This window comes from Atractosteus spatula, chromosome 6, assembly GCF_055471065.1.
Source record: "Atractosteus spatula isolate fAtrSpa1 chromosome 6, fAtrSpa1.hap1, whole genome shotgun sequence".
Taxonomy (NCBI): domain Eukaryota; kingdom Metazoa; phylum Chordata; class Actinopteri; order Semionotiformes; family Lepisosteidae; genus Atractosteus; species Atractosteus spatula.
The window spans coordinates 21,246,398-21,390,576 of record NC_142711.1 but is presented as its reverse complement, the minus strand read 5'-3'; the positions used below and the strand labels follow the sequence as shown (position 1 = coordinate 21,390,576).

Sequence of the window (144,179 nt, the reverse complement as noted above, 5' to 3'; positions counted from 1 at the left end):
ACAGGGGCTTGAGCAGGGCTCAGTTAGGGGCTCCCATCACCTTTTATTAAATCAATACACGCAGAAATGCTTTGCTATCCAGTACATCGACACTGTATGGCTGGGAATAAAGAGGTCAAACCGGCTGCACAAAAAGTGTTACAAAAGAAGCAAAGAGGTGGCAGAGGGTGAAGCTGCCGAGGTCAATGTTTTCTCTCCTCGAGATGATAAAAATACTCCAGCACTCCACCTCCTGCTCACCCAAGCCCCAGAGCTTCCAAGGAGCTCCAATCACACTCTAGTTTGACATCCATCATTCGAAGAACAAAACTTTCTTGCTGGTTTTCCTGCAAAATAAACCGAGCAGCAAGAAATATCGCAGCATAAAAATGAAAGAACATGTACACTTTGTAAATGAGAGGAGCAGGTCACGTGACCCATCTAGTTCCTTAAGTATTTTTTTTTCCTGAAGATACTATCCCGCCATTTCATGAAAGAAGCAATAACAGTTGACATTATAGCTGGGGAACTTGTTCCAGACCACCCCGCAATATCCAACATTTTATACAGGGGCAACTCAAGAGCTGGAGAAAAAGCTTTTTTCTTAAAAAAAATAAAATATGGTAATCTAAATAACATAAGAGATGTACCGAGTGCTGGCAAAAGACTTTACACAGCAGGGAGAGCAAAAATCCATTGCAAATTCACCTCTGAAGAATAGACTTTGTGAGGATTACAGCAAGCATACACAACCATTTCCACTGTGATCCAAGTTGATGCTAGACCTGTGCAAAGTATCAGGACCCAAACAATGTAATCCCTGAATTCTATTGTCCCACCAAGTGCATATACCCGATTATACTGTAATAATCTCCAGCAGCAATGATTTGTGCCGAAAACAAACAGATGTACAATACTATGCAAAAACCAGACAATCCATAGCACCTGAAGATGGTGGTACTTCAAAAGCTCCATCAGTTAAGATCAGTTTCCCATAGAAAAGCAATTAAAACCTTTGGGGGGGAAAAAAAACACATAAGAAGCAGCCTTAATTCAGCATCAGCCAAACCACAGGGAACATCCAATATCCCAGCAATGCAACAGGCAGGACTCCTCCATAGAAAAGGTCCTTAAATTAAGAGCTGGGGCCAAGGAAATGTCAGTTAGCACACAAAAGTCCTTCTTCTATGCAAGGCTAGAATCATCTGGGATTTCCCCAGAGCCAAGGCAAGTACGCCTACTATGCGAGTCATGGAGCATCAGGGGACAACAAAATAAGGTCAGATTTTCACTCCAAAAAATAAAATGAACAAGATTTATATTAAGCATATTAACTTGACACAAAATTATTGAATAGAAATGGACTGGAAAATTCCTAGTGAAAAATAGACATCAGATGTCCTGACCATTCATAAACTACTGTAGCATTAACAAAACCAAGAGCTTAAACTTAAGCAAACTTTCTCATTCCTTAGACATGCCATGTATATATTAAATGGCGCTTTTGCAGGAATATCTTTGGTTCTCCTCCCATGAAAATAACTTGAATACAATGTTACTTTTCTGACAAGTCTATATAGTCTTTTTTATGTTGTCACATTTCTTATACGAGTGCCATTAAAGACAGAGTAATTTTCCTTTACACATTTAATCAAACCACTGTAAATGTGAATGAATTCATATGCTTGTTGTCACTTGGCCTAAAGACAGAACATTAATGTTTTCATTTAATATCATCACATACTGCATGGGTTGTTTTGCCCCCATAGAAAGGTCAGAAACGCAAAACTGACTGAAAATTTAGATTAAGGGAAAGACAGCTCAAGGCTAATGAGGTTATACTGCTGAAAAAGAAGGCATATGACCCCATAGACAAGAGACTGTAAATCTTTACACTGGATGGGCAAGGTAAACAGTGCTTTTTCAAAAACCTGCCAATGTTATTAATGGGCATCTGATTGTAGCTGTGCAGATCATTTATCAAGACTGAGTAGAAGAGATGTGCCCGCAACTTCTCAAAATGGAAACCCTCTAAGAGAATCAGAACAGATTGATTTTTTTTAGATCAGGGTACAGCATTTAGTATATACAGCAGGCAGTTCTCATTTTCTACTTTTATGTTTTCACTTATGTTTCTTCCCATGTTCATGTGGGTTTCCTCTGGGTGCTCCAGTTTCCTCCCACACTTCAAAAGACATACTGGCAGGTTAATTGGCTCCCAGTAAAACCAGCCATGGTGTGTGTGTGTGTGTGTGTGTGTCCTGCCATGGGCTAGAGGCCCGTCCAGGGCGTTACCCACCTTGTGCCCACTGCGATAGGTCCTGGTTCCTCTATGACCCTGAACTGGATGAAGTAGTTAGAAAAAAAAAAATAATGAGTCTTTTGAGTGAAAACAATCTGGTTTTCTAACTCTCTTACTTTGTATAAAGTTTTCTCCTCATTAGCAGTGCCTTTTCTGCAAACACAGTAAAGGGCCTTAAAACTGCTAGCACTGTTCCTGGAACCAATGTATTTTGGAGAGGATGAAATTAAAGCTGTCAGCCCATTTTCAAAATGAAATGCAAGATTATGACAATTCATTAGCTCAGGCACAGCCAACACAGCTGGGTTTCTGGGAATTCATCTGAATAAAAATGGGAAACCTTCCACAAACGTACATCACAGTCTGAAGGGTGGACAATTATAGTCTCCAGTTACTGAATAAAGATGCAATGGTTAGTCATTCTTTAAAAATGAATCCATTACACAAAGGAGAGTGTAAGACCATATTAACATCTGCCTAGAAAGTCACTCTTTTCATTGTGGAAAGGTATTCAACACATTATGAACTCATTTGTAGTCACCCTGTAATTAGGACGTCAAAGGGTGAAATTACTGCAAATACACACTTCTATATATAGCTGTTTATGGTACTGGTTTTTATTGTATTATTTATGTGGAGTGCCTTGAGAATGCTCAGTAAAAGAAAGTACTATACAAGAATAAAATTGAAATCTTATTCAAGTACAGTATTCCAAGATGGCTGCCAGCAACGAGCTGTCCTCATTCGTCACTACCACATAAGGGATTAATATGCAAGTTAACGGTTCTTTCAATACCTTTATGTTACAACTCTGTACAATCATATTAAATACAGTATCTGCATTCTGGGAATTGGAAGAAATTAAGATAATTAACCTGTGATTGCAGCTTGTTTTACATAACGGCAAAATTAATACCAGGCTAGAAAACAGTACTGTGTCAGAAAAACAGATCTACAATTAAATGCGTTTTAAATTTAATTATGAACCCAGGTTATGCTGAAGCCATGCCCCTACGATAAATTCTGTGGGTAGCAATATTTTAGTACTACTGTATTCTGAATATCACGATACAATACTGCTAGCTAGGTGGACAAAAGTCACTGATCCTTTTTAAAATCATGGTTAAAGTAAGCAATTGTCAAAACTCAAAAACTATCGTCAAAGCCCAGCACAATAAAATCTATTTCACTGCTTTAAGATAGGCTTTGGTTACTGCATAATTCAGAAGAACACAGGCAGACATATGCTGAAGACTTTGTCCTTTATTTTTTAAGAACAAGAGCATCCGCTACCAGTGCTCTTGAAAAGGGTTGCAGTTGAGTTAATAAAAGGTAAATTACCCTGCACTTTTTAAATATACCATAAAATAGGTCTGATGCTAAAGTCACATGGAAATATTTAGTACAGAATGCTTCGTTACCAGAAGCAATTAAATTGGAAAACTAACAAAATTAGGCAGCATTAATATGCCACACAATCATTACAGCCGATTCCAATTTAGCATCCTCTCGTGGTACTGTCCATTGCAATGTGATCGAGGAATAACTTTCCTTTATAGCAGTGGTTGGGACCCTGATCCTGGGGGACACTTGGACTGGAAGCCAGCTGACAACAGAACTGGTAATCAATGATGTCTTGTATTGATTGACCTACAAGTGTAGACTTTAGTTTACTTGGTTCTGTGTTTAATACTTAGTTTCAACTTCAAGCCTATTGTTCCAACAACTTTAGACTAAAATAAGAAAACATTTCTGTACAAAATCTTAACAGACAAATGGATCAAAAACTCCCAAAATAACCTTTTGTCTTTCTGAAGGGTCTAGTTGGTTACAGCCCTGAATCGGAGAAAATCCAAGTATAATCCCACTTAACGTTTTATGGGCTGAAAAATTTCAAATCACACCTCATATACAAAACTCAAGATAACAGTTCTGAACTCGGCTGTAACAAAAACCAGAAGCAGCGGGGCTTCATACCATAAGGCTAAGAGCTCACGTCTCTTGTTTGTCCCCTTTGCAAAAAAAAGCAAAGCTGTACAGTATCTAGGCTGGGAAATCCTTTCATACAGCAATATTCAGAGCATTTTCAAACCTCTCGTTAAAATGCACTACCAGATATTGCACATTGATGTGCTCTTCTTTGTATTTTACCATTATTCAATGGACGTTTACAGAGCTTTGAGATTAAGAAACTTTACACTATCTTCAAGGACATTTAAGATGTGTGTGTAGGCTTACATTCTCAATATGAATCAAAGGTTTGTGACCATGTAAGCACTGACACTTGCAACAGATACCAGCAAGAACCAAGGCTCAGCTAGAAGAGCAAAAGTTACATGTTTTTTTTATACAATTAGTTTACTCCACATTCCTAAGGTGTTTATTCAGGTGTTACCAACAGCTGTAAATGGATGCCTCTAACCAAACTCTATGGTGTTACCCAAGGGAAAGGGACTGCCTGCATATATTTTGTAACCCCTTTATCTAATGCATGGTTGTGGGGGAGCTAGAGCCTATTCTGGCCAGAAACAGGTGCAAGGCAGGATACAATCTGGATGGGATGCCAGTCCATCACACAGCACAGGCACACACTCACACCATGGCCAATTTTCCCAGAAGCCAATGAACCTACCAGTATGTCTTTGGACTGCGGGAGGAAAACGGAAGCATCCGGAGGAAACCCACACAAACATAGGGAGAACATACAAACTCGTATCCCAGCAATGGAACCCTGAGCCCCAGTGCTGCGAGGCAGCAACGCCAACCACAGCGACACCGGCCTGCGCAAATTAATATAACACCAGGTCCACAGCACTCCCAATCTGTTCCGTTTCAGTCAACTAATTTATACAGATTTTTCCAGACGCTGCATAGCATTTCATACACTGTAATTGAGACTGCCTTCAGACCCAATTAAGATTCGTTTCATAAAACTACAAATGACAAACATATATCCCCCTGATGAACCGCTTTGTGAAATAAAATTAACAAGACTCGCTCAAAAATCTTGCACGTGAATCTGACTGGCAAAGAAGCTCAAGTCTTCGTGTTCTCTATGGTCTAGAGAACAGATGCCAAAGGAAACTGGACACCATATGAAGCTAATGAATGTTTATAAATTGAAGTCAATGACTGTTCTAACCTTCTAACACTGCTGTCCTCCTGGAGACAAGTACCAAAATACAGCAGCTGGGACCTCAAATTATTCAATAATTAATAACCCACTAGAGCTTAAGTGCTCATTTCAGATTTTGGCTTATTTTTTACCTTTCACCTCCTGTGTTAAGTAAAACAATGTAGAATATGAATAATACAATGCATGGCCTCTCCTCAGTGGCACTCTATACTGTTCTCCTGCAGATTATCATTCTGAGGTCTATAAACAAAAGGCTGCGCTCAGCCAGGCCTCCGACACGACTCCCTGGAGCCTTTCCCTGGCTGCAGTACAACCATACTCATACTGCGCTGGTGACAAGCCCCTGGAGCCTGCCGCACACGTCAGTAGCGTGGCTCCACTTCGGAGCTCAGCCCCACACCCTCATGCATGAGGGCAGCTTCCCTGAGGTCCTACCAAGAGGCCACCCTGGAATACCAGGCAGCTGTACAGCAGAAAAGGCCATCTTCACCCACAGCACACAGAGTTTCTATCTTTAGAAAACAAGCAAAGCAGGCTAACCCATTTCTAAGCTTTAGAAACCAATCAGAAAAAACAAAACCCAGGGAAAATGTGATCCATTTAAACAGTGCTATTTTTTCTCCCACCAGGATTACAGGATTATAAAAAAAAGCATTTACCTTAGGAGCAGAGGTGTTGGTGTCACCAAAACACAGAATTATATTCTGGGATTAAATAGACCTTTTTCAAGTTGAACACTAATGCTTTAGTAAAGTTACCAAAAATGCCTAAAAGTCTGGCACTGAAGGACCAGAGGATGACACACTATATCCACCATCATGACCTGACAGGAAAGAAGAAGTACCTTATGATTAATTCACTTTGAGAGAATTAAAAGTTTTTTTGTGAGAGGCAGCAGAGAGGCTGTTCTATAGGCAATTAACACTGGACCTAGAAAGTCACAGCCTTTTGTCATCCATCTCCTTAAATGCACTTATTTGATCTAGTGGTCAATGACTTACAGTAAATATACCCATAAAACCTGCTCAACAGCGACACAGTGGGAACAGAGATGACCATAGCCATAGCCATAGACTCAAATATTGGAATTTGGGAAATGATAGTTGCTTCTTAAAATATAGAAGGCAATGCTGATCTTTAATTTAAGAAACTGAAGTTCTTCTATAAAGTTCTTTATAGTGCAAATTTTTATACTTCCCCTTGATCAGATCTACTGTAACTACTTCACTGAAAGGTAAGCAATTTATTTTTAGCATTTGCTAGTGAGGGGATTACAGTATACAGTATATTGTGACAAATGTGAAAAAAAAACGAGAAAGTTTGAACAATCATTGGACAATAGATCATATTTTGCTGGCGGTGCTTTTAAAATCTGCCCCAAACTGGTGCCCACACTTATCTCTGGAGACCATGGAATGCGATACAAAAGAACAAACCTATTTTTACATAAAAGTATTTGAAATGTCTGAAAGAAACTTTGGATGCTGATTTTATTAAAACAAAGCTGAAGCTCCCCAGCTCTAGGGACATTCCTATAAAGCGCTGCCGTTTCTAAAGTGGAATGCAGAGTTTAGTATCTTATTAAAATATTTAAATAAAAGCAATATCACCTTTTAAAACTGTATTGAATGAGGAAGGCACTTTAGGATTAAAACCCCATTGCTGGAGAGACTTGTTCCATAATCCACCTACATAACGAGTACCCAAGTGTAAAAAAGCAGTTTTTGAAGTGGGTGTTGTACACTTCATAACAAATGTGAGGTTCGTGCCTTTTGTTATCATTGCCCCCATCCTCCGATGGTTGCTGAAGGATTCAATTACAAGCAAGGGTAACTTTATATTATAGCCACACTGGGACCTCATTTAGGGGGAATAAATGCTTCTATACTGAAGCCAAAATGTATCCTATTTTACAACCTCCTGAAAAGGCAATAACACGACAAAGCAAAGAGATTATACACTTTACACTAATACAATATAGTTTAGGCTGACAAATGAATTCTAAAATGCGGGTTTTGCATAATACGCAACTTCAGCTTTCAATTTTGTTGATTCCAGGCCTGTATTTATAAAACCAAATAATTATATTTTCTATATCAACATATGCAGATGGACCCTATTATCGTCTGTCCATAGCAAATCAACACACACTGTGGTAGCCGGTTAGACAAAAGAAAGTATCCAACGCAAACATTACAACTTGCTTGAGCTAGCGTAGATGGCAGCAAGCGACTTCTTTGAAAAAAAAAACTAACTTAAAAGTTCAGTGGAAAGAGCAGTTGTTTCCATTTAAGTAAGCGGTTTGATCTTTCGGATTTGCTTTTTAAACAAACCGTGAAAAACAAATTAAAACCGTTATATTTTTATTCCCCATAAAAACCTTTGCGCGTCATTTCAATAGCCGGCGAAAATAGTCAAGTGTGACGAACTAGTTACAGTACCTGCTGCCTCTGCGTCTTAAAACAGTTTCAGGTTTAGAATCTAAAATATTTCGATTTAACGAATCATTCGCCCGAAAGACTCAAAGAGCTGAAATGTTTTTTAGCGGAAAAAAGACAATAGTACAAACGGAAAATGCACGTAAAGATTAAACTTAACTTACCTCTTCCATTAATTAGGACAGTTAGGCTGAAGCAGTTTGAACTCTTCGAAAATTAGTTTGAGAAATTTTGGGTGGTTCTTTGCAATCGTTTCCACACAGCGTACAGCATTTTGCAAGAGCAAGCATGCAAAGCCAGACAATGTTTATTTGCCAGTATACAATTTATAAAAATTGTGATTCCTGCTTAAACGCTACCACGAAAGAAACTCACGAGTAGATCATATACTGTAAATTCTTATTGGCTTGGGGCTGATTTTCTAGCGCTGGTACTAATTGCAGACCACGGGTTGCCAGTTCAAACGCTCTCTTCTTGAGACGCGCAGTTGTGGCAGTTTCATTTATTTAAAGTGAAAGCTGTCCGTTTTCTCTGAATACACAAACGCCTGTCATTCACACCAGCCTTCTCTCTCAAACTTCCCTGCGGCTCCCCTAGTGCTGCAGCTTCCGGACTACGTGAGCCAACTCTTAAAGGGGCAGCTCCTCAGCGCCACAGGGAAGAGAGCAGGCGGCGTCAGCCCGGAGCGCAGAGCGGACTCCCGCTAACTCATAAAGCAGTTCACCTGACGCCCATTATTTTCATTTTCGATGTCATCATGACTTAGGCTCATCTTCGGGACTCATTATAGCCTATAGTAGTGAGTGGTAAAAGCAGAAGTAATGCGATCTTTCCTTTTTATCCAGTAAATACAGTTGCAATTTTTTTTCGACTTCATTTGAAGCGACATTCGCAACAGATGCCCTGAAAGCTTCCCTGAGCCGCTGTTTAATACGTGATTTCTGTTGAGCAAATCATGCAGCCGCCTGTCAATTTCAGTGTAATATCTGCTGGGGCTGTGATTTGGACTTAATACCATCTTGTGAGTGAAATGGAAAATGAACTGACCACATTTGAATTGAATGAAATAGATTTGATGGGCTTAATCTTCAGAGATGCTTAGGGAGAGAGACGAGAAGGTCTCTCAGGTTTCAACGTTTTGGCAGGAATGAAATATTCTGACTTATTGGAAGTATTCTTCTACCCAAGTCAGTTAAGATGTTATCTCAGGCCTGAGAGAAACACAAGAAGACAGTTTTACAGTACGTCTGCTCTGTGTTTTGTTCTGTTGTTAGGACTTATAGGATTTTGGAGGAGTTACTGGTGGACAAACTGGGACAAGTTTGTCTTTACCACTGCATCAGATACAGTATCCTACATACAGTACATTACTGTTGAAATTGTTTTTTTTTCTGTTTTTAGGAATGTCGTCTAAAAGCTGCTGATGTGGTGTCCTAGCTCTTTTCATCTCAAAACAAAAATGCCCAAATTACTGCTTCCACCCTTTTTCTGTTGTGAATGTCAGATTTGAGATAAATGCATAAATGCATCTTGTTATGAGGATGCCTCTCCTAAGCAGGGACTAGAGAACCTGTTAAGACGGAAGGGAAGATTGGACTGGGCAAAGTACAAGAGAAGTTTAGAGAAGCACCTGTTTTACACCTGCTGAGGAATTTAACCTTGGGAGAAAATTCACCTTTCAGCAGGACAGTGGTGCAAAGCACAAGGTCATAGGTACACTGGTGTAGCATAAGAATTATAAAGTGAATTTCCTTGAATGGTCGCATCGCTCCACTTACAGTATTCATTCTGCCCAAGTTCTGGTGTGCACAATCCCATTGTTTTATTTTTCAATAACCTTTTTGGAGGAATGATATATTAAATCACATTTTCAAAATTAACTTCTAACCACATAATCATGTTGGTTCTCATCATATTTGAGGATACATATGCAGTGCCTTGCAAAAGTGTTCAGAGCCTTGCACAGTTTTCACATTTGGTTCCTTCAAAGCTTGCAGTCACAACACTGAAGCTGCAGTTAGTGTTTGTTATATACACAGCATACTCCTCAATTCATAGCAAGAAAGCTAAAAGAAATTATTAAATAGATAATTACTAGGATAGAAAAATGAAAAAGTCAAGTGATTGCATAAGTGCTCAAACCCATTGCAGTGCTGAACCGACGTTAATTTAGAAGCACAAAACTAAATTACCTTAATGAACCACACAATTAGTTGATTTTCCTCTGTCTGTGCGCAATCATTGCGGTTCTCCTGATTCCAGAATAAAACAACCTGCCTTTAGGAAGCTTCTTTGTCAGGCAGTGAATGTTAAGCAAAAATTCCACCTTAAAACTAAGGGACAAAGTCATTGAGAAGCACAGATCAGGAGAAAGGTGCAAGAAATGAATGCTCTGAATACCCCTGCGAGCATGGTCTACCCAGTCATCGAGACAGGGAAGGTGCCACCCAGACACTGCCTAGATCAGGCTGTCTCTCCTAACTGAGCAGGGAGTAAAGAATAAAGCAGTGAGAAACTATGCATCCATCAGCAATATCCCTGTCACTCCACAAAACTGACCTGACGGCAGAGTTGTAAACCGATTACATATCCTGCATGGAGACACCTGCATCAAAGCACCTGAGTGATCCTGCAAAAATGTGGCAGAGGGTGTTGTGGTCAGATGAGACTAAACTGGAACTTTTGTTTTTGTTTTAAACACCAAACATCGCTTTTGGCACAGAAGAGGCACAACACTTGTCCCAGTCAGCACTGTCCCTACAGTCAAGCACGGTAGATGGCTGCATCTTGTTATGGGGATGCCCCTCGTAAGCAGGGACTGGAAAACTTGTTAAGACGGAAGGGAAGACTGGACCGGGCAAAGTACAAGGGAATTTAATTGAAGCACCTGTTTTACACCTGCTGAGGAATTTAAACTGGCGAGAAAATTCACCTTTCAGCAGGACAGTGGTGCAAAGCACAAGGTCATAGGTATACTGGTATAGCATAAGAATTCTAAAGTGAATTTCCTTGAATGGTCCAGTCAAAGTCCTGACCTGGATCCTATTGAGAATCTGTGGAAAAACCCAAAAGCTGCAGTCCATGAGCAATTTCTAAAGCAACCTGATGAAACCTGAGCAAATCAAAAATAGCATCAAGTTGTTTGGTGCAATTTTTGAGTTGGTAGAGATTTACCCATAAAGACTTACGGCTGTAATTGCTGCCACAGGAGCCTGAAAACATCTACAGTCAACATTTTTCAGATTTTTGTCTGTAGTTATTGCTGACATTTACTTTGACTTATCTTATTCTTAGAGGTTTTCCTTTTGAGCATTCAAGTTTTGAATCAAAAATAAGTTGAATGACTATAACACTTTTTCAAGATACTGTCTTGAAATGGAAAAGCATCTAGACTGAGTATTTTAGCATATTTTAATAAATTAAGTTACCTTGAAACCATGAAAGTATGTCAGATACTCAAAAGATCAGTTGGGTCCTCAATATACTGTAGATTTGAGAGGCAGACTAAAAACTATCCAGATATCCTGTCCCTTAATAGTTCAGAAATTAATAGAAGTTTTATATAGTTTGTAACTTCCTTTTAGAAGTTACACAGCTGATAAAAATATATATTATTTTTACAGGGAACATTCATTGTTTGGTACTTAACAGGCATATGGCTTTCACTAAACTTTAACGTGCCTTTTCGGAACTATTAGGCCGTGCTGCTTTCGTAACACTTAACTGTCACAAGATAAGTTACTGTCCATTCATCCAGTGTTTATAATTGGCTGCAATGCAAGGCTTGGAACAGGAGCTCCTCTGGTAGATATCCTAGGCAAGTAGAAGCTGGTTACTAGGGGCAACATGCTCGTGGCAAACAAATAATCTCCACTGTCTGCCTGTCATCATAAAAATGAATTTGTTTGAATTTCTTACTGGAGAAAAAAAGACACACAACAAGGAGCTGAGTGAATCTGGGCACACAGCACATTTGCTTTCCCTGTTTGTTGTTCATGTTGGAACTCTCACTGCATAGTGATTCAAAAATAAAAAAAAATAGATTATTTTCAATTTTAGGTGAAACCTTATCAGAGAAAACATTTTTCTGTTTCTGCATACATAGTGAATGTTTTTTTTCCACAACTTTCTGACAGTTTATTTTTGGATGCCCCAGACAATACCTCCTTGAAACGTTTTAAAAGGAGTGCAGTAGAATTCTGAAGGTCCACTTGACAGTGCACACAGCAGACATACAGGATAATATCTCACAACTCACACAACAATTGCGATGTGTGTATAACAAGAAAAGAGAGAACTCCACTTTCTTAAGTTAAGCACTGACAAGTCAAGAATGGTGTTAGATACTCAGCATTGGATTTCAAAATCGTCCAGGCTAAGGTCATCACTTAATAACACCAAATTCAAATCTGAAACAGAAATCTGGATGGTCATTGTGATTAACTTCTGTTATTCAAATTTTGGTTTAACTTTTGAATCTCCTGTTCAAAACACCACGTGGAAGATCTCCACTACAGGATGGGTGGCAGATAGGTCCCTCCCTTAACACTACTGTAATAAAAAAAAATTCTCTGTTGGCTCTTGGAACCCTGGAAACCTCTTCTCATATGAGCTTTAACTGCAGTGTGACAGTACCCACTCCAACCTGAGACAGCATGTATCAAACAGAAAATTCCAACTGTTAACAAACTTCACAAAGGATTTCCCAACTCTAATGTATCAGCACCCAAGTGAGATTCAGGTGCGCCTCATATACAGCTAGGTATCCCAGTTGACAAAACATCCCCAATAATATGTCCCTATGTACACATACACATATTTCATTCTACTGATTAACAGGTGACTGTTGACTTTAATTTTTCAATGTAGACAGCAGTGTTACTACCCTGTCAGATAGCAGAAGCTAAGCAAGGCTGGGACATCCTACTGCAATGGAAGACCTCCAAGGATAGCCAGGTTCCCACTCTACGTGATGCTGGTAACCAGGTATATGGCTTTATTTCCTCTATAGTACAATATCAATGGCCAATGCCCCCACTATAGTAACTGGGGACACTGTATTTTAGGAAGTACAGTACATTCCCAACAATAAGGTGCTAACTTTGTAATGCCAAAATTATCCTTTTTTAAATCAAAGTTATAAATTCCGTTTTGATAGGGTTTGTCTCTGATCAGCTCTATTTTCCAGGTGTCTCAATATACTGTATTTGTACTTTTTCTTCAGTAATAATTAAAAATAATATTAAATATCCCAAATATTTATATGTGGGCATTTTAAGTCTCAAACAAGATTGGAGTGATGAAGTGACAGAAGGAAATTCTGAAGAAAATTAAATAACCCTTTTCAGCTTAAAAGTATATACGAGAACTGGTATAAAAATAATATCTAAAATGTATAATTCAAAGACTTTCTTTCAACTAGGTCATACCCACAAAGCTTTTGGCCCATTTCCTATCAAAGTTTATGGATCTTACAGCTGTACATTACACAGTTTATTACATACTAGTTCAAGTAGGGAGCTGCGTCAGCATGCGTAGGCTGCGAAGGAACAAGTAAAGGTTTATTCCAGGCTGAAAAGAGAAGAAAAGAAACAACATTTCAGCTGTGGAGCCTTCTTCGGGTGTTCCTGAAGACGGCTCCACAGCCGAAACGTTGTGTTATTACATACTAGTTACACATAAAAAATCTAAAATAAACTACATCATGAAAGCTCTGGACCAGGAAATTAAAACTCTTCAGCTAATATAACAATAACATACTGTAACTTATCAGAACTGTTTGGTAGGAAATGTTGCAAGAATAACTGAACAATCCTCAAATGTCAACCCTCCACAAAAAGACATAACGAAAGAAACAGCATTACCCCAACATACTGTAAGACAATATGTTCATCTCTAAAATACAGTATATAAATACAGCAGGGTCTTGACACCTGTGAATGTAACATTCGCAAATTTGCTTTTTCTGTCTGGCCCATGGTATCTTGTATGGAAGAACAGCAGAACAGGATGAAACCAAGCCGAAAAGGAGCCTCGCAACAAACTGGGGAGCATGAAATGAATCCAATTCGTGAATGAGCCTCTCCCTGCCCTCTGCTCAAGTACCCACTGCATCTGCATTTCTGGTCTTTCTTTTTGTATTGTAAAGAACACTCCCGGTCCCGGTGTGGGCAGTGTGGGGAATGACAGGCTGGAGATTGCCAGTGTCATTGTCCCTTTCATAGACCCTGACGAAGTACAGGCTCAGTGACCACAACCTGGCCATAGAAACTGGGCGACACAGGCAGACCTGGCTGCCCAGAGAGGACAGGCTGTGCTCCCACTGCCAGCGGGGAGAAATAGAGACAGAGGTGCACTTCCTACTGCACTGTGACAGATACTCTGGGATTAGAGAAACATTCTTCCCGAAATTCAGAAATCTAATCCCAGAGTTCCCACACCTGCCAGAATCACAACGGGTCCCAATCCTACTGGGAGAGGGAGGAGGGAACTCAGTTGAACTGGCAGCCCAGTATGTGATCTCCTGTCACAGCCTGAGGAACAGTGAGTCTGTCTCCCAATAATGCTCCAGCCGCCTACAGAATATGTCAATATTTTATAATATGTCTTTGTTGGAAATGTCTGTAATATGTCTGTAGATTTTATTTTACTTCTATTTTTGATTTGTTTCATGTAAATATCATTACTTTCATTTGCTTTGGCAACACTGATTGTACCCATTGGTCATGCTAATGAAGCACCTTGAATTGAATTTTATTGAATTGAGAGAAAGTGCAGGCATCCGCTGAATGCAGATGAGGGATTCATGTTGTTTATTTTAGTTAATTACTATTAGTTTGTGATTTCTGTTGTTTTTCTTTTCATTGATCAATGTTATTTTAATTAACTTTAAGCCAATGCATTAGTACTAAGTATCATACAAGTGAGGATTGCTTATGTTTTATGCATACTATATACTATAGTACATTATGCAACGATATTGGAGTGGAGTTGGTTGTATGTGAATTTGTCGATTTGTAACAGTTTGCTGCTCCGAACCCTTGCAAATGTCAAGGCCCTAATGAATTAAGACTAAATAGATTCTATAATACAATGTACTAGTTTTAGTGCAGGCCACCCTTTCTTTTGTAGACTTTAAAAGCATTCTTCTGCTCCCTGTATCGCATTTATATACAGAATCACATATCTTCTATTGCATGGTAGTTTGTACTCTTTTACAATACATTTCACTTGTTTATGAGTCCCGTTTCACTGTACAAAACTAGGGAATATATAAAAGCTCTGTTCCATTTTTTTAAAATTCTATTGAAACTGAGTTTATTCATCCCAGCTGGAAAGAAGCAGTCTGTACTGTACTTACAACAGTTTATTAAAGTGATATTGAGCAGAGTACCTTGGCCTGCATTATTTCCCATGATTGAGACTTTCCCATTATTTCAAACAAAGCCCTTTTTAAGGAGGCTGGAGAACATCCACCTTCTTCTCTCCTAATAAGGCTCTCTGCTCTGCCACTCATGTTGAGCATTTAGAGAGAAGAAATGTAAAAAGTGTCTGATCGATGAAAGAGCATCTTCTAAGTTTACACTATCATCTCTTTCGGAATAATCAGGAATAACAGTTTATTAGTGAAAATTATGTACTTCTTTAGTGCAAATAGTTTATTCACTTTTTGCTAATGTGAAAATTAAAAACATAGACGTTTTCAGAAACAGACACATTTATTGTTTAACCTGCTTCTTGAATATAGGTTTCCTTTTCTTTTACACAGTGAGGACAAGTCTAACTATCTCTATTTTATTTCCTGCATTTAGATGCTATTCCTTTTAGACTTTACAAATATACTGCACTGAAATAAGGTCTCCTTGTTTATTGTGGTTCTGTGAAATTTCCTTAAATTCAATTGTTTTCGACTTTTTTGTATTAACTACAGCAAATTCTTCAAAATAGCAGCTGAAAGCCAATTAAAAAGACAAATGTGACTGGGGAATGAACACAATAAAAGTAATGAGAGACTGTTAGGTCATTCACAGTCCCCATAGTTTTATTATATTACTTGGCTTCTCAATGGAGAATCCACCCTAATTTTGTAATACTTCTGTGTTAACTTCATGGGCTCTGGGCTGAGGAACAATAGAAAAGTTTTAATTAGCTCAGTGCTTTGTAATGTGCTTTCTTGATGTTTATTGTTGTTTTTAAAAGATTCTGGCACAACATTAATAATGTCCCCCACTAAATCAAACAACTCTTACTTAATTCAGTGCACATATTGACGAGGAGTGACATCATTATTTTCAGTCTCTCTTAATAATACTTTTTTCTTTTTTACATTTGCTAAAGTAGTTCACTTGAACTATTGTGCAGATGCCCCTAAGCATTTTAAACCTTGTTGTTTTCATTTCATGCTTTTCTTTCTTTAGATAGGTAAACAATTCAAAAGGAAATATCAACCACTGACATTAACAGTTAGATCTGAGCGATTAGTATTGTGTTGTTCAGAAATAAACTTCATGTACAGTAGGTCTGTGCCAGAACAAACATTGAAGAATAAAAATAACATAGATTAATAAAAGTGATGGATTGGCTACCAGCACTTCATGTCAGTTCCTTGTGTTTACAGGTTTCCCTTGCAAACAGAGAAGGGGGTCATGCTCCTAAAAACCCCCTCGGTTCGTAAACACTTGAGGACATGGGAAATACGCTCTGAGCGTCCGTGTTACTGTACGTTAATCAGCGTATATCTTATCTTGTAATTTTTTTAAATAACAAAATAACAAATTCAACAACAGGAATTATAATTCTACAATCCCATCTATGCATTTCCTAACTGCTTATTCTAATTCAGGATGGCAGGAGAGTCATTGCCTATCCCAGCAAGCAACGATTACAAAGCAGGGTGCATCCTGGACAGGACACCAGTCTATAACAGGGCACACACAGTCACCCACCAGGGTCAGAAGCCCAGTTAACCTAGTGGGAGGAAACCAGGGCACCCAGAGGAAACCCACACAAGCACAGGGAGAACATGCAGACTCTACCCTGGGAACTAAAGGCAGGGTCTCCAGCGCAGCAAGGCAGCAATGTTAACCACTACACCACTGTGCTGTCCACTGCTACAGATAAAGATCTAATAGGCAATGGCATTTATCTTGAATCCTGAGACTTAAAAATTGCAAAAGAATTAAACATACTTAAGAGATTGCTGAAATCACGTGTGTACACTAATGTGAAGAAAAACTCCACCTGTCCGCCTTGGCTGGTTATAGAACATGATGAGGGAGGCATGAAAACAACACATTGCCATGAGCTGGTGAACCATATATGAGCAAGCATTTCCTGCACCTGGGAAGACTGGTACTCAATGTGGAAACCATGAATGAACAGCTTCTGCGAAATTGGAAACTTGTAGCTTAGATTGAGAATTCTTGAAAATTCTGATCAAAGTTAGAGAAAGTTAAATGATGACTTCGTTTTCATTAAAAAAGTAGAAAACACTGGTGAAGCCCAGTGAGTTGCTGCTCATAACATTTAACATTTGTTAAAAGATCTGAAGATGTCTGAAACTTGTGCACAAAATGTTTACACACTTCTTTTGAACCCAACTAGCCTTAAACTGAACAAAAAACCTGCAAATACTCCTATTGAAGAATACAAATCCGTAGAGAGATTCAACATTTCTGTTGCTGTACTTGAGAAACAAGGTTTCAGGTCAAAAATTTCACTGATTTCCCTGAATTTCTATAATTGTATTGTTTCGGTAGATTTATTTGTCAATATATTTTAATCCGAGTTATATCTGGTTATGCACTACTTTATTTAATTCTAATTAACTTTACAAGCTTTCTCCCAGACTATATATTTTCCCACCAGTAAAGCAGATCCAGTGACTTCTTATGTCCACATCCTGCATTGTTCCAATGTAATCACTGTGGGACTGATAACCAAGCTTCCACACAAACACACTGAGAGTCAAAGATAATAAAGCCATTTGAAACAGGGTTAAAAAGCAAAAATAATAAAGAGGCTGGAGAAAACAGTTCTAGGAGTGATTAAGAATGTTGAAAGACCTACATAATCAAATGTTTTTGTAATGCACATAGACAAATGAAAAACAATGCAATCATCTTTGGGTGGCACAGTGGCGCAGTGCTTAGCATTGCTGTCTCACAGTGCTGGGGCCCTGGGTTCGATTCCTAGGGTGCTGTCTGCATGGAGTTTGAATGTTCTCTCTGTGTTCACGTGAGTTTACTCCAGATTTACTCCAATTTCCCCCCACAGTTAAACAGTTAAAAGACATACTGGTAGGTAAATTGTCTTCTGGCACAATTGGCCCTGGCATGCATGTCAGGCTGCTGGTGATATGGCCGCCCGCAGCCATATCACCCAGCAACTTACAACTGGCAGCCCACTGAAGCTAAACAGGTGTGACCCGGTCGATACCTGGATGGGAGACCTCCTGGGAAAAACTAAGGTTGCTGCTGGAAGAGGTGTTAGTGGAGCCAGCAGGGGGCACTCACCCTGCGGTCCATGTGGGTCCTAATGCCCTAGTATAGTGACGGGGACACTATACTGTAAACAGGCGCCGTCCTTTGGATGAGATGTAAAACCGAAGTCCTGACTTTCTGTGGTCATTAAAAATCCCAGGGTGTTTCTTGTAAAGAGTAGGGGTGTAACCCCGGTGTCCTGGCCAAATTTCCCATTGGCCCTTACCAATCATGGCCTCCTAATAATCCCCATCTATGAATTGGCTTCATTACTCTGCTCTCCTCCCCACTGAAAGCTGATGTGTGGTGAGCGTTCTGGCGCACTATGGCTGCCATCGCATCATCCAGGTGGGGCTGCACATTGGTGGTGGTGGAGAGGAGTCCCCATTACCTGTAAAGCGCTTTGAGTGGAGTGTCCAGAAAAGCGCTATATAAGTGTAAGCAATTATTATTATTATTATGTCTGTGTGTGCCCTGCCGTGTGCCTGTTTCTAGGATAAGCTCCAGCTCCCCTGCAACCCAGTCCTGGATAAAGAGGTTAGAAAATGGATTAATGGACATTTGTAGATTGGACATACCTTAATCTTGTGTGCTGCTTTCAAAGCTTAAGGCCTTACATAGAGAAGACTTCATTGTAGATTCTGTCTGCAGGTTCCCTCAGGGACGTATATTGAAACGGAGAGAAGAACTGGCCAGCCATTCAGTCTTAAAGGTCAGATTTAAACTATTAGGCCTAAAGCTTATTAAGCTTGCTTCTTCCTAGTCTGAAAGTAATATACTGTAGTAATACATAGTAAATGTAGAAAGGGTAATTAAGCTGAAAGCTGTTATATACAGTATTTGGATAGAAATGTTGCTCGTTATCATTTTTAGCATTTTTATTTTTCTGCACAAAATGTCATGTTCTTAAACAAATGAGTCAATCTCCAAATTCAGTACACACAAAATATACAGTATTTGGTCAAAATGTGAGTGAAGTTTTTGTGCTTCATGAAAAAATAAATGTTTTCATTTACTCTGTCCTGAAGATACAACAGATCAAAACAATTAGGAAGATACAGTCGACTAGAATTGTATAAACTAAATTTTGAAATGGTTGTCTTAGTCTAAATTTACTATAAAGACTGCCTTGACAGCTGGCATAGAGAACTATTCTGTTTTTTTAATCTCTTTGAACTCCATTGCTTGTTATTAAAAGCCCCTAGGTGGAATTGTAAAAGTCAGTATGGTCTCCTGAAAAGGATTTACTGTATCTCCAAATATTTAAATAGCTGGTTATATTATTGTGCTGCTCTAGGCCCACAACTAGCATGAAAATTAGGGCTGTTTTTAATTGTTTATGCATAGACATAAACATTTAATTGTCATTTTCTGTAAAAACAATATATAAATTATAATCAAAAGTAAAAATATTCCTTAAGCAACTGAAGAAGGCTGCAATGCAACACGTACTGACTAAAATGATAAGAACCCTTATGAAAAGTGCTTCAAGTTATGTGCAAAGTCAAAAGACTTTCTTTAATGAAAAAAAGGGCAAGGAATATTGGTGCAAAATAAAAACTGCAAAATTAAGTGCAAAGTAATAAGATAAAAGCCACTGAGATGTTTTCATCCATACAGAATTACAGTATTTGCATATCATAAATAGGATTCTCCACAGTATTGATAATTGTACCTTCAGGAAGTGAATATTATTCATATGCGGAGTTGTGAGATATACAGTATATGTTATTATGAAGCACTAGTCTTACTGTACGTACTGTATGTTGTTGAAATCATTTTGAAATACACAGACAGGGTTATTCAACTGAAGCAAATTTTAAAATCCTTCATTAAAACTTCATTAAAACTACGGAGAGAGTACAGAGAAAGGGAAACTCCTCAAAGTCCCAGTTTCTTAGATGGGGTATTAAATCTCAGTAACAAAATAAATTAATTGGTGTTATAGAAAAATGTTACAAATTTCAAATTAAGCACAAATTCATGAACTTGTGAAACTACTGTAAGTTTCCATGTTGTCGCAAACTCACAATCGAGTTCCCCCAAATTACAACATGATGCAGCCCTTCCTGCTCGCTAGTCACTGTAATGACTAATGTAATGTGAAGTATGAGTGAATAAGTACAGGTTGTGCAGCAGATATTTTACTAAGTAGTATTTGTCGCCAAAACTGTCTCACAATCTAAAGCAATATTTCTTTAGGATTAAAAGAGATGTATTCACAAGCCTGTTTGTTTACAATGTGATAAGGCCGCTTCACGTCACTGGAAGTTTTTTTGGTCTTGTTCTGAATTGCAGAACATGGTGCTGCTGATACCTGGAAATTTTGTCTATTTTGTGGTGAAAATTGGAGGTTTTACAAGTTACTGTGTACATTTGACTTTTATTGTAGTTTGTAACGCATGCATCATTACTGATTCTTTGTAACCCCAAAATCTAAAAATACCATTGCAGTTCCCTTTTAATCTTGGGCTCAATATTGAAAAAGATTACAGAAGATGAGGAGGGGACCTCAAATCCTCACACGCATTGACAAAATAACAGGCATCTTCTGATTACAGTGAAGCACTGGAAGTGCATTAATAACTTTTTTTGAAGTTGATAACTTGGATTCTTTCAAGAAACAGCTGGATGAGATCCTCGAATCAGTTAGCTACTAGCCAGCCAGGGTCAAATTGCCTCTTTGTGTCTGTATTCTTTCTTACAATGCCACAGCCTTTTGGGCTTTCAAAGACCCATCTATAGCATACAGTACATACGCATAAGAGGACATAGTAATCATTGATTATTTTAAAGATAGCACTGCTTAAAAGAAAATCAAGAGGGACAGTAGTCCATACACCAAGTTACAAAGAGGCAGTGGGCTGCCAGTCACTGTCTAAACAAAAAGCTTATATAGTACAGCAAGGATGAAACTAAATTCCCTGTTGTGCCAAAAACGCTATTCTGATTTAAATGCACACTTCCAGACATTCTTATATGTGAAAGACTAATGCCAATGCTTGTCATGTAATAAAAGCAACACATCATGAGAGCAAGACACATTTCTACTAATTTGTTTTACTTTTTATTACTTCTTCTTCCTCTTCCTTCACTTCATTTTCTCGTTTTTATTAAGGCCCAGTGACTTTTGAAAACCCACGTGAACATCAGATTTTCCATTTAATTAAAAAATGTTTCCTAATCCTTGTTGGAAACTCTTACGTTTTTACAATAACGTCATCACATCATTTTCAATAACCGCTTCTCCAATTCAAGGTCACTGTGGCCCAGAGCTAAGGCTAGTTACACCCAGGACAGGACGCCAGTCCATCACAGAGCAACACTTAGAAATACAGAAATTGAGCATTTTAGAGATTAAATTCATACATGAAGTGGATGTCCTAGTAAACTGCCTTTGTTAATCTCTCGGAAGACTTTTTACCACTGAACAAGAAACCAAGCCAATTGTTTTTGCTTAGACAGGAAGGCAGTTTTGTGGACCATATTTATCCCAATTGTTTCTTCTATCTTGGCTTCTGTGTTTCATCCTGCCAGTATATACAGTATAACTGGGGGTCAGTTAAATTTGAAAATGTGTTCATGTTAACAATGTGCTTATCATGGATATATCCAAGTGACAATACGAGGCATATCATTCTTCAGGTTTGGGGAAGTTTATGTGCAGGCTGGGGAATCTGCTATACAAAACAAATCTCAGGTGAAGTTCAGGTTCAGGGTACGAATGCAAAGGAGAAGAAAACAAATGAAATGTCTTTTCATGAAATGAAATGGAATTTCAAGTGTGGGTAGCATAGGCCATGCAACAGCAAAGTTCTCAAACGTGTTTCACTTTGAAGATGGTGAGCGTGTTTTCCAGCTGTGTTTGGGTCAGCCTTGGATTAATGCTTAAGTAAATATTTCTAGCTAACCTGGCCTCCTGTGGGGACAGTAATCATGCTTGTCTTGTATAGTTCGTCATTACCATTTGCGACAGCTGCACTTTCCCATACTGCAGTTCAGGCTTTTCAGGAGATAAGTGGCACTGTTACAACTAGCAGGGAGTACAGTTAGACCCCAGTAACATCGGACCAAAATGTCTGATTTACAATGGATATCAATGTCTCTCCATTTGCCACTATCTCGAATTCTACATACAGTACAATACCCAATTGTAAAATGTGGCTTGGAGCGCATAAAAATAGAATTTGGTTTCAACTAAATCTACTAAAACAAAAAGAGAACAGCCTGGCCAAAACAATGAAGTATTTTACAGTCTATCATTTCTCACGCTATTCTCAGGCTCTTAGATCCTTATTTAAAATTTCTTTTTCCTTTGCTTCTTAGTTTATTTCATTCTTTTGACAAAAATGTTGGTCCTCAGGCTACCATTGTTCAAGAGAAATGCAAAAACTATTTTCAACATTAAGAAGCTATCAATGTAGATAAAATCAGACAAATTTAATTGCTGACAGGCTGTGTCATCAGTACTCCATAACCCTGTAAAGGATGTGAGAACTGTCACTTGAGAACAGGACATTTGGTCCATATTGTTTGCCTGTTTGCTGGAGGCCTGTTGATCCTTCTGTGAGTGTGACATCTGGAAATCAGCATGCAAACTAATCAGAGAGCATGCTTTGTCAAACTTATCAGACGCCTAATGAAAAGGCTTTGATTTGGGAAAGCCTGAAGCAGCACTGAAAAATACCGTCATTAAAGTCACTACTATAAACTGTGAAAAAGGATTGTCTAAACTAATCTCAGTGTGGAGCAGCTCTTTTATTCAGCTGCTTAACTCGATGTGCTGCTGATTGCTTTTGTCACTGGGGTGTAGCCAGCTTCCATTCTGCACTACAATAAGCTGCACATGGAGTCATATTAACCTGAAAGGACAGACTCACCTGAATGAAGTCATTCATTCAATTGGCTGTTTCTTGCAGGTGAGGATCTTTCAGGAGCACTTACAGGAGGTGATTGATAAGGCCTATACAGGATCTGCACACTCTCTGGCAGGTAGAGCAGGTGTTGATTTGGGAGCTGTCAGGTCTTTTACTATGAAGTGCAGTCATGGTGAGCTCACTTCAACACTCTTGATAATTTACTTCCCATTTTGATGTCTTTGAGTCTCAGAAGACTGGGCTTCTTCACAGATATTCTTCCTCCATCAAGGTCCATTTCCTCTATTCTAGCCAGTAGTTCTTGTTACAACAAGCATACAGTAACAAATGAAGGGTGGTTTACCACAATAATCAAGCGAAATTATACACTCACAGCCTTTTAATATTGTATTAGTCACAAATATCAGTAGAACAATAAGATGAATAGTACATCTCAGTTTAGAAAGACAAAATTCTAAGAGTCACAGATGATCACTTAACCCTATTGATAATGTACACAATAATAAATGAATAATTGCTGTCTTTCGATGATGCTCACTTAGATTCAATTTAATATCACCCATGCTAAAGTATTATATAAAATTAAATACAAATAGTGAATGTATAAATCCTGATATATAAAAAGTAGTTAAATACAAAGTAGATCACATTTTGAAGAAATGTTCTATTTACAGTACCTTTTTTTTACTGTAGTGCAACTGTAAACTTTAAAAACTATAAAAATGGGAAAATAGCTTTGCATCCATCAACACCACAGCACCCCCTCCACCCATCTCCTTTCCCTCTAAAAGCAGGGTACCTCAAGGTTTCAGTCTAAGAGCCTCTAGAGCATGATTAAAGTCTACAGCCATCAACCACAAATCTATATCACCCTTTACAAGGCTTCCTGTTCTTGCCCAACACAGAGCTCTAATGTAGATTAAACTAATATCACAGAAATACCCCAACAAGAAAAACATCACTCCAAAACAAAGGTCAAAACTCTGACTCCAGATATCCATTTAAAATGACTGGTCCTTTTTGCAATATTCACCCTAGAGATATTCGTTTCTGTGCTCTAAATGCATTCCTAGACAAAGCCAAAGATAAAACTCGATAAAGCCAACCTCCACGGAAAGCCCAAGACCATTAATGTGATCATTTCTCCCTCGCATTGTCTCGCCTTCGATCATTTGTTTTTCAGAAACACAAGAAAATGTAACAGAAAGCAAAGCAATTAATTCTGCCAATTCACTAAGATTTATGCATTTCTGAACATTTACAGTATAATCTTAAATATTTTGTCCAAAAATGTGAGAATCATGCATTCCATATACACTTGAGGAAAAAAAAATGGGGTCTCATACTGTAGGTTCAATTGCACGTGCACCTCTAAAAAAATTAAATAGTAACATTTAAATAGTTAAACATAAACAGTAACATTAAATAGTAACTCTTGTCAACAATATATTTTATAAAATTTTCAAAGAGCAATAAGCAGGACTTCTAATCAAAAAGTGAAATTTAGCAAGGCTAACAATATCTTCATTGTGTTATTCTGCAGTAACTCAAATAAGCAGGAAATACTCCCTCAGAATACATTTCTTTAAATGATTTGAAGGCCATAAATCTCATATTTTATAGTGTTTTTTCCCTCAAAGGCAATAAATTGTTATATAAATTAAATCAATGAATTCCATTTTGTATATAAGTAAGATAGACTGGGGCAAAGTTTCAAATGTTTCAGTGTTTCAAAGTCATTTAAAAATGTCTAAAGTTTGTCTTCAATAAATGGAACAAATTGACATCATCAGATTCAAATTTATAGCTGCTGCATTGGCAATTAATTGTTTTAGTTTTATAAGAATTTTGAAACAATCATTTCTTTTCTAAATGTCACATCTCTGAGAATATTATTTAAATTATTTGGGCTGAGTAACTACACTCACTGTGTACCAATCCATGCAATAATTTGAAAATAAATCACCTGTTTATTCCTGTATATTTTAATGCACTTCCTCAAGGATTAACAGGGAAATGCATAGGGAGGTGGTGAACACATTTTCTGGTGGCACATGAATAGGTAGGTGCATCTATCATGCATCATCCATCTCACCACTTCTAACCATTTTCTAACGACATCTTCCAATTCAGAGTCACAAGGGAGCCAAAGCCTATCCCAGCAAGCAGAGTAACTGTACATTGCGGATGGGATTGCAGTCTGTTATAGGGCAGACACACAGACACAAATACACACACTCAAATCAGGGCCAATTTTCCTTAATTGGGTAATTGATAACCCAATGAATGTCTTTGAACTGTGGGAGGAAACCGGAGCACCCAGAGGAAACCCTTGCGAATACAGAACATACAAACTCCACACAGATAGCTCCCCAGAAATTGAAGCCAGGGCCCCAGCTCTGGCAATGCTGACCACTGTGCCACCATGCTGCACCTATCATACATTATACTGTACACTATCGTATATTTCAATGTAAGCCACTAACTGCCTTCTCTTGCTACAGTGAATGAGTAAAAAAGCTGTAGTTGAAGTCTTACAGTACATTTTCTGTAATAAAAAATAGACTGGATGGTAGCCTTTTCAGCTACAGTCTTTAGCTCAGATAGATGAGGGAGTGGAAAAGTGGAGCATTTGCATGTATTCGGAGTTTGGATACAGATCATTTTGTTTTGAACGTTTTCTTAAAAACCGCGTTTTAATTTTCAATTTCAAAAATGCACTCAGAATATTCAAAGACATTGGAAAAGTGAACCCAGTGGCCTTCTTCAGGAAGAGTGAAACACAAGTGGGACCTACGTGGAATTGGATTTAGAACCTAGACCAGGAGAATTTTTTTCACCCAAAGGGTTGTGGGAGTCATTGTTAAAATTGATGCCTTGACTTCCTTCAAGAAACAGCTGGATGATATTGCTGAATGGCCTCTTTTTATTTGTAACCTTTCATATGTTCTCAAGTTGCATTTCAGACTAAACAAAACTTTGTGTTGCCAATGACAGGGCTGATATTGGTCCAGTATTTTGTTTTACCACTGACTATAGATTGTGGATCTAAACTGTATGGCCAACTTTTATTGTGAATTGACCTAATGAAGAGTTCCTGCCATGATGGCAGTTTCAGTTTAGAGAAGTGGTTCAGAATTCACTTGAATTTACATTATATTTTTTTCCCCTCCATGTAATGCTTAGTTCTGCTTACAAATGTCTTGCAATTAATCTTTTGGAAGTGCTGCCTATTACCAAGAGATTAAATCGAGTTTAAAAAACATTCAAGTCTGGCAGCCGGCATCTTGTGCTAAATCTATGATGACAGATATTAAACCGTCTTTTAACTGAAGTCCCACAGAAAACACCCAAAACGTTATTTTGTCCTTTCTTTTGATCATAACCAGATGCTGCTTTCTAACCAGCTGATAAAACTTGCATTTGTTTATTGTTTCTTATTGCTGTACAGTCCACAGATTTATTGGAAAAACAGTTTTTATTGGTTAGCTTTACTCCTAAGCAAGAAAAACGATTCCCTAGGCCAGTCCTTGAGTACTACACTGAGGCTGATGTCATTAATAACTATCAAATGTCCTGCTCCTTTCTGCTCTTGACCCGGTCTTTGATGCCATGGAACAGGCCCTCCCTTTCGCTGGAGAGGAGGATGTTGAAAAGTCAAGAACAACAACAGCTGTTTTTGCGGTTGCCTCACCACAGAATGGAAAAAGAGTGTGCTGTATTCTTCACACTCAGAGACACATAGACACTGGGTGACCTGGAAAAGTATGTGATGCCATTGAAACATAAGATCTTGGTATCTGAAGCACACGTCTTGGAAATTTGGTTTCGCCCTAGGTCTTTGAATGTGATAACTGAAATGTGCGACTCCTAGTTTGAAAGATGCATTTATTTGAATTTCCTCATCCAAGGCACCTAATGTGAGCTTTGTATATATAAGCTTAAGTTTCCTAAGTGCTAAGTCTTAAGTGCTAACCGAATGAACAAACCCCTTACATTGCTTCCCCTTCACAGTGAACTCAATTATATTTCCACAACAGTCATGTGTGGACACTTTAATTTTTATGATGTGTTTTGCCATGGAACAGCGTATTCTTTCATACTAGTTTGCCCTTAGTATTTGTGAGCAGTTTGTCTTCACAGCGGAAGTGTTTCAACTGTATTTTCCATGTTTTAACAACAGGAAAAAAAGGACGTTTTATATGTTTCCTTCCAAACTAACCAGAAAATGAAACAGAAATATTTCTGCAATCAAAGGGTTCAGCCAATAATCCAATGGACATAGCCTAATCAGGTTGGACATGCCTGTGACTGGAGTGTGTTATTAATGAAGTATCAACATTTGTACTAACATTAGAATTTGACTAGGCTTTGTGTCTGTCAAATAATTCTCTTGACAGCCCATTTATCTTTATTGCCTGTTAGATGAGGATTTAACACTTAAGTGTTTACTGCTGCTGCAAGTTAATTGACCTCTATTTCTCTTTTAAACATAGGGCAAATCAAGCACTTACTATCCCAGGAGAAGTTAAAGTCAACAATCTACAGGGCTGAAATCATGGCAACTGTGTCAGTGACAGTTATAATTTAGCAGAATGACTGGAGCCCATTTGCAATTTCAGTTTTTCATGGATGAGAGTTCAACTAGGTAAACTATAGTGTTAGGGTGCAAGGAAATGTTGCTACTGGTCACATTCTGCTTAAAATGGTGGCAAATAACTTTAATGTAAGACAATAAGGATCGTTAGAGATCAATGAAGCAATCCAAACCTATACAACTGAAAATAGGTCACTTAGTAAACAGTAACACTGACTTCAGAGCAGGTGCTTGGCACAACAATTCATTTACAGTTCCAAAATGTAGAAAAACATGCATCTGAAAGCGTCCTGCCAGATTGATCTTAGCATCCTAAAATCACTTCTTCAGTCTGCAACATCTGGAGTGGCAGAACTACAAAGAAAAAATAAGATTTCCTCAGGGCTTCTTAATGCACTAGAACTGTATCAGACCATTTCACGTGCTGAGCCATTCACAAGACATCAATACTGAAATATTGTAGTCTGCATACTGTATGTAAGGGTACTGGCTGCTATGATTTTCTTTTCATTTTTGTTTTGCGCTATATATATATAGTTTTAATTATACAGAAAAAATTTCAGATTTATTCATTTTATTTAGATGTATATGAATTACGTATCTACATATTCAGTAAAGTAATACTCTCTCAGCAGGTGTTTCCAATCTGGCCTGCCTTGGTCACTGATGCCTACACTGCAAAAGATGATTGTCATGGTAACTCAGAGTCTGTTTTTAAATGTTACCATGTTTCTTGTGTTTTCTGACAACAAGCTCAAATAAACTAGTTTTCTTTCCAGGACATTTTCTCCGTTCTATATGCAGGAAGATATTACAGTGAATTTGAGAAGAAGTCTAATTTAGTCTAGATTAACTGCCTCAATCTGGATTGACTGAGGTTGATAACCTTTATTAATTAGCATAAAGTTTTGTTATTTAGCTATTGAATACGAATAGCTTTAGAGCAGGAATCCAACACCCTACTTTGTTTATCCTATGGTTTTAGGTTTTATAATTATTGATAAGTACTGTATAAGTACTGTATGAGAGTTGGGGTTAAAAAGCAGTACAGAACAGTATATTTATCAATTTCTCTGATATGCAAACACATTGTAAAATGAATCAAACTTTATGATATCACTGATCTGAGGAATAGATTTCTAAAAACTGTTATCAGAATATGGTGCATGTGCCAAGATTGCATGTGATTATCATACGGTGCATGTGCCAAGATTGTTATTAAGAATTATAAGTAAAGGCAAAGCTGTAATTTTTCCATACAATCTGAAGTTAAACATTAGGGTATGGATGATGGTTAGAATTAGCTTAAGGTTTTGGTCATCATGATATTCAAAGGCAGACATCAGTCTACTATTTGGACTGCGTTAAACCCAAGGATTAATCATAGCTTAAACTGATGGGTAACTGTAGTTTTAAATATGAGATAGGTTTACAGCCAGGATTACAAAAACACTGTTACGTACATCATTCCTAGACTCCAGTTTACTTAATGAAAAAAGAATACAAACCTTCTTTAAACAGTAGTTCAAGTGTTCAGCATGTGGAAAGAAAACACAAATCTGTATATAGTATGTAGTATATAGCTCTGTTCAGCTGGAGGTTGCTATGAAAATATGATCCCATGAACAATTGTGATAAACATATTTCTTCAGATACAACCTTTTCACACACATAAAACCTCTGTGAAAAAAAAGTGCAATTAAAATTGCTTCTGCTTCTAAAAGCGATTTAGATTTGACTCCGCCTGCAATTTATATAAATGACCTTTTCCCCGCACTGTCTCAAATAGAACTGACTGTTTCAAGCTGCAGAGGAAGCACTTAACCTGAGAACTGTGGGGCTGCATGTGGCTCTCACTCATAAATCATTCTGAATTTGAATTTAGAGGGGTTGGCATCATTTTGTTTCAGTGCTTTTCCAAGGCCCACAGAACATTTACACGTATTGTATGTTGGATCCTTTACATTCAGAGCTGCAGTCACTTAGGTAAGGTATCTAGCGCTCTGGCCTGGTGTTGGTCATATTGCTATGGTACAGATGCTATGTAGGACACATGGGTATGCTTGCCTCTGTCAGGAATCTTCTTTTTGGTTATGTAAAGTACTGTGGTCAAACCCCAGGTGACAGAGTCTCATGTTTTCTTGGATAAATATTCTGGCGTGTCTTGAGGGTTTTAGTCCAGCAGGGCTCGTAGTGACCTGAGTCAGCTCATTATTGTCTTAATTGGACCAATTAACAGCTTCTCAGAGCTCTTCGGGTTAGGTAGTTTTAAGATTTACAAAACCTGCAGACATGCTGTAACCCCTTTTCAGTGTCACCAGTGAAAAGCCCAAAGAAGAAACCAAGGCACTCTTGATATTCATTTTCATGTGGAGCCCTCAGTGTCACTGAGCTGTCATTGAAATCATTGTCATAGCTGCCTATTTTAATACGAGCTGTTTGAATCCACTGTGTTCATAAATAACAACATGACCAAAACAAATCACACCTAAACATTATTATAACAGAGATCCTATTCAGTTTGCTTTGAGGCTAAAATCCTGAAGTCCTCAAAATAAGATACAGTATGTACGTGCCGTGTCCCTGTAAAAGTTGACAGCTGACTCTCTTCCAGAGACGTTTAATAAATCCTCTTGCTGGCTGGGTTTCAGACCCATGTTGACACTGTCAGAATAGAACAAAGACCTCTTTTGTATTTCTCTCTGAAACATCTGTAAGTGCAGGAGAAAGAAATACAAAACCAAACTCTCGGTTTTTCACTGATGAACGAGCATGTTAGCATTTTATTTTGTGAGATCATATTTCCTTGCTGAACAAAGAAATTAGATGCTTCTCTGTCACATCAAATATAAGTAACATCTATCTTTCTGCATTGATTTCTGTATCTGTCCTTTGTTTGTCCTTGTTTAGAGGGCATTCACAAGAGATCCTGTAATGGATCACAAGAGATCCATTACATGTGGTTTTTTAATGTGTTGTCCATGTCTAAAGGGATAAGACATTTTCCTCTTTAATGTATAAAATCAATCTATCACTGAAGACAAAATAACTTTTTTTTCTCTTTCTAAAATGCAAAAGAAATTTCGGGCGTCATTTATTCTGAACATCTAAATGTATTCACATTTTATAGATTATTTTTATTATTTTGTTCTATTCGACAAGAAGAGAATTGAAACTTTTAATCAGCCACGTGTGTCATTTTTGTGAAGTCTTTCTGAATAAGTGTCATTATTCATAAAATCGCTCATTAGTGATGTATCCGTCTTCATTTCGAATACGGTACCTTCAACAAAGCTTCTTGCTTACTCTAAAAATGGTTAAAAGCACATTTACAATTTTTATTCTTACATCAAACAGTATTGGAAAAACATACTGACATAATAAGTTGCAATTTGTGTGCTACTGTGGTTCATGCTTTACAGCTAATCTGAGCAGATACATTTCTTTTGCTTTCATCCTTTTACACACCCTTCTAATTTTATGTGTCCTTAAGCAGTGATAAATACAACTCCCTGCAATAAGAAATTAATCATGGGAAGGTGGAACATCGCAAGGCAGTTTTATTTATCCTGTGATCTGAGTCCACTTTACAGCTCTGAACAGCTGCAGTAGTTTGTATCCTGGTAATGAAGGAATTTGATGTGGCTTGTCACTAATTATACAACATAGACAATAAATTGCAGCAGTTTCGAACATCACTTCATCTCATTAGCATTTATAGATTGGTGTTAGCGGTTTTCTTGAGTTAATCATTGTGAAGGATATCAGAGTGAAACTATAATTGTTCATTTAAATGCATAAATGTTTGCTTATTTACAAGCGAAATGGTACTACAAGTATGTCAACCTTGAAAAATGGTAATTTTAAAATGTTGATAAAATTATTAATGTGTGTATAGACTATGCACCTTAATCTCATAATGGTAAACGGGAAGAACAGATTCATGGAGGAACAAAACTACTGGAAAAAAGCTCAGCAAATTAATAGTTTTAAGGTTAGGGTGACATTGGTAATATCAGTGCTCAGATTAACAGTTTAATGCCTATCTGGTGTTGTATTGTTATCTGCTTTTTATCTAGTGTGCTATATTCCTAGAATCTGGACTCACTAACTGAACACATGCTTACTGTTTTGCACTAAAGTTTAGTTTTAAATACAGGTCTAAACCTGGTAAGATTTTGACATGCTACACACACTGTGCAAATAAGTATTTATTTTTCATAGCTCCAGACCACTGTACACATTTGTTCACTGCATTTTGTCAGTGTAGAATTCTCTTTTGCTGATCTTCTAGGCTGTACCCTGCCTTGTGCCTGTTGCTTGTAGAGCCTGAATTGGAGGAGGTGGTTAAAAACTAGATGGGTAGTCTTCTGGGTTTGTAAAGTTAACAAATGGTGGAGTTATTTTACAATATTCTATAAGGGATAGTAATTCCAAAAATATAGCCTATTTATCACTTACAGTATCTCAGTTTTGCCCCCTAATGTACTATTTGCCTTTTTATTTCCGCCAATTCACCTTAAGATGACAAGTTTGATCATTTAGAAATAGTGAATGGGTGGCTTATAATTACAAACAAATAATAGCGCTTGTAATTAATCAGTTTAAATGAGCTGACCCTAAGTACTGTTCTTTTTCATATTCGTGGATTGAAGCATTCAGGACACATCCAAGTAGGTAACAAATTGTGGTGAAAGGTATTCTGGGAAATGTTCTGCTTTCATTCTGAATCTAACTGCAAGAATCTTTTGCACTTCAAAGAAAAGAGCAAACCTAGGGGCTCAAGCTACAGACTTCAAGCCTTTCCTTCACACAAGAATATTAATAAGACCTCTAATTAAATATTCAGAGAAAGAGGCATGCTTTTTCAGGAGAATAAATATCTTTGTACTGTAAAATGCTTTTAATTCTGTCCTAGAGTGCTCTTTGTTAGCATTAGGTATTTTGTAGAGACATTATATTAAAACAAAGAAGGACAAGATAATATCAAAACAAAGATTATTGATTGCAAAATCCTATAAATGGAACATGTATGAGGTGTAAATGTAGTGCAATATTTCCCTTTGCACATGACTGAAAAATACTATTACATAAGGCGTACGAGTATTTACCTCCTTACCTGAATGTTGAGTCAATGCTAGAACCAGCTCAGCAAACCTGCAGCCTAAGTCCTGCAGCAGACAGAGGTCTGAAAGTTAAGGTGAAAACACGTGAGAAGAAACTGCTGGATCTTACAGGGTTTTCTTTTCTGATAGACATTTCTTAAGAATGCAACAAAAGATTATTTAAAGTGTTCATGATGCAATGTTTAGGAATGGTAAAAGGTGGGAACTTCTTTCCAATTGTATAGAACTGAATGTGGCGAGTAGGCCACTTCACTGTTTGTGATTTTATTACCAACATCAATCTCAAATGTTGTAGGAGAGGCTGTGGCTTAGCTCTGTGTGTATGTAAGGTGGAATTGCTGTGGTTTTTCCAGAGCAGAAGCCTGCCTCCTTGGGATTCAGACTCTCCGAGCAGGCAAGCTTGTGTAACTTAATCGTGCTTCTCCTTCAGAGAACGACCCCAGAGTCCTCCCCACCTCCTCCAGCACAGTATCATTCATATTCATACCAAGAGTAACTAGTTATGCATTCAGAGACACACTGGACCAAATGAAGCCTACTACTATTTTTAATAACTGTGCTTTTAAGTTCGGACTATTTCTCTTTTCACAATGTTAAAAAGTCCATTTTAAGAACACTAGTATTTATTTGGTGCAACAGAAAAACGTTTCTTCAGAAATAAGAGAGAAACTGGTATATCCAAGACAAACAGGTTAGGTTTTCAAGTCTCTATTGTTCTCTACTGAACCCTTTTGTGTTTAAATATGCAACACTGGCAGAAAATACACATGTGAGAAAAGCAAACTCCACACACTGGGTTCAAATTCTCACCCTGACGGCTGACATTTATACCCATTCAGATGAACCGTGAGGAAGTGGCCCATTATTTTATGCTGGTGCTAAACGTAATACTGTATAGTGGGACTGTCATGCCCTTTGCAGCCAGAGGGCACTCCTACTCTGTCCTGTCCCTAGTTTCCTGCGCTTTGCTGTCCTTCCATTGTGTCTCTCTCTCTGGGGCTATATATTTCCGGGTCACTGATTCACCTATGCTCAGCATTGACGTTCGGATGTCCTGAGACCCGCCTAGCATCCAGGTCGTCCCACGTCCGCTGCCTGAGGGCTTTGGTTTCTATACGGCACTCCTGAACTGCTGAGCCCGGGCTAACCCCCCATTCCGCCGCTACGCATGTGGGTCTTTTTCCGCTCTACTGCCTCTCCACAGTTCGTCCCTTCTGACATCCGTGACAGGGACTCTGCTATTTTACACATGAAATGTTCATACAGTATTAAACCAGATCACATGCTGTCATTTCATGCATATTCACTTTAATGCAAAATAAAAAAATGAAAACAAACACAACATCCATGCAAATACTTTATTTATGAATAATCTGCATTATTATACAACAGCAGCACAATCAAATGCCAATATATTATGTACATGTTTTAAATACAAAGGTATTGATGTGCCTCAAAGAAAAATAAATGAGTTCCCTTTTAATATACTCTGAAAATAGCCTGGTAGCTTGTCAATTTAAATACTTGGCATCATTTTTGTAAATAAAAATATGCTGTATGAAAGATAATGGTTTGCTTATTGGGTAGACAAAAGTCCCAAATGGCAAATTCTGTCATATTTCATCCATGCAAGAAACAACAGTCGCCGTGTATACAAAAAGCACTTCAATTTTGTATGAAAATAGAAAATATTACAACAAGATGTGCAAAATTATCCGTGCTGCGCAGTGGTGGCAATATAAAATATTAATGACACCAAAATACAACAGTCTGCTAGACAAGCCAAGGTCAAAAAATAGATTGCTCTAGAAGGTCAAGCACCCTCCTTTCACGATGTCTGAACAGGCTGTCCTGTTCACCGAAACCCATGAATAAAAGGTTGAAAGTGTCACCAGTGTCTTCCAGACCTCTGCCTTCCAAGTCACTGATTTCAGGAATTTAACGAGAAGCGAAAATTCAAGATCCCCCTCAACATCCAGCAATGGGAGTAGCCAGACGTGAAGACAACTACAATGTACGACTACTGTAAGCATCCTTTCACTTGTTATGCTAGTTAATCAATTCAGTAAAAAGTGTCGAACACTAAATTACGTTTCTTGCCCTGCTCTCTTTTCAACAGATTACACTGACAAGGTTTTCAAAATTCTATGTAAAGGCATAAAGATGGATGTTAGTGGCACTATGTGTACAAAGCATGGACGGATATTCACTATTACTGTATTACCATTAGTAGTAGCAATAAGATTAGTAGCAGTGTTCCCAGTGATTTCTGGAACCAGTTACCAGCAATCTGAAAGTATACAGTTCCGCAAGTAATACCATATAAAATATTCCAGTTTATTATTGCAAAGAGTTACTATCAGTTTGAATAAAATACTGCTTCAAGTATTGTGCTGAGTAATGAGTAAAAATAGTGAAAATCCAATAAAAAGCAACTTTAATAGTTTTTAATTATACCATCCTTATTTCTGCATACCATATTAATATCACAAAAGCCTATACTGTAAAACTATAGAAGTAACTTACGCATCTAAAACAGAAATCAGAACATCTTTTATTTCTAAGAAATGTTAATTTACTGACATTGTAACCATATTAATACTATTGAAAGAACGAATATGAATTTAACAAAGGAGCGCTGCTAAAGTAAGCCACGCACGACACAACAAATGTAATAACGAGGGTTTGGCTAGCTGCATAATTATAACGCCTTTAATGTGAGTTTGGATCTATTTTAGATCCATTTATTTCTTTCTGTTTCTGCTAAGAATGAAAAGTAATGAAACTTCTCAGAAACCTATTGTTATTTAAAATCTACTGTCTGCCTCACACTGGACTGTGCTGTGCTGACAATGCCAGCATATGAAGTTTAAACATGAAAAATGATTCATAGATTTTTCCCAGTGAAGACCATGCTTAAACTGTACTATTTCATAAAGAGAGATATCACCATATAAAATCCATGAAGAGAGTGAACTTTTGAAAGCCTCCTATTTCTTGTAATATAGTGAGCAAATGAAATAGCTACTCACAAAGTTATTAGAGGAAAGGTTCAGAAAAAAAACTTATTTTAAGAATCAATCATCTTTACATAGAAGACCAAATCACAATTAACAGCACTCATCTGTTCATATGCGCTTTAATTATATAAAAAAAGATATAGTCGTATCATATTAGTAATCCTAAAACGATATAATCTAGATATAATATAATTCAAGGCTTAATTGAATCAGGCAAATACAATGGGTTAAATACAAAATTTCTCTTAAAATATTGTTAAAATAGACTTTATTTTGTACATAACGCAGACTGATTAACAATTTGATGAAATAACAGAAAAATAAACATTGGGTGAAAATGCTGAACACATTGTTCATTATCCCGAAATGAACACACACAAATTCAATTTATTTTTTCCATCAAAAACTTATTGGAGGTCAGTCCTGCTGCTGGCTATTAGTTGCAGAAACAACAAAATTAGCTCTGTACAACAAATATTGCGTTATCTAAGGAGACGATGTAGTGAACCACAGTGTTTTTAAATTGAATCTGTTTGCTATTATACGTACATTCTCCATCTATAAACAAGAATTCCCAAAATCCAGGGTTATAATAATAGTGTTTGCTGTGGGGTTTTGATATACTGCACAGTATAACACTTTTAGTCAAGCTGAATGGGTAATAGTATTTATAGTTTTATAAAAATAAACAGTTTTCTAGCCCGTATGTCTGGAGTCCTAATTAATGGACTCTGTTAAGTGGCCAGGCACCTCTTTCTAACAGCATGTACATTGCTGATTGTAACAAAGCAATTCCCATTATCATCCTCTTCTGTGACCATTTAATTTAGAAAATACAAGCACTTACAATACATTCATATTTTAGCAATTCATACAATTGCATCCACATCTAGAAACAATCACATTTTATAGTGTTTTGCTTTTGTTAGGGAATAGGCTGAAACTGTTATGTTTTCATTACAGCATTGCATAAGTTGGTCCATGAAAAGCAAAGTTTGGAAAATGGGAAAAGGAAACATTTCTCACGGCCTGGAGCCTCCCTGGCCGAGAGAGCTGTTCCCCACTGGCAGTGAAACACCACTTTCATCACAAAACCAGATGAAAGTAACAATTCCTGGGTCGAAGAAGGCAATTTTCATTAGAGGAAGATGAAATGAAGGCATTACAGTGGGCAGCCAGGTCACAGTGCTTGAACAGAATCTCTGATGTAAATGACAGTCAGATGCGCAGTCCTTGTTGTTCTAAACTCTCTCAACTCTGCTGGGATCATAGGAATCTGCAAACAGAAGAAAAAAGTTGTATTCATCCGTTTATTTTCTAACTGCTTTATTCAATTCAGGATCATGGGGGAGCTGGAACCTAACCCAGGAAGCATTAGAGGGTGCAGAGCAGGATACACCCTGGACAGGACACCAGTCCATCACAGGGCAGACACACACACTCACACCAGGGCCGGCTTTCCCAGAAGCCAGTTTACCTATTTCTATGTCTTTGGACTGTGGAGGACACCAGAGCACACAGAGGAAACCTATATGAACACGAGGAGAACATACAAACTCCACACAGACAGCACCCCAGAAACCCAGCCCAGAGTCTCAGATCTGTGAGGCAGCAATGCTAACCACATGGTGTAAATCATGTTGTATTAATATTTTTTTATAAACACATTGAAATAAGCTTGCAACAAAGTTTGAAGGCAGCCTTTATTAACACTAGACATTAAAGTGTCTTGTGTCTATTCCAGGTTCAGTGAACTGCCTCCACTCTGAACTGGGAGCAAGGGACTTAAGACTGGGTCTCCATGACTCTTATCTCTCAACAAGATTTCTACAACCTTACCACATGCGTCTTGAGTGCTACAAAACAATGATTTAGAATATTGTTTCCATAAAATCATCTAACCAAAATTTGCATTCCTAAGTACTTGATATTTTCTGTCCCAACAAACACTGTTCTGACTTGGTTTAATTTTTATCATGGTTCATGGTCTTTGTCAGTCCCCCTTTCCTTACAAGCATTTTAACTCCAATATCCTAGAAATCTCTGAACTGAGAAGTGCATATTCTTCCTATTACATTATAGGAGAAGGCCTTAGGATGTGTAGCTTTTGATTAGTAAAGCAAACAAAACATACTTAAGTATCATTATTCAATTTCATAATTTCCTAGCATCTAAAAACGCATCTACTATGTATTGTTTCACCAAAATTCAAACAGAATAGCCAAGAGCTCCCTCTTGTGGCAAAGACATGGTAAGGTTCTAGCTTGGTTCAACCTTTCCTGATTCACCACAGCAGTACTGTACTTTTGAGGCCAATCCACATCTTCATTTTCTGTTTTTGTAGAACAGGTTCACTTGGAGACTGTCACATAACTTGTGCAGAAAAGCAAAATCCTTTTTCCACCTGCAATGACATCTCAGTGCCTCTAATACTAGTAACAATATACGTACTGTACACATAAAACAATGCTATGAACCTTGGAATTATCATTACTTGTTTGCAAAGCACAGCATATGTTCCTTTTTTCATATATGATTATATGCCTCTTTACATACTGCACAAACATGCAAAACTTGTTTTTTTAAATGAACAACAAAAAACACATCAGCACTTCAAATACTCTCAAGGCTCAGTCCAAAATACATATAACAAATCTGACTTGTCTAATAGTTCAAAGCTCTACCAATTTTGCTCTGCCTTTTGTATATTTATGAGGCTATCTTATTCATTACCCCCACAATGTCTATGTTTCATTTTTAGAAAAAGTTTTCAAAAGTTAGAAAAAATCTTCAAAAAGATTCATAATTTGCTCCAAAACAGTATGAAGAAAATGCTTAACACCTTAATTTTAATTGATCAATGATTAAATGTTGTCTTTAACAAAAATGTTTTAGTTTGGGAATACTGTCTTATTCACATTTCTGTTTTCTAAGATCTACTAATACTTGTAAATCTATACTGGTGCCTCACTAGGGGGGCAATGGTTCTTGGGTGCATATTCGCTTAGCAAGGAAAAAGGCCTACAACTCCCACATTTCAGGGGAACTTTTATTGTATTTTCTTAACAGAGATAAAAGCATGAAGCCTTTACATAAGCATCCTTCCTTATGGGATCCTGTAAATATCTTTACCAATTTATCAACCTCTTAATCTAAAAAAAAAAGTAAAACAAAACTCAGATTAATCCATCAACTATCACCTTGATTTAGCTAGATTAATTCTTCCAATTAACTAATTCAGTCTTATTACTGATGTGTAGAATGAGTCCTAAAATGTAATAAATCTAACATTCAATTTTGAGGGGATTTTACTACAGTATCTGGCTAGCCTTACTATTGCTCTTGGTATGTGCCTTTGTCATTTGCAAATTATGGGCCAATGCTTTCTCAGTTTTGTCACCAGTTACAATATATTGATTACAATAAATCATATACAATAAATCATTTAATACTCCGTCTTAAATATTTGGTCTGATTTAATGTACAGTATGAGTCCTTTTAGTGTTTTGAGGAATAGCATTGCCGATGAACGATTTCCTAAAGATCTAATGAAAAAGTGCACTCAAGAATAAGTCGGAATTAGTTTTATAATAATGTTCACTTACAGTACAAATGCGGTCAAATAATAAACAAATCTAGGAGCACAGAATGATGAGGAAAATCATAGAGCAATAGCACAGTCATCAGAATAGGCCTATATCGTATTACATCTTGTTTTACCCAAAAAGATTCCATTCTCCTAAAACTCTCTTTTCTTCGGATCCCCACACATTACACAGTCTTGCACTCTTACACATCTACCAAAGATGGTAATACCCCTCTATCTGAAAAATCGTATTTGATCCGTCTGTAATTGGTCTGGGTGTTGAAGACTTCACCAACCGGTTCACTCTAGTTCACTCTGATAAGACAGGTAATCCGATTATAAAATGGTACAAAATCAGTCTTCGGATCACGAATATTTAATGTTACAGTTGGTTTGCTGTATAATACACCTTTGATCAAAACATATCAACAATTTAGTCTCTTAATAGTTTTCTGGCATGTAAAACGAGTTGTTTTGTAATAATTGCAACCCCTTGCTCTTAACTTAATTATTTATTGTAATTTGAAAAACAAACATGACCAACTCCCTTTTGCAGCTGTAGGATAGGCTGTAATGGGTCTGCGAACAAGGACATATTATCAAGCGATTTGAAAATGATCTCTGGTTTAATTTTTGGCAGCACTCAGAGAGGCCTGAGCATATGTTTGGCAGACAAAACACTCAACTCAAACTGCCTGGCTTATTGATTTTTTTGGCCCTGTCTGGACACTGATCCTTTCATGTAGGTTATCTCCATTATCCTCCTGGTCAAGGCGCAAGTCACTGCCTTGTGCACTGCCTTTTTTTCCTTTTTCTCTTTTGTCTTGGCTTTTCAGCTATCTGTGGACACTGATAAGGCTGCACTGTAAAAAGCTGCTTGTTTTCTAAATGTTTTTATTCATTTAAATGGTTAATGGAAGGATTTAGGGCAGGTAAGACAGGAGACTGTTCTGGCGATGTGATTTAATCTGCCAAGGTCGTCCTGTGACTCTTAATTGTATGACTGTTTAAAACCGAAAATCAGAAGAGACACTCAGAAGTAGAGATAACTCTGAAACACATATTCACAAGTTTTACTTGATTTCGATTTGTCTTCCATTTTATATCAACCCAATTTGAAATGCAAAGTCGTCAATCCATGTGGACTTTTTTACTCTACATGCGTGGAATCCCTTCCAACGAGCGCCATGCTTGCTCGCTACAAGTTCCACAGCGCCACACAGCAGTGTCAGTACCACTGCTGTGAAGACGCACGTCTCCCACAGACATCAGTGTAAACTCACCAGGGGGTGCTGTTGTCGTGAAAAATTGAGGAAACCAACTGCCTCAAGCCTAACACTCACCTGTGAGATTTCCTGCCTGAGGAATCATGGTCATGACCCAGGCTTACATCAGCAACACCTGGACCACAGAGCCCCGTTACTGTCTAAGCCAGTTGGAAGGTTTCATACAGCACACTCACACCATACTTCATACATAGGTTTTCATTCACCAGCAAAACTAGATATAGACATTTGCCTACTGTATGTTATATTAGATATTATAAAATTATATAATATATCAGAAGATATACATGCAATGGATAATTAATGAAGATAAAACAGAAAGCTATCAATCTTAGTTACATTTATCTGTTTTTACTTCATAATATTAATAGAGAGGACGGTGACAGTAAAAAGGGCATCTGATTACAGCAATATTGAATGAAGTTACTACTGACTAGCTTTCACTGTATCCTTAATCTCTGAATGTGTATTATTATTTTTTTTGGTTTAACATACTGAATGTTTTGAACATGTGTATGTTTTGGAGTTCATTGTAAACCAAGAGGAAACCACATCCTGTTCAAACAACATGAATTAGCAGCGATTACAAGCATTGTCTCTGAAGCTGCCAAGACCTCCTTCTACTTTTTTTAGTACTGTAATAGTCACCATTAAATAGTCAAAGACTTAGCAGTGATTAATTACAGCTTTAAAAGCAGGCAAACTGGCAAGAAATAACCATGAAAAAGAATAGCCCTAAGTTGTTTTTCAACAGATAAAATGCACATTCAGTAAGAAATTCAGCTTGAGTCAGAAGGTCAACACTTCTGCTTTATAGTTCTTCCAGAGAAAGTATTAACACAATTTAATTTACTTTAACTGTGACTTTGGATCAGCTCTAAGGGAACCTCTAAGGCTTTTTGGTCCCATGCAACATTTGCTTCGTGTTTTATCTCCCAATAAATCCAGCACAATGTATATAAGTGACAAAATGTTTGTATTCCTGTTTTCCACACCTATTGACTCTAGTTACATTTGCCTCTTTAATTTGTGCACAGGTCGCTAAAATGGAAGCAAAATGTCACAATTTGGGGGATTTGTTGCACTTAAGAGCACGTCAAAGATGTCCCAGCTGGGTACCCACATGTTCAGCTGCTTGCCTAAGCGCTTACCTGAAGGGGGAGAGACCTCATCGTCCTGCAGTTCGCTGCCCTTCAAAGAAACATGGCGTTCTTGGGACAGAGTTATCTCTCTCTTGGCGACAGCACCATTCCGTGCTTCCTGCCGAGTGGTAAAGGTGAAGAGCTCCTCCGCCTCCTCCGGTTGCTTGGCCGACTTTTCGCTCTCGGCTTCGTCCCCCGAGTCCGAGCTCTTGATGCTGAGGCGCCTCATGCGTGAGACCGAATCCACCTCCTTCATGCGGATGATACGCTCCATGACTGTGCGGCTGGGGGAGGAAGCCAGCTTGTCCTGCAGGGCTTCGATCATTCTTGAGGCAACTCTGCTTTTCTTATCACAACTGGAGGCTTGGACCATATTTTCCTCGGCGTTAGTGACCAGTGGCTTTTCCGATGACATGTCATGGCTCCTGAGAACAATCTTTAGGTTGTTTTCTACAGTGTTTTTTTCCAGCGTACAACAGGAGCTATTTTCTTTCCTTGAGTTTGCTAAACCGTTTTCTTGCTGTTGCCGCTTCAGCACCCTGGAATGTGGGCTCAGCTCCTCGTGCTTTCCTTTCAGGCACGATACCTTTCCACCTGCACTACGCTCCAGTCCTTCTTCAGACAACACGGCCTTCATCAAAGATCGGTTTACTGTGGTAACCTGATCTTCTGTTCCCTGTTTGGCTCCTTTCTGTTCTGCCACACAAAGACACTCAGTCGGTACATCTATTCCTAAGATCCTAGCTGCTCTTTGCTCTATAGATTCGTTCTCGGGAATCCCCTCAGCCTTTTTGACTTCAAAGAGATTGCTCAGGTCTTCACTCTGCTCACTCTCTGCTTTCTTCTTGGTTGGAAGCTGCGTTTCGGCTAATGAAAACTGCTTCATCCAGCTGACGCTTTCCACAACATCATCAATAACAAATGATCCTCCATTCATATCTCTGCCCCCCAGTGACTTACGGGTGACGTTACAATGTAGGCCCTCATCGCCTTGAAACCTATCACTCTGACTGCTGATGCTGGAACTTTTGTCCTCACTGCGTTTGGGAACCAGGTGTTCTTTTTTTATCCTTCTGTCAGGCTCCGTTTTGAGAGGAACGCCCTCCTGTTTTTTGAGGCCAGTGATTTTAACTGAAGTCTGAGACACGGCATTAAAGCTCGCAAACTTAGATTCCACTGGTTTAAAGTCTTCTTGTTTAGGTGCCCTGTTTGTCCCCATGGCTTCCCGTGATAACTGTAGAGAGTAACATATGTCTTCATAGCTGGGAGGGTTTGTGTGAGTTGACGCATCTTGCTTCATTTGTCTGGCGACACGCGGTGCTTCAGCTGAGGAGATACACGAAGGAATACTGACATCTCTGTGCAAGGACTCTTTTGAAAGCAGGTTAGCCTGGTTAACTACTCTGCAGTCACTTGGGGAGTTTTGGGGCAGCATAGACACCTCCTCTTTTGATGGCTTGCTAAAACTTACCGTCTTTTTTGAAAGTCGTGAAAAAGCACTAACATCTCCGAAGTCAGTTTCTGTTGCTGCACTCCTGCTTTCTAACCTGTTTTTCCAGCTGCTTGGTTTGCAGCGTGGTGCTTCCAAAATACTTGTACCATTTTTATGGTCAGAAACTTGTGATTTAGTATATTCAGTGTTAGCGCTAACAGTGTTTAAATCCAGAATATCTCTGTAAGCCATGTCAAGTTCATCAATGGCCTTATCCACGCTGGCTCGTTTCCCGATCTGTTCCTGAAGCTCCTTGTTGAAAGTTTCCAGTTCTTCAATTGCATCCCATGGGCGACGGCTAACAGGCTTCAAGAGAAACTGCCCAAAAGCTTCTTTACCATTGCTGGCCACAGGTTTACTTTCACTCTTCTTTGCTGCAATGTAGGTTTTCTCCTCTAGATTTCCTGAGGGTGGAACTTGAAGAGCTGTGCTCTTTACCTGGTTGGAAAAAGACGTTGTCCTTGAAAAAGCACTGTTGCTGGAGGGGTTCAAGTGCATCTGTCCTTTCATAGGATACCCATATCCGTGACTTAAATTCACTTCTATTGTGGATTCAGAGGCAGGAGAGCTATGGATTTGTGCTTGGTTATTTGGAGAACCCTGAGGGGCACCTTTGGAAGCCTCAGGAAAGCTAGTTTGTGTCTCCTGATCTCGGTACTGATCTCCAGGCCAAGACCCAGAATATTTAAGTTCTTTGTGTCTATTTGGTTGTTGGGACTTCGTGTCATCTGTGTCTTTCCTTTGCTGTGTTTTTTTGAGGCTTTTGTCATTCATCATGCCAACAGTAAGTGCTTGTAACTCTAAATCAGTAGACGATGTGCTTAGGAGACTTTGGTTTTGCAGATTTCCAATACTTTTATCAATGGAACTTTCTACATGGCTCAGATCTTTCTCATTATTATTCTGATCTGACCTATCACCATTCGGCTGCAAGTGAACTGGAACAGAGACTAAGCAGAATATGGTCTCATTGAGTCTTTTCTTTGTATTTCTTTTGTTTTCTGCTTCAATACTAGGTTCAAACTTTTTTACCTTGGTAACACTTTCAGAGAAACCTTGGTCCATGTTTGGCATCTGCCTGGCTGTTCTGTTTTGATAAATTGCATTTGATCGCTCTTGTTCATACTTAACACAGCTTTGGTCCATTGAATTGCCACTCTCTTTGTGTAAACCACTATTACTGCCACTGTCATGTTCATTAAATGATCTTTTGCTTGTGTCCATATCAAAAAATAGTCCCTCAGGGGGAAAAAAGGCACTATCATGGGAAGATTGTTCTAACACTTTAGGAATCCGTTTGCTGATATTTTTGATTTTGTCTGAGTCAGTTAGAGAGTTTCCACATAGATCTCCTTGAATGTGTTTCACACGCGGATCATCAAAGGGTATGTACTGAACACATCCCAGATGGTCATCTATGTATCCAGGATACATCTGTTTCCTGCCAGGTACATTTCTGTCCTTCTGGTATTCAATCCAAGAGTTTCCTGTCTGTCTGGAAAAGCACTTCCCTGCATCCTTTCTTTCTGGCACCTGCTGCACTTCTCTCTTGAACTTGTAATCAGACACTTCGTTGATATTCTTTTGGCTTCCTTTCTGTTGCTGGGGCTTTTTGTAAGACGGAGGAGGTATATAAACTGGAGGCTCCATGTTTGACCCTGGAGGTTCATATGGAAGAAAGTCCTGCCTTGATTCGGCACTCTTGCAGAAATACGAAACCTTGTCTTTTGATCTGGATTCCTGATCTCCAGCTATCATTTCAGAACTCCCCCTCGTTTGCTGGTGAGCCTCATACGATGGAGGCTTGAGTGGCCTGCTAAACCTGGGCTTTGGTAAAAGGGCAGGGTGACCACTTGCCCGACACTTTTCAGTCCACGGTTCTCTGCCAGCCACTTCTTCGTGATACTTACTGTAAGGTCCATCTGAACATTTCCCATTCATCCTCTGGCTACTAAACACGTCCTGACTGGATAAAGGCATGTCAACATACTGCAGACTCTCTGGTGACAGCACTCTTGGAAGAGACTGTGACTTTCCCTTGGCTTTCGGGTGACCGGCACCTAGTTCCGCCTTCATGCCACGCTGATCTTGTGCCCACTTGTCATTATCGCCATCTGACAGCTGCCGTCCTATGCCCACAGCGGGCCTCCACTCCTCTGTGCCCAGACTTTGCCATTTCCTATCGCCTGCCATCCTCCATTTCTCCTGCACTTTGTTCCTCTCTTTCAAACCTGCACTCTCTTCCCACCACTCCCTGTCGTTTCTTCTTTCTTTTGCAGGCAGCTCGTGCGCCTTTCTCGTCCCTTCTGGTTTTGCGAAGCTACTTCCTCTCTTCTCTCCCCTGTCTGTGTAATCCAGTAGGACGCTGAAGTCCTGCCCTCGTCTCCTCCAGTAGGCCACATCTCTCTGTGTCCTCGGCTGAGCAGAATACATTCCCCTCGGTCCATCACAGGGCCTTTAAAGAAAGCAAACGACCACATCAGAACAGTGGCAGAACAAATCATGGAACAAATATTAAACAGATCTAGGGAATCAGCAGTTATGGCTGGAGAAGGGGATGGACTAATTCAAGGTCAGCACTCTGTAGGTATTAAAGATTCACTATATCACATATGTAATAACATTGTTATTGTGTTGTATGCAATAACAAAGAAAGATTTAAAAATGCTGATTATATTGCTCTCTCCACGGGTAGGGTTAAAATTAGTTAGACAAAGCTCTTGGGGCTCCTATCTACTCTTCTCAAACACCTTCTGTTGCTTCCTGCATACTAGCAGGTTTATGGTGACATTAGTGCGGGATGTGCCACTCCTCCAATAGGTGCTGAACCCCTATGAGTGTAGCCTGTAGTACTGTATATCAGCTGATAAATGCCTCAGTGGATAGCCAAGATGGGGGAGCTGTCTATTCTTACTCAAGCTCTCAATGTGGGTACTGGGATTTGTAATGTCAACTAAGACATAATGAGACAATTAACAATTCTGATTTGGGTGGGCATAAAGTAAAAAAAAAACATCCATATTTATTTTTAAAAACAAATTAATATGATAATCATTTTTCCCTTACAAAAATAGTATTCTTCATGCAGTTATTTCAACATGAAAACAGACCTACAGTATGCAGGTATGAAAGAGCTTCAAAGAGTATTTTACATTAAATTTTTCTTTGATTTCTCAAAAGTCTGATCTATAAATTCTGTCTAGGAAAGCATCAGACAGATTTACATCAGAAGCTTAAAGAAGCAAACCAGCAATGCACAACAAACATCACTAACTGTCCTGACATGACCTGGAACTCCTATCACAGCAGAAGAGTCATTCATTATTTTGAGAATATATTTCTGTTCTTTTTAAACACCAGAATCAAATTCACAACAGAGTTACTGGGAGATAAACTCACTCTATGCTTTTATGTGAGGAAAAAGTCATGGTAGTCCACTATTATATCTCACATTCGAGAAACACTGAGGAAAATACTCTGTGAAGCAATATCCTGTTTACAGTTTACATGAATGACACTTGAGTGCTGACAAAACACAGATTAAATCATACGGCAAACAATGTACAAAATACACATTCCAGTTTTCAGTTTCTATTTTCTTGTACCGTTCCATTTCTTTATGGAATAAACAAAAACACATCAAACATTCAAAAAACGAACGCATTCTTGCCTGAGTTGCTCGCTACACACATGAATTTGTCTCTATTCCTACAATATGTAATCCTTTCTAAAGACAAGCCAAAGTACGAGCTGGTGTTTAGGTAACTGCAACTATTAACGAACACACAAAATATCTATTTACAAAGAGATTAACACAACCTGCCACCTCGCTGTACAAATTAATAGATTATCAGGAAGCCCTGAGCCTAAACATTGCTCATACCTATGTGAAAAACCTGAGGAAAAAAGATACACATTGGTTATGCTTATAGAGTAATGTAAGTTTGCAAATGTTACATAACACGCCTTTCAGTTTGTACACACGCAATGAAGGATACAATTCCAAACCCTTTTTGCAATTCACATTCAATACAGTTTCCATGAGAGTTTACAGAGTCTGCTCCCTGAGTCCCTGAGGGGGAACAAGCACAAGTCTGATGGAATTGCTTGAGTCAGCTCTCTGACTGCCTTGAAGATGTGATACTGGAAGTCTGCTGCAGTACAATCTGCATATAAAACAACCCTGACCTTAATTCACAGGAAGCATGTGTAATGCACTGAAGTATCAACTCTTAATTCCCAGTTACTAAACTCATTTCGCCTTAAATGAACTAGATTGCCGTGCAGGTTTGGTTTGGTTTTAAATTGCTCTTCATTTCAGTGGGTCCTGGTGCAGTAGCTGCCCTGCCTGCATGTTCAAGTGAAGCTCTATGACATGAGAGAGAGAGACAGCCCAGCTGAAGACCCTTGAACACAGGGCAGACCTGCCTTAGCCTTGCTGCATACCATTAAACCTGTCAGAAACTTAAGGTTGGCCTGCTAGGAAATGTGTCAGCATTTAGTGAAGAAGGCAAATGTCAAACTGATTATATTGAGGCCTTTGAACATGAAACACTATAGAAAGGTACAGGCTCCCAGTGTCATAACCTCCTTCCCTGCACTGATTATACTGTATACAGTATATACAGTACTGAGCAACTTAATGTTTCACTTATCACTATAGGTGTACATGCTGTACATAGATTTTAGATATTGAGGAAATGTGCTTGGTATCAGTTTGATTAATTGATCATTCATGGCCGACTGATATCCTTGAGTGACTATGTTGATTAAGCACTAAATCTCCTCACTAGTGAGCGAGTTGATTGGGCACAAGTGATGAGGCGATTTAACATCAACCTTTATCAATCAGACGTGATCCAACGGCTGACTTCCAATAAGGCAAAAAATAAGGAGCTGTGGCTCAGGAACAAAATACTACTTTTAATGGCACAAATGGAACATGAATGAATGTAGGGGTGTTCACTGTTTCAACTTGGGGTCAACTTCACATAGCTAATTCTAATGCTGGGCTAATTATCGCGATATAATTTTCCTCGATATAATTTTAACAAAAGTTCGATAAGTGTTCGATATATATGTTTATGCTTTGCGCATGATATGCGCATGGGCACAAAATACTGTGCGAGTGCGCGTGCGTGCATGTTGCAGACCGGGCAGCTAACGTGGTGCTGTTTACCCACACGGTGGTGGCTGACAGGATTGTAGTTAGAGTGGAGAAATGAGTGACACTTAAGCAAATGTAGTGCTGCCAACGACCAGCTCGAAGGACGATGACATCGTCGACAGAAAAGGTCATTCGACTGATATGAAAATTTTTACCGTGATAATGTTTTTGGTCATATCGCCCAGCCCTAGCTAATTCCCAACTGGATACAATTTGATCTTGCCTTGTGAAACTGAAAATCCAGACTTATGTTAACATATTTACTGAAATGATCAGGCTGAGCAATCTCACTTTGTTAAATAGTGCCCTGGTGCATTGCATCTTTATAACCTCAGCATAATCAAAACAAAACAACCGCCGGGTGCACCGTGATCTCTCATGGAGGTGTGAAATACAGGAGTGTTAATAAATTCTGTTTTAAAAGATTTCAGATTTCCTCTTACCCTTTGCCCTAAAACCTCAGGGCTGCGACAGAACAGTTCCAGTACATCTCGAGCTAAAAGCAGCAGAAAGCTGCTTTCTATAGCACATTGTTTGTGCAATTAAAGGCGGTCCAACTCCATTGTTATTATGAGATGGTATGGTCTCTTTAAACGGAACATATTTCATTCACAGCATGTACTGTAGTTTTAAAACACTGGCCACATGAATCAAATACGTAAACAAAGACTACAACTCCCGACGTGCCACACAACCGAATCACATGAAGTCATATCCACAGATATGCCAAAACACTTGCGTTCAAATGAACTGCAGCATGATCAGTATACTGTATAAATATACTGTATATACGGTAAAAGCAGTATGATACCATATTGTTTTAAACCCACTACAGTACAGTATGTGTGAAATATATTTTTCATAATCAAAATCTAAAGTAAATTTTTTTCTGAATTACTTGTTGCTGAAATTAGTATTAAAATATAGATTATTATACAGATTTAAACCAGAAAAATGCACATCACGGCATGACCCATTAAACTATTTTTATATGCAGCTGACTAATTTTGCTTTGTACAAATTTTCAATAATCAAACCACTCAAGTAGTAGGCAAGCACTTAATCACCTACAATATGTAGGATCTATTTATATTCATAAATTAATATCAATTATGACATTCAAAGATGTTACAGTCCTGCTACTTTTAATGTCAACTACCAAAATCTACCTTCAGTTACAAAATTCCATATTAAGTGGATTTAAAGGCGCAGGGTATGGAAACAGATTAAATTAAGCAATTGTTTCACTAAAATCTAATGCACCACAAGTGCCACCTACAGTATTGATCGTCTTTGGCCAGTGAACCACACACCATGCCACACTGTGGTACCGCTAACACAGTCATGAGGATTAACTCGCATTCTCAGTGGCTGCATCTGCACTAGCCATAGAAGGCCCACTTAGGGCCAAGACAATGTTAAGTCAACAGCACACCAGCAGCTGGGGAAACCTGGTCACATTCAGCTCATAACACAGCTCAAGCTCAAAACAGGGACGCTTAGGCTATTGTTGAAGCGTGACACTTTAATGAGCCACACAAAAAGCCCCCAGTTTTTAAAAACCAAAACCTGCATGGCCACACTGAAAAAGCATCATTAGTGAAGAAGTACCATCATTCTTTAAATGCAATAAAATACGTCTGCTTCTGTATGTCTTTGTGAATGTTCATTATGTTTGCTGTCCTCTCACGTTACTGCATAATTTGAGATACAAATAAAAAGTGCTCCATGTTTTCAGTGTTTTCCAACTGGACACCTCTCTTCAAATGATAACAGGCTGTCACTGAGTTAACTAGTTTCTGAATGCGAGAACAGCTACTTCTAACTTCAGCAAGGATTGCGCCATCATTTCTTACTGTGCATCTAAATCCGTTTCTCGATCTCCCATTTCTTTAGCCATAACTTGATTCCTTTTGTGACCTTCTGCCAACCAATGCTCTTCCACTCCTGTTTGATCTGTCCCTGTACGCTCAGGACACACACGAGAAACTGTCTCAGGGGTCTGGGAACCAGCCTGTGCACCTCGTGCTCCTGGGTGTTGGCGCCAGAACTATTCCTGTATTTCCTCATGCCCAGCACCTTCTCCATCACTTCAGGGAATTCTTATAACTGAGAAAACTACCTGCTTCACTTCAAGTTTCAAGCACAGAAAATTGCTCTGTCACACTCCCATACAGAGGATATGTTTGTATCATTGCTAAAAACAACTTGTAGTTAATAAATAACTGTAATTGTGATTATTGTACACAACAAACATCTCCTTTCTATCAAACAGAATATTTGTCACGGAGTCTCATTCAGCTTCTGACCAACAAATACACACAATCATATGTACATTACATATGATTCGTTTCAGGATCTCTGGGGCGTTTCCATGGGATCCTGTTGTCCCTTTCTTGAATGTTTTGAAAAAGACTGAGCTTTTCAAAATCATACTCCTGATTGTTATACATAGTCAGTCCGTGATTTTATTCTTATCTCAACAAGAAAAGTGCAAAAAGGTTCAAAAAGATCAAGCTTTTTGGCCATTGCTTTGCTGTTGGGTTTTTAAAGTTCTTTTGTGTTTTGTGTTGCTTATCGTGCGTCTTAGTTTTTCTTGATCTTGTTAAACTTTTCAACATTTCTTAATTAAAATACTTTAAAAAGTACTAGTCAGAGTATGCATTTAGAGTGGACAAAGACGTGATCAACTTCAAACCCAAACCTTATGACAACAGACGTGGAACACCACATAACCGTAAACAAACATTGCTTTAAACAATGGTTACCATTGTCAAAGGTCCCTTTCTGCTAAGTCTGGGTGTGTTTTTTCAGAGATAATTGTTTAGTCTGGTTTCCTTTTTGAAACTTTTTCTTCTGTGACATTTCCTTCTAACCTTTTCAAACAAGCTGTTCTTCAGATTCAGTTTTTTTTGTTTCTCTTGTGTTTTTCTTCATTCTGAATGGCAATAAAACAGAGACCTTCTTTGGAATTTACCGCTACTTTAGTGTGGAAGGATCTGAAACTTGTCTTAAAAGTGTCTTTCAGGTACTGTAAGAGAATTTATAATTATAGTAGAAACTCATTTCCTGATAACAGACATCTAAGTGATATAAAAAAGTATCTCTGCGAATCTCAACCCGGTATCATATATGAACTTTGGTCCTTCCCAGCACCAAAGCAAAAAGCAAACTTTTTTCAAACAATATTATTTGTGTGTAAAAACGTTTTCTCCAAGAACTGCATAAAACAATGAAATGTATGCAAGTGTCCTAAGTTTTATATTATTTAGCATCAAACGAAACTCATCACTTCAGTTCAAAAAGTTATTATCAAGAAAATTACAGAATCTGTTTTGCACCAGGCGCTCTGACATTTTATCGAAGACAAGACAACGCAGGTAAATTCGTTATATTGATTCCCGTTTTATCATCAACTGTGGTGATCAACAGAGGGGCTTCTGTGATGTGAAAGTCACAGGGTCACAGACTAAGGATGACCCACAGCACTGACATCAAGTGAGGACCCAGGACTTCATCAGCATAGGGCTGTGCAGTCAGGTTGTTAAACATACTGAAACACACAAAGGCATCGTTCTCTTGATCAGATGGCTGGTCTGATTCCTTTCTGTGTTCGTTTCTTAATTTTCAGCAGATTAACTTAACTCATCTCCAGTGCCCTTTGGGCTGTCAGTCAATGATCAATTATTGAAAATGACTCCAAAATCCCAGATTCGATAAGCAAAACACTGATTGTTTTTTCTCTAAACAAACGTGCATAAACTGAGAGCTAAAGCTTATTTTATTTCTCATTATACTAGAAAATACCCAGTCAGTGCATGTCAAACACACATCACAACTGCAGATGTGAAATGCAGGTGTAATTGTCAGGATATGGTATGTGATCTCAACATCTGCAAATTCTACATCACCTTCTACTGCATGTTTTCTCGTGCTAATCGCCAGAATGCTTACATTGTCCCTATCCTGACAGTTCACACAAACAGTTCCATCTGTTTTCAGAATTGTCTACTACATCTCTCCAGTTCGTCCCTATTTAAACCTTTGCAAGGACAGATTTTCCATTTTGATCAATTTCTATTAGGATAGATTTTCTATGTTGAACAAATCCGAATTTTTCTGACTTTTCACAGGTTTCTTGACCTCTTTTATAAGGTAAGAAATCACTGCTGCATAGCTCAAACATGCTATTCATGCATACAAATATTTTAGATAGACTGTCATGAAATGGGTAAGACATTATATCATCTGAATTTTCTCCTCCACTGATGATAGCATACACTGTATTAAATATGTGTTGACTGCATGCTTCCTTCTACATTCCTAAATGTAAAATATACTGTCATTAAGGCTTCTGAAGCTGATTTACTGTACATATTTTTTGCTGAAATATTTAGTATGGAACACAATAATATAAACTGAAATTACAAAGGCAAAATACACAGAAGGCTGTAAAACAAATCAAGAAACCACAGAAAAAGAAAACAAGACTTAAAATAGGAAATTATAATGGAATAATAGAGCAGCTTCCTCTTCAGTCTTCAGAAGTTAGATTTATACTCTCAAGCCCATAGCTATCAAAGGATCTGGCCCGGTGATGATCTGTGTTGCAGAGTAAGTCTTATATTCAAATACAGTCCAAAGATTGTCCACAACCTACTGCTGCAAGGAGTATTTTATGGTTTGAAGCAGCTGAACTGATCTGTTGATCCTGGAATCGGTGATGTCTGGTGTCAGATTAAGAGAACATTCTGTGGTCTTTTAGAATGTGTATCGGTGTTGGTAAATTCAGTGTTTGAGAATTCCATGTGAATTCTCAGATTTTTAAACTTACCGATTATCCCCTTGATTTGGAAAATATAGTGCTGATTAGGTGAACTAGAAAACCCAACACTAATATATGTTGGAGTTCAAATACACTCAAGGTTCTCTACGCATAAGAAACAAAAAACAACCATTTTTAACAATATGGCCATCTGTTCTAAAACCTAACCTGTTGTAAATATGAAGACAATGTGGTAAGGCCCTATGCATGTTAGGCTGTTTTCTACATGGTTGACTGATAAACTCATTGTGACTATAGAACTGCACAACATCACTGCATAGCTACAGAAATGACCTTCCAGATGCCTCTGTGCTGCAGACCCTATTTGCAAAGCCTGCAATGCAACACTATTGTTCAGTTTTCAGCCTACAATATGCACTTTTAATAATTCTAAAAATGACAGTGCTCTAATATGTATCGGTAAAAGCTTAAACAGCCATCCAAAAGCTATCAGAGAAAACAGTAATTTTGTGTGCGGGACATAATTGTATCACATTTTACATAAAGCAATATTGCTATTAATATGCCATAATGCATACAGCCTACTGCAATAAACTAAATGATGATCAACTGATCATCACTATATCACCATTATTGAATGGATGGATTCAATAATTTAATTGAATCCATCCATCCATTTTCTAACTGCTTCATCCGATAGAGGGCCGCAAGGGAGCCAGAGCCTATCCCAGCAAGCAACAGGCACAAAAAGCAGGATAGACCCTGGATGGGACAACTGTCCATCACAGGGCACGCACAGACACAAGCACAGACACGCACACACACACACCAGAGCCCATTTTCCCAGAAGACAATTAATCCACCAGCATCTCTTTGGCCTACGGGAGGAAACCAGAGCACCCCATAGCAGCCTACGCAAAAATAAGGAGAATATACAACCAGATAGCACCCCAGGAATTGAACCCAGTGCCTCAGTGCTGGGAGGCAGTAATACCTAATTTAATTTAATGTTTTGAAAAAATATGTACAATCACTCCAATTAGAAAACAGCATTCCAAAAAGGCTTGGTAAATGCTTAAAAAATAAATGTTTTGCTGAGGTTGAAAGTTGGTAGAAAACAGGAAAGAAAATTGAGTGTGGTAATACTTATTGCCACCGAGTAAAAATTAATGCCAAGGGTCTGTGTTTCCGGTCTAACATATTATTTTAAATTACATAATTCTATAGGGATACAGCTTTATATTTATACTTCAGAGACAATATATTTTTAAACTTTCTTATTTTGCAAATCAATATCTATTTGAATTTTTCAAGCGGTTTCAATTTGTACTTAAGGCCATTATTTTAAATCCATATTAAAAATATATATATATATTGCTCCTGATGTAGGACTTCTGCTGTAAATGTATTTACAGACATACAGTACTTGTCTGAACAGTATGCATCAGACATCCATTTATGATCTATGTATAAAATATTCAATCCCGTGCTCCCAATTAATGTTTTGAATGCATTATTTTGGTGCAAAGTCTCCTGGTCTCACCGCAAAAATGAAAGAGAGCGTTAAAGATTTAAGTATTAATTCATTTCGTGATGCAAACTGTTCGACAGCTTACGAGTCTGGGGCTGATTCTATCTTACCATGATGCTTCCGAAACACAGCAGCACAGGCAGCATTCAGTGAAACAGCAATGCCACACAAACACAGAGGGGGGTCAGGATTTCAGACGCTGCTGAGGGCCAGTAAAGGCAGAGTAAGGGAACTTACCCAGTGTTTGAAGTAAGAAAATCACCCAAGGGCTGTGTGTCACCTTGGTTACCGCTGCCAGCTTTTCTCCTTTGGTTGCTTTCCCTGCATTCATTGTCACTGAAGTAGCCCTTTGCCGGTGCCTGCCTGCTGTAAAAGTAGGCCCCTGTGTCTGTTTCATATCCGTTCGCTGTTCCATGACCAGACCTGTTCTCTACGATTTCATGGTGGCAATCGGCGTAGCGATTCTCGTTGGATGAAGAAGCGGTTTTGGGCAATTTGTATCCATGAGAAATCAGGAGATCCTCCACGCTGTACATGTTGTTCTGTTGCTCTTGTTGTGGTGAGTGTGATTTTCTATGCACAGCACTTCGGGCTGGAGCAAAAGTGTGCAGCAGAAGCCATCACTGGGAAAACAGGAGGAAACAGAAGAAGGTAGCATTAAAGTGATGATCGCCAATATCCTTCCCTGTGAGGACTGACAGGCAGGACTGCAAGAAGAGAACAAAATCCCACATTTTACCCCTGCAACGGTCACACAGCCAGACTGCTCTCCCCTGCGCCATTCAGCCCCATGCAGATACGGTTTCGATCTGACTGATGTATTTAAGATCCTAAACTCCTCATGAAGGCTTGTCAAAATCCTATCGATATTTTTTGTACTTTTCCCACAGATATTAACTCCCGGCTTTTCCAGCCCAGAGGCAGCTGCAGAGAGCTGCTGACTCAGAGGGTTTGGCATCAGTAGTTGGGATTGGGATGGCAGCTTTTAGATGTTACGCAGACAAGTCTTCACGCGGGCTCGCGGGCTTTTTGTAAAGGTTGTCCCTCTGAATCTAATCTAATCTAATCTGATCAAAAACGAATCATGTTGAACTGTGAACTCCACGATATTCACGATGAAGTGAATGGAACCCCTTCTGTGAGTGACAATGTCTGCATTCTGTAATGATTACCTAAGAAAGCTTAAAACTGAGTGAGTCAAATATCCGGCACACTGCAAACTTTTCCCAGGAAAAACTCAAGTGTGAAGTGGAAAGAAACTACAGTACTTCAAAATAAAAAAAATAATAACCTTGTTTATATTTAGATACAATGGATTCGTGCAGTGTTTACAGTCAACCACTCAGACAGTACCCCAAATAATCTGTGTATTACAACTTGCCATCGGCTTTAGTATTTTAGAACTTCAACATGCAGAGCTGATTTTTTAGTAGTTATTACTTTATAAGTCTATGAATACCTAAGAAAAGTCTGTTTTTTAGCATATTTTAAAAAATCATCAAGGTTATCATTCATATTGCAATATAATGAGCAGAATATGTATCCTTCCACATTTACATCTATATTTAAGTTCCTATTACATAAATACACATAACAGTTTTCTCAAAAGCAGTGAATGGAAACTTTTAGACTGCAAGCACCGAACACCGACGAGCACCTCAACCTGCCAGAGAATTTAATACGTTAAGGCTTTTAAATTAAAACTTTAAACCTATTAGCACTGGAGACTTTGGAGATTTGACCTTTTACCTTCAGTTAGAGACTCCAGTGCTTTTCATGGAGCATTTTACTTTAGTTTTTCAGTCCTGTGGATATATTTAAAAGTTAATCAAACTTTTGTTTTTTGTCCGCTCTGTATACTTTGTACAGTATGCCAACTTTATTGGAGGTTTGATAAAAGCAGTGCATGTTTAACCTCCTACATTTCAGAAAAGCTACATGAAGTTAAGTACTTTAACAGATAACAGGAAAACAACAGAAATCACAGAGGATGGTATGGCTAATCCTATGATGTCACAAAAGTTGACTTCTATCCTTCTCTATCTATACCATATCATTATTCCTGTCTGACAAAGGTTCCTAGTTTAAAACCTTGGTTGCAGGTGTTTGTGACACAATTCCAAAGACAGAGTTAAAAGAACTTTGAAGTTCAAAGCTTTAAGGCAAATGAAGATCAGTTTTTAGCTGTTCTGTCACTGTTAATAATGTCAACTACTGTTCTCTAGATACAGTACAGTGGGTGCTCCACAATTCACTGCTGTTTCTGACCCTGTTGATCCTACATCAGCAGCTCAAACAAAGCCCACTTAAAACACTCCCAAATCCCTTATGCAATGGAATTACATGTTCATAAAAAACCTATGGCAGAAAAACCCTGCCTTCAGCAAAGGAACATTACACTTGTTATATTATGAAAAATGACTGTAAGTAAGCTCCAGCATACAGTAGTTTAGAACACATAACATTGTAGTAAGTTTCTAGAATACTTAACATTGAGTTAAGAATACTTAACATTAGGCGTAAGAGAATGTTGATTCAGAGCTCATGAAACTATTTTTTTAATACTTATATTGATTTACATTTCAGTTTTCTGGGACTAATGTTTTCAGACAGTCCAATGGAATTATCCAATGGAATTTAAGGTCCAACATCTGACTTGAAATAAAGGTAATAAATTAAGCAACACTTTTTGGAATATGAAACCAGTCTCGTGCAGAATTTCGGCTTTCAAAGCTTATCTGTATAGTGTTAATGAACCGTGTTAATGCTGCTTTGAGCACATACTGTACTGTACCGACAGCCCCAGCAATTCAAGGAGGCTGTTTTTGAGTCCTGCCGGGGACTTGAGACTGCAGCTCCATGTCACGAAAGCGTTCTTTCCGGACCCTATGCAGACGACACAATCTGGGGATGAGTGAGGAAACACTGGGAAAATGTCATGCAGGATATGGGAATAAAAACAGGGGGGTGTGTCCAAGGAGTGCTGGTGGTCAGGGAAGGTGAAGCGAGGCAAACAATCCGGGGACGAGTCCAAATGTCACGCCCTCTGCAGCCAGAGGGCGCTCCTTCTCTGTCCTGTCCCTAGTTTCCTGCCTGCTGTCCTTCCGGTCCCTCTCTTTCCCTTGGGTTATATATCTCCGGGTCTTGCACTCTGCCCTCGCTCAGCATTGACGTTCGGATGTCCTGAGACCCGCCTAGCACCAGGGCGCCCCACGTCCGCTCCCTGAGGGCATAGGTTTCTATACGGCATTCCTGAACTCTTTGCACTAACGAGCCCGGGCCTTTTTCCCGTCTCGCCGCTACGCATATGGGTCTTTTTCCACTCTCCTGCTCTCCACGGTTAGTCCCTTTGGACGTCCGTGACAGAATGCTGAGCCACTTTTTGACCCCGTGAGCGGCGCTTTTTGTCTTGCCGCAGTTTTTTTTTTCTCTTGCTCTGGGCTATTTTTTTTTGTTTATTATTAGTCGGTTCCTCTATTCTAATCGCTGGATATCACCCCGATCTTCCGTGCCTGTGAGCGGGTCCTGCACCTGGCTTTCCTCGGGTAGATCACTCCGATATCAGTGATTGAATGTTGAGCTGGCTCTCCCATTCTGATTGCTGGATATCACTCCGGGCATCCGTGTCTGTGAGCAGACTGCGGTCTGGCTTTCCTCGGGTTGTCCACTCCGATATCAGCGTCAGCTTGGTGAGTTCTGCCGTTCCTCCATTCTTTTCGCTGGATATCACTCCGGGCATCTGTGTCTGTGAGCGGACTACGGTCTGGCTTTCCTCAGGTTGTCCACTCCGATATCAGCGTTAGAATGTGAACGTGCCCATTGCCCAGTCTGCGGTATTTTTCTCCGGGGTTTTTGCTGTTTTTTCTTGTTTTTTGCCTTTTGTTTTGATTTTTTCTTCCTGGTCCCCCCTGCTCCCTTTGTTTCGGAACTTTGGTTCCTACCTATTTTTGGTTCCTATCTGTTTTTTGTGTGGTTTGTCTCCTTGGTCTTTCCCAGGTTTTTGTCTGTTGTGTCTGTGCTTGTGTACTTTTTTGTTTTAAGTCTCCGGAGTTCTACTCGACCCCCCCTTCCTCCACCCAATAAAGGTTTTTACCCCGGAGGAAGGGGTAGCTCAGCCGTGGACTCCCGGAGGTTTCCTTTCAGTTAAATGAGGTTTTTCCTCCCCCCAGTGCTGTGCAGCTTATTTATTTGTATGGGCGTCAGGAGCCGCCCATGAAGGGGGGGGTACTGTCACGCCCTCTGCAGCCAGAGGGCGCTCCTTCTCTGTCCTGTCCCTAGTTTCCTGCCTGCTGTCCTTCCGGTCCCTCTCTTTCCCTTGGGCTATATATCTCTGGGTCTTGCACTCTGCCCTCACTCAGCATTGACGTTCGGATGTCCTGAGACCCGCCTAGCACCAGGTCGCCCCACATCCGTTACCTGAGGGCATAGGTTTCTATACGGCAGTCCTGAACTCATTGCACTAACGAGCCCGGGCCTTTTTCCCGTCTCGCCGCTACGCATATGGGTCTTTTTCCGCTCTCCAGCTCTCCACGGTTAGTCCCTTTGGACGTCCGTGACACCAAAGAGAAGTCCAAAAAAAGGCAAAAGTCCAAGGCCAGGAGATCCATCCAAGACAGGAGATTCAAAACCAGAACCGGGTCGGGACCGGCAGGGGAAACGGGAACAGGAACAGAAACTTGAAAGCATGACGGAGCCAGACGTTTCCAGGACCCGGGCTCGCATGATCCGGGAACCAATGCAGAGCCCAGATTAGCGTCTGCATCTGGCTTTTAAGGGGGAACTGAAAAAGGGCTGGAACAAGGAACAGGTGCGGGGAATGAGGCAAACAGGGAAGGGCTGGAACGCCCTTAAGAGGAGGGGTTTGCGATCGTGATACTCCATTACAAAGTGTTAGATACACCCCGAGAACGAGCAGTGCTCAGAGATGGGTCCTGGTGGCTTGAAGGGTGTGACTGCGGGGAGGGGGAGTGTTACAGTACCGGCATCCCGCCACCAGAGGGCACCTACACGGTTGCGGCCTTCTTCCTCCATTCTGGGGAGGCATAGGTGAACCAGGCCTCATTAACCCATCGCCACGCCTCCCCTTCAGACTACTTAAAAACCCTGCTGTCTGTTTCTACCCCGCTCAGTTGGGGGTTGAATCTTGTGAGTGTCAAATCAGAGCCTTCTCGTAACTTGACTGCTTCCTTGTTTATGGACTTTTGGATAGGCTACTTGACCTCGATTCCTGGAACCTGTTTTGGATGTTGACGATTTGTTGCTGGTTCTGGCTTTTGGACCTTCTCGCTTTCCCTTTTGACCACGATTTCTGATCGCCCTGTTAACGGCTTCCTTGTTATCGCATCACCCGCATAGGGTCCATCTATTTTATTTTACTTGCTGGTCCCCAGCGTAACAGGGAGTACAAAAAGCTTTACAGGCCACTTGGGCTTTTGGGCTTTTTTTTATCCCTAATCACGCTAAGTTCGATTTTCTGTACAACTGCTGAAAGTGAAGTTTGATGCTTCAGTTTTTTTCATCATGGAGAACAAATCCTAAATGAACTCCTAGACACACCCTTTTATCTAAAAATGCTTAAATCCCTGAGTTCCCACCATCTAGCTCTTGGAGAGGAGAGAAATAGATGGCACGCATGGCGACTGATGCCAGATGCCAGACCACGTCCTTTCACATCGGCAAGGTGCCACCCTGGCTTACAACACTGCAAGCTCAGCTCACAGGTGCCCAGCAAGACCAGGGTTCACATAAAACCTGGGCTGTGTCTAATAAGCACAGCAGTAAGCAGTGGTTCTAGGAGGTAAAGGCAGCTCTTACTAAGCGGTTTGTTAAGGAAGGACAGAGACTGCTTTCAGACAGCTCTGGACAACAAGACAGCAAGAATTGTCCAGAAGGGCAGAAAGGGGTGAAACTGATGGTATCAGTGCTAATGTATAATATAAAATATATCTATGGACCAAAGTAATTAAAAAAAAATTCTAGGATGTTTAAAGCCCAAGAGTCCTATTGTTTATGTTTTTCTTAACAGCTGAGACACCTAAGCTGACTTGTCACGTCTCCCTTTTCACAGGAGAGACAGGCCCAGTGATGCAAATTCACAGGCTGCAGGTTCATGTTGCAAAGTGATCTAGGCCAACAGAAAACATCCCCGAAAAACTTGTTGAACCCTGGTGAACATTATACCCTCCCAGTCCAGGTGGTGGTCAGTCAGTTTTGCCCCACCTAGGGCAGGGAGAGGCGGCTCCAGTCCTCCACTGCCGAGTCCTACCGGGTTTTACAGGTATCTCCCAGTTAGCGCCCGTTAAAAAGGTGGAGAATGCAGCTCATTTCATTATCCTATCCTCTTAATTAGTTCAGTTAAGTCACCAAGGTAAGGCGAGATAGGAAGAAAAGCAGAAACAGTGAGAACCATCAGGACTGGGGTTGTCTGCCTGTGATTGAGGCATCCCTGGTCAAAGTCAGGAAATAAAAAGGCTCACATCCAGCTACTGAATATCTGGGTGGCTTCCTGTTCTTGTCCTTGCTGACAGTAAAGTTTTAAAGGAATCAAGAAAAAAAGAAAACCAACAAAGAAGCAATTAAACCATTTTCTATATATACAGTAAATATTCAGGAGCCTACCAGTGGGAAATATGGTTAACAATGACAACATCTTATATAAAAGCTTACATAAAAGGAAATTAAAAGCTCTTGTGAAATTACAGAAATACTTGCTCTACAATGGGCAGAAGGAAATTTATTGGACCTCAAAGTTTTTCTTCTGGCAGATTTCTGAATTTTACGCAAAACAGTAAGTTTATATATTTACTCTTTAATCAAAAACGGGTCATGTCAAATGTGAGAAATGCCTTTGAACGATTTCTACAAGCAAAACCAACATTTTTCTGTGTCCGAACTGAAACACTTTATTTTGAAATTGACATGCTAGTTTTGGGAGAGACAAAAGTAAAGACAGCTTATTGTACACAATCAGATGAAGAGATTTTGTAAATAAATGTAAAAAAAAATTTCCTCTTGCAGATCCCCATCTGTTTCTGAGTTTGTGGCTTCCTGCAATTTTGCAAATTTGCTACTAAGCTGCCAAAGAAGATAAGAGCCAAAAGCTTATAGGAGTTTATGGTTTCACAAATATGCACCGAATGAGACAACGCCTTGCATATAAATAAATAACCTCAGTTTCACATAACAATAGACACACACTGACACTGAAATTGCTAAAAGGATGAAAGAATGTTGTCCGCAAATCGTGACAGTTCCCAGGCTGATATTTTTGTGCCAGACACTGATTTATAGACAACGGTGAGATCTTTCTGAGATAACATTAGAACAGAAAGACAGCAGGCCTAAATGTGGGCCCTGATTTGGAAACCCAACGTCTCTGTGAAATGATATTGGTCCGCAATTTTAAAAGCATAATTAAAGAAAAAAATGTTTTTGCATTTTAGGGAATCTGTATGTGGCACCTTTATTCCAAATGGTAGAAATCACTTTCATTTTTGGAGGACATTTTTTTTTTAATTTTCCAGTTTGTGATTTTTTTAAACATCCAAATTTTACGTTTCTAACGGACAAAACAGATTTAAATATAATTCTTAATGCAAGGCTAAAATTCAAAACAAGAAAATCTCGTGCAATTATAAAAACGTTTGACTTGAGGAATGTTTCCCTCCATTTATTAATGCTGTTGTAAAGCACGTTATTTTTGTCACTCATGAGTGGACTGATGGAAGATTATGGACATAAGCATTCATTTAGCTTGGGTAGCAGCTCTATGGTTCCTAATCTTAATGGATTCTGTGTGGCTTATTGATTTATTGATATACACAAGGGTTCTACACATTCTCCACTAGAGGGCAGCAATTTAATCCAGGAATAACTAACTGCCCTGGTACAGTTTCCCAGGATCTACTTCACAGGAAAAAATACTTCACTACAAAAAGATTCTTGTTATACAGCCTTAATGTTCCAAAACACATCCTTCAGCAGAGAACAATAAAAGTCAACAATATATAAGAACATTATGAGCTGGGCTATTAAAAGAATTCCCCCATCAACTACTCACAAATAAAGTAACAGCACTGCTTAACGAATCTGACATTTAATCTGAATTTGACATATTCCTATGTCTCAGTGTTCTTTTTTTTGCAATTACTAAATGAGCAGGCTGATGACATGAAAACTATCCTCAATTGAAAATATTTACACATTGTAAGAATTATTCTTACATCTGAGTATTACAAAACACAACACATACATTGCTCTAAAGGTTTTTATACATTAAAATCCAGATTTAGATTTTAACATTGTTAAAAACATTTACATTACACACTATATGGTACCTCATGGTACTTTACAACACACTCAGCATCTGACACCTCTCTACAGCATACATGACACTGTACGATACAGTATAGGACACATGTGCTGTGTGGTCTAGTTTCCACGGTCATGAAGAAAAAACTGCTTTCTTTCTACGTAAGGGCAGAAAGTAGAGGACTACAGTTACTCAGCACTAATCCATGTTTCATCCGCAGTGTAAGTACATTTGAGTAATACTGTAAGAAATACTACTGTATACACTCAAGTACATTAATAAAACTATTTCTATCAAATACTTTTGGCCCTCTATAAACCACAGCATCTCAAATACTACAGCTAATATAATACAGACTGAATGAATTAAGAGTGTATTATATTGTATAATCTTATTTACAGACTTATGCTTAATGTTTACAGTTATATTTAAATTAGGAACAAGTAAACATTTATTCCAGGCTGAAAAGAGAAGAAAGGAAACGTAACGTTTCGGCTGCGGAGCCTTCTTCGGGTGTGACACATTTTTATTGATCATGTTCTTTAATCTCATTTTGTTACATATTATTATATATATTTGAATATTCATATGTCACGATCGTAAACCCCTCCTCTTAAGGACGCTCCAGCCCTTCCTTGATTTACACTCATCTCCTGCACCTGCCTCGGGTTCCAGCCCCCCATGCTATATAAGCCAGACATTCCTGCCTATCGGGGCTCAGCTTTGGAAGATGGACGCCCGGAAGCCCGCCTACCCGCGAGTCCAGGAGCGACTCGACGGCACAGGCTTCATCACGGCGTCCTGACTTACTGAGTCTGGGATTAGGGAGTGTCTGGTCCCGTTACCCCCTTTTTATTCCCCTGACCCTCCGCCGGATCCCGCTCTGTCTTTTAACTCTGTTTGTCTGTCAGGATGGATCACCCGGTCTTGGACATTTGCTACACTGATGGATTTGCCTCGGACTCCCTTGGACTGTTTGCCTCGGCCATACCTCCCCCGAACACCTGGGCACCATGGACACGCCCCCTGTTTTCCTTCCAGCCCCTTGCATGCCTTTTTCCCTATGTTTTCCTCACTCCCCCGGATTGTGTTGTCTGCATAGGGTCCTGAAGGAACGCGTGATATCATATATAAACATAATACAATCTGACAATGTGTCTGATGGGCAAAAGTCTCTTCACTTGTGAGTCCCATTCCGTGTGTCGCTGGCGCTTGATGACAGAGAGGACAGACTGGGGGTGAAGGACTACCTAGGTTTTCCTCTAACACAAACCTCCATGGAACTTACTGGTTGATTTCCGTCTGCCTTTTACAGTCAGCACACACAGCAGTCTGTTATAATATTAACTACAAAATACAGCAGAGAGGTCAGTTAAGTCTCGGAAAATTCCTCAGTTATTGCACTAAAAAATGGATCAGATTATTGGGAGCTGTCATATTTAAATGTTCCTTGTTTAGGCTTTCTGTGGGTTATCTCAGAAGCTTACACTATTAACTATTTGCATTGCATGAAATTGTCAATTAAATATTTATAACTGGTACTTGTAAAACAGTCTAAGGATAAAACAGAAAAAAAACTAAATGTAAATTGAAACCACTACTGATGAAAAGCTTAGAAACAAAATCCATACAGGGTTAAGTTAAGCAAATGTGCTGGTAAAATAGGTAGGTTTTGGCTCTGACATCACTTCGTCATTTATAAACACTGTCAAGAAAATCTAATGGTCACGTATAGTATGGCTTGTCCTGAGCATTCAATTCTGATACCAGTACAAAAGTCATCAATATCGAATGTATCCACTATCTGAACAAACACAACGCACATGTTGTAGTACAGACTCACAGAGACATTATACAAAGATTGCACAGATGCTCCATCATTCAATCTACACAGCAGCTGCCAGTTTGTATACGTTTTTAGGCTATGGTTGCAGATCCAACTACCCAACTTTCCACCTGGTGCCTGACTGGATTAAGGTCTGCTAATACAGCGGGCCAATCCATGAAGTTTAATTCCAAAGCAAAGGACCCAGAAAGTCTTGAGGAACCCTTACTCGCCGGGGGCGAATATAATAGTGTTGAACGATTCAAGCACGGCATTCACTTCACTTGGGTGCAACAACAGGTGAAATGCAGGTCTCACGTTGTGGACAACAGAGGAAATCAACATGCAATGACATCAACCTCAATACTAACATACCAACTCCAAAGGCCAGCACTAATGGACCCCACACAATCATGTTATTGCCACCAAAATGTTGCCATTCCCTCTGAGAGAACCTCAGTGAACCTTTTCAAGCTTCTCCTGTACATGACCAATAGGAAACCACTGTATAAGCATGTAGCTCCATTGACAACTTCTCCATCACAGTGCTCCCACCAGCTGAGTTCTCTTCAAGGAATGCTTAAGAAGCAATGTGAGTAAAATACCTGCTCAAGGGAACAGTGCTTCACCTTAGACCCATGCAGAGCTTGAACCACTATTCCACACTACTGCCATAAGACAGCTAGACCATCACTAGCCATGAGGCAGGATGCATCAATAAACACTACTTATATCCAAAGGGTTGTTATCCATTTTAATGAAAGCTGATCAGCACAGTGGTGCTGAGTCATAGTAAGTTACTGTTGTCAAGGCACCTGATGAATAGATTAAAGGTCTAATCTGGTCATCGGGACTAAAGGTCTTCCAAGATGACAGCTGCTCCTGTTCAGAAACGATCCTTTACTGGTACAGTATGGGTCTGGGACAATTACAAATGTCCCATGTCAGTCAGTAGGGTATCTGAGTCTAGTGACTGCCGACTCTAGAGATTACACTCCCTACACTTAGACTGAAAACAGCAAGCCTGTGTGCCTTTTCCACCTGCATATGGAAACCCATAGGAGAAGACTGCTTACTTAATGAGCGGTGCCATGTGATTCTGTCATGTCGTACTCAGGTGGAAATAGGAAGGGAAAACAGAGAAACAGGGCTCAAAGATGCTCTGCAGGTGTATCTAGGCCTCACCATCAACTGGACTAATACAGATTGTATTCCTTAAGTGTCCAAGTCTACCTTGTATTCTTCCAGGTATCAACGTTTTACAGTATATCCAAGTATTTAGCCTTGTAAAATGAAAAGGTTACAGAATAACAGAACTCATCCTAAACCCGTCTTGAAACAATTGTAAAGGGTCTTCCACCGTGACTTTGAAATGTTAACACCAGAGATCTTCAATCTCACTCACACACTAGAACACATACACAGTCACGTAGACTTCTTAAGGTTTGAGGAAAACACATCATCTTTTACCAAGAAATATATTATATTGTCTTCATTAATCAATCCAAATCGATTCTTTACATCTATATTACTTCGATACTGTAACAGAGACAGGTTGGAAGAAAAGACTTTGTGTTTATCTCAAGCAACATTTGGTTTTGTCAATGACATCACCCAGTCAACTCTGCTTCCTCAGGATGTGTGTTGCCCAAGGGACTTAATTGCAAGTGTTTCAGATCTATGTGCAATTAAATGTTCATTCTCTCAGAAACAGTGAGCCAAAGTTCATTATGATGAAGCCGAAAAAGGAAGGAAAACAGACAAATAACTGCATTATGCCATTAAAACAAAAAACATTTTTTCACCTACTATAACCCCAGAAACTGAATGCTGAAAGAGAATCATTAAGAAATTAAGAGTTCTGAGTCCTACAAAGTTGTAGAAATTCAGTCTCAAGCCATGCATAAATCCTTATGTCCTAGGTTAAGGCATTATTTTCAGATTGTTTTACAAATATGGTAGTTCTTGAAACTTTTTCTAACAGGAAAAAAAACCTATGAGCACACAGGAGTCACTGTATACAGAATTCCATGTTTGCAATCAAGTGCAAAAATCTGTTTTTCATTTACCTAAGCAAACACCTAAAAATCATTTCATGTCTATATCAGTTCCTTTTCTGAATGATGTAGTCTCCATGCTTCCACATTCATTCTGCCAATCTTCCCCTAACCATAAATGGTCTTACACACTCCTACCTGACACCATATTAATATATTAGAGGGCGCTGTACAGCACTATTTTTCAAATGACAATGTAATATCTTAGCATTGCTCTTTTCTGAACCAATTTGATTCAGTAATCTTATACCATCATTACTATCGCCGTGTACTAATTATAGCAATGCATCTGTTGCTGAATACCTCTTCTGAAGAAGAACATAAGTCATAAATTCCTGTGTCACATTTTCAGAACAATAACTGCTGCCATATCGCACATTCACAAAGTCAAATAAATGCCACATATTTAATATACTGTATATTGCTTGCTTCAACATGCTGTACTTGTTTTCTACTTCCATAAGGGTAATGAAATGTTATAAGAAAGCTATTAATCCCAGAGAGTTTTCACTTTATTTCTAGAAGCAAAAACTCCATTAAATACATGATTTAAATAAACCAAACAGCTTTGTAATAATTTTAAAGGAACTGTGGGCACCTATAGTATTTGGTGACTCCATTTCATTTTAATCAATGTTTTTTTTTCTGTGTGTGCTAAACAGTTGTACAGTACATCATACAATGTACACTCTGGCCAGTTTTAATAAAACACCACAGCAGAGCTGATTAAACAATCAGCAGAAGTTATTTTACCTGGCACCACTCAAGAGTAGCATCCTCCTTTTAAGAGGAACATTCGGCAATGTACATACAATTGACTCCAGTTAATTTCTTCTATAGGATTGTTAAATGGATACTATATGGGATGGGTGGTGCAGTGGTTAGCATTGCTGCCTTGCAGTGCTGGGGCCCTGGGTTCAACTCCTGGGCTGCTACCTCTTTGTGTTGGTGTGGGTTTCCTCCAGGTGCTCCAGTTTACTCCCACAGTCTGAAAATGTAGGTATGTTAACTGGCTTCTTGGAAAACTGGCCCTGGTGTGACTGTGACTCTGTCCTGTAATGGACTAGTACTCTGTCCAGGGTATATCCTGCCTTGCACTCGTTACTTGCCAAGATAGTCTCTAGTTCCCCCCACGACTGTGAATTGGACAAAGCGTTTAGATATAGATATGGTATTACATTCCCATGTAATAAGACATTTAAATACCTTAAGCACTCTAGTTTCCAAGTTGCTGAGATTTATTCAAAGCTAGGCACATGTTCTTACAATGTTCTTTTTTAATGAGAATCTGTGTTATAACAATTTACAAACCATGAAAGACCTGTGAAACTATATTTTAACATGAGCTAGTTGAACTTCTAGCAACCTACACTGCCTCGTGATTAAAATAAAATAAAAAAGGCATCGCGATGAAGGTTTCTGTTCAGAAGGTGCACCTGCCCCATTGTTATAACTATGCTCAATTAGTAGCACACTTCTTGTGTGGATTCCTGAACTGCAAAGAAGAAAATTAATACATGTTATAGAAAACTGTGCATAACAGCTTTTAATCTGCTATTCTTTATCTCTGCATTTTTTTACTTCATCCATCTAGGACCTTTGCAACCTAATAAACCTAAAGACATTTGTTGGATGGCTTAATTCTGATTATGTGGGAATCTAAACATTGTGTTTAATGTTCAATGATGTCCAGGACACTCCTTTAATTTTACTTCCAATATTTTAGTTCCTGTTGTCATATCGTCTTGTCTTTGTGGTCCTTAAAATATAACACATTATACACAGAAAAAAAACAACTTGATTTTCCACCTAAAAAATTATTGCTTCTTTGCTTTTCCATTAACAACAAGTGCTAGAAAGCGAGCAACCCCCCATGATGCTATTTTTCAATGTTTGATTCACCTATGAAAGAAAAAAAGTGAAAGACATTTGCCTAAGAGAACAAGGTCTAAATAAAAAGGCATTTGATCATATTTACAGCAAAAACAGAACAACACATTTAAAAGATTAATATTATAAAAAGAGTAAATGACTTAATAGTTTATTTAATGAAATACCTGCCAAAAGGCATAGGGCTTAGTGTTACTATATTATTCCTAATGATCCCAGTTGTTGTACTTGCAGGGCTGTATTTAAACCCAGGCTGGCCTGTCTTATATTAATTAGGGTTCATCACCAGCTTTCACTGCTTTGAGATGACAGTGACATGGCTTATAAAGCAGACACATTGTGATCAAAGGAATCACATGCATTAGCATTCTGCTAATCAGGTATAGACTTGGCTAGCCTTGCAGTCTTCAATTCAGGAAATGAAGACATGTACACAAACACCTTTGCAGGCAGCAGAGGACAGAAATGAGGTTCAGCAACAGCAAATTTAAAGACCAAAGTCTTTTGGAGAAAAAGGGAGCTTTTGCAAGATCCAAAGGTTGACTGATCCCACAAGGAACAACTCACCAACAGGTGGATTGAAGACAACCAGAATCTTGCAGAACAAGCACTGGACTCTAGGTAGTCCATTAATATTTCAGATAGGAATTAACAGACTATGAGTAAGACCTTATTTAGTGACCATCTACCAAACGAATTCTGATTATTATTATTATAAGCCAGCTCTCCTCCACACTACAAGAGGGTACTGTGGAGGTGTGCCAGAAGCTGTCAGGTTTCTGCATTGACCATATTTATATCTGATGATCAGTGTGGTTTGGGTCTATAGTGTAGGCAAGTGAGTTTTTTACTGCAATCCTAGAAACCCAACCATCAAGCAAATACTTAAGACTGATGGACATGGATCTGCCAGTAACAGGTATGAGCATTTGTTAAACCTCTAATTTATTTGTATGCATCGGTCTGTAGAGAAAGGTTGCATGCAGGCTGTATGAGGGTCTCCTTCACAGTCAACATAAACACCTAAGTCTTTCTCATACAGTAGTTTCTTCAAGCTCAGTATTTTCCATTTTACAGTATATCTATAGTGTATGTTTTTACTTCCTATATGCAATACTCTGTCCATACCTACATTATATATCATCTGCCACCTGGTTACTCAGTCTATAATTATATCTAAATCTTTCTTTTGCAACTTTTGCATTGCTTGTTAATCCCCTTATTTTGGTATCACCTACAGACCCTACTAGCTTATTGAATATACCAGAATCTAAGTCATTGGGAACTACATTAGGAAAAATAATACATTATTAAGTGCAGTAGTCCTAATACAGATCCTTATGGTACTTCACTAGTCAAAATATGAACATTTAACCCTGTGCTGTACAATGGCTGACCCTGTACTCTAACCCCAAGCTTCTCTCCCTGTCTGTGTGTCTATGTCTCATGGAGAGCAAGCAGGGGTATGCGAAAAGACAATTCCTAATGCAAGAAATTGTATATGGCTAATAAAGTGATCTTATCTTATCTATATTCTGTTTAAAGTGCATTATCCAGTTCCTAATCCAAATATAAGCATTACTTTCAATGCCTACTGCTTGCAATTCATTAATCATTTATGATTATCCTAAAATCCTTGTGAAAAACTAACCATATCAGCTCTGTGAGTCCTTTGCCGCTGTTGCTTACTGCAAGAATTCTAGTAATATAAGACCTATTTCTTATAATACCACACTGACTATCCCTTAGGATTACTGTTTCCAATTAGATGTGCCTCTAGTTTAGTTCTAATTATTCTCTCCACCACCATATACGTTATAAAAGATTTATTTCTCTATGATTACTTGAGTTTTGTGGCCCTTTTTATGGCTGGGAATTAGCATGTAGCACTTCTGCAGACAAAGGGTGTTAGCCCTGTCTTGAGCAACTGTTGGAAGAGTTCTGATAATGTCCTACGACGACGTCCATGCTTCTCTTACACGCAAGTGGTAGAATACCAGTAGACCCTGGATATTTGTATATCTTAAATGCTTTAGAGAAAAGCTGTATGAATGAAGCGGTAATTTGCAAACTCCAACCTGAAAGGCACTAAAGGCCAGAACTAAACCCAGAACCTTTAGCTATGAAGCAGCAATCCTAACCACTGTGTCACCTTAAGCGAGTACTGAGAATACAGGATGTAGTCAAGCAGTACTGATAAGACAAAAGGCAGACATTCCAGTGATGTTCCCAACAGCAGCGATAAAATCGGCAAGCACAGAGACAGACATTGCAATATAAGGTTCATTATGCAAGTGATTTTGGACATCATCAGCACAAATATGGACATCCCGACGAGTAAGAATTTGTATAATTGAGAGCTTCCATAAACGCCAAACAAAATACAGGTCTTAATATAAAGCCCTGAGGAACACCAGTGAGGTCCAGTCTAGTAAGAGGCCTAAACTCACACAGAAACACACATTTTCTCTCACAAACTTAGGACCCCGAAACTGCAAAGAAATGAAAGCCATATGAAAAAAGGGTACGAAGCAATTCAAAACCTGTACACTCCTATCCAAGACAATTATCCCTTAAACACTTTTTTCCACTTAAAGTAGTTTTATTGTGTACTAATCATTCTACTTCATACGTAATAAGTTACTTAATTAATAATAATTTTGTGTTATTTATGGTTACACTACACTACACAGGTCCTCCTTGTCTCCTGCATATGGATACTTTATACAAATCCCTTAATTGATAGACATGATGGCTGCTGTGGATTTGAAATGCTTTATAATACGTCACTTCTGTCTTCTCATTCCAATTCTCAGTCAAATACAGTTGCAGATGTTTCATTTTTCCACTTCCCTCCTCTTTGTCGCCCAGCAAGAAGGCATCAGATAACACATCTCGCTGCTGCTTGCTCTTCCGTTATTGGTTTTTCAGATTGATTCTGTTACACCACTTACTCCACTCGGACAAGAATGGATCAATCTGGACTTCTGACGTGTGCTGATATACTCTTGCGTCCAGCATGGATCCGAGCTATTTTAAAACATCGCGTTTCTGTAACAATGCAGTGAATCAATGCATACTGCCGCCACCATCTGAACATGAGCAAATTCTTTAACAACTATATATCGTCACTGAGCTCATAACCACCATTTAAACAAATCCACTCAGTGTGGACTGTGTAATACTTTACGTAGCTGCTGGTATTTATGTATTGCATAGATCGTTTTGGGGGACATTTCAACAGCATGTAGGCAACCTCATAATTGATCCTATATAGATGGTGAGATGGTGGAAGTCTAGATATGACATTTTGGCTGCAAATATTTTCACACTATTATGAAAAGTAATAATAATTATGATCGGAGCGTAATATTGAACGAAACTCTCGCTCGTTGTAGTTAACCTACAATTGAAGGAAGCGGCCCATAATGGAGGCAGCACGACATTCTGAATTTGATTTCCTAACTGCAGCTTGGCCATGTCATCACAGAGCTCGATGCACTGACACAAAGGTAATGAACTCGCACATAACAAGTGGGTTTATAAGGCCATGTGCATTCCCTGCCTTACTATAGAGCCGAAATATTTCATAGAACTTTTTTGATTCATCCATCCATCCATTTTCTAACCGCTTGATCCAATGCAGGATCACGAGAGAGCTCAAGCATACCTTGGCCAGCAACAGGTGCAAAGTGGGACACAAATCCACTGCAGGGCACAAACAGACCCATACCAGGGCAATGTTTCCAAGAAGCCAAATAACTTACTAGTATGTTTGTTGACTGTAGGGGGAAACTGGAGTGCCAAGAGGAAACCCACCAGAACATGGGGAGAACATGCAAACTCCACACACACACAGCAGCCAAGGTCTGGAACTGAATCCAGGGCCCCAGCCCTGCTAACCGCTATGCCACCATACCTCATTTTAAGAGTTAATACATTTAATTGCTTTTAAATACTTCTAAAGACTGTTCATTAAATTTAGCACCACTACAGTATGAACACTGCAATCACAATGAAATGCAGTCACCAGTGGTTTCTCACATATTGTTCTGTTCATGCAGGTTTCAGAGGGGCACAGAATTTTAACGTACTGTATGCCAACCTTTCCCCTTTTCTTATACTGGCAAGATTCTCCTTCAACAAACTTTAGTTAACAAAATGAAAATGTAAAACAGTTATGCAGCGGAGACTACAGGGAAAGGAATGAGGAAAGGAGTATTCATCTGGAGCCGTGACCCTCTCAATAAATGTAATCACCAGCTTCTTGGATGATGGCTGAAAGCTAACTTGTGACTAATTCACATCATTCCAGCTGTTTTGGAACACTGACCAGCCCTTTTTCCTCTGCTGCTGGAACTAATGAGCCACCTTCCTTCAGGCCTCTATTTATCTATTTATGAGCAGCTCTCCGCACAACAGAGTGTGCTGGCAGCAGGTTTCAGACTCGTTACAAAAACCTACCCACCTGAGAGGTGTCCGACCTCACCCCCTTCGAAACGCAACGGGTGGGAGAAAAGTGCGCTGTGTGTTTGGGGTCGGCAGCAGCTGGTCGAGAAACAGTCTAAAGATAGAACCCCCAAAGGCAGGGGGCTTAACACTGTCTATGCAATACAACACAGGAAAACAATTGTTTCCTCTCGACTTAACTTCCTCTGTAGCCCTGAACAGGCCTAAAATTCAGAAACGGCTCAGGACACAGACTAAAGTTTCAGGATTAACACTGCTTACACCCTGAGCTAATGATCAGAATGATGATAAAAAAATAAATGCTGATGAGTTCTGAAAAAGGGACTGCGGATGAAGACGTGCAGCATCAATGACTGGTCATCCTGTACACTTGCTTTAAAAGAGCATGATGATTAGGCTTAAAACTACCGTATAACTAAATGGGAGAAGGAATTATAATGTCTCACCTAAAATCCATAGTCTTATATCAGAAGTGTCAAATAAGGTGATTTTTTGAAGGATTACAGTATCTCTCAGCTGTTTAATTAAAAGAGGCTTCTTTCTTTAAAGTATCAAATGAGTGTAAACATACAACCTCAGGAATGATAACAGGTATGGTAGTGATCCAAAGCTCTTAAGACACTGCAGAGCAGTGTATAACATTCTTTAGACATGATCCAACCTTTCCTTATTCTCTACATCATCATGGATGGATAAGTGTTTTCTGGCAAGACCTTACTTTCAAAGCTCACTGATGTAGAGCTCTTAAGATCAACAGTTATTGTAAACTAAGCAGCACCGAAGACATGCTGCAGCTTTTAACAATGTGAAATTGGCGTGACTAGCCAGAATAAAACATAACTGTATATTTTTCCAACCGGCTTTGTCTTCTCCCGTTGCAGTTGAGAGCCCTCACCCAAGGTCCTGTTCTGGAACCACCTGCTTTTATTAAGAATTGTCAGCAACCCTGTTGCTGGATAATTTACGACCATAACCGTAAGAGTTTAGAAATACAAACCTTCCAAGTGACATGGAACAAAAAAAGGAGAAATAGTAGGAGTTTTTTCATACAGTTTAAGCGGAATTTGGAATTTATAGCTAGGGTTTATCTGGAGAAAGATCCAAGAAAATATTTACATAGTTTTAGAAGTAGTCCACTTATTGGTCAAAGAATTTAATATGGGTGCATTAGTACCCTCATGTAAATGAGAATTCACTTTCAAAGGATACTCTGCTGGTTAAGTAATAATTCTTAAAGTTATCAACCATAACAAATGAGTCAATGAATTGGGTTTAACAATAAGTTCTAGGCAAACCAAAATTAGATAATATCAAATCTATTTTCTACATATTTTAAAAGTTTAAGGGTGGTACTAAAATCTTAAATAATAACATATTTCAGAGTGTCCATTAATTAATATATTTGGCTATTAAATTGCGCATTTGGTAATCGTGAGCCTGAAATTAACAGAGCCTTAGTCTGATGCTTGATGCATATAAAGATCTGAAACTTGAAAGACTTTTTCCATTTTCACAAAACCACACATAGTCTAGTTTTGGCTCTTTTCCTCCTGGAGTACTATAGACAAATGACGCCCTATGCAATTACTTCCAGAGAAATAAATTACGTCATTCCCTGCAGGAGACAGACATTTGATATGACGCTGTATATCCAAAACCCAGAGGATGAAAACATTCAGGAAACAACTCTGATTTTAATTATTTTGTCTCGTCAAACTGAACTCATCTGAAGTGGTCATTAGGGTCTGTAAGGCGGTTGCGAGGTCACGGAATACACAACATTTCGGTGATGTGATAGCTTTCGTTACAACGGATGTAAAACTTCCTTGCAAGGAAATTCAGGCAACAACACTTGATATTCTGGGTGGCCTGCGTGACCCTTTCTTTCTGATAAATTTGTAGAAGTGAAAAGAAAAAAAATAAAACGAGAGAACGGTTCGGGTCGAGCGATAAACTTTACACGCGCGCAAAACGATGAACACATCTCCTGTGTTATGTAGTCGAGAAGGCAGGCGAGCAGAACAATAACGGAACAAGTTCCGAAGAAGTGAAGGTAGGACCAAGCCCATAGAAAACCATGTGTTGCCTCTCTTCGCAGGGTCACTGAGAGGGAATAGGAATTTAGGAATATGCTTCCTACGTGCAACACACACATAGCATATTGATAAGACCAAAGACCTCGCCGTTCTCAACCCCTCTCCTGTCCTGGTCTTTGATTATTTACGTTGGGACGCTGCGGCGAGAGACCCCCGCTGTTTGAGCTTCAAACTTTAATAGCACTTGGCTGGCGGGACCCCATCAACACCTGGCTGTTACAGTTCATTTTCCCCAGCCAGACAGTCGCTACAGTCAAAACAGCCAATTTTTCATGTAAATGCTACACGTCAACAGTCTAAGTGCCTTCGTAAATTCCTCTTCTGAAGACTAATGCATACAGTCAGGAGTTGGATTTCTGTACTTTTAGAGTCAACTTTATTTTTCCGCGAGTTGTGAGGCCAAGCATCTCACGCAGGAATTTATCCTCTCTTTCCAACCCTTGAGTATTTGGGTCTTAACAACTGAACATACTTCTTCATTGTTTCGTATACTGTCTTATCCACTTTCCTCTCTACACACAGTGACATCAAAAGGAGAAAGGGCTTACAACCCTGCTCACCACTCTAACGCAGTCCCAGAAAAATCTTTCGGTTCTTGCATTTTTTTAAATATTTTTTGTAAAACAGAAGCTCCTTTTAGATGTACAGTTTAGAAAAAGGTCAACAGTTTTGTAAAAAAATAACACGTTATAATGCAGGAACCGATACAGACTGCGCCGCAGCCACACAATGTGTAGACCAGTGCTAACTTTAAAATACATTAGCAAGAGGTCATTCTTGCAAACATAAAAAAATGCACGTTGCTCTATCAAAACGGCAATATCACGCCATACATCCCAATATAACATCGGCGGGAAACTAAAATCTCGCTTTACCGGACATTAACAACACAGAAAAACACTGACAGAGGTTCTCTTACAGGTTGCAAGTTTAAGCGCTGTTATATTAAGCATTAGCAGATGCGCCTCGGCTGCCAGTTTCACTGTCCTGTCCTGGCTACGTTTTCTGTACACAACACGTCGAACTGACCGTCTCCGTCTGAGCCCTTGGCGTTAAGTCCTGGATATGAAGCAGCGAAAACAACCGGTGCTAATTCGCTACCGTGTCTGCAGACACGGACAGACGGCGGTCACATACCCAGCCGATGCTTTCCAGCCCAAGTCCTGCAGTCCCCCTGCGCTCAGCTCCCGTCGCCGAGAGCCCAGTGGTGGGTTGTGCTGAGCATGCCTGGGATTGGAGGGAGTCGTCGGGAAGGGAACTGGAGGGAATGAGTTTTCCTCACCGTTTAAGGACTGAACGCGCTGCTTCCACAACCTGACCGGCGGAGACAGACATTTCCTCACTTCATTTAGCAGGCTTTTTTTTCTGCTTACGACATTGTTTACATTTTTTTAAAATTCAGAAGTACTTCAGTATGTATCCCACTTAAGTCATGCTAAGTAACACGCTTAAATCCTGTATATATAGCTAGGTTATGTCTAGGTTACGCTTCGTCGCAGAGGTTTTACCCCTTAAAAACGTTCATTGTTAAACAATTTTGGAAGATTATGGGATGCCATCCTCTATATACAGTACATACCCCTGACTACAAATACTGTGTCCTGTTTTTGCTTAAGTGTGCATACAGGTTAATAGGACTCCTTTAGTGTTTGGGAAACCCAAGACTTGTCTTTTAGTACCATGCAGTCATGTATGGGAACCAAGTGTTTAGATTTAAAACAGGAATTTCTGCTCTCGTGTCCTAAATGTAGTTTACACTAGACCATGCTATTTTACGTACTCTATTTTTTTTAATGTTCTGTTTCGAAAAGTAAGGAACACCACTTAACTATCTGAAAGCTAAACCCTCAATGATTTTTTTTTATTTTTCAACGAAATCTGTAGATGTGCGAGATTTTTTCGTTTATGTGTTTAGTTTTTCGGAGTAATTCCGCAGCTGCTACTGTGCCCAATGTCTGCTATTTGCGTATTTATGTAAATCGATTTTGAGATTGATTAGCGTTGACACCTTTCTTGAAAATCACGCAAGAATCTCAGCCCTAGAGCTAAAAACATGTACAGTAATCATAAGACAGGGATGAACTTCCAAAATACTTTTCCTGATTGGAGGTCAGAGATCTTATCTCTACAATATGAAAATTTAGGGCATCCTGCTCTGAAAGTGGATAACGTGCTTACCTGCAGTATCTTCTAAACTTGTTTTTACAGAAACTCTTTTCTGCATTTATCTCCTGGATGTGTATTTTGAGCCTCTTTAGAGACTGGTTTTTCCCGAACGGACTACATACATGGTGTGACTTTTATTAAAAACAAATACATCACAAAACATGGGTGCTGTAGGTCATTTTCAGAGGTTTTTGTCACATTTTCAGAGGTTTTCTTTCAGTTTTGAGGTTTCATAGGAAACATGAAGACCACAAAGGCTACTTATTTGTAAAGCATGAGATTTTTTTTTTCTGGGCTCAAGCACAAGAACAAAGAGGCTTGGTGGTCTAAAATAGAACACAAATTAATGGGCTTTGTAAAGCCAGTAAGGGTGTATTGTGAGCTGCAGCACCATCTTTATTCCTTCTTACAAGGTACCTGGCACAACAGAGAAAAGAGCTTATCCTTAGTTCCCAAAATATGTAATATCTGAACATGGTCACTCTTAATCTTTTTACTTTCCTCTTGGGCAGTCTACTGTAGTTGATTAAGCAATTAGTAGTTGATTGGTAAAAAAAATGAAAATGCCTGTAATTTTTCCAAAACCTTGTCTCTGCCAAAAGCAAATGTTTGTTTTCATAATCTTTATGTGAAAGAAATAAATATTTACTGTAATGTCACAACCAGAAATAATCTTATAATCATACAGTATAAGTTTCATCTTTCCTTCTACCAAGAGTTGCCAAAGCATTTTACTATAATAATCCCCAGCAAACAATGAATCATTCTTTCTATGGGTGAAACATGGAGGCCATGTTGTTCCAGTCCACATCGCACAAGAACATACAGTGTACTGCCGAGTTTATTTTGGATGTTCCTGTTATGGTGTTGATGAAACACAGTGAGATGTAGATTAATCCAATTTCAAATATACCTTTTCACAAATCATTTGATACGATTGTAGAGGACATGTCTTCATAGATCAATGTTTTGCACCCAAACAAGTACTTTCAAAAACGCAAGGAAGTTATCTGACTTGGCTCCAGCACTGTTGTGCTTCATATTAACCTGTGACTGGAAGGAGGATGTGCCAGCTGTTGTTTTATTAGGAAAATGTGTCATGGATCCTAGTTAATATATCTTTAGCAGCTCCATGGTCACTGTGACTTGTTGGCTGAATGTATTAACGTGTGTCCACACTATACAAATTTCAGAAAATATCCACACAGAGGCGGTAAACCCTGAGAAACAGGAATTATGGGTACAGTCAAAGAGACCCTCACAAGGCAGACTACTTTCTTTTTGTAAACCAAATAGTGTCTTCTATCTTCAAAATTTCAAAGTGCCAGACATATTAGTTTCACCTTTCACCCCAGGTCGACTCCTTTTTCAGAAAAGCTTAGAGTGGAAAATATAAATAGAATGAGAGTCCACGGGCTCACAAGTATAGAATTATAAACACGCACTATCTGTTGAAGGTGCATCATTTTTATGGAGTTATGGTGCGATGAAGAGACTGAATAGTATACTATTTTGGAAAATATCTTTTAAAAGTTATCATATATTTAATATATACAATTTTAAATATATTTTTAATTATTTATTAGGTGGCAGTGGTTAGCTGTTGTACAAACCAAGGCTACTTGGTCTGTGACACATCCAATCTGCTCTGTGCCAGAATCAGTCAATTAGCAACTAAACCTTAATTATTTAATTGATAATTAGTAGGATCAATACAGCAATTAAGGAGCTGTTGGACCAAAATTCTGTGCTGGAACTGGCCATAAATGGATGTTCACTGAGGAGACCTTTCATGTGTGGTAATTAATAAAAGGGAACTATGTTGCATTTACAGAAAAACTCTTTTATATGATTGGAAAGCAGATATTTCTCTGCTTTCACATTTCACGAGGAATGACAAACACCCAAGAATAAAGCGTCATGGAGCGAAATTGTGGCTCAACCCGCTTGGCTGAGGGCTGGCCTCCCAGCCACAGGACAAGGAGACCAGGACCCCCGTGCAGGGTGACCAAGGGGCAGCTGCAGGGGTGGTGATGGGGTGGAGTTGGGATGCAAGAGAGAGAGATAGGGATCTCGTAGGTATTTATAGCGTGTGGGAGAGGAATGGATTGTGAGGAGCCATTGCTAATTACTGACAGCTGAGTCCAATTGAGCTTGGTTGTTGTCATCCCTCCCAAACTTTTGTTATAAACTCCATTAAAACTGTAGGGAATTCGATTTAAGTCTAATTTATCTAATTAAATTATCTGATTAAGATTTATATAAAAACACTATCTAACAGTGACTGAGAATGTAGGGTAAGTTGTAATTCTAGCACGAAGTACCCGGCGACAAGCACAGTAGTCACTGCAGTGATGTTTAGGAGAGCTGGTTTTGGACAAATTATGTTTTGGTGAGAAAAAAAGACAACATTCAAAACAGCAAGAATGTAATCAATATTCCAGGTGCAGTTCAAGAATAAAACGATCGCATTTCAAAGCTGTTGTGTGGTATTCATTCAAGAGTGGCTTCTATTCAAGGCAACATTATCAACCCTAAGGTCATCAGAGGAAGACAAGCTCAGACTGCAAAATGACAGTGAGATTGGGCTTCTGCTGACATTTCAGTTTAATAGAAACTGATATATTAAAAAACATTCAAATATACTAGGAATCATAAATGGAACCAAACGGTATTGGAACAACCAGCATTTTAAAATTATTTTAAAAAATAAATTACTTATATTTTAATGCTTTTTGTAAGTTAATGTTTTGGGCCACCATAGCTTCTGCTACCGATTGTGTGCTTATGAACATCTTCTCCCTTATTCCTCTTTTTGAAACTTTTGTAGGTTATGAAAGAAACCAGTAAGCAGTATGTAATAAATATACTGTACTGTATATTACAGCGGGAGTTTGAAAGTGAGGGGCTAACCCTTCTGCCATGCCTAGCAGGTAGTATGAATAGTAAGTGTACATACAGGTAACAGGCTCTCATCTCCCAGCATGCATCATGTTCTATCCCATCCTTCACACTATTGTTGTCCAGTAGCCTCCTCCCATTCCAACCGGTGCAAGAGGAAAGAGGGGGTTCCAATGCCCCATACTGGTGATCAAGCTGTTTTCTCAACCAGGTCCAAGAGAACACACTGACCTGCACAATACTGTGATTAGTCTGAAGCAGCTGCGAACACATTTTTTATTCTGGATAAATCTGTCCAGAATTAAAACATTTAGAAACAAAAATCTGAACAAAGTGCTCAGCAGCTGCACTGATTTAAAAAACGTGAACTTTTGCTACTTAGTGCATCATCCTTTTTCTCGATGAAGTGTGCTTAGCTCACACTTACAGTAATTACAAACCTACGCCTCCTCTTAGAATCGTCCTACCCAATCATTTGGAGGTCTCCAACTTGTTATGACTATTCCTGGGTTTTCAGATTGCCCTGTGGTTTCATAATCCACACAAGCTAACATGTGCAGTGATGATGTCCTAAACTAAATGAGATTGACTTGCAAAGTGGTGACTGGTTTTTGAAGTATTTACTGTACTTTTCGATGTGTTCAAATACTTAGTGTAGATGCAACAAATCAGCTTTCCACAGCACATTTCTCAATATTTTGCTCATAACCGATATCAAAGGACAAGATGTACATTTTAAAAAAGCAATTTAAACTTGATTTTACAACAAATTCAGTCCTAAATAATAAAATAAAATCATAAGTTCGAAAGTTCAAAACCTAAGCATCTAAAGATATCAAGTATTTCATGTCATTCAAAAAGCCATATTTTTTCAAAATAAATTATTATGTATTCAGTTAAAATGGAATAAATCTATTTTTATCCTCTGATAATGTCATTAGAACACTATCTCCATTTCAAGTGGAAAGTACACAAGAAAACCCTTTTTGAAATGACATTCCAGGCAAATGGATGAAGCCAAAATATGATTCAAGTGCTTTAAAAAGATCGATTTGAATAAACTGCAATGTAACTTCAGGCGAAGTTGCAGCCAAATGAAAACAGGGGGTGTTTTGAGATCTGTAAGCAGTGGCCCATTCTGTGTTAAAACAGCTGTGTCCTCCACCTTGTACTGTAGCTCGATTCCAGTGAGAAGGTTTTGCTCAGCTGCAGAGGGTGTCAAGATGTGCAAGGATGTGATTTTGGAATAGGGTCACTGAGACACAAGCTTTGAGTCTTAAGTTGCAGGAACATAGTGTCACAGCACATGTCTTTATATACCCCAGCTACTGCTTTATTTCCTGAAATGGGTAAATTGAAAAAACAGACCTCTAATTCTATATCCTTGTGAATACCCACTATTGTACACTGAGAAAATATTGTATTCTCTCTTAAGGGATGGGGTGGGTCATCAGATATGTTCACTGTACAGCTTTGGACTTCTTTTAATATTCTTCCTAGACAGTAAGAGTAAAAGAACTGTGATTCGAGGTGATCTGTTGGCTGATATACATTGAGTTAAAGAAGGAGTAGGAGAATATATTGTGTTTATGTTTTAACATCTATCTCTCAGAGTCCGTAAGCACTTGGAAAATAAGAGGAGATAGCTTTATGTACCATTAAGGTTCAGAATCCTTTGGGAAGTACATAGAAATCAGTTGCACCAGTAGTTCTGCATAGCTTTGAGAGAGAAATGGGAAAATATCAAAACACATGAATTGCAATCTATGCAAGGTATCAAGATCCTTAATGACCTCTAGTCAGGAGCTTTGCTTAACATCTTTAATAATAATAATAATAATTGCTTACACTTACAGCAGCCAAAGTGGGCCAGAACGCTCACCACACATCAGCTATCAGTGGGGAGGAGAACAGAGTGATGTAGCCAATTTAAAGATGGGGATTATTAGGAGGCCATGATTGGTAAGGGCAATGGGAAATTTGGCCAGGATGCCGGGGTTACACCCCTACTCTTTTCAAGAAACGCCCTGGGATTTTTAATGACCACAGGGAGTCAGGACCTCGGTTTCACGTCTCAGCCGAAGGATGGAACTCTTTGAAGAGAACTCTTTCTTTCTTACACGGCAGTAGGGTGCAGCTGGGGTTGATGTGCAGTCACCTCTGAAGTGGATGTACTGTATGGATAGCTCTGCAAAATCCTAGCTGCTTTCCTGCTATGGTAGTTAGAAACAATTCTGTAAAACAATTCCGAAGTACACAGCATCTTTCAAAACCTGACATACAGATGATTGGTACCAGAAACGCATTTGATGTTGTAAGTTTTACTTTACACTGATGTCCGATGTAGTATGCATTAAATATTTCTCTATACTGTACCTCATGATCAGGCTTGCCTCAGCCATGAAAACAAATGCCAAAATTGGCAACAATATATAGAAATTGGACTGTGATAAAAGAAGCAACTTCAAAGTTCTGCCTTGTCTAATGTCTGAAGTGACTAAATCAACATTTTGTTCACAGCCATTACACTCTGTTATCTAATCTATTCAGTTTTTCCTCTGTAAGGACAGAGTCGTGGTTTAGTCTTAGTTTTACTTTACTAAGCACCATTTTTTTCTTTTAATGATTGACTCTTAACTTGTGGTATACCTCTGATATCACTTAATTTCCTGTTGATTTCAAATGAAGTTGACCACATCACATTAAGGAAAAAAAAACAAAGTATTTTGAAAGCCAGTTATTTTAGTCTTGAACCACAGATAATATCAACCTACACAAAAGTAAAAACAGATTAAAAGAGATCAGGTAGGGGACAACTTTGTAAAATATCTGAAATCCAAAGTAGATTTTAACCATTTAAGATATAAAAATGGAAAACTTCACAATACTGATTTCAGTGGGACTATACTGAAAGCACATACTGCATGTTACAGAAGGATTAATCCATGTCTCACAACACAACTAGATACTGTAGATGACTTTTTGCTGAAGAAAAAAAATCTAATTTTTGCTTAAAAGCAATTGAGACTGATGCTTCTTTATAATAAGTACATTATAAAGATGTAAATATATTGTAATCTTCTCATACAAATTCTTATAGAATTTACCTTTTAAAATCTTTGTATATCTAATCTGCCACGTTCTGTTTTGTGAGTTCCTTTTCTAATTTGTCATTAGTTTTACACCATTGCTTAATCAAAGAGATCAAAACGAATATCGGTAATACATGTTATATGTAACAAGATATACATATAATGATAGAAGCTGTCAGTAATTAAAGAACGTGAAAAAATGTAGTCTTGTAATTCAGGATTAAGACTCAGTATTCATCCCAACATCTGTGAGGAAAATAGCATATTATTTTCTTCAACAAAATAATGCCACAAACTCCTATGGTCCTAAGCATATGTCTTTGAGCTTCTATGGATTCATATCTTCTCTACAGCCTTAGGGCTTAACTTGAAATGAAACCTGAAAACATTTTGCCTTTCCAAAACAAATTCTAAATGACTGCGTTTGACAGAGTAAGCACTTTCCATAACACATCGCAGATGTAGAGCTGTATGTGGTCTGGTTGTATTATATTACCATTGGGAAGGAATAACCATAGAGATTGTGGACCTGATCATTTTTATTTTGATCAGATGTGGAATTTGGTTATTTTTGGAAAGCAACCGAAGCAAAATACAGCATCTGACCTTTACACTCTCAAGCCTCTGCTGAAGTATAAAAAGTAGTTCACCTTCATTTTAAAAGAACACAGTAGCCATACAATTCCTTAGACAGCAGGCCCCCTTAAGAAATCATCATGGCTGCAGCAGTGCTGGGTAGTAGGCCTCTGGACAGCTGTGGGTTCAAATTACTGGTGGAGCACTTCTATTGTGCTCTGGAAGAAGGTATGTCACTCAGATTATTGCAGCACAATGCACAGCTCAATAAATACACATTCTGTGGTTTCCATCACAGTAAAAGAGAATTTTGTTCTCCATTGACTCGGGTCAGGTTAAGTAAAGATTTACTACCTTTATGTGAAGGTACTGTAAATTGGAGAAGTTCTGCATGGCATCCAGTATGGTATGTACAGCAATATATTCCATTGAAGGACCAGAAAGATGAATTTATGGTATGGTTGGTTTTTTATGTTGTACCTTAAAGAATAAATAATGCAATATAACAAAATGCTATACATAATGAGGGTTTGGTGAAATGTAGCCAACCTGAGAAAGCACCCAAGTGCAGTGAACTTTCTTTGACAGTTTTGTTGGTAGAGTATGCCGATGAATGAGGCAGGGAGTGTCGTTTACAGAATTGAAAAAACAATTGCATTATTTTTTGAGAACACTGGCAACTGCAGAGGAAATGCAAATGTGTTTCATATATATTTCAATTTAATATATTGTTATATTTAATGGAATACAAGTAAAACTAGCAAAATCCATCAATTCTTAGTCTCCTTGTACTGGTGAGGGTCATAGCCACAGGTAAACTGATCATGATTATTATTTAACTTCCCATATCCTTAGCTTGTGGGAGTGACTTGCAGCCCTGAATTAAGTTGTCATGTTGCATTTCCCCTAAGTCTCTATCTGTCTCGTGTTTCAGAAGAAGGAGTCCATAGGCTTGACTTTGTCGGAGTGTTTTAGTATTCTGGAAACCTGAATCAAGTTCCCTCACAGTTTTGTCTTTTCAAGGCTAACAGGTTTAGTTCTGGGCATTGCTGTGTGCATAGGAATGCACCTGGTTGCTTTTTTTCCTGGATTGAACAGCACTCTCTTTTTTTATAAAGTAAAAAATGAATGCAACACACCAAATGAGGTTTAACTAGTGCACTGTACAATTGTAATATAATATCCCTTGATTTTCATTATCTGCTTTTAGTCTTGAAATTCTTATTGCTTCTCCACATTGTCTAGAAGATGAGAGTTTGTTCATTTGTCTTTTTCATAGGTAGCCTTTTCAAGTTGAACACTTCGCATTTTGGATTTTTTGTTACTACCAGCATGTAACACTTTGCATTTGCCTACATTAAACATCATTTGCCAGGTGTTTGCCCCGTCTCAGATGTCCCAGAACCTTTCTGAATATCCTCTACAGCTTCTTCAATGTTTGCTAAGAGATCACTTTATTGGCCATATACAATGTCTTGTATTAGGAATTTGTCTTTTTGAATGCCCTAACTTGCTCTCCATGAGACACACAGACGGGGAGAGAGAAGCTTGGGGTCAGAGTGCAGGGTCAGCCATTTATACAGCGCCCCTGAAGCAGCTGGGGTTAAGGGCCTTGCTTAGGGGCCCAACGGAGTAGGATTCACAGGATACGAACCTGCAACCCCCCAGCCACAGGCGCAGATCCTTAGCCAGAGAGCCATCGCACTGCCCCCAAGCCATCGCACCTCCCCAGTCATCCTATCCTGGTATCATCGGTGAGCTTGAATGGTTCAGTACTACATTTATCACTTATCTTAACTTTCTCATATCATTCCCAAACTCATGGTAAGGCTGCAGTCATTCAGTACCAAAAGTATCAATAGTTTTAAAGACATCTTCAGGCATGCTGTTGATTTACATGTCTGTTATGAACAAAACACTCCACCATGGTGTGAATACAACCTCTTGAATATTGTGTGTTTTTGCAGCCAGACTCCAACTTCTGCCCTTGTGGGAGTTTTTCAAACAGTGCCTTTTTCAAACCTGCTCATGGGGGGGAGGGGAACAGATCCATCTAATCTCTGTACTCAATTTACTCTGAGTATACAACACATTCAGAAGAATTTCCAGATAGATCAAAAATAAGGTTAGTTAACAGCTGATGTGCCCCACATTTCTGCAAGGGAAGAGGAAGGATAAAGACAGCGTGCAGGCTTTCATGAGTATGAAGTGATGTAAAGGCTGTTTATTACTGATATCACCCCGCACTGGTGGTACCAGGCTGGGCTCAGCCACAGGGAGGAGAGAAAGTAAAGTCCTCGACGCTCGATGAGATAATGCACATCTGGTGTTGGGCCATTACTGTGCTGCACTGGAGACTAACAAAGGCTGCTCTCTGAATCGCTTTCTTTTGTGTAGAAAAAGGACGACAATGTGTGTCCTCACCACCACGTGAACTGTGCTGGGCTTGAGTGCGTTACACCTGGGACCTAGCCAGGCATGCCCCTGGGTACTAACACAGGGCGTGTGTGTGTGTGTGTGTGTGTGTGAAGAGCTGCAGCGTGACTGAGTGGGCAGATTTGATTGCACTTCAATCACAGCTCAAATAGATCATTTGCGGGGCAGATAGAGGAGTCAACGTAGAATTTATACAAGGAGGAGGGAGAAGAAGTCATAGGAAAACCTAGTTAATAAAGTCCCAACAAGGCACGTTTAAAATAAACTCGCAGTCGGCATAACTTGTATCACAGGGTCACAGAGACAATGCAGCACAAGTGCAGAGCATTAACAGCACTTTCAGATTTAGTGTGGGAGTACAGGTTTGTTTTATATAAAAGTTATGTTTTTGCTGTTTTTATGTCTTTTTTTTTTTGCTAGGTACCTATGAAGATTGCAATAACATAAAATATTGTGGGGCGACATTGAAAAGTAAGTGCAAGGTACAGTATACATATTTGAAATGTGGTAAACCTGTGAAATCTCTTCCACACGTACTGTGGCGAGCTTTTACTGGGCACGGTCTCTCACCGTTTCGATGGTTTACTAAATGAAGCCAGCTGGAGAACCTGGTGAGAACAAAGTGAGGTTTTTAAAATGCTATACAGTTAGAGAACTGCTGTTGTCCGCTATGCTCTTGCTGAAAACCGGCATCTTTTGCTTTAAGTGATGACAACACAGTGTCTGTCCTTGGAGCTCTCAGCTCCATCCTTGCTTTCAAAGCCCAATCAGATTACAGCTGCCAGCCCTGAATACTAACATTGTATACTGTAGCACATTCTTCCTCCTGTTTCTACACTGACAGCATACAAAGGGACAGTGAGGAACCCATGGTTTCATGGGAAAGCAACTGACTCCCAGGTAAAATGTTGCACCACTCCTCAATGAAAATGAAACAACTGACAGAAACAACCGAAAGGTTCTCATACTGTATGTATACAGTAGCATCTTGATGATACTTATTTCTGTTATTTCAATTCAAGGTCACCCTTCCTTTCCTTATTTGCAATATTGAATTCAATCTAAGTGGTATTACGTCTGAAAATCCTTTCCAAACAATTCTAGATGATAAACACCGTAGCTATTTTATGTGAACGTAAGATAGCAAATGTAATATTTTTCACATAATCACACAGCTTCTGATACTTTAAACATTTTTAATTTTAATCATGCCCCTGGAGCTGGTCTTCCTATATTTTCAAGAGCCAACCCGAAGAAGATAAATAACAGGGAGAGGACTATCCTTTCGTTCACAGCATTAATGGTGAGGCACTCTACAGAGTAATGTTTGTGTACTCAATTAAAGCCTTAAAGTTCAGGCACACATACCTCTTTTTCTTGTTACATATTTGTTAAATTATTGTGCCAAAATATGCAAAGCAGCAAAATTCAGTGAAAACCCTTGGGTGAGCAATATTAAGAGCACTGTAAGGCATGTACAGTAACATGAACTATAAAGAAAAAAAAATTAAAAACAACAAATGTTATTCAGTGTACCTAAAGAAGGTTCTATGGGCGAAACATTGTGTTTCTCCTTTCTGTTTTTCACTATGGAATTAATGTGTACCTATACGTGTTCTGAAAAAGAAGTTGGGATACATGTAGAGTTGTGGGTGCTATGGCTGAAATGGTTGGGCTCAAATAAATATTATTCATGCTTAGCCTAAATATATGTGAAAAAACACTGAGAAAGGTGACTTAATTGAATTGTAGTTAAGAGGAAGACAAACCAGTGACTCCCAGGTCTTAACTACTGTAGGTGATAATTAATATTTAGCTCAAAAACCTCCAGGAGCTTGGTATTTGGAGGACTGGGAGACTAGAGTTACTGTACCTACTCACTGCTGTATCTTCATTGCTCTATAATTGCACATTGCAAACAAAATTCACGTCTTCGATAAAAGAGTAAAGTTTGCCACAGCTCCTGATAAACGACAGAGGCATCAGCCTCTCAAAACATGTGGTATGAGGATTAACTGATTTCAAGCAACATTCTTGATGGTTTATTAAGCAAGCAAACCTACTTACGTAAGGCACTTAAGTGCCTTACTGTTGTCCTGCTATTGTAGTTCTCCCCTTTTAACTTGAACTTTTCCATACTTCTCTGCAGTTCATGTAGAACAGGAGAATGACAGCGAAACAAAACAAAACACCACATAGATTACCCCAGACTTATTTTTCACATACTGTATGTCATTGGAAGGAGTGCTGTTCTCTTTCTCAGTATGGGCTAGCAGTTCCTGAGGCCTGGCTGAGAAGCCCTTACAGCCAGCACACTTCCCTTCCCAGTCCACAGCCTTTAAATCTGAGGTGAGCATCCATCCCAGATTATGCCATGAAGAGTCACACTTTTTATCTGTGCTCAAAATTCAGCCTGTCTTGCTTCAAACCTGTCAACCCTCTGAGCGGTGCTTACCATTTGCAACATTACCCAATGTAAATAAAAATCACAAGAGCACACTTTCTACCCCTGACACACCGATGTGTCTGTTACCTGTTGATCTTTTGTGTTGTACTTGTGACACTAGATCATCTTTAAAGATGAATCAAGTCTAAGTAGCCACTTTAAGTCATTGAACATGAAAGTTTTGACGTGATGGACATACTATGAGATTTCTGACACTTAGCTGTGTCCGGAAATCAAAAATCAGTTACTTTAGAAAATTCATTAAGCCATTCTAGCTTATATCATGTGCATGCTTTAAAAAAACTAAGCATCATATTCATTCATAACATCTGAAAATGAATGTGCATGGAAAGACTCTGCTTTTCATATTACTAATCCCAATGGAATCACATATGGAAACACAACAGTTATTATAAGCTCTGACATAAGTAATCTAACGTAAGTCACATAACCTGTGACAAAGGTTTGTGGTGCACAGCGTGGAAACATGAAAGAGTCATTGCATTTTTGGTTCCATTTTTTGTCAACTCTCTGCAGTTGATTAAGGCTATGCCCTAGTTTGCTTATGCGGCTACAATCATAGAGCATGGAGAGCTGTCCTAGTTTCAGTCATAGAAAACAAGCTCACAAAATGTCATACTGTTCTCCGCTCTGTTCATTCGTGAAATCATTACGATTTACAGAACTACCTCCCTCTGCCACTGCTGCCCTCCTCAGGATTGCTTTATAGGTGTACGAGGCAGTTGGCACAAAAGTGAGTGCTTTTTTGTTTTGTTCAAAATGCAAAACTAAAATGGGTGTTTCCAGAAAGATTAGCACAGTGAACTAAGTTATTATTGGATTAATGATAAAATCACAATCCAGGCTTCTTGGTCTCCCGCTAGCAGATTATGTACATCATGAGACCCATCTGTGTCCCTGCGCTGTCTGTAGGCATGCTGCAGACAAAGACTCTTGGACTATTTTTATGAAACATACAGTAGGCCTTTGAGAGGTCAATGTGCAGGTACAGCTAAACTGTGAAAAGCTGTTTAGGAGCAAGTGGTTTTACAACAAATTCCCTTTTAAAGCTTCACTGTGTCCATACTGTAGATGACACTGTATAATGGGTTTGTCCAACTGGGTTTAGTAATGCAATCGAAACAGTCCTGCAAGCCATATTGACCATACTTCATACTGCTTTGGCACTTGTTCTTTTTAAAGCTCTAGATTAAAATAACTTATGATCAAAAGCCAGACCCACCACCTCCCTTTTCCTTTGTAAACAGTCCTAATCTGCAACCCAGCTGCGCCTTGTAAAGGGGCTGATATTATTACTCACTGGAGTGCAGCCCTTGCTTATTGTCTTTGGAAAATAAATTACTAATCCTGTCTTGCTCTGCATGTCCACTTTTATGCTTTACTTTTTTGTTTTGTTTTGCTGAGCGAGCAGGACGGGTTTCAAAAACCACTCAAGAATAACTTGTAAAAATGACATACCATTTTGTGGCAGGAACTGTTAATGACGCCATTATAAAAAACGAGGAGGTTGCATGAGGGAGCTTCCAACTTTCAGTAAGCTAAAAACTTGAAAAAGAAAAGAATACAGTGGGCTGCTCCATTTGACATTGGATTGCATACCCCTGCTGCTTCAGCTAAAGGAGTTGCTCCCATTGTCACATTTGTATAAATTAATAATTTAGCTTGAGGAGCAACTGTGAAACTTGTTCCAGAAGCTAAGAGGACACTGCCCTTTTGTTCTGTCATAGGGTTAGCTCATTGGGAAGTGTGAAGATGTTTGCTGTGCTTGCACAGAGCTGCATTGAAATCCAGAGTGACCCGGACTGGGCTATAGGAGAAATCATGCTCCTCTTGGCTCTTTAACCATTCGCATAAGCAGTCTGAGCCTTAAACTTTAAAATGTCAGACTGAGGGGAAAATGAGCTATAAGTTGTCATCTAGCAGTAAACATAAAGGACAGAGACACAGTTTGGAGCCTTTGAAAAAGGGAATTCAAAAGCTCAGAACCACTAATCCTCAAAACTAGAAAGAAACAGAAACACAGTGGTGTAAGATACATGAGCACTCTAGTATCTTTTTACTTCTAAATGAGGTGCATACAGTATACACAAGGTTCTTTTCTTTCATTGAGGCAAAAATGATAACTGTCGTCTGAACGTGTGCATGTAAGAAGATGGGTAGGCCACTGAACAATCACTGTCATTAATCTCTGGAAGCATTATGAATGGATGACACAATAGAAAGCAACTAATAAACTTTTTTTTTAATGAAGCTATAAAGAGAACAGCTGTGCCTTGTAATGAGTTTAAGTACCCTGAATTTTGTGCCAAGGGCAAGTAATGAGCAGACATAAGGGTTTACAACACTTCAAAACTGAAGAGAGCCATCCAGGGTGAGGTCTGTTTCTTTCCAGTCGGAATGTTATGAGCTGTTATCAGGAACTACATTCTTGTAGATAAGCCAAAGGAGTAAGAGATGTCAGGACATAATCAGAAGTAATTGAAGCTTTAATGAAAATCATATCCATTTTTAGTGCATCCAGTTTTACAGCTCACATCCATTTTCACAAGAACAACAACTATAAAAATTCGAACCGAATAAATAAAAGACACGTCAGACACAAACGTGAAAAATGTTCAAAGGTCCGGACTTCATCGCATATTCGCTTCTGTTTCATTACTTCCTTCACAGCTTTGAAATTCATAGCTGATTTCTGTCATACTGATATTGATTAATTAGCATTCAATTTCTCCATCTCCGCATGCAACCATGGCGGACATAGCAAATGTAAAAAACACCTTGGCAAATCACAACGCATGACATCGCAAATATTTCACAAGTGGACAGATGCCAGTTACATTATTGGGAAATGAAATCATAACGGTTTCATCCGAAACATTCCGGCATATCAAGAGAGGCAATAAAGTCTGAAAACATCTTCTACTGTAGTACCCCTTGTGAAAAAGTGGCTCCTGCTGTCTCACTCCAGTCATCTGACTTAACTAGTCTGTGCCCAGTGAATCCTTTCCAGGTTCATTTAACAAAAAAAAACACACACACGTTATACTTCCTAAGCAGCGAATATATACAATTAAAATACAACGATAAAAGGAAATGTAGAAGACACATAATTTATATGCATAATTAACATAGTTTTGCATAATTTCATAGGAAAGGAATTGATCATTTTTAGGGCAATAAAACTTGTATATATTGTGTGTCAATTCCTGATGATGGTTCTTGAGGATAAATGTTCATTTATCTCTGTTTGCCATACGAAAATTATTTTGTAAAAAATGATCTTTTATGAGGGATAGATGTTCTTTCAGTTGTGCTGTAATTATCCTTTAACTAAAAAAAAAGAAACCCATCGGTGATGAGGTAATAATTAAGCACATGTCCCAGTTCTGGATTCAATGCGTGAAGTTTCTCGTTGTTAATAACAGAAAACACGGGTGCAACTTCAAGTTATCTTGTCAAGTGTTTCTTTTCTTCCTTATCACAAGCAACACTTCACGAGATTCCCAGTTATTCTACTGCAGTGCTTATTTGTTTATAATAATAAACAATAATAATAGGAAGCCGTGGCATGATGAAATGAAGAAGATTTTAAAGTCTTCAAGTAGACTGTCAGTGACTATTGTGGTTTCAGAGCCTCTTCTCTGTAAACAGTAACAGGACACAAGCATGCCTCTTGTTTAGATAGTAGGTGCCAGTTCACAGCATGATACAGAGGAGGACAGGGCTTGTGTCAGTGCAGGTTGGTCCAGTGATATACTACAGACAAGCACTTATCAGTGTTTCTGCTGAATGTGTATTTGGGTGAATCTTTCTTAATAATGTCTGGCTATATAAAATAAACACGACTGACTTTAGTCTGGGGAAAGTACATTTGTGCAGCTTCTGCCAAAAATGAACGCTGGAGCAGTTTGATTACCGAAGATTAATGAAAACCTATAGTACTGCCGCTTCTTAATGCAAAAATAATCACTCATTTGCAAAATATATTCACCAGAAATGACAAGAAGCAAACACACAAGCTGACTACAGTTTACACTGTGGAAGTCCCTCTATGGGTCAGTGCTGTACAATTGCTGCACCACACAACGATTCTTAAAAGATCATGCAGGATGCACACAATTTTATTGTTTTCTGACTTCGTAAGAAGTTATTTATGTAGTGCAATATTTTCTAAGGCCGAAAGCCTAGATGCACTAGATGCAGTGAATTCCATCTGTTTTGGACTCACAGGAGCAGGTAACGAGGAGCAGCACAGCACTGCCATCACTTGATATTCACACCAATATTTTCACATTTATGGGATTACTTATCCATTCTCTCCTTTCCCTGTTTTTTTCATGGAATTACTAATAATTTATTTTTTATGTTCCATCCACCTTGGAATTGCTAGTTATTTGACCTGATTTAATGCCACATCTCTCCATTACTGTGTAAAAGAGATGAACACAGCACTGACTGATATTTATCGGTCACCAAACTGCTCTGCGTCTCTTTGATTCTGTATGTACACGGCCAAGCCTGAGTATCAGAGGAGGAACAGGAGCCCCACCCGGCCACAGAAGTTCTGTATTTTTGAACAGCCACTGGACACTGTCGGAGAACATAAGCTTTTTTTTTAAGACCATAAAAATAGTTTTCATTGAAAAATACAAAAACATTACTCTTCAGTGTAGGAGGTGTAGGAATCTTAAAGAAATTTAAGATTTATGAGTGGTGCTCTTCTAATCATCAGTAACCATATACTGTAGTTATTCTCTAGAAAGAAGATTTTTTCCAATGCACACCCTCATTTTTACAATTTTATGTCTGTTATTATTTAGACCGTATGGGTGATGGGTAAAGAGGAAGTATTTAAAAAGGTAGGAAGCAGAACATTTAGCAGTCAAATTATTAAAAAAAACAACAACATTACCTCTCATCCTGGATTTCTCCTGGGCAGAACACTGCCTAACATGTAACACTGCTACAAATATATGTTAATGTATGTCAAATATTGCTAGTTCAAAAATAAATATCATAATAATGATTTTGTTGTTGTTTGTTGTTACTTCAGAAAACTCTTTAGGAAATTACATTCAATGCATTCAGTAAAGTGTTAAAAGGTTATTTTCTGAGAAAAGCTGCAGATCTCCTAAATTCAAGACTCAATCCTTCCAAATAAACCATAAAGGAAATGCAAGCAAAAAAACAAGCAATAGTCTCTTCTAAAAAGGACAGGGAACAAAACAGCTATTGTCCAAAAAAAGCATCTTCCACTAGCATTTCAAATGATCACAAATAAAATAAGTTTCAGAAGTTAGAGATAGTTCAATGTTAAAGTTATGTAATAGTTATATTTTAGAAAACAATGTGTGAAAGAAATGTTGGCCTGTTGACACAAAGCATAATAAAACACCTGTAAGTACTCTTTCAAGTTGAAGGATCTTATTTATTTCCCAATTTCATCTCAAGGTATTTGCAGAAACATTAAGGCCTCACAGTTCTTTATTAAGGTGTTATTTTTTAAAGAAGCCCCAGCAGGACATGGGGTGCAAAACCCTTATCTTATCATCGGACTGCTGTAATCCACATCCCGAAATTTTAAATCCAGCACGTACCAACTAGGGCAGCAAATGACCGGACCACTGCAGGATCTGAAGAGTCAGTGGTCTAAATAATCCTTAGCTTAATAATTGATACGGAGACTCTTGTTTGAATGGTCCCGTGGGAGCTATCAGAAGCATATTTACCCACACCGGCATCAGGGCTCCTTTCAGACACTGCAGTGCAGAGTGAGGCATCCCTTCATTAAAATCAGAATGGGAGAAATCAGCAATAAAATATTCAGCTGGCCCAATCCCAGCCCTGAGCAGGAGCCTGCTATTTCTAGCTGTACAGTGCTAGGCACTGCTGTCCTTAAAAAGGCCCTTTTTAATGCTTGCACACAAATTTAGAGCTTTGCTCATACTGGTGCAGTTCTTTTGAAGTCCTTGCACAGAAACACAGCACAGGACTGAGACACAGCTTCTATGCATTTCTCTTGCTCTATACACAAACAATCTTCAGGATAGGGAATAAAGAAAAGCTTACCTCAGATGCAAACTGAGGAGACATTGGTCTCTGCTAATCGGTAAATAAAAACAAATATACAGCACTGAAACTGGAAAAAAAAGGCAGCTGGAAAAGGCCTAACAACGTTTTCTGGTGTGCATCCTCTAAATCCCAAGTCTGTCTCTCCCCTTGCAGCTTATACTTTGTACTCTGTATGTACTGTATGCTCTGTTATTTTAACCAAGGGGCTGCCAAAGAAGGGGAGGTTCTGGATAAGGTAAATTTGCACATCTTCACTTCAACAAATCTCCCTCTCTTTTTGCATGTCTCGCTGTATTTTAAGCATCCAACAGCACATATGCAGGACAGCACTTGAATGCACATCAAATTTTCACACAACTGTTACCCCGTCTCTTAATTGCATCTGGGCTAACATTGGAAGTAACGGTGGAAAATTCCAGAGGAGTAAGATAACTTACTCCTGTGCTCCCTCTCTAAATTAAAGGCATGTGTGGAATTTCATGCCAGATACTGACAGGGGAGGTGGGGGGGGTGGGGGGAATAAAAGCAGGGTACTATCTAAAAAAGGAGAAGGAGCACATGTGCTTCCTTTCTCTGCATCAGCACCCTTGAAACATGAGGACAGTACAGCCGTTATGTTTTCTAATCAGAGGTCCTCATGCCCCAAATGCCTGTTTAATCCAAAGAAAATGAACCTATTCAACTTCAAATAACAGTCACACAATAAGACAACCTGCCTCGTTTTTTTAAAATTGGATCATGTTTATGTGCGTATACCCACCAGCCTTTGGGTCTTGCCTGGGCTCATCCTGGACCAGGCTTTCGAGAACAAAGTGAGTTCTCTGGGTGTGTACGTGGTAATGGAGGGAATGAAATACATTTTCTAAACACAGGTATTTAAAAAAAGTTTCTTAAGAAAGTGAAGTCAGCCTGGTATCACAAAACAAAGTCAGTAAATGAAATGAACTACTAAATATGAAACTTTGATGTGGTCAATGTGTCCAAGTACTGAAATCCTCAATGGCACTGACAAACTCAACCCAGTGGACTTCTTCAGTCAACAGTTACCACAGGACAGAAGTTAAAAAAACTCAGGGGAAATGTTTTTTTAACTTCCGAGAACAGGAGACAATTCTTTAATAATTATTATTTCTTATAATTATATAATACTTTGCTGGACACTCCACTCAAAGCGCTTTACAGATAATAGGGACTCCCCTCCATCACCAGCAATGTGTAGCCCCCACCTGCATGATGCGATGGCAGCCATAGTGCTCCAGTACATTCACCACACACCAGCTCTCAGTGTGGAGGAGAACAGAGTGATGAAGCCAGTTCAAAGATGGGGATAATTAGGAGGCCATGATGGGTAAAGGCCAGGAGGAAATCTGGCCACGATGTTGGGGTTACATCCCTACTGTTTTGGAGAAATGCCCTGGGATTTTTAATGACCACAGGGAGTCAGGACTTTTTTAGATCTCATCTGAAGGATGGCACCTTTCTTACAGTGAAACAACCCCATCACTATACTGGGGCAGGGTGAGCACCCCCTGCAGGCCCAACTAACGGCTCTACCAGCAGCAACCTTAGTTTTTTCCAGGAGGTCTCCATCCAAGTACTGACCAGGCTCAAACCTGCTGAGCTTTAGCAGGTTGTCAATTGTCAGTTGCAGGGTGATATAGCTGCTTGCTTTACACAAAGGCCACCCGTTCATGGTGTTGAAAAGGTACTTTGGAGTATGTTATAAACAAGAAATTAAAAGAGCAATTTGCTATTAAAATCGAAGAAGCGTGTTGGGCCAGATTGCCTCCTCTCATTTGGAAATATTCTTAGCCTTGATTTGTTAAGATTCACTTTGATTTTGCAACGATGTGTTACAGTCACCTGGTTAAAGTTCCTTTTGTTTGCATACGGTAGCTTGAGACTATAGGATCTTGCAAATGGGCTCCTCAGATTTCAGATCTCAAAACATTTTTATCCTTCAGATCCTAAGAAAGGACAACATGATCGTGTGGAAAGTGGTGCTGTTTCTTTTTACCAGGCTGAAACTGAACTTCACTTTTGTCCCATAATGCCATTAAAGGAAAATGAAGAGCCATAGATGTGCTTTCTATATCGTCCTGTTAAACCTGCAATCCAGGATTATTGCAAATACAAATGAAAATGTTCCGTTTCTACCATATTGTAACATTTTCAACATTCTATATGCTTTATTGCTTTCTTCTTGTGGACTCTTGGCCAAGTGAGTGTTGTGTTGTGGTTTGGAATCTTATAAAGGAAGTACTCAGCAAAAGGCTGTTTTCGTTGACAGCCTAAATATGATTTTTTTTTTTACAAAGGATAAAATCAAGTTTTAAATGTTTCCATTACTTGTATTGTTAGATGAGAAACAAAAAACTAACAAACATTGTAAGTGCTGATGAAGTAAAAGTATCAACAGAATTACAGTGTGTGGTTCTTTAATTGTCAAACATTTTTTTGCTGTGTCTGTAGTTTGTTTCTTAACACTTGTGCTGGAGTATAATACACTGTATGTCACACAGCATCCTATAAGTACAGGGCTCCACATTCATTTACTCAATTACAAAATGTCCAATAAGAATGAGTAATCCTCATCTGTTGCCACAGTCTTATTACAGGTTTCAGTTCTTCTCTAAAATGTAATTCTTTGGTTGAGCTGCACAAGATACTGGAAATTAAGGCAGGGCAGCTTTGGAGCCCAAGCACCAAAACAGTGTGGTTGTGTCTGAGACTAAGACGACCAGACAGGTGTATTGTCTCAGACACTTTTCACCTGGAGTGTGAAAATGAGCCAGTTGGGAGGTATTGTGTTAGACTCTGGTGTCCAGGACTCATACCATTGGACTGAAGTGCCTTCTGGGGTTTTGTTCCTTGTTCTAATCCAGATCAAAATAAAGGAACGAGTTTAGCTATCCACAGTACAGTTCCCGTCTTGTAATTTTCCATGATTTATCAGCTATGGACAGAGGCACTCGACACCTCATGCTAATAGCACTTTACAAATGTGTAGCAACAGTTAAGGGCAAAAAATTCCAAGATCCATGCAATTTGTTTACTTTATCCTGTTATGACCACTCAACATGGTCTTAGATCTTTTCACACAAGTTTGGGGTGAGGCCAATCTAAACCTTCTCATTTGGTACATGCAGTTTTATGTAAATGTTTTTAACAAAGTCATGTTTATATTTAATGCCAGAGGGGAATAAAAAAAAAATAAATACATCATATCAAGAATTTACAACCCTACTGATATGCTAGATTTGTTTGTTGAGCAAGCAGCATTTACAGTTCAGACACATTTATTCTGGATTAAATTAAGCACAGTTTGCAAAGCACATGCCGTAGCATTTGTAAACATTTATTATGGATCAGTGCGCCAACTTAATTTCTGCAATTTAACTGTTTGATATGTAACGTGAGATTTCTCTGGTCTCAGCTTTCAAACTGGGAACCTGTACTGATCTCATTCGTTCTCAGCACATGAAACCCTTCTCTTTCACACGTTTCCCTGAGAAAAGTGGTCTTCTCGTACGCCAACGACTGATGTCCCCGGGAGAAAACCGCTGAAGGTCTTCCACTTTCTCCAGCCGAAAAAACAAGTCTTCAATTACTGTACATCATAAAGATGTTAAATGACACCCATTAAGCTCTTCATTTTGAAAGCATGCAATGGGGTCACTTGAGTATTAACCCCTCAGCCACTTTAGAGAGCAACCTATCAAGTATGAATGCCAAAAAAAAGGCTGAATACAATTCAGCTTCACTGTTAGTTCAACTAACGGTATTTATGTAAGCCTGAAAACTTAGCACATTCCAAGTGCTTAAGTAGACTTTGTCTTTATTGTTTTAGCTAATACAGTTTTCATTACCTGCCATGTGAGGTACCACTTGGCTTAGTAATTATTGTTTGGTTTAAGGATAGCTCACTGTTCAGAAAGTCATACCCAATGAATCTATCCAAAATCTAGAAGACAAAACTACTCACTATATGCATTTCATTGTGAGGACTAGAGGAAACATTAAAGTGAAACATTTCAAATAGTAATAGAAATGTGAAGAAAAACTATAAGGATAATATACTCCAACACTCCCAGTATTGTAAACGCAGGTAACAAAACAGAATTTTGAATAAAGCATGTACTGTTGATCAGTTTGACAAACATGGCCGATTAGTATGTCCAGGACAGCCACCCTGGTCTCTGGATGGAAATTTATCGACATGCACCCTGGTGTAGTTGTTAAAGCTGTTGTCGCGCAGTGCTGGGCCCCTGGGTTCAATTCCAGGCCTGGGCTGCTCTCTGCGCAGAGTTTGCGTATTCTCCCTGTGTTCTCATGGGCTTTTGCCGCATGCGCCACTTTCCCCCCACAGTCCTGAGACATGCTGGTAGGCTAATTGGCTTTTGGGAAAATCAGCCCTAGTGCGAGTGTGTGTCTCCGTTTCCGCCCTGCGATGGACTGGCATCCTGTCCAGGTTGTACCCTTGCGACTTGCAGCTGTTGCGTGCCAGAACAGGCACCAGTTCCTCAGCGACCCCGGATTGGATAAACTGGTTAGAAAATAGATGGAATGGCAATAAAAGTCCATTTAGGGCACACCATTACTGATGGTTGATGTGTCACAAAACCTACTGGAAGAGACAATCATGAGGGCTGCGTTAAAATGTCATGTCGTGAGCTGTGTCCCCACAAAACTGCCTTTTCCTGTGCAGGTTTTGCATTGGTGATACTTCACTGAGTTTCGCAGGAAGAACAGATTTACCCTGGCACTGCAGAGGAGCAGCGAGGAAAATACCCTGGTTGTTTCTGTGCTTGTCTCCTACTACAAAGAAAGCCAGTGAGGTCACAGAATAGGATCACAAGTCTGTGCCTGGAAGCAACTTTATTTCAACGTATCTATTAAGTGTCATCAGCCACAGTTGTGATCTATTTTTGTTCCTCAGTGTCTGCCGAAAGCCCATTAGAACCTGGAGCTATAACACACAGATGTATGATTTAGGACTTTTGTAACACTTTTTTGTGTCTCTTTAGTGTTTATTTTTTTCTATCATTTTTTTTTATTTTGAACTTGCTTTCAAATGGACAACTTGACATTTGCCTGTCAAGAACTCGGTGAGCTTTCAAACCTATTTTGCATCTTCCCTTTTCTATACGCAAAGAATAGCTATTAAAATTCTTGTTCAAAGGTTAATCTTGTTCCCCTGAAGCACCCTTACATTTCCAAAAATGCCTTTCCTTTTCCAGATGGGGTTATCATGATTGCAGAAGCATACAGCATAACACAGTGCCCTTACAGCTATTTTATTCAGTCTTTCCAATTTCATTTTGAATACCTTTCTGTGCCACATTCTTCTAAGCTGCTTCTAAGAAATGCACATCTTGCTTACATTAAATTAGGTACATTACAAGCCAATATTTCAGTTAATTGAGAGCTGACTAACATGGGTGAAGATTTATATTCTTTAACAGTGGAATGATGGAAGAATAAAGAAGTTATAAATATAAACAAAGACAAGTACTTGCATGAATGAAACTGCTCTTAAATGTGTTGTGTATAATTGCTGAAATTGTTGTCAGCAAAATGACAAAGTGAAAATCTATTATCACTGATCTGTTATAGCAAAATCTAACAAAAGATTTTAAAATCGTATTATAGAATCTAACACTTTTTTGTAAAGTGGTTTCGCTACTAATAATTATATTGTTTAAAGGAACAGTTAATTTTAGAAGGTGCTCATATGTGAAAGGCACTAAGCAGGGAGTTAAAAAACCCCATCAAGAATCATAAATTTGAAGCAATCGTACTGGCAATAACATTCCTACAAATAAGTAGAGCATAAAATATGTAAAATTCTTATTCAAAGCTTAATTTTGTCAACATACAATTTAAGGCATATTGGAGGACACAAACCAGTGTGTCATATTTTGGGCACTGCCCTCAGTATCAAGGTTGTCGCATTTTTGTGTTTGTGTGCTCCCCTGTTTTCAGTTTTTGAAGTAATATAATCTAACATATTGTAGCGCCCTCTCCACTGCCGCCTCAGGTCCTCTCGAGTCCTCCCAACACTGAGGACTCGAACTCGGGCCTCTGGCGTCACTCAACAGGGAACCAGCCAGCTGAGCTAAAGGGACATCTCCCCTCAGCTTGACGGCTGAGGTCCCTGCTATTCACAGGGAAGGGCGGTGACGTCACCACGCTCGCAAGCTGGCTCGCACAACCTGTAATGTCGGCAATATGCGTTACAATATTTAAAGGAACATATCTATCATGGTTTAAGTAAAGCACTCATCTATGGACTGGACATGTGTGAACTTAAAGGTTGTTTCAAGTTATTCCAGTAAAGGAAGAGAAAAACTGGAAGCTATTAAAAATATAAAAGAATTGCACCACATATTGCACTTCCATCGTAAAAACAGACATCTCAAAAAAGCAAAACTCATTCTCCTTTAAAGTTTAAAAAAAACCCCCACGTTACTCAGATTGTAAGAGCAGACCAGAAGACATTGGGCTCATGGCACAAGATAGAAGCCGTTCCACCTGTGTTTGCTAACACCAACGCCAACGGAGCCGGTCGGAACAATTTGCACAGATGTCACAACAGCAACTGAGCCCACTGTGGCCGATCTCCTGGTCCTGGAAGAAGAATGCACAGAGGCTCCAGCAGAAAGCAGACGTGCGAGAAGTCACACCAGCTGCAGAGTGTAGGGGTGATAGTATTGTCAGGACTGTTACTGGTAATAGATTAAGCTGATGCAGACCCACAGATTCAGAGGAGGTCTATCTAGGGTTCAGCTCCCAAGGACAGTACTCGGCTGATGATGCTGTTGGCCTGCAGCCAGTCGGCTACACAGTACAATAGGTCCCTTTGCGGCAGCTGAACGTTCAGATGCACTCCTCAATTATATCCTGCAACAGAGACAAACACTGAAAACTACATTCCACCACCTCGACGATTGAATGACCATCTAGCTGGCTGTTTTTGTAACTTACAGTACAAACACCCGCTGGAACTTAATTATGAAGATAAAGTGCTATCAGGGGTGATTATACCACCCAGAGAAACTATCAGCTACAGACATGCTAGAAAACAGCAAAAGGGTTCAGAAGTACACATGTAAATTCCAAATCCTTTCCATAATCCATATAAATCTCAACGGTTCAGCATCTAAACCAAGAGGATCACTTAAAACTTAATGCCTCAAATGCCCTTTTGATGCTTCGAAACTTTGCAAGAGGAAAAACACCAGAAAACAACTGAAAGTCCCATGATATGAATGGACTGAGTGACCTTTGTTTTCCAATTTCGGCTTTCAAAAATGAATACTTTGAATATTAACACACAGGAGCAAAGATACAGAGGACTTCTAACACATTTCAATAATACAGGCTGGCTTCTGAGAAGCCTTGGCACGAAACAGGGGAAGGACATGTGAGTTTAAGCCCCACTACAGAACAGTGCAGCAGCCTGCAGATGTATTTACCTGTCCTGCAGTACTTTCATGTTTTATTTCAACCTGAATGTGCTTCACAAAGCTTTCAAATCAGACAGTATATGTAAAATAAACAGAGTACTCCAAACTGAGAAAGGTAAAAAATGCATCCGGAAACCGAACACCAAGGAGCTCTTGAAAACATGTCAGGAATCAAGTAGTAGAGATTCATAATGCAAAGTAGAAAAACATGGTGCCGATCAGCACAGCAAATCCTATCATTCAGAAGCAGAAGATGCATTGTACAACACCGGAATTCTTCTGATCAGTTCGCCTAAACTGAGCAGCATGGCAGGAAACTTTATTTGAATCAAATTGGTGTATAATACCACTGTTTACAGGTCTTTAAGCTATTGAAGACTGTACATTATCTATATAACCTGATGTATGGCAACCCACCACAATCAGAAGAGAATATCTGCACTAATCTAATCACAGAGTTAATGGTAACTGCATTTATTAAAATGTATAAACTGCTGAAATTAGCCTGAACAACTGATGTCATCAGCTCCAAAAACAAACCACCAACAAACTTTAATTAAATAACCATAAAACCAAGAAAAGGAAGATACATGTGTACAAACAGGATTTACCAAGTACAGCAGGTTCATCCAAGAAATATACTTTAGTTGGAAGGCAATGATGTTTGGAAATATGGAAGATTACTGAAGATTCAATTATTCCAAAAAATAATAATTGGGGTTAAGGCCTAAAGAACTACCCTACAGCATGATTTCAGATAACTATGTTCAGCTTTTCCAAAATGACAGTGCACATAAAATACAGTAAAATAAGTATACTTTAATGAAGAGCATTGCCAACTGTTTTTCTACAGCTAGTGTCCACCCGCCTTGATATAAAAAATAAACACTCAGCTTTGTGCTCTGGCTGATGTTGATTAGCTACAAAAACAAAAAGAAAATCTGTGGAGTGTTGAACACATATTTCCACAGTGACTCATCGGTGTCCTTTTCAGAGCCCTAAACTGGACCCAGTCCAAAAGCCATGGGTCTCTCTGCTGGGACTGGACATCAACAACACCACCAAATCTGTTCACAAGTGCTGACTGGAACGATAAAAGACCTCTAACATGTTACGATCAAGAATAAATGTGCTAATAACAACAATAATAATACTAGTAATAATCTGTGTGGAAACCGAGTTGGACTCATCAAGTTGTGGAAGTGTTCATTTACAGAGCTGCTACTCTTTGTACAGCACTGCCCACTGCGATTGAGAAACTCACTATCCTGCAAAGCACACAGGCATAAGTCAGCCTATGACCTTGGATAAATTCTGTCAGAAAATTGATTGTTCTTCCCACCTTCAATAAATACCAGACCATAAGTGAATGCATATATATTGCACAAACTATACATGAATAATAAATCACTGCTGTACTGCCTGTGTCTTGCTTTTCTCCCTTCAGAAATGTTTTCCTTGTGGTATTTTTAAGGTCATGAAACAGGAGTGTGAGCAGTTTTCTGTCATCAAAATCCAAGTGTCGGCAGCACCAAACGTGGCTCACGAATGTGTGAAATTTCAAATAATACAACAGGATGCAGGTCTTCCAAAGTGAAAACATATGGACTGAAAGGATTCTTTACATAAAATTCCCATTTTGACAAAAAACTGGACAATCTCTTTTTCATGGGTTGAATATTAGCAAAGGAAAATAACTTGAAGAAACCAACTTATCCTCCACAGGCTGAGGAAGTTAAACTAGAAAGTTTACACAATGTCACTAAAACAATTCATGGAACTGAGGAGGAAGTGACTACAGATTGCTTTACCAAACGCATAGGCCTTTGTTTGTAAATCACAGCTGAGTAATGGAATGGCAGCATCACACTTGCCAGTAAAAAAAAAAGACACCACCAACAGAAAGGTAAAGACTGTAAAGATTAACAAATGAATTACACAATGACAAATATCTATTTAGAAATGCATGATAAAATATTTTTTAAATTAAGTTAAATACTTTCAGTTTAAATGGAATGCCTTTAAACTATGAACTTCACCTACACACTGTAGATTGTTGGCTCCTAAAAAGCAAATTTTTTTCACTCCCCAATGATCTTTTCTGATTTGGTTACGTGGTTCTGGGTATATCAGCCTAGCCTTCAAACATCCAATACTTGTTCCTTAGAAAATAAAAAAAATACGATTCCTAATTTTTCAGAATGAGGCATAAGTAAAGGATAGCAAGCTTTTCTAAAACTGCAAGATTGAAAGACTGAATCTACCAAAAAGCTGTGGGTTGTGAGAAGCTTCTCAACTTTTATACTGAAAGCAAACCCCATCTCTTTTATCTTAATCTTCTCTTCACCTTCTGCCCCTCACATAGCCCTCTCAACTCTTTAAAACTAGGAGAGAAAGAGACCACCAAAAACACTTAGGCTACACCTTCCATTTATAAGAGAGATCACTTTATTAGCAATATACAATTTCTTGTACGAGGATTTTGCCTTTTCGTATACCCCAGCTTGCTCTCCATAAGACACACAGACTGGGAGAGAGAAGCTTGGGGTCAGAGCGCAGGGTCAACCATTTATATGGCACCCCTGGAGCAACTGGGGTTAAGGGCCTTGCTCAGGTGCCCAATAGAGTAGGATTCCTCTGCCGACTGCGGGATTTGAACCGGCAACCTTCCAGCCACAGTTGCAGATCCTTAGCCACAGAGCCACCGCTCCGCCCCCATTTAAACATAGTCCTTGCGTCATTAGTCTATAGTGTTCAAAGGACAAATCCATCTTTACTAATCCAGCAGTGTGGGCTATAAATCGCCACTTAACTCCAAGTGGCCCGTCTGGATGCATTCCTGACATTCAGAGCACTACATACATAAAAGGGCATTCACACATGTGTCAGGTCAACCAGCCCATACAGTACTGCGCGTTAATGAGCACAATAAATGATTATTATTACTTGGCTTTTTACAAATGTGAATTAAACAGCCAGTTCCAGCTACCTTGCAAATTCTGGGTGTCCTTGCTGAAGACATGACTTGCAGAAGTGAGCAAGTAATTTATGTAGACAGCTGCTTTCCATGATAGGAGGTCAGGAGGTACCTGTGTATTTATAAAGCTTACCTTGCAGTTGCACCTTGTAACTGGGGAGACCATTAGTTAAGTATTATGAACTTCTACCTGAAGTCTTTGTGATCTATGACAAAAGCAAGACAATGAAACACATTCAACTCACCTGCTTGTTTTCTGGGCTAATGGGTGGAATGACAAAAGGGATTTTAATTGTTAAACTTGCATCATACTAAGCTGAGAAACAGTGCAACTATGCATGTTTTCAATGCAGTGATTCTTCTAAAACATCTCCATACACCATATAGTCATTTACTCTTTTGGAGCTAAATGACTCCATAAAGGATCTCCCTAGGGAAACAATTTTACAACAAGGTACAGATTTTTATAATATAGTTACCCTAATGAAACTACAGTATAATTTAATATATGATTAGTATTTGTTGCTGTATTAAAACAACTGCTCAATTAGTGTTAAGAGAACACTGTTTGAATAGCAATTAATATCTATTCTTGAAATAGTCAACTCCATAGGCCAATTACTTAATAGCTAGTTTATGCACACATAACTACACATCGCAGTTTTTGAAAGGCTTAGGCAACAAATATTCCCTTTTTTGCAGCAAATTAATTTAGGTTTTCAAAGGGAATTGTTCAGCTCCCATCAACGTTTCAACTTGCAATAAGAAAGTTTGACATTTTTCATTAAATACAACAATATGTAAAAACTAGATTTTTATGCTCAGAATTTGTTTAGTGGAACAAATGCCTCTTATTTTGTTTACACACTAGAATACATCAGAGGAAGCTCAAACAAAGGAAACCACAGGCAGCCCCACAAAGTCTACAGAAACCCCAAAGCTAGAAAGTCTCGTTTGCAATCTGAACACCCAATTAAAAAATGTACGGACATGTGCAAAAGTTTATTTCTGCAGCTCCCTGAAAGACAACACTGGGAATGTTTACCAAATACTGAAAAACTGTGGAGTCTGGTCTGGTAAAACGTATGTGGTCCTTGAGAATTAGATGTGTCTGGCCTACAGTATTTAAGCTTCAAAAACTATAGAACTGCTGTATAGCATTATATTTTTAGGTACGTATCAAAACAAAATTACTACACCTTGTTTTATACAGGTCACTTTAAGTCATGTTTTCCTACCAGGGAAACCTGTTAATCAACCTGTTAATTACTAACAACACATTAGTAAAGACAAATGGGTTTACAGTCTTTCATGCTCCTGAACGCTTTTTTTAGTTTCATGAAATATTCTATTTTTTTACACATCTCTAATTATGTTTCAAGATAATCTCAAGAGTACTATAACTGATTAATAAAAGCTGGTATTTATTTTTTGTGGAAGCTTATAAAAGTATGCATGGGAGAGTCTCTCTATATGCATGCCTTCTCGTAAAATGAATATTTTCTGTACAAACACACACATATGGAAACCATAAAAAAACATACAAATCAGTCATGGCAATCCACTGAAGAAGAAAATATAAAATCTTAAAAAGCTTTAAGACTTCAGGTATTCTTCTTCTATATGCAAACCTGTCCGGTGAAGGTGCAGAACAGTTTGACTTGACATATCTAGTTTCTCTCCTATCCTGTCAGGAGAGGTTTCAATACACAGTGTAGGGAAGGGAAATAATTTCCACAGTGCCCTCTAGTGGGACTTGTTAGGAACTGTCCTCTCACTGCTCACTGTATTTCCAGTAGTGTTGCCATGTAACTTATTGGTCTTTAGAGACTCCAGCAAACTCTTTATCCTTTCGCTGGCAGGTTCCCTTTTCCTCCTCTTCCGGCTCTTTCCCGGCTGGGAGACGGAGGGCAACAGGAGAGCAGCCAGGCCCCAGGCTTGGTCCCCAGTCCTGGAGGGGCTCCTCGCTTCACCCTGCGCCAGGATCCAGGAGCTCTCCTTGGCCAGCTCCACAAACCTCTCCAGCTGGGTCTGGTTCACATTCTTGCTGACGTTGAGAGATGGTTCAAAGGGGTTCTGGATGTGCAAGGGGGAGGTGTCTGGCTTGTTCTGCTCCTTACCCTACGAGACAAAAAAAAAAGATACCAGGTGCAATACTGAAGGTGAAGCCAAGACATTCCTGATCATAAGGAAACACTCTTCTGAAAATCCCATCCATGTCCCCAATGATGGGTAAAGCGAATCCAGTTGTATTTAAAATGTCTTCCAAGCTTTAATCTCTGGTGACCGGTGTTAAAATACAGCGCCTAGTTGTTGCCGTGAGCAGTTGGCATGACTGGGCGTAATGCGAAGTCCTCTCTCGAGACAGTAAGTCAGAATCAAATTAGCATGGGGGAATAGAGGCGACTCTAACCGCAGGACTGAAAAGCCCTGTTACTGCACAGACGAGGCACACCACTAGCAGGGCAGAGAAGGGAGGGTGACAATATGGCAGCCACTGCTTTGTAACGGTCTAGGGCAGAGATGCCCAACCTTGGCCTGACAGAACCAGAGTGTCTGCTTGTGCTCCTTTCATCTAAACTCCCAGGTACTGAACGGAACCATTATCTGAACAAACAGTTCTCACATGATGTTTTCTGGTCCGAAAAAGTGGAGATTTTTTACTCGCATAATGAAAACCAGCAGTTACAATCCTGACATTATTGACTTGAGTTAGAGGGAGAGAATGTCATAAATCCGCTGGCAAATAACAACAGGGGGTCGTACTGGAGCAAGAACATTCAATGTGGAACTCGTCTTGCTCTGGCTCGCCACCCATGGACACCAGGATTGGAAGAGCCTTTAAAGACAAAACGTTGTATTTTGAACAGGCTGGAACTTAGCTGTTTTTTCACCGCACACTGCTTGAACCATCCATGGCAGAAAACCACAATTCAAACAAGCCAGCAGCACAAAACTAAACGTAGATCTGTAGACTAATTTGGTTCAGTTAAATGACTTTTTATAAAGTCTCCCTGATCATAGGAATAACGTTTGTATAAAAGTTAGTGGCAATTGTAATCCTAATGTTTGCATTGAAATGCAAAAACCAAGAGTTTAGCATGTAAAAAAAATATTGGGCACAAAAATTGAAACAGCAAAAACATTTTCCTGCATTCTAAATTCATCCTAACGCATAGCAAAGACACAAACATGTCCGTGTTGTGGAAAGGTTAAGTTTAACCCCTCGTTCAGGCATTTATCTCAAACCTTGCCGTAAACCGAGATGAAAACGTGCTTTCATGAAACCAAAATGTCAGAATAGTTTAAAATACCAGCTACAGTGTATAAGTATCCACAGCAGATATATCTGTAATGTGGTTGAATTCTATTATCAATCCTCATGTTTTAACTTTTAGAAATGTGCTTGATAGGCACACTGGTTCAGGTCCCAATTTTACTTTTAGTTAAATTTCCATCCCCAGATTATTTCAATTGATTTAAAAGCCTTACTAGCTGCACTGTACAATGTATAACAATATCAGAAGTACATTTAGAGTACTTCTACCACATTTGAGGCACAATTTACATTGTGGTTCTACGAAAAAAAACAAAAACAAGAATAAGATTACAAATCCTATAGATGGAGTGAGAAGACCAGAGGGTTCAACACAGTTATCCGTCACCATACACAAACACTAAAGCACGCAGATTAGGTAATGAAATGAGGAAAACTTTGAACCAGGCTGTGATTTGTGGCATAAAATGGTAGGATTTAGTTCAAGTTTTAAAATAAATGGAAATCATTAATTATTGCACGCAAAACCTCACCGGCCTGCCCATATATCCATGTATCCCATTTAACTGAAGAGCAAACACAGGCTGTGAGTGTTGATCATCAGAACTGCCACCCCAGTTCGCGACAGCTCGAACATACTGTAACAGCGACTTTCCCAGACTGGACTGCGCACTAGGGACTAAACAGGACTGGGTATCCTCCATCTGACAGGCACAAATCACGATGACCATAGACAACAAATGAAAGAAATCAGGACAGCTATTTTATCCCATTGAATTCCTCTTGAGAAGCCTTTGAAAACTGAATCCCAGGCCATCCTTTCCGAAGCATCTTCTTAAAGCCACAGTTGCCTGCTCCGGTTAAAACAGATACCTGCACAGCTGTGCTTATTTCTACGAACACACCAGCGACAGACCTCCAGCCCTGGTGAAGCTGATTTTACTGAACTGTCTTAGAGGGCCTTCACACAGCTCGAAGTCCACAAAGCTGTCACCACTTTCGCTTTACTTTTCAGCGTGGAATGAACCTCTACTTGTTCCTCTGCAGCTCTCATGCTGAAAGAGCTCCTCACTCTATACCTTGGAACACGAAGTTCACGTTCAACAAGGTCCTCGGGAGCCCTTGATTCCTCACGACCACTCCAGTGAAAGGTGAATGCAAACGCCTGAAGCACAAACGCCCCAGGCCGGCAAAGGCACCAGATGACGCATGCGCTTGTGGGTGATCTATCAGTGTTTGGTTGACGGAGCCCCCCCCCGGGCTCCTATGATGTACCGGTAGTCTCCTTTCAGGAAAACCTGCTCAGTCCCAAAAAACAATCAATCACTCTTGAGGCATTTATAGTACTGTCTGTACAATTTCTCTTCATCTCCTGCAGAACAACTCTTCGATCTTCAATAAAATCGACAGGAAAGCAGGGACAGGTAAACTCCTCTTGGTTCTCAATTTCTCTTCCTTACGAATCCACGGCCAGTCTTCTCTTCACTGGGAGAAGCATGTTCCCCGTCTCCTCCGAGACCTACTGGTACGCTTTGCCTGGCTTTTCCACTGGCACCCAGTTTCCAACTATAAACAGCACCAATCTACTGCTCCCCAGAGACTCTGGAGAATTATAATTAATCCAGGAATACATATTAAAAATTGCTAAATTCACTCTCGATCCATCTTTACTAAATCCAATCCATAACAAAACCCGTGCAAGTTTTTTTTTTTATTATCTCTGTCTAACTCTTCAAGCTTAAACTGTTGTTAGGACTGCCTATGTTAAAGCACAGGGGAAAAAAACATCTCTTATGCTATCTAAACTCTCTGCTGTTCAACTATTAACTCCCTCCCTGAACTGCAGGAGCATATATACAACTCCCAAACCTCTGCACTTGCCTGGAGATATACTCTGACTGCTCTCCTGGGGAATGTCCAATTACCCACAGGGCCAGTCACATGAACCCTTTCCTGCCTGGAGAATTCCATTCCACAGGAGTCCAATCAGTCAGTCAAGGCAGGTGTCCAATTTACTCTCTAGCAGGTGGAGGCTGTAACCAAGCCCACCTGGCATCACAGTGAACTATAGTAAAAGGGGTGTTCTTACACTCACAGCTCACAGACAAGACATTATTCGAAACGTCTTTTAAGTGCGAGCCTTCTAAGCAACTTCTGCTGCACAATAGTCACAATTATTTAAATTCGTCTTTGCATTTCTGGTGTATTTTCTTCTATGAACTTTCCACAGGTGTATGAACTTGTACCACACGCTCCAAATTCTAAGCGTTATTCCAGCTGCTTGCGTACCATCCTTATTAAAATGAGATGTGGGCAACTGCTCTGGGTCAAGTAGAATGACATATTGTCCTTCTGGTCTGTTTGAAAAACTGATCAAACGTTCCCTACGTTTTCAAATTATTAACTGTATAAGATCATGACAGAGTCTTACCTTTCTTATGTTGATGGACAATTTACCAAAGGCAAAGTTTGCATAGAATTCAAAGAATTCCTGAAGAAGATGCTCTACAGAGAGAGGAAGACATATATGAGAATGACAGAACTATAAAGGTATATTTACACTACAAAATAGCATTGATGTTTACCCACCTAAGGTTTCTGTGTTTTCTGGAACATTAATCTTGCTGAGGTTGCTAACAAAAGTGCAGTCATTCCCTTCAATGGTAACTTTATCCATGGGTCCTTATTGAAACAGAAAATATGCATTTTTTAAAGTCAATGCAAAACATGTAGATAAAACTTTCCTTTATACTTTACAGTGGGTTTGAGTTTCTATAACAGAATCAAATTAGTGGAAAGAGGTATAAAAACCAACAATGTTTCATAAAATGACAGCATCTCACTGCATCTGAAATGCAATGAGTTGAATGTTAGGGATCACGTTAAAGAGAATTCAGTTTTCAGAATAAAATCGTATATTAATGTTTTTATGAAAAAGTAAGACTGCACTGCTCAATTCATTTGGTGACCACTGGCACATTATTGACCTCAGAGGTCTAAGGAGGAGATAATTGGATAACTGAACACCTAGACTACAAAGACTAGACTACATCTTGTTCAAAGTGCACGTGATTGTCCATGAATTGTGCTGGTGTGTGAGTCTTTCATGCTATCCACTCTTTTCCTGATTTTCATCTCCTAGGATCCTTGAGATCTTATTGATTTTTTTCAGAAAAGTCCAATAAATAACTTGCTACTGGTTTTTAGTTACAAATTGCCTTCATTTTCCAAACAACCGTTATTGCTAATTTTTTCTAACTGTAATCCCTAGATTTGACAACTTCTTTGCAACACTAAACCTCCTCTTAAATATGTGACAGACTATCTAAGAGTGATGACAGTACACAGTGTACTCCTTTAATGGGGAAGGTTGTGTGTATCAGCTGATATATTAACTTAACGTTAAAAACATTCATTTATATGAAGATATAAGTAAAGTACAAACTTTTCTTATTTTTAGGCAATGGTTCAAAGATGTAGCCTACATTCTTCATCAGGGTATTCATCACCCCTTTTCACGCGTACAGCATTCCAGGTATTATAAAGAAGGCTGATAGTAAATAGACAGTGAACTTTTTAGAACAAACAAAATCTTGTCAAAATTGCAAGACAAAAATCTTTTTTATTCCATCAAAGAATGCAATGCAGTGGACAAGATTTTTTAATCTAACTGTAAACTGCACCTAGCTAAGGGGAATGGTAAAACACTACGATGACATGAAAGCTAAGCTTTACTGGTCTTATTTCAGAGAACCACAGAGTGCCATTTTAATCAACAGGTGATTTTTAGCCATCTACCCTGTCATCTTCCATGTCCTTGTCTATGTAAATGTAACACATCGCCATAAATTAGAAATACACACCAGCATCACAACTCAATCGTAACTTAAAAAGGATGTACTGTTCATTGACTGTAGAATAGTATTATACACCATTACAACACTGTATGATTACAAAGGGAAATAGTTAGTTTCAGCATATTTAACATATAGTTGTTTATAGTGTTGCAAAGAAGTTGGCAAAAGTCAGTATTTAAGTTTTGAAATAGGCCTTTGTTAACGAAAAACCAGTGACCAGTTATTATTTACTGGATTTTCCTGCATAACTTATTAAGAGGGCAGCTGAGCATATTTATGCTTTAACAAGTAGGAATATATTAATTTGGTAAAGGTAAAAATGCTTATATAACACAGAAATCTAAAATTCCAGCAGCTTTTACTGTACCGTAAACAGGCACCATCCTTTGGATCTTACGTAAAAACCGAGGTCCTGAGTCTCAGTGTTCATTAAAAATCCCAGGATTTTTCTCAAAAAAAGAGAAGGGGTGTAAACCCCAGTATCCTGGCCTTTATCAATCATGGCCTCCTAATAATCCCCATCTATGAGCTGGCTTCAGTACTGTGCCCTTCTTCCCACTAACAGCACGTGTGTGAGCATACTGGAGCAGTTTGGCTGCCGTTGCATCATCCAGGTGGGGCCTGCACATTGGTGGTGGTGTCCAGAAAACGTATTTTTATTATTATTATTAAACTCAGTCAGAGCGCATGTGAAATGTGCTCCGGGAGGGGGGGGGGGGTGACTACCTGCTAGCTCCTTCAGTCTGTCGAGGGTGGGTATGACAGGAGACTTTCTCTTCTGCAGGAAAAAGAGGACCATCATGGTGAGGGAGAAGTTGGTGAGCCAGGCTCCCGGGATGCTGCTGGTGATGCCGTGAACTCTAGCCCAGCAGCGGATGCTGAACACCAGGGCTCTGACCCGCCGGTCCAGGCTCCCGTACAGGTAGAGCAGCTCCGAGCTCTTCAAGGCAATCCTGCAGGGAGAGGGGACACGTGCAGCATGCCTGAGCGCACACCAGACCAGACCACACAGGGCGAGCGACCCCTTGGGTGCCACTGGAGCACACCTTTACTTCAATGTGTTAACTGGGAGTCTTCATCAAAGCCAGGCTAATCCTGAAGAAAACACTGTGGTGAGGAATTAATTGCTAATTAATTAAATTAAATAATTTCAGCAAGATTTTAGAGTGATTATGCAACACTTTAAATATATCTATATTAGAAAATGCACACAATGTCTCACTGCCAACAACCAAGCAATCATCATAGTGCATTTTATATAATCCTTTGATGCAAATAAAGTCCCAAAGTGTTTTGCAAGCTATTTTTCTTTGACCTAGATCCAATGGCATTCCTCAATATCAAATCAAGAAGGAGGTTAAAGTGAGATCAGTGGAAGTATTAGGATTGTCATTCTACTGCTTGGTATCTTGTTTGAGAAAATGGAGTCGTCACTGCAGCTTTGGATATATGGATATATAGGGGCCAGGAAACCACAAGGCTGTCGTGAAGGAAAAAAGTAGTTTCAGGTCTCTTTAGTGAAATAGATCAGCACACAACGCTATTTGGCTTCCTCTCTCAGTTTCACATTCAAATGCTGAGATTGCATAACATTGTTAACATTTGTTCTAATATCATTTCAACATTAAATAAAAAGAAAAGGAAACTAGAAAGATTTTGGAAAGGAGCACGTGGAAAATGTTAATGTTCTGCTAATATTCTGCTAATAAAGAGTTCCCACTCTTGGGTTGTGGGAGTATTTGAAAAAGCTACCCAGCTATGTTTTGATGCTGATACCCTGAATTCTTCCAAGAAATGGATGGATGAGATTTATTAGCTACTAACTACGAAATGACCTAGATAGGCTCTTATTTGTAATGTTTCATGGGGTACCTAACAAATCATTAAATTGTATAAGAGAATCTTTCTATCTCAAGGTCTATATTCGAAAACTATGCTTTGGGATCAAAATACATAAGGAGAAACAAATCCCGGCCATGATATTCAAACTTGGGTCTGTAACACTGAACCAACATGAACAGGAAATAATTTTACCTTTCTTGATCATTCCCCTGTCTACCAGTAGATGGCAACAGTATTCTAAGCTTGTACAACATTTAATTTTATACCTTTATATTTGACATGCATTACTTTTAAAATGTTGTGTAAAAAAAACTTTAATACTGAAAACAGTTCATACAAATTGGACTGTTATGTCAAAAATACAAATCAATAATTAAGACATTAAATTACAACATTGGACCAGTAATTATTAACCGAACAAGCTAAACTTATCCTGCAATTCACTCCATTAAAGTAAAAAAAAATCTAAAAAAGTAAACTCAGAATTTATACGCACACTATACAAATACAATACTTAAGATGCAGCAGACTACTGAGTCTAATCCATTCATTTATGCATCACATGGACTCCCTTTCATTGTCGTCTGTATCAGGTATCAGAGGTGTGTCACAAGCCTAATTCTGCACTCCATTCGCTGAGAGACTAGTTCGCAAACTACTCCCCACGGCAGAATTAGTTTCCAAAGCCCTCCTCAGCTTCGTGTTTGATGGTATTTAAGGACACTTTAAAAGATAAGTCTCCAATTCTAAAGCTGCTGCTGCTACCTCATTAAGCTTGCGTCACTGAGGAACTTCTGGGCGGAAGCAAAAATACTAAATGTCAAGTCGTTTAGAACTTTGCTTATTTGCATAGGGTGGGTTAAAGTAACAAATGTCACAGTAACCATACAGCAATGAAAAGCAGAAGTGAAAAACATGCTCTTCTGCTCAGAGTTCTGAAGTCCAGGATGTTGTTACGGTGGCCACAAACGTCAGTGCAGAAAAACTCTCTATAATTCGATGTATCTATTTAGTTTTTGGTTCTACAGGTCCAGAACTTACTGTGCGCTATGTACAGTACATGGTACAGTATATTTCTACATATGTTCATCAAGAATAAAGGAAACTGAAAGAAAGCCAAAAAGATATTGCACCTCCTTCACAGCCGGATGAGATACAGGTCCCCGCACTTTGACCATGGGTAAACCTTATCCACAAAATGTGTGGGTATGATATGGGCCTTGCATGTATTTTACCCCCTATTTACAGCCTGCAAACGGCATGCTAAACTCCAGACCAATCAAGCCTTCATAAAACACAGCTAGTCATGTTTAGTCTGCACAGGCCTTCTCCCCTCAGTCTGCGAGACTCACCTGTTATTGGCCGTCAGGTCGCACTGGAAGCCAGAGGGCTGATGAGCAAAGCGGACCAGAGGACAGCGGGCATTGAGGATCTTCTGCACCCCGACACACCCAGGACCGAACTGCTCAATGCACTTCCCAATTACTGACAGGATGCTCTGCGTGGCGGCTCTTTCAGAGGAAACCCTCTTCAGCTGGTACTCCAGGGAGAAGGTGCCTGCTGTCTGCGAGACGACAAAGTCACAGCTGCCTATTACTAACCTGGCGCAGTGTACACCAAGCGACAAGCACAACTCTGGGCCTTGTGCATGTTATCTTTACAGGCTGACTTCAAACTCTTCACTGCAGCTGAAGGCAAGGCATGAGATCTGTCACCTGATGGAGTTCAGACATAAGAAGATCTGAACCTGGTTTGCTGATAGCAGAAACAGCACCGTTAACTGTACAACAGTCATTGCACTTCGTGTACAATGACTGTTGTTAAGCACATTGGGGCAGCTATGAGAAAGAGTGCACCTCACATACAACATATGTTATCTTGCATGCCTCTCATTTCCTCTGCTCAAGACATTGGTATTATTAATTCCCCCCCAAAATGCCTGTGTTGTGCAATCTGTGTTACTAAATGCACTGCTCAGTTGACAGTTTTTAATGTATTTCAAGAATACAACTAAAGCTTTGTTAAAAAATCAACCTAATTAGAAAAATAAGGGGAATGAAATCAAAAGACATATTCCCTTTAAAAGATAGGATAGTATGACAGCTGATATTCAAGCTGTATTACATCAAAAAATAAACCTAAAGTACCTGAAAAAATATTACAAAGAGAGATTCTAAAGAGTCTTATTAAATCTATTCTACATTAGTCTCTTAAAAATAGTTTTAATTATAATTATAATAATCAGTATAATCAATTATAATATCATTACAATTCTAATTTAGTTTCTAAGTAAACTAAATAAAGTAAAAAGTAAATTTCTAAGTAAAGACCAGTACTTTATCTTCATTTGAGTTACACACATCAGTTGCAGGAACAATAAGCTATCTAGGAACAGAACTCTAAGAACTGTATCTCTTCTTGTTTTTGAGGGTTAGAAAGCTGACTTATAACTGATCTTATATGAGTTGTAGGAGTCAATACACACCTGTGACTCACTTCTTCAGTATAACAACCGTGTAAGGCAATTCAGCTTGTCCGCATAAGAGGTGTATAAGCATAATTTCATTATACAGAAAAAAAAGCATTTCATTTTCTAATGATATAAAGTATATACAAATTAAAAAGAAAGATCTCTACATTATATCTAAAATATAAATTAGCCTCAATTTCAAAAGCATTATCTTTAGCAAGATCAGATCTTTGGTTCATAACTTTGCAGCGCTTCAAAGCCCAACAGATATTTATTAATTAAAGTAAAAATAATGAATGAAAATAAAGGAACAGAGACCTGTAAGGGAATGAAAATTTCTGCTGACTACTTCAATCTCTTTATACATCACAAAACTGTCTAAATTCATAAAACAATGATCCTTTTATGACCAAAATACTAGTCCAAAAATGACCAAAAATTCAAATCTGAATGGTTTAATTGAATCCACGAAATAAATAATAATAATAATAATAATATACTGAAAGGCATTACATTGAAAACAATAGAATTTGTTGCATTTCAATACCTCTGTATATATTTAAACTTTGGCTTTGGGCAAATGAGTCTTTAATCTGTAATGCAATCAGTCTGCAGGAAGTCCACCCTAGGTAAACTTCTTTGTGTGTTATTTCTGCTTTAGTATGCACCAAAGGAACAGACAAAAAAAAAGAGAAAGCAATAAATGATGAAAGGAAATGGTAGTGTACCTTCTTTAAATTCCTGTCACTAATGGCATCCAAATCCAGGAACATATCCAAGTCACAACCTAGCTTCCCAAACCGGTTTACAGTGGAGCCAAATGGCCTCACTGTGCATTCTGGAAAGTATGCTGCTGCAATGTCTTTCAGTAAAGAGCAAACTAAAAAGCGCAGACGAATGCTTTCCTCAGTCAACTCGTAGGTATCTGTAAGGGTGTATAATTGTTGGTCTATCTGAGATTTAAAAGAAAAGAGACAGAAGACCTTCAGTTATTCATCAACCTTCAGGATCCTGTAACAAATATACAATTTGAAGATATCAGCAATTGTACAATAAAAACGTCCAAAATCCTAGGCCTGGAAATATACAGTACTATAGCACCAACAATTTGGCTGTGGCTAAACAAATAAGAACAACATTTTAGTTTTTGACATACATTATGAAGATTAGGAAGTTGGAGTGGGGAAAAAGAGAAAAAAACATTTCTGATGTTGCCATGAAAAAAAATCTTTCTACTGTTCAGTGTGGAATAAACCCTAACTTGTTCCAGTAGTAATAAGGATCCACAGGTTCTCTCCTATCACAGCAGATACCAATTAATAAACTTTGGTTGCAATAGCAAACACTTTCTTTTTCAAAACCATTCTTTTCCAGTTCTGGCATTCATTATCGCAATACTTAGAGCATGTTACCATAGGCAAATTGCACATTTTCTGAATTTTTTGAAGTATGACACAATGGGAAAAAAAATAAAAGTTCACGACATACTGAAACCAGAAGATTCTTTACAGTACCAGTATAGAACATTGAGAATGTTAAGTCAATTTGAGAAACAGGCTTTCTGAAATAATATAGAAATTTTTAACATTGCTGGACTTGTAAAAAAGGTAAATTCTTACACTGTCTGCTTTGGAGAGCTTCTGAATGAGTTCACTGATAGGAACAGGAGACTGTGGTAGGCACTGTACAGATGGCTGGGAACTTGACTGGTCAACAGGGTTATTTAATTTAAGTGAAAGAAGTCTAGACTTGAAAGGGACAGTTGCTTCGTGCTCAATACTGGGGATGCTGGCTCCATCCTGAAGTGATGCAACACTTTCTTTCTTAGAAAATTCCACCACAGCGTACACACCCTTCAAGAAAAAGAACACTACATGAGCCAACTTACATTCTATGATATATAATCAAGGATACAATTTTGACATTACCTGATGTGAAAAAATTATGTGTAGCCAAACGACCTAAGCAGTATATAAAACAAATACACCTAAAGAATGAAAATAAGAATGAGCACAAGGAAACACACAGAAAAGAATTTATATAGCCTTTTAATGAGGGTCATTGAAATCCTTTAAAATGCAGTCTTCTCCATCTTTTCTTAAGGAATTTGTGTGGATTACAGATTTATAGTACAGTAATCTCACCTGCTGTAAAGTAAAGTATAAGTACTTACAAAACTTTCATAGAAGAAGAAGGTATTGATATCTCCATGTCTTGATAAATAGTTCAGAAACTTTTTTTCAGTGATTTTGTGAGGGCAGCTTATAAGAACAGACCGTTCTGCTTGTTCTTGCCTTTCTTCTTGAAGCATATAAAACGATTTTCTTTCATCAACAGGTTCTGCTTGTAAAAGAAAATAATACACATAGCCCCATGAGGCCAAAAGAAAATGCCATACAATCATCTTGGATGATTTTTTTACATTTTATTAACGTTGAGTCAAGGCTAAAACAATTAACAAAGAGTAATTAAAGAGAATATGATGGTTTGAGTCTGAAAAACGTTCTGATGTTAAATGATTAAGTATTAAGTTTAGTTTTCAAGGCACTACTGTTCCCTTAACTTGCAATAATACACATATAATTTGGGGATTATCTGATCCTGCTGATTTTGTGATTGTGCTCCTGACATGCTTAAGGAAAATAGTAAAATTAGAATGTACTAATCCGATTATTAGTCTGACAGAAAAATTAAGAGGCGCTCTTTCAGAACCTTGTCATTCGTTCGGGTTAAAGTAGTCAATAATTTCATATTTTCAATACGCAATTTTCAATGGCATCAAACGTTGTATTAACATCAACAAACATCGATAGAGTTTCGCGAACTGGTGTTAGAACTTAGTCAGTTTGTACTACAATACAGTCAACACCATAAACAGTGGGACTGTTACAGATCTGACTGATATTGCTAAAATCACCCGACATATCTCAAAAATGTTTGTTTTCAATTATTCTGACAAAGCCTCATCCCTTCTCTAAAAATAAATTTAAATGAGGCACCAGTAGTTTTCGTACATAGTAGAGGAAGATAGTACATAGATATTATAAAGGATTTCACCGGCAGTTTTTTTTATTAAACGTTCACGTGGACTAAACAAGTTGTTTGCAAAAATCTAGCTCATAATCAGGTAAGTTTTCATCATTTACATTGTACTATATAAGTATTTAGGTCTAATACCAAGTTCGTTTTTCCGGCGTGTTGTTTCTTTTTTAACAGCTACATTACTTGAGCTTGTCTGTCTCCACGACGTGAAATTCAGTCTCTCTATGCTCTTCAAAGTACTCCTCCATCCTCTCATACACAACCTGCACATCCACAAGGAGGACGCCATTGCTGTACTCGGCATGAAGAGAAACGCGCCTGCGTGTTGTCTCGTTGTACGGCAAGCGCAGAGCACCGTTCAATTCCGGGAAATTCAAAATAACTTTTGAGCACAGTACGTAGAACAGTACTATAACATTAACTATTTCAAGGCCACGATGGTGGTTGGGGATCTCAGTCTCAGCCTATCATTTTCAAAGGTAGCCATTTAAAATGTTATGTAAACAAACAGAAATGTTAATGCCAGCAGCTAGATCACCCTGCAATTCCACAACTATCAGCCCACCGGCCCACTGAAACTCAGCAGAAGTGAGCCTGGTCAGTACCTAGATGGGAGACTCCTGGAAAAGGTGTTATTGGGGCTAGTAGGAGGCGCAGTCTGTGTGGATCCTAGTGCCCCGGTATAGTGATGGGGACACTATACTGTAAAAACGTGCTGTCCTTTGGATGAGACATACAACTGAGGTCCTCACTCCCTGTGGTCATTAAAAATCCCAGGGCATTTCTTGAAAAGAGTAGGGGTGTTAATGCAGTGTCCTGGCCAAATTTCCCCCTGGCCTTTATCAATCATGGCCTCCTAATAATCCCCATCTGTGAATTGGCTTCATTACTCTGTTCTCCTCCCCACTGATAGCTGATGTGTGGTGAGCGTTCTGGCGCATCATCCAGGTGGGGCTGCACATTGATGGTGGTGGAGGGGAGTCCTCCTTGGTAGAGTGTCCAGAAAAGAGCTATGACATGAAAGTGTAAGAATTATTATTATAATCATAAGGTCAATTTCAGTTAAAATGATCATTTCACTGAAATTCAGTTCGATATTATCGTGATTACTGATGTTATAATGAAGCATATGAAACTGACCAACGTGCATTTTTGTGACTGATTATGCACTGTGCATCAAAAGACATTTAACTGTATATACGATTTTAGAAAAAGAATGCATACAGATTTGGGACATTTATTAAATGGTTTTGGTGTCATTTTGGTTTTGGTGTAATGAGTGACTGTGACTGTAACAGCTGAATTAACACTTAATCACCGCATGAGTGAAAAAAAATGATTGGGCACTTGTGAAGATTAAACCTCTTAAATGTCAAGTCTGGTGTGAATCAAGAAAAAAACAATACAGACAGGATCTAATATGCAAACCAATGTCCAGTCTATGGGGGGTTCTCAGCCAGTAAGACATTGTCTCTGCAAGACCTTACACACAATTCATCATTGAGGAACCTTGATCTCGACACCTTGCCAAGATCGATGGGAAGGTTCCGATGTGATGTTAAGGATAGGAGTGTCAAGTATTTTTTAATTAGAAAATCTCCAAAAAATATTACCCGCCAAAGTATTTAAAGTCTATTATAGTATATTGAACTGAATTCTAAAACAAAGAAGATGGGACTATAGAAAAGAGCATGGTCTTCATTTTAATAGCACATCTGGCCAGGTGTTGCTCTTGAGTCAAGGTGTGCTTCCCACTGGGAGGAACATTTAGGAGCTTGTTAAAACAAATATATTTTAATAGATATTTATTCCGTGGTTAGAAGCCATAGCCTGTTTTTAGATGACAACACAAACAGTGCTGTTGAAAAAAAGAGGCTGGCCAAGAAATGTACTGTGTGTTGAATAAAAGATACTTATAAAGGTGGTGTCCTTTTTCTAAGTGAAAGGTGTGGATCAGTGTGTCATAGCAAACACACCAACATCAATATTGGTGATCAGATGGTACACAATGCTGTTTTAGGACGTAGTATCTGGGTGAGCTCTGTGTTGCCCATGGAAACATATTCTCTACCACTCAGTTTTTGTATGCGGGCCACATTCCACAGCTCTGTGGAGAACAGATTTTGTGATAGTTATTTGAGCTGGCAAGCTAACAGTATAGGTATTGTGTGTGTCTGAATGGATATAAAGGTCAGAGATAAAAAAAATACAAAGTTTCTTATTTCATTTGCGTTTTTAAACAGTTTTTTTTTATCCTAAGGAGGGAGATTTACATACAACAACATTTTTTCGAAATATTCGGCATACAGTACGTAGATAAAATCGTTAAATACGGTGTATGATACAATATATAAAGGACAGCCTATTAAAACAAACATAAAATGTTATGTTGTTGTTATACAACACAATCACACACACAATTAGGATAGCTGAGGCAAATTTTGCAATAACTGGTAATCGTGTATTGAACCCACTTAAAACGGGTTTGTTTTGTGCACCTTAACTGAAAGAAAACCCACGGTGGTTGAGTCGGTGCGATTTCAGCCCCAGACATTTCACGCTTTACTTGTAGATACTGTAGGAATGTTGCACTTGGAAATTCGAAGGTAAATGGCAAATGTAACTTAAATCCAGTTACCAAAAGGATATGTATTAAAACGTGGGAAAAAAACGAATTATCCGGATTTTTTTTTTGCAAGGGCTGTACACTATTTTTAAACATAAAATTAGTAGTTCGGCATTGAATTAGTTGCCTGCTCCTGCTGCAATTTAGTTCGCCAAGTGCTTAGTCTTTTGTACAAGTCCACAAACCGTACGTCATGTCGTTTTTTTTAACTTTCAAAAGGTCTACGCGCAAAAACACATGAAACGGAAAGTTCCTGTCCATTGGAGGTCTTGGAGTAGGTGGGGTTCTTATAAGCCAGAGGAAACATTTCTCAACACTGTACCATTGACGTAAACAGAGCAGCTAACATTTACTTGTCTTATCCTTGTGGTGAATTCAGAGCAACACCTGGCATTTACAGGCTACATTTAAAAAGTTTTCTTTAAAGCTTTTAAAAGTTTCTCGTGTAGCTACGCCATAAAACTGTTGTTTTGATTCAGTCGCTATCATTGCTGTGGTGACTGCTTGCTAATACTAATATACTACACTGAAAAGCCTCTGGGCAGCCGTCAAACGTGCTTTTCAGACACTACGATTTATTTTCTGGTCTGGGAAACAAAAAAACGAATACGTTTTTAAAAAGAAAAATAAATCTCAATGAAAACGACATTCCCCTTTCGTGATGAAAATGTAACGCCGATAATTACGAGTGCGAGGATGTGCTTCAACTAGGGATTTTCCGTTCAAGCTGTTTTCACGGCATCAAGCAACATCGTTCAACACGCTTGGATCTTTTCTCTATACGTCAAAAGCGTAAACTGGTCACTTTTTAAAAGACTGGTTATTTGATCGAGAGCAGGACACAATATTTTGTATCGTTCCTCTACAAAACCACTGCACTTCCTCTATTTTCTGAACCTCCCCCGCTGTATCAAATAGGTCGTGCGAGCAGCAGCTGATTAAACTCAATTTGGATGACGGCTCGCTGGACTAAAGGCAACCCTGCTGCGATGTAGACTTCAAAAGGTTTAAAACGTAACTGTTGCTCTGGGTAAGTACGTTTAAATCCTTACGTTTTTTTCTATTTATGTTTAGTGTAAATGTTGTAAAATAATACACCATGACTTGAATAGTTTTTTCTCGTTATGTTGTGATTCATAACATAATTGTGCTACTGTCCATACCTTAGTAACATCACACTGACTTTGCTTGAAAATACTTCACGTTAGAGAGCATTCACCTTTGGAAATTAGGGTTTCAAGAATTGACAGGGAAGCCTCATTATGGATCGCTTTGGGATTAATAAACCTTAACCTTTCGGTGTACTGCTCGAATGGGGGTAGTTTTTCATATATTGACTGTAGAACAATATTATTTTGTTAAAACACTTGCTTTTCGCACGATCGAGGTGGCGGCGGTTGTAGTTTATATGTTTTTGTCTGTGAATGACAGTTAACACACTTAACGAGTGCAACGCTTTCCTGCTGTCGCACACTGCATACTTAAAGAAGCGGCAGACTCTTAGGAGATCGAGGTCAACTGCTTTAAAATTACTAGCTCATAATTGCTACAGACTCCCCCCGTATGCTACTTTGAAGTTATCTGTGAAGATATAGTAGAATAGGCGACTGGAGTTTGCTCGTAAGGTGGAGAATAAGCTTGAAAGCGTCCCGCCGTGTAATGAGAAGATTGCGTGGGTGGGTTACCTGGGGGTTCCCTCACAGGGATGTTCGTGAAATCCCCTTTGCTTTGCAAGGAAAATGCATCAGTTTCATCGCGTGTTCAACATCCTTTAATTCGATATGCTGTACAGTTCATTCTGCCAAACAGGCTGTGTACAGACCATGGAATCACATCTCCACCCCGCTAACCCCACTAATCGTTCCACAAATGTTTCATTTCAGGCACAGTGAAGAAAAGCGGCACTATGGAGTACGTGAATGAAAATGAAGGGATAAGACTTTTGTTAGCTCACATGAATTTGGAGGATTTTATCAGCGTTATGGGGACCTTTTATCCCGACGAAGGAGCAGAATTGTTTGAAGAGAGCCTCACCCATGAGGAAATGGACGAAAATGAGGAAATTGTGGATTCATTGGTGCCAGAAGCTAATAAAGACAACCTTCTGCTGGAAAGAGTCAGATATGGGACAGTCGCAGACCTTCTGACGTTTGCTAACCGGGTTTCAAATACACCACCGGCTGTTTTCAAGCACCAGTCACAAGAGGCGGGCGTGCTGTTAAACAAGGTACGTTGTTTAAACAGGTGAGGCCGTACAACAGCGTCGTCAATGACATCGTGGCCCAGACATTAGCGTCATTGTCGCACAGAAGACAAAGCAGCTGAAGGCAGAAAAGAGCAATTACAAAAATGCAAACAAAACAACAGGACATACAGTGACCTAACAGGACGCGTCAGTGTCAACAAGTGCAGTTGTCAGGTTGAAAAGATTGATCCATACAACTAAAAATGCCCTTGAGTACGAAGGTGGAGAGTTAGTTTACACGGCAGATTGTTCCAGTCAATGGCTCGTGCCCAAATATAGTACATGAATTGCACTTAGGAGGTTCCGTTTGATAAACGTCTTACATTGCAGGATGGTACAGAGAATTGCTGTATGTTATAAAGATAAGAAGGGGGTTTCCCTGTAAAAGGTCTGTAACTTAAATCAATGAAGCGTTTCTCCTGGTTTGGAGAGATGGTGAATCTATCAGAGAATAAATGTGATAAATGTTATGGTGGGTTGCAGATTTAGTGGCCTTTCAGTAGGCAAACAGTAATCCAAGGAGAGGAGTACAGATAGTCCAACTCCAACCAGAGGAACGCGTAAAGCAAAAGATTTGTTGTGATAAGGGAAATGATGTCTAGGCTTTAGATTGTAATGTATTAATATGACTTATGAAAATTGATGCTTTACGCATTTAAATCCCCAGATATTTATAAACCAGTATTGACATCAAACAACTCTTAATTTGACTTTAAGTGGGAAAAAAACTTATCAGGACTAGTTCAAATTATTTTTATCGAATGCCAGAAATGTAAAACTATGCGCTTCCAGGCACTTTATCTGCAAACAAGCAGTAATTGTTCCTTGATGTCCAAAACTAAGTGTATGATTGCATCTTTTAGCCCTATCAATGAAATAATGTTGCTTGCTTTGAGTCTCCGAGCAAAAATGGAACAATATGAAAGCAATAAGTAAACAAATAAATTAAATGACCCCAAAGGTGGAGTATGAAAAGAAAGGCAAAAAGGCATATGAATCATGTAGTTATTCAATCTGATAATATTAATCGTGCCACATTTTATGCAATACAAAATCATACAGGAAACTGGCCATTCATTGCATAATGAATTCATAAAGCGGATCTGATTGAATATGTTGGTGTTGTTGGTTTAGAGGTAACTGTGCAGGCATCAGGTTACTTTTACACAGTAATTTTACTAATAGAGATGGAAAACGTAGGGACCAGGAAGAGCCTTGTGGAACCCCATGAGTAATTGGAAAAGGTTGGAAAGTAATTGCAAACAGATCTGCCAGATTTTACATACTGCACACAATTTTCAAACTGTGCCAGGGAAATTTGTATTAGATAACCAATATTATTCAACTTTTAAGAAGGGCTAATTGAGTCACAGTATCAGAAGCATTAAATTAAATGATAAAGATAACTTAATGTGTGATTTTGTGTTCCACAAAATGTGGCACGAAGAATATTATCAGATTGAATAACTACTGTACATGATTCATATACCTTTTTGCCTTTCTTTTCATTCTTATTCCACTTTTGCTTACATGGTGGGGTCATTTAATTTATTTGTTTACTTATTGGTTTAATTTTGTTCCTTTTTTTACTTGGAGACTCAAAGCAAGCAACATTATCTCATTGATAGGGCTAAAAGATACAATAATACACTTAGTTTTGGATGTCAAGGAACAATTACTTACTGCTTGTTTGCAGATAAAGTGCCTGGAAGTGCAAAATGTATAACATCTGTTCAAACATCTGTTTTTTTTTCTACTCTGCTGTAATGGCTTATTCTTGATGTGCTTGGGTTATCAAATGAAAAGATGTTCTTCTCACAAGGCGCTAGATGTTGTGTGAAGCCTGTAGTGTGCTGCAATTAGGAAAGCTTGGAATGAAAGTGCAATGACGTGCACAGTTGAATAGTTGAGATTATTACATACAAAGCAACTTTTCAATTCTCATAAATCAAAACTGCAAAAAAAAAATGTCAACCAGAGATGAAATAGGCATCACTTATTTCTGCTGTAGTGTACCTGCCGAAATCCCAGATACATTTTGTTTTCATTTACCGTTACATGTGGCATACCAGACAGCAGTTTCCGAGAAGCTATGGTGAGAGACACTATGTCAAAGGTTTGCAAACGCGACATCTTCGGTCCTGTGAAAGCAGTTTTTGTGGTTATTTACAGGAAGACATGGTGGTGAAAGATGGGCGCTATCGTTTTGACTCTGACGTGCTCCTGTTTCCCTGGAAACTGACCTACAGAAGCCCTGGCTCAGAGCACATCCCCAAGGGATCTTTTGGGAAAGTCCATCTGGCTCAGGACACAGAAACCAGAAAGCGAATGGCATGTAAACTTGTAAGTGAAGACCTGAATCAGTGCCGCCCAGACTACTAATGCACAAAAAATAATGAAAAAGTGCCATTTAGGGTAACTATAACTTTGCCTTGTTGTGGAAGTAAGCCAAGTTTTGCTTCAGTCTGACAGTTGCAAAATAGTTTTCTTTAGCAGTCTTGTGCAATAAGCAAGAGTCGGTTGAAGGTGCAATCTGTAGAGGCTTTTATAACTGGACTGCTTGTTTCTGTTCACATTCACCACTTGCTGTGAGACTAGCATCCTTGTTTTGTCAGAATAGTTCTTCTGTGGGGTAGACAAAATCCAAATGAATCTCAGCTACACAATTATACATTATACAGTATACAAAACCATCTTCTTCGGTTTCGTCATAGGCTTGACTTGCTGGAAAAATAATTAAAGGAATATTTTAGGTTTTAGTAGATGCATGCTAATGTTTAGTATGTTTTTCATATATACAAACATCCTGGATGGGACGCCAATCCATCACAGGAACACAGACACAGAAACACACACACTCACACCACAGCCAAATTTAGCAGAAGCCAGTTAACCTACCATTATATTTTTGAACTGTGGGAGGAAACTGGAGCTCATAGAGGATACCCACACAAACATGGGAGAACATGCAAACTCCACACGTGTAGCAGTCCAGGATTTGAATCTAGGCAGCAATGCCAACCACTGTGCCACTGTACCATCTGAATATAAATATATTTTGAAATAAAACAGCTAGCTTACCCAAAAATGGATTGTAATGTTTAACCAGAATTTACTGAATAAAGAGAACTATAGTTATTGTAGTATCTCCTAATTGTATTTGTGCTGCAAAAGGGAAAAAATGTTTTTTTCTAGCATTTGGAGTTCACTAATGCGTTTGACCTAAGTTAAAAGTTAACTTTTCTAGGTTTGGTAGAGCACATTCAGGTGTAGCCTCGATCTGGAGATGGATAGTGACCAATGCACATGAACTTTTTAAAAACAGTAAGATGAGAGATTTTGATAAAAGATTTTGAGCAAAGCAATGGGATGTGGAAAGCACCGTAAATGCCTAAAACAAGACTGCGAACTGAAACTGATGTACTAACCACTCAGGAAGCTCAACAGAAACTCCCTTCAACAAACAGTAGAAATGAGCAGTGATTGTAAAGGAACAGCTGCAGATTAATTCATGTTGTGATATAGGGAGGGGATAAAAGGTACAATTTTCAATGCTACAGATAACTGATAGCCTAATATCAGGATTTCTAAACTGCAGTCGGAGCTCATTCTACCATTGCGTTAAGCATAAAAACACTGAAGTACCCTATACTTGTATGTATTGTAAGATATCAGCAGTATTCCAGAGGTTCTGAAAATGAAAACACCATTCAGTGATTCTGTTGTTTTATGACTTTAGGTGTATAACTTCACCCTGAATGTGGTGTGTCAGTATGCCTGTATTATCTGTCTGCCCGGCTCTGCTACATGAGTTCAGTTAGTACATACAGTACACTCTACATAATGTCCTTTATAGTTCATTGACACAGACAAACAAAACATTGGAGCAATATGGAAGTTACAGGGAGCTTTCCAAAGTGTTTAAGTTCATACACATGCAGTTATTCTTTATTTAGTCAGCAAACATAATCTTTTTTCTTGCATGAAAGCAGCAGAAGGTGGAGTTTCCTTGAAATGAACTCTACTGCTTTCTAATTCCTAACACAAGGGGATGAGGGTTAAACTGACATCATAAGCATTTTTTCTTGTTTCATCAGTAAAAACACCACTTAAATGTAATATGGTAAATACCAGCAAAGCCCAGTAAATGAAATGAAAAAGGAGTCTATCCTTACTGCAGATAATACACATTATACTAGTTTTGTTTTGCCAGTAGTCTGTAATGGATAAGAGATACATTTCTATTTTGACCCATGTGCAATCTTGGAATTAATGCTGCATCTCATGAATAAGGAAGCTATACAAGATATGCATTCTCCATATTATTTTTTAAATGACTTTACAAGGTAACTGTTTTCTGCTCTTTTTTTTTTCTTCGTGATGTGAAACAAAAAAATACAGAAGTGTACTTTCCAAGCAGAGATTTGGCAAGCGTGCTCTGAAAGGAAACCGAAAGTGCTGGAAAGGGAAAAACGCTTCTGAAAGTATAGTGGGTGGATTGGAAGGGAGACTGGGGATGGTGATTCCCGAAGGGCAACCTGTGTAGATAATAACTTGTGTAGAAATCTCTTCTTTATTCAGTGACGGCAAGTCTTTCCTTGTGCTCTGTGTCTTCTAGATTCCCGTGGAGCACTTTAAGCCAGCGGATGTGGAAATCCAGGCTTGCTTCCGGCATGAGAACATTGCCGAGCTTTACGGAGCCCTGCTGTGGGACCAGACGATTCACCTCTTCATGGAAGCGGGAGAGGGGGGCTCTGTACTGGAGAAGCTGGAGAGCTGTGGCCCCATGAGGGAATTTGAGATCATCTGGGTCACCAAGCAAGTCCTGAAGGCCCTGGAGTATTTGCATTCCAAGAGTGTTATTCACCACGACATTAAACGTAAGCTGTTGTGTCGGTCCGATTGCATCAAAGCCCATCAAGATCATCAAGAACACGATCAAATTTGTGTTCTGTGAATCTGATCAGAACAAAACATAGTACTTCTCTTACATGACTCTGAAGGTTTAATAAATGCATATGATGCATATATACTACCATCTCTGATTTTTTATGAATGGGCAAATATCAGTATTATTTTAAACAGTTTTACCAGAAGAGTAATCATTTTTCAAAACCAGAAGTCGAATGGAATAAATTAGTAATGGGAAGATTTAAGGATTTAGTGGTGTGTGTCAAATTCATTATATAATTGGCACTTTTGCACAAGACTTGGTCAGATTATTTTACATTTCTGTTAATTGGTTATATGAGGAAATACAGTATGCAGATATCCAAAAGTGTCGTAGTCTGTTATTTAAGTGCAGTTTTTTTAGTTGATCCAAATAATGGAAGACAACATTGTATGTGAATATGAAACGAATAGAGGTCAATTCCACAATAGAATGTAAATAGAAAAGAAAATGCACAGTGTTTCAAAAACAGTATCTTCTTCAGGCATTGCACATATCAAGTAGTTGAAACACTGTGGTAAAACACATGCAGCAAGCTCCACTACTGAGACTTTTGTTTTCTTTTTTTAATACTTTATCATGATGGAATTAACCTCTACCAGTTCCTTTAAAGCTCTCACTGTAATCTCTGTGTGTGAATATGTGCTATTGTGAGGTAGAAGAGATTACATACATTTAGATTGTACCTCCTTGATTAAGTCAGATAAAAAATAAACTTTTATTTCTGAAACACTGCTGAACAGAAAATTAAATCAATCTGGCTCAGATCCATACCACGTTTGTTAATAGTAAAGCTGTATCAACACATGCTTTAAAACGTTGAAGCCAATTAAGGCCAGTAGAGCTTGGTAAATTATTGACAGAGGGCAGTAAGAAAAGTTCAGCAATAATTATTGTAAATGTAGTAATGCTACACTCCCTGATGCTGGAAATCAGTGGTTTGAGTCTCGTGTTTCCTTCCTTTTGTCAGCATATAAAAATGTACTGTGTAGTGGTGGAATGTAGACTTGCTGGCTTCTGGAAATTCCAGATGAGCTTCAATGAAATTAGAACATTGAAATATTAGTTATAGCATGTGACTGAGGGTGGTGATGTTTTTTTTTCATGTCTGTGGCTCATTCTTTAAAGTACTTTGTTTTATATTCTTCCCTTGGGCATGTTCAGTCTTAAGGACTTTTTTTTTACAATAGTGTCTACATTGAAATCTTTGAATTTGAATGAAGGTTCTGTGGTTATTCTTGTGATGTTGTTTGCCCTGGTACTGCAGCTGCATTCTGTATGCAAGGAAATTATTTAATAACAGGCACGTTGCTTTAGTAGTGGACAATTACAAATATTTTTCAACGCGTGCTGAGCTAACAGTATTGTTTAAAAGATATTCAGAGTTCAGTTGCCTTACTGCTCTGAAACATACTGTTCGGACGGCACAATTGAGTTCTCTTTTTAAACTACTGCTGTGCACCGCTGTGAAATGTCAGCTTGATTGAAATTCCATTACTGGAGAGCTCGGTCTGACCTCTGTTTTTCCTGTTTCCATTACAGCCAGCAATATAGTGCTGATGTCCACCAAAGCTGTTCTGGTGGATTTTGGCCTCACTGTCCAAATGACGGAAGATGTCTACATTCCAAGGGATCTTCGCGGGACTGAGGTAAGGGATGCTGTTTGACAATGTGGCTTCAGTACTTGGAAGAAACCAGGAAGAAAGCCGCTCTGAGTCATTAACAGTCAGGGCTTGTAAAGGCTGAGAATGGCTGTCACCTCTGAGGTGATTCATCTGCTGGATATCCGCTGGGTGTTTTTATGTGGCTAAACTGATTAGTAATAAATGTATATCTCTAAAATGTAAAGGGACAGAAAGAAATAACTATTGTAATATTAATTAAGCAACGTGTAATAAAAAGATGTACTGTAGGTTACTATATGACTATATTGAATAGTTCGTCTGTTTGTAATGTTATGTACCCTGTACTTGCAGAAGGCATTGAATGGTCAGTGTTTACAAGAGTTTATGCTGAGATATTGAAGTTTATTTCCACCTTCTTTTTCCCCTCATTTCTATGGATTGATGCCAATAAATGGGTCAGAGAGGTTTTAATGGTTTAAATACACTACTGTAGCTCTCCTCTCTACCCACTTTGCCATGGATGTCTTTGTCCACTCAAGTGAATGGCAGCAGTGGTGACCAGGTGTCCGGGTGTTAATAGCAAGACGTCTGACATGTTTTAAGGGGAAGTCTTGGAGAGAGCAAGAGCGTTGTGTGTAACTGCCAAGGGGAGAGAGGTTTTTGGGGTTGAATAATGTTTCTGCCTTGACATTATAGCAATTGGTGGTGGTGGGTGCTGTTTTAATTGTACTGAAAGAAGGACTGAAGATTTGGGGTTCACATTTGAGTTCGAAATGGAAATGCTAAAAAGGAAGGTCTGCCGTGGAAGGAGCTCTGCCAGCTGATAGACTGGGCGTTGTTTTTGCAGATGTACATGAGCCCCGAGGTGGTTCTCTGCAGAGGTCACACAACGAAGGCCGACATTTACAGCCTGGGCGCCACGGTCATTCACATGCAGACAGGCAGCCCTCCCTGGGTGAAGAGATACCCTCCTTCTGCCTATCACTCCTATCTGTACATAGTAAGTCTCGTTAGTATTTTTGTTTTCCTGTGTTTTGTTAGATTGAATGCCTGATTTGATGTGCACCAGTAATGCAGACACATACACAGTATGAAGGCTGTATTCCTGCCAGGTTCAAGGCTGTAATCCTGCTGTAATCCAGAAGTTAGTATTTCACGATCATCAGCGTGTTTGTGCTTTGTCTTTCTGTAGCCATCTTCATGTGCCTCAGTCATTTCAGTAGACTGTCTCATTTTATTTCTCCGCACATGTTGCAATCAACACCTTTGCACACTTAGTGTGTACGTTCCATCATAAGGTGGAGATACAATCTTGTGACTGCTGCAAGTGTAGCATTTTGGTCATGTTTTGTTTTTGTTAAGCTGTTTCCATTATAAAAAAAAATGTTCTCTCTTCACTTTGCTGTGGGTGGGTAGGGGGTGTTAAATTTACTTTAAAAAAAAGAAGCTGAGAAAAATGGAAAAATATCATTTCAATTCCCGTTCACAAGTCATTACCCTCTGGTTTATTTAGTGTTTTGTTGTAACAAAACTATGCCCCTTTTCATTGGTTTACAGTTTTTTTAAGAATGCATACTAAGGGTAACAGTAAATAACACAGTAGAATAGATTTTGTGAACTGAGGCCAGAGTTCTAAAATCATTCTTTCTAAATGTTTTTTTTTCATTCTTTTTCTCAAATCCTGTTACCCATCTCCACTTTCAGTACATTCTCAGACAGCTGGTTCTGCTTTTTCAAGTTACTGAAACCAAAAATACCACTATTTTGAAATTGTGCTTTTCCATTACTGCTTTCAGTTGTGTGCATGCAGAAAATAGGAAGTGCTTTAATTCAACAAATTAATTGTGAGGTGAACAGGACGATGTAAACTTGAAATGTTTCTTTGTTAAATCCTGTGTGCGCTTGACTTATTGTGGTTTTTCTTATGAATTTAACTGAAAGGAAGAAAAATATTGTGCAGCTCCCATCCCATAATAGCTTAAAACAAAAGGGAACAGAAAAAAAAAGGGACTTAGATACTGTAGATATTTCCACTGCGTATTTAGGAGGGCCAGAAACTCCCTACATAAGTGGATTGCTGACAGATTTCCCTGGGTTGTGCTTTTGAAGGGCTTTAAACCCAAGAACAGGAGTCACTATCTGACCCAAAGTGTTGTGGGAGTATTGAACAAGCTACCCAGTCATGCTGCTGAAGCCGTTACCCTGGTTTCTGTCAAGAAACAGCTGGGCGAGATCCTTGGATCCATTTAGCGCTAGCTGTTCCAGTACGTAGCAGCATCAGTATGTGTAGGCTGCAAAGGAACAAGTAAAGGTTTATTTCATGCAAAAGAAACATGTTTGGCTGTGGAGTCTTTGTCGGGTGTGAGAGAGAGAGGGAAGTCAGCAGGTGATATAGCGTAGGAGAACAAAAGCCGGGAGAGAGGAGAGGTGGCGGGAGCAGGGGGGAGGCAGCATGGGCACTCAGGTGGTGCGAAGTCGAGAGGTGAAAAGAGGTGTGATGTCAAAACCTGCAAATGAAAAGAGAGAATTAGAAGGAAATGAGTTGTTGAGAGAAGGGGGAAGGAGTGATCCTAGTTTCAGGATAATTTTGGTTTCGGCTGTCTTTCTGCACACACCCAAAGAAGGCTCCACAGATGAAACGTTGTGTTTCCTTTCTTCTCTTTTCAGCAGGGAATCAACCTTTACTTGTTCCATTAAGCACCGACTGCCCAGCAGGCCAGGTGGGCCGAATGGCCCCCCCTTGTTTCTATAACCCTTCTCGTGCTTTCCAGCCCTGACGGCACGCCCCTCTCGTTTTCTCCCCCGGGCAGATCCACAAACAGGCCCCGCCGCTGGAGGACATTGCCGAGGACTGCAGCGCAGCCATGCGGAGGTTCCTGGAGGGGGCTCTGGAGAGAAACCCCAAGCAGCGGCGCTCGGCCGCCGAGCTGCTGCGGGACGAGGCCGTTAACCCCCCGCGGGCCGATCAGCCGCGCTGCTGGAGCCTGGACTCCGCCCTGTGGGAGGGGACACACCCCATGCTGCGCCAGCAGAGCCAGGTGGCCGACTCCACCCAGGGTACGTCCACCCCTCACTCTGTGCTGCTGCTCCTCCTCCAGGCCAGGGGGGCCGTCCCGTGGTTTTCACGAGATGACTGAATTCCAGCTGGTTAAAGCGATTGTGAGAAATTTTGAACAAACTGTTCTAAAGGAAGATGACGTAATCATTCCGGGTACTGTTCCCTGCTAGTCCGGTAAACTGTAAATCTTCCTCCTGGGTCCCAGTTCCAAGCTCCTCCTGAATATGTTTCATTCCACAAGCTGCCTTTGATCCTGGGTTGTACGTCACGTTTGAGGAGATTGGATCGAATTAAATTCAGCATTATTTCACTTTGCGCAATCGGATGTAGCATTCGGTGGTCCAGAGCAGGACTGTCAACCTTTTCTGCCTGGGGAACCACCTTTGAAGAAAGACTCCAATGCAAAGTGTGTAAAAAACAGCCACATAAATAATCTTACTATCTGTTCTGAAGTGCGAAAAGCAGGCGTGCAGGTCAGCAGGTTTAACCATCAGCACTCTCACTCCAGATCCACCGTGTGAGGGTGTTGATTTTACAAGGTGCTTGATTTGGGATGTTATGCCTCACTTTGTGGGACGTCCTGGGCAGTTGTGTAGAGAGGTGTCAGCCAGTGCCTGGGAAACAGCAGCTTGACCAACGTAATTTGCCCCAACGTTTGTTACTCCACATCCCTTCCTAGTGACGTCTGCTGAGGTTACGAGTGACACTTTCCGTCATGCTGCTTTAGTAATGAAATGACAAATAAAACCCAATGAATGTTCTGTCTCTGGTTAATTTTAATCACAAAGTTGGGTTCTTGAGCCTCTGCAGTATGTGCATGTCTGGAGGAGGGGGTGAAGGGAGAACAATCTACCTTCTGGGATATTTGAAAGAAATGATTGGTACTGTATATTACGCATTTGACTGGGCTGGTTTCATACTTAACACAGAGCAATGGTATTATGTCTATGCTTCGGACACTAAATCGTAATTATTATTTTTTTCAGACTCATCTATATGCAGCAATGAAGACTCTATACACCTGAAGAGAAAGGGATCCCTGTATATTGACCTGGGTGCCCTAGCAGACTACTACAACATAGTAAGAGGGCCCCCAGCTTCTGAGTACGGCTAGCTCGCAGACACCGGCCCTCCAGCGCAGGAAGGCCTGCTCATGAGGAAGGGGGGAGGTGCCAGTCGATTAGAATTCGACAGGGGCCCAGAACATTTACTGGGGTGACTTGCGGAGTCAGTGCCTTGGAAAGGCCTGCCCCTGTGCTTGAGGGGCAGCTGAGTGGAATGTAGCCCATGGTGAACAAGCTGGACCCATGGTTTTGAGGGACGTTCTCATATAACAGCATTTGAGGACGCTTCCAGGCATTAAGACAGCGTTATGCATGGTATAATGTGATGTAATACGTATAAAATCAATAAACCTATAAACTTTTAAACACAGAATAGTGCACTATAAAAAATGTAGCTATTGTCAGTAACTACTGTTTCAGAGGTACTAGCAATGCTTGGGGATATCGGTAGATAATTCTCGTGTGATGTGTACAAATCAAATATTATGTTTCTAATAGAAATGATTCATGCTGATTCATTGCCTATCACCTAGGCAAACAATGATCTGCCTCTTTATATTGCTTCTAAATACAAGGTTAGCTTGTGTTTACGTACTTGTTCCTATGGAAGAGACACTTTTGTATTTGCTGTGCAGGTTGCCTAAAACTGTTTACCAGGCAATAGGTTTGTGTAATAACAGAGTGTACTGGCTGTGTAGCTTTCAATGTACATCCGGTGAGATGAAAATATTAATCCTTTACATGTTTGGGATTTGTGCTTGTGACATGGATAAATGTTAAAGATTAAAGATTCTTTTGTAACATCATCTGGGCAGAGTTTTTTTTTTTCCTTTGTATTTTAGTGAGCTACAAATACATAATAAAAAGTAGCATTTCCGTCCTGTTTTTTTCTCTTTCACAAGTGGGCATGTTTCGATGACTTTGATGACGAGAATATTCCCAAATCTTTACAAAAAACTGTCCGACACCAGCATTACTACCCTGTAGCCTGCTCCCGTCACATCTGGGAGGCGAAGCTAGGCAGAGCCTGGATAGTGCTGGGATAGGAACTGCCCAAGAAAAAACAGGTCACAGGTTTAAGTAATATTAGAGGACCAATAGGTGGAGCTCTTCCTTCTGGACTACAATGAACAAAAGAATGTCCGAGTATGGTGAAGGGGAACATCTGTGCTGTAGGACTGTGGGATGAGATGTTAAATAGAAAGTGTCCTGTCTATTTGGTCATTAAGAGTGAAAGCCACAGTGCTTTTCATAAAAGTGGGGGTGTTAGCTTATGGCTATAATTCAATCGGTGAAGTAATTTTTCCCTTCTCTACCTGAGCTACATTATAGTGGGGGTGCTGGTATAAAATGAAGTATCTGAAGTAGGTCCCTTCATTTATCTAAAGTATTTTGGAATCCTTTAGGATAAAAATCATTATATACGATGCCTATTCACACTCTTTCCATAGAAACACGATTACTTTTCAGAATGTTTCAGAATGAGCATTTGTTTTTCACTTGAACGGTGATCGCAAACCAGAATAAAAGATCTCAGTAGCATGATTGATCTGTCTGCAGCTTAAAGTAAAAAGAAAACCACATTTGTCTACAGTAGCTCTATATCACAGGCACACATGCGATGTGAGAATCTGTTTCCCTAATTCTGAACAGAGTGTCAAATATATTGTACATAAATATCTAATTGCACACTGTCCACATTTGTAGATCCATCTATTATCAAAAAGCTGAATATCCAGGTGAGGGTTGCAGGAATATAAAGCATATCCATGTTACAAGTGAGAGAGCAAACAAAGTTATATATAATAAATCCTTTAATATCTATTATATTTCTTATTTAAGAGTAATCATCTTTTCCTGCTATAAGTTGTTTTCTTTACTTTTCAAGTCTTGAATGCATCACACATTTAAAACAAGTTTCCAAATCTTTTGTAGTCTTTAGTTTTGGTTGAGTTTCCAAATCTGTTTGTAGTTTTTTCCCTATTCGTCTTTGCCTGACTACCAATGATGCTGCTAAGTTGATACTGAGTGTTCTCTGAGCTGTTATCTGTTAATAAAGGGGAAATATATTTAAAGAGGAAGTTAATTTTCCTAGTTCAGTTTCAGTTAATAGAATGGTATACGTACTGTATTATATTAGCCTAAAGCTTTACATCAACCGGCACTACAAATAAAAAGTTAGATCCTTTTTTTCTTCCCTACTGAGTAATGTTATGTAAACTGCCGATCTCTCATTGCATGCTGTTACTATGCAAATGCTATCTTTTTGCATGAATAATTCCCAACTCTGTCCTTTATTTCATGACTTAAAACAAAACAACCTTCTCTTCTCTGCTCTTAGACTTTGCTTTGCATTTGTGATGTACTGTCTTGGACATTCATAGGAATGTTTTCGCTTCTTAACATGTTGGGACTTTCACTTTAAGATATTCTTGTCTTTTAAATAGAGCTTAAAATGCACAGTATTTTGCATAATGAGAACAAAATAGCTGGAAAAGAAATATGAAGAGAGAGCTTGGGCTTCAGAAACAAGGGAGTCAAATGCTTTAACCGATCAGTGCTTTGATACTGCATGCACTGAAGTGTCATTCCTTCAAATTTGCCACATCCGAAACAACAAGAAAATATAACAAGGAGACAAGTATTCGTTTTTATTTAATTTGTCTAAATTTTCAATATAGACCTTGTAACTTTGTAACATTGTGTAATCATGTAATATATACTGTACATTAAATGAAAAAGACACACTGGCATTGCTCACAGTCTGCTGAATGTAGAATTTGTTTTTGAAAATGTAGTTAATATGCGATTAATGAAGAGTGCAGAGCTCAATGGACGGAGCAAAGTTCGCTATCTGTAAACAGACAGAATCTCCATGGCTATATGAAAAAAGATCACCTTGAATGGAAAACCGAATAATCATTCCATTCTGTCCACCTCCTCGTTGATTCAACTGTGGGAAGAAAACTGGAGAAGTGTTTTGACACATGTGGCTTTCCCATTAGAATAAGAAGTGCTGTTATGAAACAGTGGCATCCTACTGAGTTGAAGTTTGTATCTCTTTACAAATTTCACAAAGTGGAGATTACGATTTAAAGACAAGTGAAGAGCCAAGGTCATTCAAGTCTTCCACTTTTAAGTCACTTGCTCATTTTAGAAGGCAAGGTTGCCTCAATCACAGGATTTGTCTTTTCCAAACAGACTCAGGGAAACAGAATGAAGGAGAAATGGAACCTGCAATTAACCTGTAATTAGAACAAGCCCCCTCTAGTATGATAAATTATTACCTTTGTGCATTCACACATATTCCTTCTCTTTACCACTGCATACAGGAATCTTGACTCAGCTTGCTTAAAGCATGGATTTTGTTTTTATATGCATGTGCAAATCAGTCAGGCCATTTACACCCTGTTGATCGACTTCCTGAGGGGTAGAAAGTGAGGGATTAAAAAAGAAACCGTCCTACACAGAGTACAGTAGCTCACACGAAATAAGTTTAAGGCATACAGTACATGCAAACACAAAACTTGCAAAAATAAAATAACATTGAAATCACTTGTGATGAAGGAACTGTTAAAAATTGGCCGTACCACTGTGCCCTTAAAAACATGATTTATTAAAGAAACTCAAGAGTTTTCAGCTTGTACACCACAGTGTGTTACTGCTGTATTTCCAAAGATTTGTTAGGAACGTTAAAAGGACACAAACCTCTATTCTGTGTAAACCTGCATTCATTTCTTAAGATGATGACGATGGCAATAATAATTGTATTTCTTTAGTCTGGGAAACCCTGGTTTAACATACTTCTTAGATATTTGGTCTAACATACTTCTTTACTTCTTTTAAATCTATACTAAAGGATAACTTGCTTTAAACACAGGATTTTCATTCATAGAGTAATTTAACTTTCACTTTCTAAATTGTAAATTTCCCTTTAAAAGGCTTAATATTCCATTAGTTAAAGAAAACAAGAATCAAATCTAACAAAATAATTGACATATTTTAAAAAGGCATAAATAAAACTGTGGCCATTAGCTTTTTAAAATTATTTTTAATACCTAAACAATATAGGCCATGATACTATATGCACAAAAACTTTAGAGTTCCTTTAAATTACTGGAGTGTTTTGTATGTTTTCCCAGTACCATGTGCTTGCTCTGGTTTGGTCTGTGACATGATTTGGCAAATTATCTTGTACAACTGGTTCACTACCAAGACAAAAATATATTCCTTCTATTTATTCACTGCTGAACTGTGGCTTCAGAAGCCTATTTTATTTATGCTACCTATTTTGAAAGTGTTTGTTTTCTGGTAATTGCAGAATTTTTTTGTATACGATTTTTTTAGCATGTTCTGCTCACTATTCAAGACAATATCGGGCAGGAAACCACACATCGATATTTCTGATGATTGTTTATAACTCCCACTGTCTTACATCTTATTTGTAAGAGCAAGAGGCACAGGCAAGTTGGAATTTTCAAGCAGACATTTTGAGTTTGTAAGAGCGAGATTCTTTCCCCCTTGAATATGATTTCACAGAAAGTGAACTTCAATGTGGTTAAGAAGTGCCATTGTTACTGTGATGTAAGTGGTTATAAGCTAGCCCACGCTTCATGTCACGGAATGACTAAGCCCGGCTGTCACGAATGCACACATATCCTGTGCCTGAGGACAGGGGGCTATTTCTGGATTCAGCCTGTTCCTGGTTGCTGAAAATACCGCATTTACATTTAAAAAATATTTGGCAAACCCATCCTTTTTTAAGAGTCAATACCCATAGTCGGGTAGAAAACCTCTCCAAAACGTCTTACTTAACCACAATATTAATTCAATAGAAACCTGCAGCATACTGCATTATTTTTTGGATGAACTTGTTTTTCAATTTGTATTTGTACCACTTCTCCAACAAGGCCCTTTTTTTCTGAAGCCGTCTGAGTGAAGTAGCTTGTTCAGCGAGCCCCCACTCAAATGTAAAATCACAACTTTACAGTTACAGTACAGAGCCCTAACCACTGCCTCACACTGCTAGCCGGAGTAGTAACCTTTTGCATGAGCACTTGTCTTCTGATGACATCTCATGCAAAGCGGGACATCCCCTCTCCCAGCAGCAGGAGACGATTTCAGAGAAGACTCCGCGGTGACTTGTTGTACCTAGAAGTGGCCGAGTGGAAAACCGCGCGTCGCTCACGGAGGGCAGCCGGAGGAAGTCAGCTCGCCCTCGAGTGAGGCCACTGCTGGAGCTGCACGGACGACAAGGGAAGTACAGATGAAGCAGGAAGCAGGAGAGTTTAAAGGCCAGTAAGTGGGAGGGGGTTCAATAATGACTTAATGAATATTGAATTAGTCAACCAAATGGTGAATTTCTGGACTCTGCACAGTCAGTTTCAGTTTCAGCTCTGGACTTTAGCTGAAAATAATATGTATATTATATATAGCTATTATTATCAGCATTATTATTAGTAGTAGTTTTAGTAGTACTAAGCAGCAGCATTAAAATGTTAAAAAAAAGAAAAAAGGGGACATTTATACCATCTTGTCTTAATGAGGGCAGACAAAGATAGAAAGAAAGGAATATTTCTAGTCCATCAATTTAAGCACTTTGGTAAGAGGAAAAAAAGAAAGGTTATACCGTCCCTCCCTCACAGAAGCAGATCTGCTGCTCTTGCCATCTCTGGTGCTGGAGAGCTGGGGGTGTGTTACAGGTATTCCCTGACCACACTGTGAGTCACACTGCACACTGAGCGGCTGACTGTAAAGATGAGATTAGCATGATTAAATAAACAACAGGCATATAATTCTGTTTCCTTTAGCACAAGTCATACTTGCAAATAACAACTGACTACACATGAGTGCATACATACAGTACACCCACTTCTCTAAGACGAGTATTTCCCCCAGGTTCCCAGTAAATTAAAAAAAAAACACTGAGTAGTTTTGACTTATGAGAATAGAATGGGTGTGTCTTAAAAAAGGCATATACGGCCACAGGGAAGGTAATAAACACAGAATTGCCCTAAAAACCCTTATCTTCTCTTATTCTTGCTTATATGTTTGACAGTTTCCATTAATGATACTGCATCTGATTTTCTTAATGGGCATTATGTTGTAAAACTAACAGGATGAAAAGCTACAACTGTTATATTGGAGTGAGATTCTTTTTTTACCTCTCATGCCATAATGCTGCATTTCTAAGGAACCACTGAGTTTTCCTTGCGATCTTTACTTTTCTTCAACCACATGAATCTTTCCTTCACTGCTGCTCAAAGACTGTCTTCTTACCACGGCTGCCTTTCTGACACAAGTATGGAGGACAGAGCTGTTGCACTGACAGCCGCAGAAACATCCTGTTTACTGCCATTCAATCACACAGTCACCTGTCACAAACTGACCAAAAAAGATCAATGTGCACATACAGTATCACCAGCTCTACAGTTCTTGACTGAAACAGCACGCAGCAAAACAGGGACCCATAACAGCTCAGTGATTTGGCCTCTTGGGTTTGCCTCTGAATGGGATCACTTTGGATTTGCAAGGTGCCTGTGTTTTCAGACAGAAACTGAAAGATGTTCCAGTCCATAGCTCCATTAAGAACTGGTTAATGGACAATACACAGAAGGAGTTCAAGTGCGTATCTGCGTCAGCATGCGTAGGCTACAAAGGAACAAGTTAAGGTTTATACCATGCAGAAACGAGAAGAACAGCTTTTCGGCTCTGGAACCTTCTTCCTGAAGAAAGGCTCAACAGCCGAAATGTTCTTCTCTTTCCAGCGTGGAAAAAACCTTTACTTGTTCCTTTGCAGGAGACAGAAGGTACACAATAGGGGTATATGCTCTAATTAGAGTGATGTAATTGTTGGAGTGTGAATCTTTATTAGGCTCAATGCTCTTCCTAGTTTATGTTAATGATTTAGATTTCTCATTAAATGTGCAGATGACACCAAACGACAGTAGGAGGCTGAGCAAACACCGAAAAAGAAATAAAAAAGTCAAAATGTGGGCTAAGTCATTTAATGAAGACAAGCGCAGGGTGTTGCCTGCAAATAACACACTTATAAACCACAAACAAATAGGAAACACTCAGCTTGAAGAGGCTGCCTATGAGAATGGCTTGGGTGTTTATGTAGATATTTTCTTCTTCCAGGCAATGTGAGACAAAAGGAAAAGGCAACCAGAATGCGAGTTTTTATAGTATGTAAGTGTATAATTTGGGCATAAAGTGTGGCTCAACCAGTGAAATGGTAGCCAGCCACCCCTTGGTCGCTTGCAGGGTTGTGATCGCGTCTATGAGGGGGCGCCACTATAGGCCAGTGCTGCCTGACGTGTGTTAAAAGACGAGTGGCTCAATGGTACCAAACAGGTCTGAAGAGTCTGCCCACACTTCTTCATTGTCCCCAGTGTGTGTTTGCAGGGTTTCTAGCCAGGAGCTGGTCATTCCAAAAATTGAACAGGTATAAGAAGGCTCCACGGCCGAAACGTTGTGTTCTCTTTCTTCTTTTTTTCAGCATGGAATAAACCTATTACTTGTTCCTTAACAAACAATAATTGCATATTTCAAATTTAGAAAAATGTGCAGAATTCAAGTCAAGTCCTCCTACTGTATGTTAAAACAAAATGTCATATACTTACACAGCACTTCTAAGGCCTCATTTAGAATAAGCTGCATAATTATGGTTACCACGATACAAGAAAGACATTGCTCTTCTGGAATGAGTAGACATTCGACACAAACGCCTACATTAAAAGTTTTTTTTTTCTCAGAAGCAGCCTTTTCATAGCGCAATCAGGTACAGTACCTTCCTTATCTCAAAGGAATATCCTACACAGGCGGGCTAAAAGAATTTCAACTTTTTAATCTTGAACAGAGAACAAGTGGCACAATTCAAGAATTCAAAGTCCTCAAAGACATTAAATAGTTCATCCTGTCAACTTCATTGACAGCAGAAGACACAAGTGGAATCATGTGAAAGTGCTGTTATAACTGAAAACAGGAGGCAATTCTTTACACAAATGCTTGTGGGAGTATGGAACAAAGTTCCCTTGCAATATTGTTGAAGCTGATACCCTGCATTCTGTCTGGAAACTCCTGGATAACATTCTTTGATCAGTTAGCTACTGAATTAAAATTGAGCTACTGAAGGTGGGCAAAATGCTCCCCTCCTGTTTGTATCCAGTGAAGCTTGCTGGTTTTAACAGTGGACTTGTCAAAGAAGAGACTTCCCAGTCCTCATCCCCCATATCCCCCAGCGACCTCACATAATCAACAATTGACAACACTAAAACTGCAGGAGAAAAAAAAGAAAAATAATTGGTAAGAATTCTCTGTCCCTCCCAAAAGAATAAACCTTCCTACTGTACACAGGGTACAGTTGCTG

General features: G+C 39.1%; 3 protein-coding genes across 5 annotated transcripts; 1 reads left to right on the top strand and 2 right to left on the bottom strand.

Moving 5' to 3' along the window:
* Nucleotides 1-34,280: 34,280 nt before the first annotated feature.
* On the bottom strand, nt 34,281-76,861 carry jcada (junctional cadherin 5 associated a). Its single transcript, XM_088919305.1, has 4 exons — nt 76,733-76,861; nt 55,184-55,569; nt 41,980-45,917; nt 34,281-37,232 (listed from the first exon to the last, which is right to left on the bottom strand). The coding sequence occupies exons 2-4, from the start codon at nt 55,480-55,482 to the stop codon at nt 37,198-37,200; spliced, it is 4,272 nt and encodes a 1,423-aa protein (XP_088775431.1). The 5' UTR covers nt 55,483-55,569; nt 76,733-76,861; the 3' UTR covers nt 34,281-37,197.
* A 29,876-nt stretch (nt 76,862-106,737) lies between these two features.
* mtpap (mitochondrial poly(A) polymerase) lies at nt 106,738-120,543 on the bottom strand. 3 transcript variants are annotated; one of them, XM_088919675.1, is made up of 9 exons: nt 120,375-120,543; nt 119,371-119,540; nt 118,817-119,050; nt 117,926-118,150; nt 116,080-116,291; nt 113,612-113,838; nt 111,618-111,710; nt 111,460-111,533; nt 106,738-107,872 (listed from the first exon to the last, which is right to left on the bottom strand). In XM_088919675.1, the coding sequence occupies exons 1-9, from the start codon at nt 120,541-120,543 to the stop codon at nt 107,498-107,500; spliced, it is 1,779 nt and encodes a 592-aa protein (XP_088775801.1). In that variant the 3' UTR covers nt 106,738-107,497. The 3 variants fall into 3 exon arrangements, with proteins under 3 accessions (XP_088775801.1, XP_088775802.1, XP_088775803.1); XM_088919676.1 differs by having other exon boundaries at nt 119,371-119,537; nt 120,375-120,532; XM_088919677.1 differs by having other exon boundaries at nt 119,371-119,537; nt 120,423-120,529.
* A 2,637-nt stretch (nt 120,544-123,180) lies between these two features.
* map3k8 (mitogen-activated protein kinase kinase kinase 8) lies at nt 123,181-136,614 on the top strand. The gene is made up of 8 exons (XM_088918938.1): nt 123,181-123,895; nt 124,749-125,092; nt 127,283-127,453; nt 129,729-129,990; nt 131,604-131,710; nt 132,534-132,686; nt 134,497-134,743; nt 135,731-136,614. Exons 2-8 carry the CDS (start codon nt 124,772-124,774, stop codon nt 135,856-135,858), a joined length of 1,389 nt encoding a protein of 462 aa, XP_088775064.1. The 5' UTR covers nt 123,181-123,895; nt 124,749-124,771; the 3' UTR covers nt 135,859-136,614.
* Nucleotides 136,615-144,179: the final 7,565 nt, after the last annotated feature.

Coding starts and splice junctions, on each gene's coding strand:
- jcada (XM_088919305.1), bottom strand. CDS start 55,482: ATGTACAGCGTGGAGGATCTCCTGATTTCTCATGGATACAAATTGCCC. Junction 45,918..55,183: donor TTTCTTACTTCAAACACTGG/GTAAGTTCCCTT, acceptor CTTTCTTTAAAG/GCCCTGTGATGGACCGAGGG. Junction 37,233..41,979: donor TGAGGTCTCTCCCCCTTCAG/GTAAGCGCTTAG, acceptor TTCTGTTTGCAG/ATTCCTATGATCCCAGCAGA.
- mtpap (XM_088919675.1), bottom strand. CDS start 120,543: ATGCCGAGTACAGCAATGGCGTCCTCCTTGTGGATGTGCAGGTTGTGT. Junction 119,541..120,374: donor ACGCCGGAAAAACGAACTTG/GTATTAGACCTA, acceptor TTCTTTTACAAG/CAGAACCTGTTGATGAAAGA. Junction 113,839..116,079: donor GACCTGACGGCCAATAACAG/GTGAGTCTCGCA, acceptor CTCTCCCTGCAG/GATTGCCTTGAAGAGCTCGG.
- map3k8 (XM_088918938.1), top strand. CDS start 124,772: ATGGAGTACGTGAATGAAAATGAAGGGATAAGACTTTTGTTAGCTCAC. Junction 127,454..129,728: donor AGCGAATGGCATGTAAACTT/GTAAGTGAAGAC, acceptor TGTGTCTTCTAG/ATTCCCGTGGAGCACTTTAA. Junction 134,744..135,730: donor GGTGGCCGACTCCACCCAGG/GTACGTCCACCC, acceptor TATTTTTTTCAG/ACTCATCTATATGCAGCAAT.